At 39.1% G+C, this 122,607-nt stretch overlaps 7 protein-coding genes, 2 non-coding genes and 3 pseudogenes across 34 annotated transcripts; 5 read left to right on the top strand and 7 right to left on the bottom strand.

The window, feature by feature from the left end:
• Positions 1–1,642: 1,642 nt before the first annotated feature.
• On the top strand, positions 1,643–2,551 carry LOC147919699 (uncharacterized). Its single transcript, XM_087504061.1, has one exon. The coding sequence runs from the start codon at positions 1,643–1,645 to the stop codon at positions 2,549–2,551; it is 909 nt and encodes a 302-aa protein (XP_087360187.1).
• Positions 2,552–2,914: 363 nt separating this feature from the next.
• On the top strand, positions 2,915–5,757 carry LOC147919698 (uncharacterized; annotated as a pseudogene).
• A 2,702-nt stretch (positions 5,758–8,459) lies between these two features.
• Positions 8,460–9,864, bottom strand: LOC147919697 (uncharacterized). The gene is made up of 3 exons (XM_087504060.1): positions 9,748–9,864; positions 8,860–8,981; positions 8,460–8,712 (listed from the first exon to the last, which is right to left on the bottom strand). Exons 1-3 carry the CDS (start codon positions 9,862–9,864, stop codon positions 8,460–8,462), a joined length of 492 nt encoding a protein of 163 aa, XP_087360186.1.
• Positions 9,865–20,770: 10,906 nt separating this feature from the next.
• On the bottom strand, positions 20,771–23,431 carry LOC104772817 (TIR domain-containing protein-like). Its single transcript, XM_010497385.3, has 2 exons — positions 22,449–23,431; positions 20,771–21,991 (listed from the first exon to the last, which is right to left on the bottom strand). Exons 1-2 carry the CDS (start codon positions 22,928–22,930, stop codon positions 21,742–21,744), a joined length of 732 nt encoding a protein of 243 aa, XP_010495687.2. The 5' UTR covers positions 22,931–23,431; the 3' UTR covers positions 20,771–21,741.
• A 604-nt stretch (positions 23,432–24,035) lies between these two features.
• Positions 24,036–26,680, bottom strand: LOC147919696 (uncharacterized). The gene is made up of 8 exons (XM_087506515.1): positions 26,222–26,680; positions 25,936–26,142; positions 25,771–25,860; positions 25,585–25,692; positions 25,425–25,499; positions 24,781–25,142; positions 24,419–24,701; positions 24,036–24,323 (listed from the first exon to the last, which is right to left on the bottom strand). Exons 1-8 carry the CDS (start codon positions 26,678–26,680, stop codon positions 24,036–24,038), a joined length of 1,872 nt encoding a protein of 623 aa, XP_087362641.1.
• A 43-nt stretch (positions 26,681–26,723) lies between these two features.
• On the bottom strand, positions 26,724–47,706 carry LOC104772816 (uncharacterized; annotated as a pseudogene).
• LOC147919695 (small nucleolar RNA R71) lies at positions 38,844–38,950 on the top strand. Its single transcript, XR_015594220.1, has one exon. It is a non-coding gene; the product is annotated as a small nucleolar RNA R71 (small nucleolar RNA).
• A 6,268-nt stretch (positions 47,707–53,974) lies between the features above and the next one.
• Positions 53,975–56,609, bottom strand: LOC147919694 (uncharacterized; annotated as a pseudogene).
• Positions 56,610–56,666: 57 nt separating this feature from the next.
• Positions 56,667–58,739, bottom strand: LOC109131251 (uncharacterized). Its single transcript, XM_087503388.1, has 5 exons — positions 58,642–58,739; positions 57,938–58,564; positions 57,566–57,852; positions 57,364–57,469; positions 56,667–57,275 (listed from the first exon to the last, which is right to left on the bottom strand). The coding sequence occupies exons 3-5, from the start codon at positions 57,595–57,597 to the stop codon at positions 56,667–56,669; spliced, it is 747 nt and encodes a 248-aa protein (XP_087359514.1). The 5' UTR covers positions 57,598–57,852; positions 57,938–58,564; positions 58,642–58,739.
• On the bottom strand, positions 57,597–60,447 carry LOC147919693 (uncharacterized). The gene is made up of 5 exons (XM_087504059.1): positions 60,419–60,447; positions 58,639–60,256; positions 58,418–58,563; positions 57,938–58,312; positions 57,597–57,852 (listed from the first exon to the last, which is right to left on the bottom strand). The coding sequence occupies exons 1-5, from the start codon at positions 60,445–60,447 to the stop codon at positions 57,597–57,599; spliced, it is 2,424 nt and encodes an 807-aa protein (XP_087360185.1).
• Positions 60,448–82,625: 22,178 nt separating this feature from the next.
• LOC147919692 (small nucleolar RNA R71) lies at positions 82,626–82,732 on the top strand. The gene has a single exon (XR_015594217.1). It is a non-coding gene; the product is annotated as a small nucleolar RNA R71 (small nucleolar RNA).
• An 18,241-nt stretch (positions 82,733–100,973) lies between these two features.
• LOC104771673 (SEC12-like protein 2) lies at positions 100,974–102,938 on the top strand. Of its 26 annotated transcripts, none has more exons than XM_087503481.1 (8): positions 100,985–101,094; positions 101,159–101,201; positions 101,320–101,366; positions 101,490–101,525; positions 101,663–101,712; positions 101,794–101,861; positions 101,950–102,070; positions 102,494–102,938. In XM_087503481.1, the coding sequence occupies exons 5-8, from the start codon at positions 101,675–101,677 to the stop codon at positions 102,513–102,515; spliced, it is 249 nt and encodes an 82-aa protein (XP_087359607.1). In that variant the 5' UTR covers positions 100,985–101,094; positions 101,159–101,201; positions 101,320–101,366; positions 101,490–101,525; positions 101,663–101,674; the 3' UTR covers positions 102,516–102,938. The 26 variants fall into 26 exon arrangements, with proteins under 26 accessions (XP_087359606.1, XP_087359620.1, XP_087359612.1 ...); XM_087503487.1 differs by having other exon boundaries at positions 100,990–101,094; positions 102,509–102,938; XM_087503476.1 differs by having other exon boundaries at positions 100,994–101,094; positions 101,493–101,525; positions 102,650–102,938.
• The last annotated feature ends 19,669 nt before the right edge of the window (positions 102,939–122,607 follow it).

The raw sequence follows: 122,607 nt of genomic DNA, 5'->3' as shown, positions 1-122,607 counted from the left end.
AAACCCGAAATTATTTTTATTTAGACATTTAATATCCAATAGTTTTGGATTGGAATAAAAATACACCAAATAATAAAAATGTGTCATTTAAAACCCAAAATAATAAATGTTGTTATTTTCATATCCACGATTTTTTAACAAAATCAAAATTTCAATTTTATCCCTGATTTCCAATTAATTATTAAGATTTAACTGAAATAATTATTAAAATAGCTTAGATGATAAAGATATCTCCTTTCTCTTACTTTCTCTCTCCTTCTAGACGATTCGTAAAGTGATACCCACCGACTCATCACCGACCTACTTTTCCGGCAATTTTCTTCTCCGTCTAGTGCGGTTTTCACCTCCGGTCGTGGTGCCGGTCTCTAAATATTAAGGTTTAGCTGGTTTTATAATCGTTGAAGGTCACAAAGATGGCGAAAGATTTGTGGGAAGTTATGCAAAATCTCAATTTGGGATCTGAAAGAACACCCATGAAGATGTCCATGGAAGCTATGCGATCTCGTGAGGTTAGTAATCGATTAAGTCTGGTGGTAAAGTGTTTAAATCCTCAACATCAAAAACCAGTCGGAATGAAAGCTGCTCTGCCAAAAGCTTGGAAATTGCAAGGACGAGTAACAAGCAGGATAAATGATGATGGTACGGTCCAATTCTTTTTCAAGGCAGAACATCACCTGCTTACAGTTCTAGAAAACGGACCATGGCACTACAACTTTTGGATGGTTGCAATAGATCGTTGGACAAGGCGTAATCTCCCAACGTTTTTAACAGAAATATCTTTTTGGGTAAAGATCATGAATATTCCTGAGGATTTTAGATCAGAAGCAGTTGTTCGAGAAGTTGGAGGAGTGCTAGGGCATATTGACGAAGTCAAATTTAATGAAGCAACTGAGGATTCAGATAGTGAGGTTTGGGCTCATGTAAGTATGAATATCAACAACAGGCTGATCTTTGTTCGGTATATTGAATTTGATCCGCTTCAGGCACCAATCATGATCCGTTTCATCTTTCCCAAGCTAAGGAAATTCTGCTTTAGATGTGGATCTTTAAGGCATGATGAGTCAGTCTGTGATTATGCAGTTCAGTTTCAACAGATCGATGATGAAGCAATTAGGCATGCTCTTGAACCATTACAAAAGGAGCAGCAGGCTGAGGATGAGAATATGAGTGACAATGTTGATTCCTCGACTCCAGTTGTGGGAACTTTAAAGACCATGCTACCACCAAGAATCAGAGACATTGATGACATGTCTATTACTCCTGATTTTGTTCCTCTTACTACCAGAGAGTACGGAGCCACATCCAAGATTCATACTAGTACAACAAAGAAGGCTCTACCAATAGGCTCTGAAGACGAAGCTTCTGCAAATATAATGGAAGAAAAGCTTCTGACTACCCAACCAATGACACAAGGTGAACCTCTCAATCAAAACGAAGAAGACATACTAAGAGAGACTATCGGTCAAGAAGCCCCACAACTAAAAGATGATCGTGAGGAACCATCAAAGATAATCGATAGAGGTCAAAAAAGAAAGGGAGATGACATTCCATTTGAAGATCAAGCATCAACCACAAAGCAAAGGTTCGAGGAAGATAATGAGTTTCAGGGGAGGGTGGCAACCCCGAAACCACCCCTACCAAAATGAGGATTATGCACTGGAATTGTCAGGGGCTTAAGAGGAATCCCCTGACAATTCTATATCTTAAAGATATCAGGAAAATATATAAGCCTGATATCTTATTCCTCATAGAAACCAAAAATGGTTGTAAATATGTGAATACATTAGGGAGGGAGCTAGACTTTTCTTATAGCTATATACTTCCTTCGGATGGACTTAGAGGAGGAATGGCTATTTTTTGGAGCGATAAGGTGCAAATTGATTTTTTGGACACACCCTCTCTAAATTATACTGATATGTACATATCAGAAGCAGGTTCTCCAACCTTTTGTCTTACGTATGTATATGGGGATCCTGATTCGAAGCATCGTAGTAGTATGTGGGATAAGATGTCTTTTTGGGCTGATTTGTATAAAAGCAAGCCGAGGCTGGTGCTAGGCGATTTTAATGATATTAAGAGTAATGAAGATAAGTTAGGAGGTCCGCAAAGATCTGAAACATCATTCAAGAATTTCAGAAAAATGATCTCCACTTCTGGTCTCCATGAGCTAAAGACAGTCGGAGGGAAATTCACTTGGATAGGGAAGCGTCACTCCTATGAAATCCAATCCCGTATAGACCGAGCATTTGCATCTGCGGATTGGCAGGAGGCTTTTCCTGAGGCCTATGCTCAATTGCTTGAGTGGATAGGATCTGACCATAGGCCTTTACTGGTTCATACAACTAATGGGAAAAAACATGGCTTCCCTCTGTTTAGATATGATAATCGATGGAGATTCAACAAAGAGATAAAACAAGAGTTACTGAAGACATGGAACAATACGTGTCATAATCTTCCGTCAGATCAATTTTACGAAGCGTTAAAGAGATGTAGAGCATGCCTTTCGAGATGGAAGTCACAAAATGCTCATAACTCTGCCAAGAAAATCTAGGAACTGAAGATCCAGCTCCAAGAACAGTACAATTCTTCTCCTCTAGACTTTCTCAAGATTAATAACTTGAAAGTGGCACTAACCAATGAATACAGATTGGAAGAAGAATATTGGAGAACAAAGAGCAGAGTTCAATGGCTTCAAGCTGGGGATAAAAACACAAATTTTTTCCATGCTAAAACAAAGCAAAGGCGAAACTACAACAGAATCACTGTAATAACAGATGCAAATGGCACTGCACATACATCACAACAAGGTATTAAGCACGTCATTCTTGACTATTTTGAATCATTGTATAGATCGCAACATCAAGGTTCCATTGACCAAGTGGTACAGTATATAAAGCCTCGTGTCACAAATGAAATGAATGAGGCTTTAACCAAACCTATTACAGAGGAGGAGCTTCATCAAGCTGTCCATAGTATGAAGCGAGACAAAGCTCCAGGACCTGATGGTTTTAACCCTGGCTTTTATCAAGATCATTGGTCCACAGTTCGAACAGGTGTGTTCAACTTCGCTAAGCTGTTTTTAATGATCATCAATTAGATCCGAGGATTAATAATACTCATATCTGTTTGATCCCCAAAATTGATCAACCTAGCGAAGTTAAGGATTATAGACCAATCAGTCTTGCCAATGTTGCATATAAAATTTTATCAAAAGTATTAGCTGAAAGACTTAAACCGTGGCTGAACACTATCATATCTGCAAATCAATCTGCGTTTATTCCTGGTAGATTAATAACAGATAATGTTCTAATTGCTCATGAACTCCTTCACTCTCTTAATACCAAGAATAGAGTTCACCATTATCTAGCCACAAAGTTAGACATTAGTAAAGCTTTTGATAAAGTTGAATGGCATTTTATAGAGGCAGTTATGAAGAAAATGGGCTTTTCAGAAGTTTGGTGTAGTTGGATTATGAAGTGCCTCACTACAGTATCATACTCTGTTCTTATTAATGGCAACCCAACTGGTCTTATCAACCCACAGAGAGGCCTGCGTCAAGGTGACCCCATCTCGCCATACCTTTATTTGTTATGCACTGAAGCTTTATCTGCTTTAATTCAGGAGAACATTCGTTTAGGGAAACTTCATGGGTTTAAAGCGAGCAGAAATGGCCCAGCTATTTCACATCTGCTTTTGGCGGATGATTCATTGCTTTTCTGCAAAGCTACGGAGGAGGAATGTAAAACCTTGCTGGATATACTCAATCAATATGAACAAGCATCAGGTCAGGCTGTAAATTTTCAGAAATCTGCGATAACTTTTAGTAAAGGTTTTGAGCCGAATAAAAGACAGCAAATTTGTCACATGTTGAACATTTACAAAACGCAAGGTTTTGGGAGATATCTAGGCTTACCTGAATTCATTGGAAGGAACAAGACTAATGCTTTCTCTTATTTAGCACAGAGAACAGAGCATCAAATGGATAATTGGTACACTAAACTTCTTTCCCCTGCAGGAAAAGAGGTGCTGCTCAAATCAATTGTCACAGCCATCCCTACTTATAGCATGTCATGTTTTCTCCTTCCCTCAAGAATAATTAATCAGATTACAAAAGCCATGAGGCAATTTTGGTGGTCAAGTACTAAAGACAAGCACAAGATCCCTTGGGTGGCTTGGCAGAAGATTGTGGACTCGAAGAAGGATTGAGGATTAGCAATCAGAGATTTGAAAGATTTTAATATTGCTCTTCTAGCCAAGCAGAGCTGGAGAATCCTCCAACAACCTTTTTCGCTTATGGCAAAAGTATTAGCAAAATACTTTCCAAAGACAAGCTTCCTCAAAGCAACAACCAAGGCAAATTCAAGCTATGCTTGGAAAAGCATTAGCCATGGTACGCAACTTATTTCTCATGGGTTAAAGTACATTGTGGGAAATGGAGCACAAATTCAAGTATGGAATGATAATTGGCTCCCTTCAAACCCACCAAGACCGCCATCTGGACCAGGAGCTCACATGTTTCCTCAATTGAAAGTCAGTGACTTGCTATATCAGGATAATTGGAATGAGGAGCTCCTTCGTTGCATCATGAACCCGGAAGATGTCTCCTATGTCAGAAATATTCGTCCTAGCATTACAGGAGCTCCGGATGTTATCAGCTGGATGCATACAAAAGATGGTGTATATACTGTTAAGTCTGGATACCACCTGCAACGTAAGTTATCTCATGAGGCCTCTCGACTGGTAAATTCTGTTCAAAATCGCATACCTTCAAATACATTTTCAAGGATATGGAACCAACAAATTCCACAAAAAATAAAACACTTCTGGTGGAAATGCCTTCATAATGCTTTGCCTACTGCAGAAAATCTTAAGAAGAGGAAAATACTAAGAGATGATAACTGTCAACGGTGTGGTGAAGATGTAGAAAGTACTAATCACCTGTTGTTTCAGTGCAGAGTAAGCAAAGAAATATGGAGCCATTCCCTTGCATCTTTTCACTCAGGTACATTTCCATTCTCGAACTCAATCCATCAGAATGTTGATTTCTTGCTGAATCTTAATCACCACCAAAGAAAGGATGTAAGCATTTCCCCTTTCATTGGCTGGCACATATGGAAAGCAAGAAATGATCTTCTCTTCAAAAATAGAAAGCTATTAATTCCGGATATTATCAATAAGGCTTTTATGGACTTACAACAGTGGAAAGATAGTTTGCTATATCCTCAAGAGAAAACAGAGACAGATAAACCTCAGCAGGGAGAAAACCAGGCTTTAACAAAGTATGTCAGCAAAGAAAATCTTAATTTGAAGGCCAATGAGTATTATTGTCTTGTTGATGGATCATGGGTTTCTCCTACTGAAATTGCAGGAATTGGTTGGGTTATGTGTTCTGCAAATCATAAAGTTGTTCTTCAAGGCAGTGCATCCATTAACCCAATGAATACGCCCCTTGAGGTTGAAGCAGAAGCACTAAGATCAGCAATGTCTCATATTGTAAGACTTGGTTACAACAAGGTGAAGTTTGGTGGAGATGCCTCCACTTTATTCCAAAAGCTTGATTTGGGCATAAGGAAAAAGCAAAAGGGCCTGCCTGAACACTCTCTTCTTGCTATTTATTTGCAGGATATTATGTATCTTACTCAATCATATGCCACTATTTCTTTTGTTAAAATTCCTCGTAGTGTAAACATAATTGCAGATAAGTTAGCAAAGAATGCTAGAATAGCTAAGGCTGGTTATGTAATCAAATGGATGTAAATTTCTTCGCTATCAAATAAAAAATTGTCATTGTCGCCAAAAAAAAAAAAAAAAAAAAAAAAAACTGAAAATTTTTCGGTTTTCTGTTAACCATATCAAACCGATAATTAATACCGGTTATCTATTTTTTTTCTCTCTTCTTCCTCCTCTCTCTCTTCTTCATCGTCCTCTTGTTTCTGGAAATTTTCAAGAAACTTAATTGATTCCTTTTTAAACCGGGATGGATGCTCGGACGAAGAATCGGAATCTGAGATTGGAATCCGTTCATTCATTTTGTAAAAAAAAACAGCAACCAAAAATTCAAAAGACTGATTGATTTCAAGCAGATCTTGGCCTAAAACCCCAACTATATATATATGATTGATTCGGTTGCGATAGTAAACACAATCTCCGTGCCTCTGACGTACATACCCACTTTCTGAATTTTTGAGATTTAATATTTTTTTGACTGTGTGTGCCCGCGTAGGGGAGAAGATTAGGTGTTTCAGAGAAGTGATAACGTTTGCAGAACGTGACAACAATTATGATATTCAAAGGTATCAGTCAGATTTTGCTCTGATTTTTTTTGTTATAGCATCTCTCTCTTTTTATTTTAATTTTGTTTTCTTATTCTCTGTAGCAGAAATGAATTGATGGTGTCTATGTTTTCGTGTTGGTGCTTGGTCTGAATTTGACGGAAACCAAAAAAAAAATCGGGAATTCAAACAATATTAGAACAAACAATGAATTGAATTTGTCGTAGGGTGTTTGGGATCCAAAGCAGGCGTAACCCAAAAAGGAATCGAAATCCAATCTCAGATTCCGATTCTTCATCCGAGCATCCACCCCTTAAAAAACAGAAAATTTTCAGAAACAGGAAGACGATGAAGAAGAGAGAAGGAGGAGGAAGAGAAAAAAATAGATAATCCGGATTAATTTTCGGTTTGATATGGTTAATAGAAAACCGAAAAATTTTCAGTTAAATCTTAATAATTAATTGAAAATCAGGGATAAAATTGGAATTTTGATTTTGTTAAAAAATCGTGGGTATGAAAATAACAATATTTATTATTTTGGGTTTTAAATGACACATTTTTATTATTTGATGTATTTTTATTCCAATCCAAAACCATTGGGTATTAAATGTCCAAATAAAAATAACTTCAGGTTTTTTTTGGCATTTTTCCCGTTGTAATTTTGTTTTCTCATTAATTGCAAATTGAATCTGTTGTTACATTATTTGGTACTGACGTACTGCAGTATTGTATATATAAATTCATAAAAAGGATAAATATCCTATTATATTAATCGAGAAGTACAAATACGAAACTAACTTTATAAAATGTAAAAAGTTATATTGTCGGGTCATTGGTTTAAGACAAATATTTAAATTTTCAGTAATAAAGATAAAACTGTTAGTTTAATATTAGACTAATAAAATCATTTAGATAATTATTAGTTTTAAAAAATATATTTTTTCTCTCTCTCTAATTAATTATAGACAAAAATTACTAACTAATTTTAAAAAATTGTAAACCGATCAGAATTTTTAAAACTAAGATTTATAAAAAATATATACAATATGACTATTTTTAATAACTATAATTGGAAGATTTTGTTAAGATTTTAAATTATGATTCCCTATCATATTTATTTTCTTTCATTTACAATTTTTTTGAATTATCGTATAATATATATGCTTAATAAAGGGATTTTTGTCAAATATGCCATATTTTTTTTAAAAAGTTTCCAAATGTGCCATATTGCTTTTAGTCTTTCCAAATGTGTCATATTTGGTATTATGGCATAAAATGTTGTCCACCAAAATAAAAATAAAAACAAGCCAAAAAAGTCTACTACGAATTAAAATTGTGCACGAACGGGTTACAATTTTCGAAAAAGGTTAAAATTATCCAACGAAGGAGTTAAATTGTCCAAAAATGTTAAAGTTGTCCATCAAAAGGGTTAAAGTTGTCCACCAAATGCCTAAAATGTTGTCCACCAAACTAAGTTGTTTACCAATTGCCATCGGTATGCCACATTTGGAAAGACAAAAATGAATATGGCAGATATGGAAAGAAAAAATACTGTTTATGGCACATTTGATAGTTTTTCTCATTAATAAATACGTAGATTTTTTTCTACATATATTGTGATTGAATATTTAAAAACGAAGATATATTACTCAATCTATTAAGTAAAAAAAGTGTATTTTAATGTTCCACATCGGCGGGTTAGTATAACTAAATTTATGTGGTAAATAAATTAATAATTTTTTTTTGTCAACCAAACATTAATTAAACAAAAATCCCAAGATTGGTTCTCTAAACTGGAAGGAAAGAGTTTACAAAAGAAATATCAGAGACAAGAAAACGTGAAGCTCGAGCGACGCAATCTGCATTTGAATTGGACGCACGAGGAATCCGAGAAAGGGAGAAGGATGGAAACAACTCCTTGAGTAAGCTAAAGTCATCCAATAAGTTGGAAAAAGATGGCCATTTGTCGGGGGACTGGACCATTGTGACTAGCTCAGCACAATCCGTCTCGAATCGCTGACAAGGGAGCCCTCTCGATAGAATACACTCCATGGCCCACAATAATGCTTCTAGCTCCGAATGTAGGGAAGATGGACTCCGGCGAAGACACTTTTCTCCCAACATTAATGTCTGCTCTTCACCATTACAGCACCACCATCCTAAACCGAAATGCATATATGTAGGTTTCTATGAGCCGTCAATCAGACAGCGAGGAAGAGGATTAGGATCATGCAAAGGTGAAGATTGGCCCACGTGTACCTCTGAAAAAGAATTCACCTCTTCCCATGCTAGCTTGTCATCCAAAGCCTGATCAATTATATCTTGTGGCTCAACCTCTAAACCTTGAAAGACTTTTTTATTTATTTCTAGTCTTCCATATTGACCATAGAATCCATGGAAACTAGAGAGATTTCCCTGAATCTCCTGATTGAGAATCCCCCTCCCAAAAACAAAATCAAAATTTAAAAACACTGAATCATACGGAAAGCCCATTGAAAAAACCAAAAGTGGAGATAAATCCCAGACTTCTCGTGATCGTGGGCAATCAAAAAATGTATGATTAATTGTCTCAACCATAGAGTCACACCTACGACACTTAGAGTCACACTGAATCCCTTGGTGAACAAGCCGATCCAACACAAGGAGTGAACCAGAGGCAACTTGCAAAAGAAAATATTTTACTTTTGGAACGATTTTAAGTTTCCAGACCTGAGCACGCAGAACACGTAGAACCATACTCAATATCAGCAATCATCTCCCGTGATAATTTATAACCTGATTTCACATAATATCTTCCAGATTTTGAAAAATGCCAAACCAGCCGGTCAGGCTTAGAAATCTTACTAACCGCCAGACTCCAAATGATCTGAATATCCTCCGGATCCATAAACTGCTCAAGGATTGGTAAATGCCACTCTTTTGTGACAATATTAATTAAATGATTCACCATTAAATTAGGATGCAAAATCTAACCCCGACCATTCGTTGGGCGAGGATATTGATCTGGTATCCAAGGGTGTCTCCACACGAGACCAAACCTATCATCCACCTCATACCACGTTCCACTATAGGTTTAGTAGAGTATATACTTTTCCAACTAAAAGACGGAGAATACAGATTTTTGGCCAGTAAAAGATGTGTATTCCAAAAGTACCTACACCTCATCACATGGGCCAACAGGGAGTTTGGATATTGAATTAAGCGCTGATACTGTTTAGCTAAAATCGCGTCATTAAATTGTTCCAAAGCTCAAAACATCGCGTCCTTACACAGTTTATCCCACACCATCCATTGTAAGCCCCGGGCCTTACCATTAGAAATCCACCAAAACTTTGATATAGCACTCGATAACTTAGATGCAATTCTTGTGGGAGTTTAAAACAGGACATAACATGCATTGGAAGATCCAAAGCAACTGATTTGATCAGTACTTCCTTCCCCCTTTCGTTGAGTATTTCGCTAACCAACCATTTACCCGATCGTCCAAACGATCCTTAACATAACTAAAAACCTTATTTCTTGATCCCTCAAGACTCTTTGGAATGCCCAAATAGGAGCCTATACCTCCTTCTTTGGAAGTACCAATGGTCATCTTTAAAGACTCTTTAGAATGGGCTGACACTTTTTTCCAAGCATGATAGATGATTTATCAAGGTTTACCTCTTGCCCCAAACAAAAGATGAGAGATAGTTGGGCAATCATGAGATATCGTAATACCTGTTAGTTTCTCTTCCCATTCTGCCTTCTTAATGTTAGCAATCAAGACTTCAGTAGAAAGAATAAACAAGTACGTACGAAGATAGGGGATCCCCTTGCCGTAATCTCCTCTTCTGGATAATGGAACCACGGGTCAACCATTTAGCAAGACCTTATATGAGACCGAACGAACACACCACTCAATCTATGGAATCCATTTATTATCAAAACCTAATATGCCTAACACCGCTTCCAGAGAATTTCATTCAACCCGATCATAAGCTTTGCTCATACCTGTTTTGAAGGCTAAAAAATCCAATTTATAGCGCCTATTTGGTTTTAAACCATGAAACAACTCCTGATCAATCAAAATATTATTTGTAATTAATCTTACGGAAAAAAACGCCGACTGAGTTTCCGAAATAAGCGAAGGTAAAAATCTCTTAAGTCGCAAACATAGAATTTTAGAGATTATCTTATAGCTTATGTTACATAAACTAATCGAACGAAACTCTGTCATTCTCTGAGGAGTATTCATCTTCGGGATAAGACAAATACTAATTTCATTTAATCGATTATCGAACCATCCTGAGCGGAAAAAATCTTGTACCAAAGCCACCAAATTCCCTTTAAGGGACGACCCAAATCTCTGATATTATAATGCCGTCAGTCCATCAGGGCCTGGAGATATTTCTGGATTCATAGCAAACAAAGCATTCTGAACTTCAGACTCCGAAATTTCCTTGGTTAACACTCTATTCATACTTTCCGTGATGAGTGGGTTTCTCTCTTGAACCATCTCTGAAATTCCACTCACGTTGGACCATGAAAAAGATTAGAAAAATAATCAGTCGCAATTTTTTCCATACCCTTGTCAGACACATCCCAATTATCATTCGGACCATACAAGCCTACGATTTGGTTTCTAAACCATCGTTGCTTTGTAGATGCATGAAAGAACTTCGTATTTGTATCCCCAACTCTTAGCCAAAACTTCCTACTCTTGTTGCCAGTAAATCTCCTCATCCCAGTATGCCTCTTTCAACTTCCTTTTGATAATTTAAATATCCACCTAAGAAATAGAGTCATCCAATTTAGCATCCTGAAATGCCGCCTTCAAAGACACTATTAGAGAATGAACCGAGGGTACATTATTTGTCTGCCATCAAGAAATAGAATTCCTACAGTTTCGTATTTTGTCCAGAAAAACCAAAACTCGGATATTTTTTGTGCAATTTCACCCTGACTCCACAACACCATTTAGTCCCTCCTTACCCAATCATCGCTTGTCAAATCTGAAAGTCCAACAAATTTCACACAAGTCGTTAAGATTGGACAATGATTAGAACCAATCATCTCTAGGTAATCCACCTTAGAATGAGGAAATAGACAATGCCAGTCTTCATTCCCTAATGCACGATCTAACCGGCATCTAACAACCTGATTGTTACGCCTATCACCTCGCCAAGACAATTGTTCCCCATAGCAAAGGAATTCCAACATCCCACAGTGCCTAATCATTGAAATAAAAGGTATAAAAGAAGAAACTAGCCTTAAAGCACCTCCTGATTTCTCATGGCTTCCGATAAGTTCATTAAAGTCACCAATCATAAACCAAGGTTCTTGCCTAACATAACGTAGTTGGATTAGTTTGTTCCATACTCTCTCCCGGAGTTTAGGAACAGGATCCCCATATAAAAAAGATAAAAAAACCAATTGTTGTCCAAAAAAAGCTTTTACATCAATTAAACGATCACATGCAGAAATAATATCAAATTTTATTTAATATCAAGTTTTATTTCATCATTGTAAAACAAACTTAAACCTCCACTAGAACCGCGTGGCTCAACCGTGTAGAAATTATGATAACCAAATTTATTTTGAATTGTTTGCAAATAAGAAAAACACTTCTTAGTTTTAGATAAAAACAGAATATCGGGCCGATGTTTCTTCCACAAGTCCCTCAAATGATCCTCTGTCATGTCATCCCCAATGCTCTGACAATTCCAACTAATGACCTTCACGTTTTAGCCGGTGGTTTTGGGATACCACTCTCTGTAACACCCACAAACTGTTCTAGGGCTAAGAACGAATCAAACGCGTTACATTTGATGCTCCTAGATGATCCAACCGAGGTTATTAGAACGAATCCAATACCTTAGTCAGTCCATCCGTGGGTATCGTACCTCTCGAACACGGCTTAAGGCTTTTCAACCCGTACCATGTCCGCGAGTTGTGTTCGTCCGAACAAGACTAATATCGAGTGGAACACAAGGCTTTTAATAAAATCTCATTTTATTAATTTAAGTTGTTGAAAACACTAACAAAGGGTTGGGATCCCAGAGCCTAAGGCCCAAATCGAGTCAATAACAATAAATCTTGTTTACAAATATTTCTTTACAAAGGCAACAAACTCTACACCGGTGTCCAGCGTCCGTGCTTTCCCAAAAGGTCTCCCAACTAAGGTTACCTGAAAAACAAAAGGTAGAATCTTGAGTAATCCAAAACCATCCCTATTCTAACCGGGTGGCTCCCTCGTCTAAAAGTAAGACCATCTTTAGCCTTTTGGCTTGTTTTCCCGAACCTAGCTATTTAATTCCTTCACCTGTAGGTTTACACAAAGTTTTAACCAAAAATCTCTTCCCAGGGGAAGCCCCTAGTAACACAAAATTCTTAATGCCACAGCCCCCTTTCCTAACAATCGAATTACTAACACAATTGTTCCTACGTAACTTATTCCCCAAATTAACCGCCTTCATTGCCCTACTCACACCACTCATAACCAAAGACAGCGGAATAGAAACATTAGAAGTACCTTGAGGACCAGATCCTCCACTCCAGCAGGCTCAGTCTCCCTATCCAAACCCATCTTCCCAACATTCACAGACTCCCCCTCTGGATTCTCCGTGAGGACATCATCATTATACTCCCCTTCCTCTAAAAGATCATCAATATCTACTGAGAAATCCAAATCCAAAGACTTCTCACCACTGTCTTTCTTTTGAGTATCATCCATTATCACATTCGACTGAGAGCCATCCGTCTCTGGAACCAAAGCGACAGAACCAGCAGCCAAAAGAGATGTCTTCTCATTCACACTCTGCTTGGCCTTATACAAGGGTTTAGGCCAAACTGGACCAGCTCCCTTCCTATTTAGATGGAGACTAGGAAACTGACCCATCAAATCCACACCATTAGCCTGAGGAAAACAGTTCCCCCCATGCTCATTAGAATCAAACCTATGCGGAGAAAAGTTTTTCTTTTGCCCACACACTAGACCTTGAGACCTATCTTGATTTCGAGAACCACCATTACCATTATCCCCAACCCGATGCTGAGAATTATGTCCACGCTCACTTTGATCATGCCTTTGGAAATCCAAAGCTCTTTTAACAAATTTCCTTGGCTTCTCCCATCCACCTTCATTCAGTTGAGCACCATGAAAAGCTGTGACATGCTGCCTCTGTCCACCACGTTTGTCAGAATGATCCTCCATCACCTGACCACCATCATCCGTAGTAACCTTTGGACAAAATCTTGACTCATGCGTTAACCGAGAACATAACTCACAATATCCCATTAGCTTCTCATACTCAAGAGTAACTATCACTTCATCCCCACTATCAAAAGGAACCACCAACTTGAAGCGAAGCGGATTAAACCCATTGACAGTGACACATACACTCCAAGACTCCTCATAAATCTCCTAGATAATACCAATTTTCTTTCCAATAGCTTCCAAAGTTGCTATCTTATAGAGATGCATTGGGATACCAGAAGCCTTCATCCAAAAGTTAATGGCAGACGGATATGTCTCTGAAATAATAGGCTCCCACTTAACCAGTGAAACCATCCAGCCATCAAAATGATACGGGCCATTCTGCAAAACACTATGAAAATCCTCTTCAGTGACAAAATTAAACTGGAATGTACCCTGCCCCAAATCCGCTCCCACCACTTTATCCTCGATCTTAGGGAAGTTAGTCACCAAGGACTCCATGCTTTGAACGACCAGATTCATCAAACGCCCAATTAGCGTCAACTCAAACTGTTGAATCCGCTGGGCTAAAACCGATCCGGCAATCTTCACTTTTTTAGTGCGAACCAACGGAGCTTTGCCCTTATTCAATGCCAACTGAGCCATCTTGCATCACATGAACCACAACATTAGATCACACAGAAAACCAAGAGAAAAACCACTGATCAGAAGACCACACTCGTAAGAAATCCAATGACGAGAGAAGCTGAGGAATAAGAAACAAAGCAAGCCTGGCCTTCCTCTAAATACCCATTGATAAATTAAATCGTCTCCACCACTAATAATCAATACCGATACACACAATCTTCCCAAAAATAACCAAAACCTAATACTCCAAATATCCACCACCACTCCCATAAACTCCACTTTCCAACACAAAACTCTGAGGGAATCGTAACATTGATCTCCAAAACCACAATCAATACCCATTATAAAATCAAATCCCGACAAAACCGAACTTCCAAAGATGTGGTCCCTAAATCCCTACTTCGAAGATCCCTAAATCGAAGCCCCCAGATCCGTCCTCTGCCTCCAACCAAATCAACTCGAAACTTCCGATTAATCTTCCAAAAAACCAAGATACCAACCTTAGAGGAAGATACCCGCGACAACCAAATCGCCGATTCCACAAACAGTGTTGTGTTTCCACCCATCCCAAATTCTGACCAACCACAAACAGAACAAAAAGACCCCCTCTCCGCCCTCTACCACCGGAAGACAAATCCATCTCAAACCCTAGTCGCCATTGCCGTTGCCAGCTTTGTGTTTTTATTTTGTTGTATAACAATTTACTAAATTAGTTATTTTATTTGCTCACAATTATAATATTACTAGGTGCAAATACAACAAACAATCAATATAAAACTGTAATACATATCAAACAATTTAAATATTATATTATTTTAAAATAATTATTATTTATAATTACATATATGTAAATTTACCGAACGATTGCAATATTTAAAGTAAACAATATCTCAAACATAATATTTTTATTATCTTTGGAAAAATGTTGACCCGTAATTTATAGTACGGTACATTGCCTAGTATGTGTGTAATATCTATAGCAAGTTTTCTCTATACACTTGAATCTGTTCAGTTCTGAATACAAACAACGATGATGTTTGTTTGGCTCTCAAATCATGAAGCTAATTACATGTAACTGAAAGTCGTCGGTCTCTTGAATTTCTAAAGAAGGTATCTATAAGTATTGTTTCACAAACAATTGAAACTCAAAATAGTTAGTATCTGAAAACCATACGAATACAATACGATGATATAGGGATAAAGTGGCTATAAACGAGTTCTAGAGGGGCTGTGATTTAAGAGAAAATAAAAGCCTACGTACCAAGATAGAAATCAAAACTATGATAATCAGGTTCGAAATATTCAGAAACGAAGATCAGTGGGTAATGATATACTCACCTAAAGGTTGAAGACGGTGAGAATTGATGATGATCTCTGAGGAAACGAACTTTGCGTTTTCAAGAATGTAATTGTAAATAGATATACACCCACGGTACATCGCAGGGCTATATTTTTGTTTAGAAATACGTAAATTAAACTAATGATTTATTTTTCTATATATGTAACTAATTAGTTTTATACTTTATAAATTATTAAATTTCACAGCTCTAATATATTGTATAATTCATATTGTGTGTATCTCTATTGTTTGACCTCGGGTTAATAATTTAAAATACCATTATTGTTATTATAATTATTTTGGGTAGTCTATTTTTGGTTCTTTGTATTTGTATATACAATGTAGTTTAAATATATGTTGAATACTATTATTTTAAATAGTTAGATGAGTTTACCATTATTTAGCTTCTGTATAATTCTATTGGATAAACTATTTGTTTTTTTTTATGTTTCTTTGTATTTGTATTTACAATGTAATTGAAATATAAATTTAATTTTATTGTTTAAATAATTAGATGAGTTTACCATAATTTGAAATACATATTTTGTGTGGGCATAAGTTTTTTTTGTCTTTTAAATATCTGTTAAATTTTTCATAATTAGTTGAAATGTTAATTTTGTTCAGTAAATATAAAGTTTGTTGGAAAATACTAATGGACCCGGAAAAGTGAATCTTATAAATTAACGTTGATGGGTTTCTGAATCAGATTAGGCCCATTGTGTTTTTTTTTTGCTTAACCAAAACAATTGATCGGTGGCCAAATAAAGAAAAATAGAAGACAACAACAACAGAAAAACGATAAAAAAAAAAAGGTTGTCTGAAGAGAAAAAATCGATTCGACATCATAGATCTGATTCAATCGAGGATGGATCAGACAACCTCTATTTCCGAATTGAAAAACCCAGAGTAAGATCCATCATCAATCTGTCTTAATGGAGTACCGGATGACGTCTTCAATTGATAAGAGAGATAATCTTCTAAAAACTGTTTAGATCCCGATTTGTTCTAACTTTTTCTGATTATAGCTCAGAAACTGTAAAGATTCCTGCTTGAATTGCTCTTTTATGTCTGATTCCAGCGTTTCTTCTAAGCAGGGAAATCTATAAACGAATATGGGTGTTCTTTATAAGGTAAGAATCTGAATCTAAATCGGTGTTTTTATTTTTTTTTGTTGTTTTCATCTTCTAATGTTTAGATTTATATTGAATTTTTTGTTTCTAATAATTTTGGGCTTTATAAAAATATCAGGAACTCGAATGACTTCCACTTAACCAAAGATAAGTAACCCTAAACCCATTTCTTGATTTGTAAATACCTATGACTTATCTATCCAAACACTCTAATCTTTTTGTTTTTTGATATTACCTGGTCAGGGTTAAATTACTTTCATTAAGAAGAAGTGTAGAGACAACAATTGGATTTAATTTCGGCATAAAACTTACCATATAGTTTTGGATTTCTTTTTCCTTGCAAGTAGAGAAATATTTTTCCTACAATGGGTCACTAAGGTAATATCTCTATCTTTTCTTTCTAATTCTGCGTGATAGTTATCAAATAATTTAGAGTCATCATCGTTTGTTAATTATTTTCTTTTGTTAAAAGTGAGGAGAAATATGAGGAACACTAAATCAAAGATGTATGATTATAGCTTTTGAGTGGAGCTTCGAGATATATAATTGAATTGTCTTCTTTTAAAGGTTTGTACCTATCCATCAAAGTAGATTTTGAATATTATTGTGGTTGACATGGATACCTGTTTAGTTGTTTTTCAAGTTCAAAGTTTCGTTAGTTATTTTCTTTTGTTAAAAGTCAGGAGAAATATGAAGAACACTAAATCAAAGATGTTTGATTATAGCTTTTGAGTGGAGCTTCGAGATATATAATCGAATTGAGTCTTCTTTCAAAGGTTTGTAGCTTTCCATCAAAGTAGATTTTGAATATTATTGTGGTTGACATGGATACATGTTTAGTTGTTTTTCAATTTCAAAATTTCGTTATCCAAGTTCAAAGTACATGGATACATGTGTACCACGTCATCAGCCGCACTCGCCGGCCCCGATTCCTGCAGCCAAGTCTCATATAGTTCCAATCTCTGCCCCTCTACCACATGTGGTGTTTGCCCATGCAGCTCAACCACCCATAGCCGAACCAAGGGAACCACACGCAAACGAAGATGCTCATCCTCATTCTGTAAACGTCCTCATATACTAATATATGTTCATTTCAGGTTTACAACGATTGTGCAGAAAGGGCTAAAAACATCAACAATTACAGTCAACTAACTACGAACGATGATGGCGTCTTACACGGTTAGTTACATGACTCTCTTTTTTTTGCGATTCTTTTCTAAATTAGATTATGAAAGAATTGTCCTTTGTTTGCATCAGAAAGAAAACATCAAAAAATCAAGTTTTAACTCAATCAAAACAACATTCCCATGATAGCATATTACTTTCAAGATTGTATGTATAAAAGTAAGTGCTTCAAATATAATAACTTACCAATCAAATTGTTCTCATTGAGGTTTCCGGACAGGACATAATCAAATGGGGAAATACAGAGGTTTGATCCCGCGGTACAGAGGTTAGTTTTATAAAGACTGTATTTATCATTTTAATCAAGTCTAATGTGAACATGTTTTCATTTTTGCAGGGTTTCCTGTTATATGTTCACATAACTTAAACTTTGAAAATAGAAGTGGAAGAGTAACATTGCAATCTACTATATATACTGGTAAGTTATTCAAATAACACTTATATTTAAATAACACTTATATGTATCGTGACCTCAAAATGTACTATCATTGGGTTGGGATGAAGAAAGATGTAGCTAGTTGGGTCACGAGGTGCAATGTGTGTCAGCTAGTGAAGGCTGAGCATCAGGTTCCAGGTAGGTTGCTGAAGAGTCTGCCCATTCCAGAGTGGAAGTGGGATATGATCACGATGGACTTCGTGGTAGGATTGCCAGTGTCTCGGACCTTTGATGCTATTTGGGTCATTGTGGACCGGTTGACTAAGTCGGCACATTTTATGGCTATTAAGAAGACTGATGGAGCAGCGGTCTTGGATAAAAAATATGTGAAAGAGATAGTCAGGTTGCATGGGGTGCCAGCGAGTATTGTGTCTGATAGGGATTCTAAGTTCACTTCGGTGTTGGATTGGGGTGGCCATAGGGTGGATCACCTGTGCTTGGCAGAGTTTGCTTACAACAATAGTTATCATGCGAGCATTGGGATAGCTCCTTATGAGGCTTTGTATGGGAGGCCATGTCGTACACCATTATGCTGGACTCAAGTGGGAGAGAGGAGTATGTATGGTGCTGGTTTTTTTCAGGAGACCTCAGAGAAGATTTGGGTTCTTAAGTTGAACATGAAGGAAGCTCAGGATAGGCAGAGGAGTTATGCTGATAAGAGGAGGAAAGATCTTGAGTTTCAGGTGGGAGACAGAGTGTACCTCAAGATGGCCATGTTGCAGGGTCCGAACAGGTCATTGACAGAGACTAAGTTGAGTCCGAGGTATATGGGTCTGTTCAGAGTGATTGAGCGGGTGGAACCGGTGGCATATAGGCTGGAGTTGCCTGAGGTTATGCGTGCATTCCACAAGGTTTTTCATGCGTCGATGTTGCGGAAGTGTCTCCGTGAGGATGATCAGTTGTTGGCTAAGATTCCTGAGGATCTTCAGCCTAACATGACTTTGGAGGCGAGACCAGTGAGGGTTCTCCAGAGGAGGATCAAGGAACTTCGGAAGAAGAAGATTCCTTTGATGAGAGTCCTCTGGGACTGTGATGGTGTTGAGGAGTAGACTTGGGAGCCAGAGGCGAGGATGAAGGCAACGTTTAATAAGTGGTTTGAGAAGCAGCCCGCAACTTGAGCATGTCTAGCCTGGTCCCATCTGTAGTCCGTGGCTGGAGCAAGAATGGAGTATTCAAGCCCATCTCTCTTGTTTACTTGGTCGCTTAGGGGTGGTTGGTTGTGCGACTAAGTAACAAGATGAGGTGGTGTTTGGGGTACAAAATTTCCGTGAGGCGGTGGTTTTTGAGGGAAAGTTTCCTGAAATAGAAGTTTGTAAAAGTGGAAAGTTTCCAGAAGTGGAAAGTTCTAAAAATGGAAAGTTTTATGTCAGTTAGAATTTGTCTATTTTTACTAGTTGTGAGCCTTGGAGGGGCTCCTGTGGCCATCGTGGCGGACTTTTGAGTCATTGTGCCCATGTGTGGCAGTCTTTTGAGACATTTTGTAGCCTTTGTGGCGGGCTGTTTAGCTAATTGTGTGCCTTTGTGGCGGGCTGTTTAGCCAATTGTGTGACCTTTGTGGTGGGCTGTTTAGTCAATGTGTATATTTAGGCGGTCCTTCGGGATGTGTGGTCTTCGTGACGGTCCTTTGGGACGTGTAGCCTGTTTAGGTAATCCTTCGGGATGAGAGGTCTTCGTGATGGTCCTTCGGGACGTATGGTCTTCGTGACGGTCCTTTAGGACGAGTGGTCTTCGTGATGGTCCTTCGGGACAAGTGGCCTTTGTGGCGGTCCTGTTTAGGACATTTGTTTGGCCTTGGTGGCGGTCCTGTTTAGGACATAAGTTTAGCCTTGGTGGCGGTCCTGTTTAGGACATTTGTTTGGCCTTGTTGGCGGTCCTGCTTAGGACATTTGTTGGCCTTTGTGGCAGCCCTTGTGGCATGTTGATGATCCTTGTGTGGTCATGAGGTATTCCAGTGAGGGGATATGTGGTTGGTAGGACATATTGTTGTTTTACGCGAGCCTTGGGAAGGAAACCTGGATAGGGATAGGACTCAGGTGTGTTCAGAATTTTTTGCTCACGACTCTTGGAGGACTTTGGTTCTCCTAGTACCGCCATATTCTGAGACTTTGTGGCTTGAGAGTATGGTTGGTATATCGACTTCGGATAACTATGCGGGGGTGCGCTGTAGGGTGGCAACCCGAGAGACAAATATTGGACTTCCTTATAGATTATGGCATGCCCGCTTAGGCCTGATGAGGAGCCAATAAAAACTCAAGGTTAAGACCTATGGGTAAAGGAAAGTCCAAAAGTCGAGAGCAAATAATGCCTGGAACTTATGTCTATCACCTAGAGGTGACCTTTCGTAGATCAATCGGAGGAGGTGCGGGCCGTGGAAACGGTTGCACGGGAGTCCTTGACTGATGGTTGTTCGAGATTCGAGGACGAATCTATGTTGGTGGGGGAGAATTGTAACATCCGCGAACCGAAATCCTGGTTTAGGGGATGCATCAGTGCATGCAAGGCCGGTTATGTGAGGACAAGTTTAAGTTAAACGCTGCGTTTTGGGTTAGGAAAACCCTTAAGTCGTGTTTAATAGGGAATTTTGTCGTCATTAGCGAGTCTAGCCGCTTTTGAGATAAAAGAGAAGGAGAAAACTGTTCTTGAGCGTTCTTGAGGATTTTTGGGAGATTTCAGGCTGTTCCTGTAGAGATCTGTAGAATCATTGTAGGAGCTTCCTAGGAGCGTTGTTGTGCTTGTTTAAGGTTCAAAATCTTCTTGACAAAGGTGAGTGCATGACCATGGCTTATCTAAGCTTGAGATTTCTCTGATCTACTTGTTTCTGTGTTGTTTGGCTTGTTAAAACGTTATTAGGGGCTTATGAAGCCTTCTTGTGGCTTGGAATCGAGTTTGACGTTTGTAGGAACGAAGATCCAGCGAGAAGCTTCGGGGAAAACGATGCTCGGCATGTGCATCGGTGGATGCACTTTGTGCGTCGATCGATGCAATGCGAGGACGGCGTGATTTTACCTAGGAACATCGATCGATGCCATGTAGAGGCGTTGGTCGATGCAACTAAGGTTTTTCGTGAAATGTTAAGCGTGCTTAAGCTGGAGTGTCGGAACTGTGCGAGTGAGGACAAAACACAGGGAAAGATCATGTGGTGATTTGTAGGGACGATAACAAGTATTTAAAACTTCCCAGACGTTGCAAACCGGTCTTTGGATATTGTTGGGTTCACGGGTCTAGTGAGAGGACGTGAGGCCCATTAAGGATGGAGAGATCATGGACTGGGACTGGACATGGCCCCACTGAGAGGTGGTGGTCGGGGAGTTACAGAATTAAGCAAGTAAGCAAGAGATGCCAAAAATTGTGCTCAAATATGCATGCTCACATTCACACCAATGGTATCATACATTCTGATACAATAGCAAACCTTTTTAAAGCTGACTACAAAGGAAACTGAAACAAAAAAGATGATTCCAAATGAAGAAGCAAAGACTTACAGGACTACCAAGAGGTCTTTGGATTTTGGACAGAGAGAGGTTCAAGTAGTTAACATTGCACAACACACAAGTGTACTAATCAATACAATACACAATACTGAGTAGGATAGCAGCCATTGTTGGATAACCAAGCATCCATTTGCCACTTTTGAAAGGTTTTAAATCATTAAAAATCATGTATGAAAGAAAGCTGAGGAAAGACACTACAAGATAGACACCCAACCAAATTACTGTAAATACAGCCTTGACGTCTTTTGCTGGCATTTCGTTTAGACATACTTCAACAGCATGAACAATCTGGCCGACAAGAGGAGGGACAGTTCTGCTGCAACATCAAAAAGAGGACAAAAGAGAAGATAAGAAAATGTTTTAGCACATGTACTAGGAAAAGATCTCCTTTTGTAAAATCACCATTGTTTGTTTACTACTACATAAGCTCCTGTAATGAACAATAAGATGTGATGAATTAATCAATTAATGCTCTTCTACTATTTTGATATCATTAACTGTAACGAACAAAAAAGATACACTTAATTAAACAGTATTAGCTATAAAAAAAAGCAATTTAATCCCGGGTAACAAAACAAAAACCAGTAATTTTGCTGCATATGCATATGGAAACAAACAAAAAGAATTGGCTCTTTTACTAGCTTTCACCTAATTTAACACTTCCAACAATAAAAACTATTCATCACACGGCTTCACAGAAATCAGTTTTAGCAATACTTATTGATTAGACCCTAAACACCATCAAATATTTTTTGTTATCAAGAAATCAATACCCGGGTAAGCCCTTTATGTTTGCAATTGACTTCACGGAAGATTCCCATTGCTTAACCTTCCTCGGTTCTCCCATTGCGTGACATTTCTTCAGTTTATCGAAACTTTTTCCGAAATCTCCTCTAAGGTTTTTTACGTCGCTCGTGGTCACCTTGTAGAAGACTGGGATCACGATGAGTTTGCCTTCTTTCATTCGCTTGTCAATCTTCACAAGCTCTTCCATGCACCAACAAGAGTCTGGGTACTTCTTGGATAAGATCACGATTGCAATTTTCGACATGTCGATCTTAGAGAAGAGCTCTTGTAATCCCCGCCCTCCTGGCAAGAAGGTATCTATGAAGACATTAATCCGTTTAGATTTCAAGTTATTCACGAGATCTTTTACCAAGTCATTGCGCACGTCATCTCCACGGAAACTGATGAAAACCTGAGGACCGCAGCGGATTTGGGCATTGGGTTGAGCGTGATTAGTGAGAGCGACCATTGTTGTTAGGGTTTGGCTGTTTACTGTTGACCACTGAAAAAGAAAAAAAGTATTCTTTATCTCGTTTTCTAGAAAAAAAAGTTAAAAATAAAACACAGTCATAAAACACCGACAAAAAAGAGATACATTCTTTGACAAGAATTTATCTTAGTACTAGACAACGCGTCATTGATTCCAACATGCGCTAACGAACAAAAAAGAAAAAAGTATCGTTTACCTCGTTTTCTAGAAAAAATAAAAGACAAAGTCACAAAACACCGACAAAAAAAGAGAGACATTCTCTGACAAGAATTTATCATAGTACTAGACAACGCGTCATTGATTCCAACGTGCGCTAACGAACGAACGTTCCCTTATTTGGTATCTGTTGGACCAACCAACTGGACTTACGTGCTTTGGGCCATGGTTCCCTTCGTAGTCGTCTTGATGTTGACTGTTAGATGAAGATATATATCAATCTTCTTAGGATATCTTTAGATCTCCTTAATGTATATCTTCTGTATATTTGAACATATCCAACCAATGTAATATATATACGTGAGTCATGAATACATTGATCTCTACGGAGTTTTACCTTTCTACATTGACAAGTGCTATGAGAAAGGAAACTTTGCACTTTGATTAGAGAGAGTACGTTTCCGTGTTCTCATAAGTAGTAGAAAATTCTCATACTTAACATAAGTGTTTCACTACAAGAAAATTGAGTTTTAATAGCATCTGAATAACGCTATCTATCAATACCATAGCGTTTTAACAAACGCTATATTTGCGCCCGTCATTATAGGTCAGATACTTTATATAGCGTTTTTTTGTTCTGCTATCGTATTCACGGCTACCATAGCGTTTGTGCGTCTGCAATTAAATATTCTATAACAGCGTTTTCAAATTTTTGTTTTAAATATTAATATAGCATTTATATAAATGTAATTGTTTACATTTATTTTTTATTATTTATTTTTTAATTATTTATTTTTTTATTATATTATTTTTTTATTGATTTGTTTAATAGAAATTTAAAATATCCAATAAGATTGAATGTTACAAAGCCACAAACATTCTAAAGATACAAGTTCATAGTACTACATAAAACACAAATGTGTCAGCCTCAAATGAATATAATCTTGTCATTAGGCCAAGCCACAGTGGTTCCGACTGCATCACCTATGAATTCAACCTCAGAGTTTGCTCTCCATACTCTAGCACCATCAACCTTTAAAACCTCTACCCATACTTTGCTAGCATTGGGACCTAAAGGGACGAAATGAACCTTCTCTGCTGGATCAGTTGAAGATACACGACCGGTTGCAACTCTCTGCCCAGAGTTATCAATATTCAACAGAATACACTTCTGTTTGGCACATTTGCTGCTACTACCAGTGCTGGGACTAGCACTCTATAACCAAAAATTATAACACATCATCAGAACAACAATTGCAATCAAAGTTTCAACCATTCAGATATGCAAAAAAACTAGTTGCAAAAACTTACCTGACTTGATTTTCTGGTTGATTCATCGGTTGGAAGTGTTTGGATTAGGTTTATCTTATCAATAGGCCATGCTATGGTCTCATTTAGTGCATCACCCATGATTGAGAATTCAGGCATTGGTCTCCATAAATAAGCATCCGGGTTTACCACTAGCTGGACCTTAACAACTGCAGCATTTGGTCCCAGTGCAATATCGTTCACCAAATATTTAGCATCAGTTGACAACAACAGACCCTCAGCAATCAAATCCCCATTTCCATTCCAATAATAAAAGATGTGAACTCTTCCTAGTGATGCATCCGTTTGCAAACGAGTCGCAAAAAATATACAGTCAAATTATAATCTAATTCACATTATTCTACAGAGAAATACAACAGTCGTAATTTACCTCTTCACTAACAGTGTTAGGAGGTTGGGATAGGGGATCGTCCAATATTATCTTGTCAGTGGGCCATGCGATTTTACCTCCTACAGCTTGACTAAGTGAGACAATGGTTGGAGTAGGTCTCCAGATATATGCTTCTGGGATTGATGCATACTTCACAATTACAGCTGCTGCATTAGGACCCAATGGAATGCGACCAATCTTATATGTAGGTTCACTGGAACAATATTCTCCTTCACTAACAACCACATCATTAGCCAAACACCAATCCAGTAGCTGGCACCTAATTCCTCCTTTGGTAGCATCGCTTAAGTCAGACTGCGAAACGGGATCATGACTCTGCAAGGACATGATAACCAAAACATCCATATAAGTTGGTATCTAAATCAAAATTACATCTTAAAATTTCACATCATGACAGAACCAGTTTAAAATAGTTACATTTTTACCAGCTAAGTTACTAACCACATTCTCCAAATCTGCAATCTTGGTAAGTAATTCTGCTTGAGTAGCTTCAAGCTTCTGGACATGGGAGTCTCTAGTCTGTAATAATGCCATCCTGGTAACAGTAGAGCCTCTGCCCATGCCCCTAAGTCTTCCTGGTTTGTCTTTTCTAAGTACCTGACTCACAGCATCGTCTCTAACATTATCCGTGGTTGTGGAGTCCGTTTCACTATCAATTGTCTTGATCTTTTCCTGAAATAAAAATTGATACACAACATATATAAACTACTTTCAAATAACTTAAAGAACAAACATTATGATTTTAGGTGATTCTTACAATCGTTTCTGCAAATTCTCCCCTCACAGGTCTTCCATCAGAATGTGTATGTCCTGCTATCCACACCTTACTTCTAGTAACTTTCCTAGGATCAGAACTCTTTTTTTTCTACAAGTACAACCAACCAATTCAAAAATATCTCAAGTAGTCATACAACCAACCAATTCAATATAGAAGCACACATACCATCTCATGAGCTAAGCGAACCATTCCTTTGCGGCTGGTGGTGTGAGGAATTTGACCCTTCCTCATACGTCTGAATTTTTCACTTTTTTCCTATTGACACAAAGAAATGGCCATAAGTAATATACACAAAAAGGTTAAATAATCAATGGGAAGTTTTTAAATAACCTTAGAAGCTGTGCTATTCAATTTATTCACCCAACTGTTCCAAGCTGATGCACGTTGGATGTTGCTAGGCTTTAGTTCCTGTAATTTGACCTTGCTTTTAGTAGCTCGAACTTTTCTAGAAAGCGTAGATTTAGAAGCCCTCCACAACCTACCCATTTGCCTTAACAGTGCTTCTTTTTGCCAATCTTCTTTCAAATTGAACCTCACCTGTCAGACATTGCCAACTTAAAAAATTAAAATCATTTACAGATTATTAATAGATAGATATACACTTAGTTAAGCTTACCTGAATTTCTTCCCACATCACGTCTTTTGTCCTTTCATCGAGATGTCTCCAGTCATCTAGCAGTACTGGCACATGCTCTCTCACAAGAGGACCAAGGAAAGAGGAGAGTGTCACTGATCCACTGCCAACATGCTCACCCATAGCATTAAATTCCACATCCACCTTATCGTCATCATGCTTTGCCACTTTGCGCCTTCTCGTTGGACCTCTTGACTTCTTCTTTATGTTATCTGATTGTTGTGTTTGTGTTTCAGAGGCGTTAGATTCTTGTACACGGGGTGAGTCTTCTTCTGCTTCAGTCTCATCTCTTTCTCCAACATCTGGTTCCTCTGCACTATTATCTCCTTCAGTTACATGAGCCTTCTTGTTTTTCTTCTTCCTCAAGAATAATACAGGACTCACATCAACTCCCGCCTGGCGCTTACTGCGACGAACTACTTTATCAGCTACAGGTTTCATCGTCTTTGGTTACCTGAAACACAATCAAGTTTTTAATTAAATCTTATACTAGAACACCTTCACAATCATCCCTAACACAAAAACTGTCATCATCAGTCTCATGATCTCCTAAATCTTCAATTGGCTGGACTGATGATTGTGCAAGAACTAACTCATCTACTGTGTCCATCATGTTGTACCCTCTTGGTGGTGCCCGCATAACAACATACCAAGGTGAGTTCTCATCATCTCTGGAGTAAAAAACTTGTTTAGCTTGTGATGCCAGAATGAATGGATCATTTAAGAATGATGTCTGATTCATATGGAGATTGACAAGTGTGAACCCGTCTTCCTCTTTCACTCCATTCCCTTTGTTAGCCCAACTACACCTAAATAATGGAACCTGGAACATGTGGTAGTCCATCAATACAATCTCCTTTATCACTCCATAGAATGCTACTATGTCTGCCATTTGTCTCGTATCTTTAGAACTAGCTCTACACATAGAGAATGCTTCATAAGTTACTCCACTATTCTGAGTCTTCCTCTTGACATCATCTGTTTGAATGCGATGGCCGTTTACTACAAAACCCTTATAAGTTTGAGCGATATGTCTTGGTCCAAAAGCAAGCCATCTCAGCCTACTAGAATGGTCCTTCGTGTTACTTGGTATCTAACAGTTAACAAAAAACAATTATTTGTCATGAACACAACCACAATCAAATTTATAACTAACAAATTGATATATGACATTCTTCTAACATTTTCTTTAATCCACTGTGGGAACCTTTCGTTATGATATTTCCACAATAGAGTTGAATTTTTTGCGCATCTTGCATCTGTAGCTTGCAGTTCTTCCAAATGCAACCTGTTTTACACATAGTTAGACTCATATTTCCTAAAAGTCCAAGATTGTAAATATAAAACTCAATCAAATTTACCCTTACTCAATATATGGTTCCATGACTGCTGTATTCATGAGAATATATCGATGAGCTATGTCTCGCTATTTATATGTGAGAATCTTTTCTGTGGCTTTCTGCAGTGGTCGACCTTCAAGGACATGTTCATCTACCTCAACATCTTCATTGCGAGCAAGTGTTTCTTCAACTGGAACAGACTTCTGAAGGAACTCTAAACAAAACGCAAGGCATTCACCTGCCAAGTAGCCTTCAGCCATACAAGCTTCTGGCCTTGCAAAATTCTTCACATATGCCTTTAGTGTCTTCATGTATCTACATGTACATAAGAAAACTCATTATTATTCTGGCCATACAAGATTATTAACATCTTAAATATATAGAACATAGAAATTACCTCTCAAAAGGGTACATCCATCTGAAGTGTACAGGGCCACCCAAGCGTGCTTCTCTTGCTAGGTGTATTGGCAGGTGAAACATAATGTCAAAAAGAGATGGTGGAAAGTATCTCTCCAACTGACACATTGTTTCCACGAACTCTGATTTTAGTGTAATTAGCTTCTCTGGATCAATTACACGTTGGCACAGCCTGTTGAAGTAAATGCATACTCGATTCACTGCTATACGAGGTCCTTTAGGCAGTAAACCTCTCAAAACCACCAGAAACAGGTTCTGCATTATGACATGATGGTCATGTGACTTGAGACAACCAATGCTGGGAGGATCTACTGACACACAATTGGAGATGTTGGCACAATATCCATCAGGACCTCTGAATTTGGATAACCTTCTGCACAATTTACGTTTCTCCAACTTAGTAAGCCAATACGCAGCTGGAGGTAAGTAGGTTCTCTTCCCACATATCTCCGCATGTAAGTTGCTTCGAATACCAATGTCTTCTAAATCTTTCCTTGCTTTCAACCCATCCTTGGATTTTCCACTATGCATCAGAATAGATAATAGTGCATCAGACACATTCTTTTCCACGTGCATGACATCAATATTATGCCTCACAGGCAGATACTGCAATATCCATTCAACAAGTGAAAATCAGAAACACACTATAGTAGTTAAAATTAAGAACCAAACTGAAATTTCATTTATTAATTTCTACTAACCTTCCAATAAGGTATGTCAAAGAAGATTGATCTTTTTTTCCACCGCCATTGATCATCGCCTTCTTCATATTCATCAGCTGAACTCGCATCATCAACATCTGCCTCAACTCTTTCTCTCTTGCCTTTCTTATCTAAAGGTCTACCAAATTCATTCCTAAAATCTTTAAGGCTCTCAAGTATTTCTGCTCCACTCTGAATTCTATTTGCAGTACCAACCTCCACCGTATTGTCAAACCACCCTTTCTTACGTCTGTAAGGATGCCCAGGTCTCAAACGCTTCCTGTTACCCATATATACATGTTTGCGGCTGAAATTTAACCACCTATGAGGTGTATCCTTCCCACAGACAATACACGCTTGCTTCCCTTTCACTTTACATCCAGATAATGTACCTAATGCTGGATAGTCAGTGATACTCCACAACAATATAGCTCTTAGAGTGAAACTCTCCTGCTTAAACGAGTCATAAACCTCCATACCATCATTCCATAACTCTTTCAGGTCATCTATCAGCGGCTGTAGATATACTCCGTTGGAGCCATATTGTAATTGACTAAGAACACCGGCCATGTGCTGTATTTGGTGTTTTGGATAGGGAACGGATTCATCCCTTCAGTAGAAATTCCTAGTCTAAGGTTTCTAGCATCCCTAGCAAACTCTGGCCATTTATCGTTTACCTGGATCCAAGTCAAGGAGTCCACTGGATGCCGCATTGTACCATCTTCACTAGCATTAGTAAAGTGCCAACGCAAATCCTCAGCCAACCGTTTTGATCTAAACATCCTCCTAAATCTATCTTTTTTTGGAAAGTACCGTAGCACCTTTGCTGGAATCCCTTTCCTCTCCTCACCGGTTATATTTGAAACGACCGACCTTTTCTTTTTAAAAAATAATAAATAATAAATATAATATAATAAAATAAACTACAACTAGTGGTCCCATACCCACTAGCCACCGAACCACAAACACATTCAACAGCAGAAATGACCAACCAATATTTAATAATAATCCAATAATAAAATATAACCATATTCCAACATAATAAATATCCAAAACAACAGGAATCATAGAACCAGCAACCTAGCAATGTTCTAATGACCCAACTCTAGAAACCTAGCAATGCCAGACAACATAAAACCGAGTCCCTAGAACATCCTCCTCTTCATTGCCTTGTTTCCACGATCACACTTTGCCTTTACCTGCACCACAAACACATATTGCAATGCATGAGTATTTTATAAACACTCAGTAAGGCAATCCTCCCATTTACTGGGCTATACACACAAGCAATAGAGACATCTCTAACCATCAAACAACATTCAACAATCAACAATAACAAACCAGGACTCTGCATCGACCGCTACCAACATGCATCGACCGACACCAGCTGGAGGTTGCGTCGACCGTAGCAAGATCTGTGTCGACCGATGCAAGGTTAACTTGCATCGACCGATGCAAGATATGCATCGACCGACGCATGCTCGACATAACACGAAAACCCTAGAGTTTACGCGCCGTCCTCAGATCTGCATCGACCGACGCACAAAGTGCATCGACCGATGTAATGCCGAGCATCGTTTTCCTCCGAAGCTTCTCACCGGATCTTCGTTCCTGTAACCACGAAACTCGATCCCAAGCCACAAGAAAGCTTCCCAACGTCCCAAATAACAATCTAACCAGCCTAACAACACATAACAAGCAAATCAGAGAGATCTCTAGCTTAGATAAGCCATGGTCATGCACTTACCTTTGCCACAGAAGAATCTGAACCATAAACAAACAAGAACAAGCCTCTAGGAAGCTCCTACAACGATCCCAGCTACAGATCTCTACCGGAACGCCTCCAATCTCCCAGAATTCTCAAAAACACTCAAAAACAACTTTTCTCTCTTTCTCTTTTCTCAAAAACGGCCACACAACCACTAATGAGACTAAAACTCGCATCTAAGGGTTTTCCTTAACCCAAAACGCAGCGTTTGACTAAAGTCAAAACGCACAGAATTGAACATGCATCGACCGATGCACCATCTGCATCGACCGATGCAACTCCCAAACTGGGATTCCGGTTCACGGATGTTACAATTCTCCCCCACCAAACTAGATTTGTCCTTGAATCTTGAACAACCATCAGCCAAGGACTCCCGTGCAACCGTCTCCACGGCCCGCACTCCTCCGACTGATCCACAGAAGGTCACCTCTAGGCGATAGACTCACGCTCCAGGCGTCATTTGCTCTCGACTTTTGGACTTTCCTTTACTCATAGGCCTAAACCTTGAGTTTTTATTGGCTCCTCATTAGACCTAAGTCTGCATGCCATAATGTTGGCTCCTCATCGGGCCTAGACCCGCATGCCATAATATATAAGGAAAATCCAACTCGTCTCTCGGGTTGCCACCCTACAGCGCACCCCCGGATCGTCATCCGAAGTCGATATACCAACCATATTCCCAAGTCCTAAAGTCCTGAATATGGCAGTACTAGGAGAACCTAAGTCCCCCAAGAGTCGCGAGCAAACGATTCTGAACACGTCTGAGTCCTATCCCTATCCAGGTTTCCTTCCCGTGGCTCGCGTAAAACATCTCAATGTACTACCAACCACATATCCCCTCACTGGAATACCACATGACCACACAAGGATCATATACATGCCACAAGGGCCGCCACCAAGGCCAGACAAATGTCCTAAAGAGGACCGCCACCAAGGCCAAACAAATGTCCTAAAGAGGACCGCCACCAAGGCCAAACAAATGTCCTAAAGAGGACCGCCACCAAGGCCAAACAAATGTCCTAAAGAGGACCGTCACAAAGACACTCTAGCTAAAAAGCCCGTCACAAAGACCATCTGTCCCGAAGGACCGTCACAAAGATCATCTGTCCCGAAGGACCGTCACAAAGACCATCTGTCCCGAAGGACCGTCACAAAGACACTTTGGCTAAACAGCCCACCACAAAGGCCAAAAAAATGTCCTAAAGAGGACCGCCACCAAGGCCAAACAAATGTCTTAAAGAGGACCGCCACCAAGGCCAAACAAATGTCCTAAAGAGGACCGCCACCAAGGCCAAACAAATGTCCTAAAGAGGACCGTCACAAAGACACTCTGGCTAAAAAGCCCGTCACAACGACCACACAATGTCTAAAAAGATTACCACACACGGCACACTGACTCAAAAGTCCGCCACTAAGGCCACACACAAGCCCCTCCAAGGCTCTCCACCGCTAATGGACAAATTCTAACTCCTGTAAAACTTTCCATATTTAGCACTTTCCATTTTTGGAAACTTTCCACTTTTGGAAACTTCTATTTCAGGAAACTTTCCTCCAAAACCCTGCCTCACGGAAACTTTGTACCCCGAACACCACCTCATCTTGTTACTGAGTCGCACAACCAACCATCCCAAGTGACCGAGTAACAAGAGAGATGGGCTGGAATACTCCATTCCCGCTCCAGCCACGGATTACAGATGGGACCAGGCTAAACAAGCTTAAGTCGCGGCTTGCTTCTCATACCACTTCTTGAACCTTGCCTTCATCTTTGCCTCAGGCTCCCAAGTCTGCTCCTCAAAACCATCACAGTCCCACAAGACTCTCATCAAAGGAATCTTCTTCTTCCGAAGTTCCTTGATCCTCCTCTCGAGAACCCTCACTGGTCTCGCCTCCAAAGTCATGTTAGGCTGAACATCCTCAGGAATCTTAGCCAACACCTGCTCACCCTCACAGAGACACTTCCGCAGCATAGACACATGGAAAACCTTATGGAATGCACGCATCACCTCAGGTAACTCTAATCTATATGCTACTGGTCCAACCCGCACAATCACTCTGAATGGACCCATATACCTCGGACCCAACTTAGTCTCTGACAATGACCTGTTTGGACCCGCAACATGGCCATCTTGAGGTACACTCTGTCTCCTACCTGAAACTCAAGATCTCTCCTCCTCTTATCAGCATAACTCCTCTGCCTATTCTGAGCCTCCTTCATGTTCAGCTTGAGAACCCGAATCTTCTTTGAGGTTGATACTAAGATTTTTGTGTCTCCTAGTAGGTTCAATTAACCTTATGCGTTGTAATACTTAAGGTGTCAATCCAGTTGGGAAAGTTTACTATCACTCAAAATGCAATCAAGATGTCACAAGTTAAGCCAATTCAAAGAGTGTTTTTATCTAACAGTCCTAGAATGATCAAAATGCGAAACAGAAGTGAGTCACAGAACTAGAAACAAGAATGCATGACAAGAAGCGAAAGTGAATAAAAACGCAAATGATTCTAAGCATGAACAAACAAAACAGTTCCAGGAATGTAATAAAAATCAGAAAGGAAGAAGTCCTGAGAATGGGGTAATTGATGTCGGTGGAGTATCCTAGTCTAAGGAGTGTTTAACATACCACAAGCAAAGTATCCCTAAACAATGAACATCACAACTTAGCTAATCCAATCTCTTGGCAAAAGCTACTCAGACTCAACCACTTCCATACCTAGCTCTCGCTAGAGAAACGTGGTCGAGCAGGCATGAGAAACAAGTTCATTCACGTCAACAAACATCCTAGACAACTAATCTCTTAGGCTAGGAACGTAAGTCTCTGGCACTAGTTGGTCAGACATTTCATCAAACACCTTTTGGGTGCGGAAATGTCTCGAACCTAGTTCCAACTGATCAGAGAGAAACTAGTAATTCTAACTCTAGTCCAGAAGGGAATCATACAATCAAAGCTTAAACACTCTACATCCTAAGATCCTCCACCTAATCTATCCCATCCTCAAGAACTAACACACTACTCGGATCCGAAAATCATAGTCAAGGATGCAAAAACAGAAATCATTGAATCAAGCATAATAAGATAGATAAAAATAAGATGAACAACTTTGTAGATGGAATCAAATGCAAAATCTGAATAAATCTCAAAAATATCGGAATACAAGTCTAAGAACGTGTTGGTGGCTAGGTTCAGAAACCTTCTGGGAACGAAAACGAGATTAAAAGATAAGATGTCTCCGCAAAGACTTAACAAAATGTATATATAGTAGTCCAACATGGAAAGCCCTAAAACTTAAAACGACAAGGTAAAGCGTCGGTTCGGTAATCTCCTGAAGCGTGTGAAACCAAACGTCCTTCTTCCCGACATGTGCGATCGAGTCCGTGTGCGTCGAATGGAATCCAATGTCATCATAGCTCGGATGGAAGGCTGAGGAGCATGGCTTGGACGGATAGCTCGGATGGAACGGAGATGGTGACAATGGCTCGGACGAGACGGAGATGGTGACCATGGCTCGGACGAAACGGAGATGGTGACCATGGCTCGGACGAAACGGAGATGGTGACCATGGCTCGGACGAAACGGAGATGGTGACCATGGCTCGGACGAAATGGAGATGGTGACCATGGCTCGGACGAAACGGAGATGGTGACCATGGCTCGGACGAAATGAAGATGGTGACCATGGCTCGGACGAAACGAAGATGGTGACCATGGCTCGGACGAAATGAAGATGGTGACCATGGCTCGGACGAAACGAAGATGGTGACCATGGCTCGGACGAAACGAAGATGGTGACCATGGCTCGGACGAGAATGGCTTCCAACATTTCCTAAATACCTGAAATACTCCAAAATGCACAATGTATGCAAGGATGATGCAAGAGCTACCTAGTCGTGCAAAGTGTATAGAAAGAACTAGAAAACGATGCAAACCAATGAGTTATCCTAGCTAAATGCATGATAAGAATAGGCTAAGGAGAGACAAAATATAGACATATCAACTCCCCCAAACTTACTCTTTGCTTGCCCTCAAGCAAACAATCAAGGTCCTTAGCCTTGATTATGGAGAAGAGGTGTGAAGATGGGGTCTCAGAACCTATAACATGCTAAATAAAATAGTTAGAATCAAGGTCCTTGTTTTTAGTTCTATGATGCATGGTGAAGGAACTCTATATTTTTTTTTCTACACATGCAATCCTATCAATCATTCCCTTTAACATTCATTAACAGAGAACCGTGAATCAAGCTAAGCAATGTCGTTGAACTCATTTGGCTAGGGTGAAAGGTTAGAGACTTAGATGGTCTCCTTCTCGAGTGGTTTCATCAATACAGAACAAGGTTCTCTCACGAAAATGAGTTGAGCTTAAGAGAAGGCTAAAGGTTGAAACCAACTGATACATACAAGAACAGCGCCCTGTCTACCCAAAGAACGTTCCAAACCGAAGTTGGTTCTACCCTTCATCACAAACATTGTCTCAAACCCAATCTTTCATTCTTTACACTTGGTCTTAGGAGGAGTTCACTTCTTATCATTCTAGCGGATTGGGAAATCTTTATTATCAGTAAGGTTCTTTTTCTTTTCTTCTAAGGAATCTAGACATCTTAAACATTTTACTTTCTTTTCTTTGTCTAATCTTTTCGTTTTATGCCCAGAACCAATAACTCATTATTTTGCTCAACCCAAATCCTTTACTAGACTTGTAAACCTTGAAAACACATCCCCCTCCTAAAGATTTTCTACCCTTTACTTTCTTTTTACACTTCACTCTTCTGCACAAATCCATACCCAATACCCAAAATTCAAGTTCTCACCTAGTCCTACTAGTCCGGATAACACGAACTAGAACTACACAGGATCCTACTCTTGTCGGTTAGAACCTAACACTTTCTAACAAGCTCAACTCGGAAAAAGGCCTGACACTCAAGAATACAATTGGCTTGAAAGAACGGTTGGTTAAGGGTGTGGGGAACTGTTCCAAAGATGGGAATCAACTACTTGGATTGACAAGAGTGGTAAAAATGTGAAAGACAATCCAAGTATGTATATGGTATCCATGAGTTCAACTTCAATGCATAACAGGATAATTGCAAGTCAGGAATAGGTTCAGGTAGATAGGGAATGATATCAATCCAAAACATGCTTCAATCTTAAATTTTCAAGTTCAATCAACAAGCATCAAAGAACTAAGAACAAGGGCCTTGATCCTATCCTATTGAATCCAACATGATAACAAGGTTACAATCATCATCAACCCCTATGCTAAATGCAACAACCCTATATGAATAAACCTAGACTCAATCCTAATATGCAATTGCAAACTACATGAACACTCTGTTTTTGTGGAAATTTTCGAAATTTTTTCAAATTTTTGTGGTTTTTCTATGCAAATAGATGGATGCAGACTCAAACATGATATGATGCAAAATTTTGAAATAAGAATCACAAAACACGACATTAGATACATCATCTCAAACCCTCCCCCAAACTTAAATTACACAGTCTCCTGTGTAAGAAAAATTTGCAGGAGGATTTAAGAATCACAACAGAAACAATGCAGGAATGAAATGGTATGTACAAAGGAAAGGTTGGAGTACCTCAGTAGTAGAAGAAGGAGTCCGTGCTCGTCCAAAGAGGAACGTGAAACTGACTTTGTCCTTCGCCTTGTTCGGGATCCGCGGGTGTGACATCAGCTGGTAGGTCGACTTGCTGCTCAACCGCTTGCGTGCCCTGATGATCACCTTGAGCTTCAACTCGCCGCTCAACCTCAACCTCATGCTCATCTCGAGCTGCAGAACAATGCGCTGATCGGTGACTAGAAGAGGCTCTGGAACCTCGCGAACCGCGTCTCCTTCTCTCCCTGGACTCATGTGACGAGTGGCGTGAAGGAGCGGGTGAAGGCGGACACTTCTGTGACACATATGAAGATTGACGTGCTAGGGAGGGAACCAGAGAGAGTGTTCTCTGACGAGTTGGCTCGCTGGAGACTTTGTATGTGGCTCGAGAGAGGGGCTCGATCGGGTGTTGGCTTCAGTGGCTAGAGTGTGGTAGTTGGAGCGTGTGTGGAGTGAGATTGGCTCGAGCGTGACAGCGGAGGCATGGCTCGAACGAGTGCAGAGTGATGAACCTCTCAGGATGGGTTGAGTCTGATTCCACGCCGTCGGTTGAACCTTGTTCGAGTCGATGATGGTTGAGAACGCACAGTGGTGGTTGAACTCTGCAACACCTCTTCTTCATTATCCCAAACCTCTTCCTTAATTCCCTTGAAGGAGAACTTCTCATTGTACCTTGGAGCTTCTTTATTTTCCCACTCATCTTCTTCACCATAGCTGTTAACTCTTTCACTGAATCCCTTAGAATCTGAGTATTTTGTAGTTCATACAAACTGTTAAGCGCGGGAGGACGTGACTCTTGCGGTTGGTGAGGTTTAGGAAGCAGGTCTTGACGCTTAGGGAGGGTAACGACTGCACTCGAGTTGGAGAATGGTCGAGTGACACTTTGAGTTTTCTCTTTGGTTACCAAAACCTCAGTTTCTGCCTCATTCACATCCTCAAAGATGTCAAACCCAGATTTCTGATCTTTCTCTTCAATCACAAAGGTATGTCCATCAATAGTTGGTTTCTTCCTAGAATCCCTGATATCAAACTTCATCTTGAAGTTTTTACCCAGATTGAGATCAATCATCCCCTTCTTGACATCAATGACTGCGCCAACTGTAGCTAAGAAAGGTCTTCCTAGGATTAGTGGATCTTTAGGCTCTTCATCCATTCCCAGCACCACAAAGTCAGTAGGAATCTCAGCTTGTCCAATTTTGATGGGCAGGTTCTCTAATATACCATGAGGCAATCTAGTAGTCCTATCAGCCAATATTAAGCGGAGGTTGCATGACTTGTATTCGTTGAATCCTAGCCTCTGAGCTACAGACAGTGGCATGAGGCTTACTGAAGCACCAAGATCACATAGGCACTTTTTGAAGGCCAATGGACCTAGAGAACAAGGCAAGGTGAAAGAACCAGGGTCCTCTAGCTTCTTTGGGATAATCATCTTCTGAATGACAGCCTTGCATTCATGATTAACCCCACCTATGTCATGCCCTACCCTCTCATCTTCCAGAGCCTTAGCTTGAGCTCCTTTAGCTATCTCCTCCTTCTCTTTGGTCTTTTCGGTTACCAAGTCAGTTAAAAACTTTTGATATTGAGGCACAAGTGCAAATGCATCAAGCAAAGGCATCCTAAGTTCAATCTCCTTGACTTGGTTTTCGAACAGAGCTTTGTACTTCTCAGTAAGCTGCATCTTAAACCTCACTGGAAATGGTAGAGGTGGCTTGTATGGTGGAGGAATGAATCTCATAGGTTTATCCTTGGGAGCAGGGGGTTCTTTAGTAGCTTCAGGATCAGATTGTTTGGCTGACTCAATTGGATCCTTGAGCACCTCGACAGGATCCTTTATCTCAACTTCATATTGAAGAAAATCCTCCCCATCTAAACTCTCAGTGTCCTCAGTGAGCCGTACATCTACAGCTTGGGTGGTGATTGCATGGATAGTAGCATAGTCCTTGGGGTTTTGAACTCCTTTTCCAGGTAGTTTGCCAGTTGTTGGGGTAGAAGTAGAAACAGTCTTGCCTTGCATATACTTCATCTTGGAGTTAAGAGCTTCAAACTTGACATTCAGATCATTGTAAGAACATTCCATCCGCTGACTGAGTTCAACAAACTTCTTAGCATTATCCAGAGAACCACTAGCTTGACCTTGAAGAAGTTGTTGCAGCATGTGCTTCATTTCTTGATCTGGAGCTTGAGTAGGTTGAACTTGTTGAGGTGAAAATCCAGGTGGTGGTCCGGAAGGAGCGTGAGAACTTTGCTGGAACTGTTGCTTAGACATGAATCCTTGATTGTAATGAACAAAAGGCTTTTGCGTACCTTGTTGTTGCTGCTGAGGAGGGTACACCTGATCTTGTGGATTTGCAACATTGGTGCTCCGGTAAGACAAATTGGGGTTCGTCTTGTAAGGGTTATAACCCTTGTTGTATCCACCTTGATTCTGAACGTAGTTGATTGCTTCAGACTGCTCACCCTTCCCATCCTGAACTTGAAAAGGGTCATCCTCAGATACGAAATGGACAGTCTGCTGCTGACTTAGCAAGAGGCGGTCAAGCTTGTCATTGACATTCTTAAGGTCCCTCTTGTACTTCTCCTCAGACCCAGCGTCGCCGCGAACTGTGCGGTCATAATCCTCATTGTAGTTGCCATCAGACTGAGCGAGATTCTCAACCAGTTGCCATCCTTCCTCAACATTTTTGTTCAAGAAATTACCGTTAGAAGCAGTGTCAAGCAGCATGCGGATTTTTGGAAGTACACCACGATATAGAGTGCTCAGCAGTGACTCGTTGCTGAAACCATGGTGTGGACACTGGCTGTGGTAACCCTTGAAACGCTCCCAGGCTTCACAGAACGATTCTGAGCTCTTCTGAGTGAAGCTGGAAATCTCATTCCTGAGACGTGCTGTTCTGGAGTTGGAGAAAAACTTGGCCAAGAATGCCTTCTTGCAGCCATCCCAGGTGGTGATTGATCCCTTGGGAAGGTTTTTCTCCCATTGATGAGCCTTGTCTCCCAGGGAGAATGGGAAGAGGCTCAACTTGTAACCGTCCTCACTCACACCGTTGATCTTGGTAAGATTGCAAAGACGGTCGAACTCGTCCAAGTGGTCGAGTGGATCCTCCATAGGCAAACCGTGAAACTTATTTCCTTGGATCATGGTGATCAGACCACTTTTGATCTCGAAGTTGTTGTTCTGCACGGCGGGAGGGACGATTCCAGCACGCTGAGTATGAGTGTTCGGCGCATCCCCAGCACCAATGTTTCGCGGTCCCGGATGTGGTTCATTATGCTGTTCCATAGGGACTGGTACGGGATGATCGGTGGAAATACGAGCTTGTCGTGGGCGTTGCAACCGATTGATTTCGTCGATAATAGGAAGGAGATTCTGATGCCCTCTTGATCTGGTGTGCATGCAAGGTTGCAATCAACAGGTACCTGAGGTGCAAGACAAACAAGCAAAAAACCAAAGCAAGTCAGTACTCAGAATGATAAGTGTAACAGAACTTAATCTTGCAAAACTTGAAATCTTAAATGTAGCAAAACGATTCCCAAATGGCAACGGCGCCAAATTGATACTAAGATTTTTGTGTCTCCTAGTAGGTTCAATTAACCTTATGCGTTGTAATACTTAAGGTGTCAATCCAGTTGGGAAAGTTTACTATCACTCAAAATGCAATCAAGATGTCACAAGTTAAGCCAATTCAAAGAGTGTTTTTATCTAACAGTCCTAGAATGATCAAAATGCGAAACAGAAGTGAGTCACAGAACTAGAAACAAGAATGCATGACAAGAAGCGAAAGTGAATAAAAACGCAAACGATTCTAAGCATGAACAAACAAAACAGTTCCAGGAATGTAATAAAAATCAGAAAGGAAGAAGTCCTGAGAATGGGGTAATTGATGTCGGTGGAGTATCCTAGTCTAAGGAGTGTTTAACATACCACAAGCAAAGTATCCCTAAACAATGAACATCACAACTTAGCTAATCCAATCTCTTGGCAAAAGCTACTCAGACTCAACCACTTCCATACCTAGCTCTCGCTAGAGAAACGTGGTCGAGCAGGCATGAGAAACAAGTTCATTCACGTCAACAAACATCCTAGACAACTAATCTCTTAGGCTAGGAACGTAAGTCTCTGGCACTAGTTGGTCAGACATTTCATCAAACACCTTTTGGGTGCGGAAATGTCTTGAACCTAGTTCCAACTGATCAGAGAGAAACTAGTAATTCTAACTCTAGTCCAGAAGGGAATCATACAATCAAAGCTTAAACACTCTACATCGTAAGATCCTCCACCTAATCTATCCCATCCTCAAGAACTAACACACTACTCGGATCCGAAAATCATAGTCAAGGATGCAAAAACAGAAATCATTGAATCAAGCATAATAAGATAGATAAAAATAAGATGAACAACTTTGTAGAAGGAATCAAATGCAAAATCTGAATAAATCTCAAAAATATCGGAATACAAGTCTCAGAACGTATTGGTGGCTAGGTTCAGAAACCTTCTGGGAACGAAAACGAGATTAAAAGATAAGATGTCTCCGCAAAGACTTAACAAAATGTATATATAGTAGTCCAACATGGAAAGCCCTAAAACTTAAAACGACAAGATAAAGCGTCGGTTCGGTAATCTCCTGAAGCGTGTGAAACCAAACGTCCTTCTTCCCGACATGTGCGATCGAGTCCGTGTGCGTCGAATGGAATCCAATGTCATCATAGCTCGGATGGAAGGCCGAGGAGCATGGCTTGGACGGATAGCTCGGATGGAACAGAGATGGTGACAATGGCTCGGACGAGACGGAGATGGTGACCATGGCTCGGACGAAACGGAGATGGTGACCATGGCTCGGACGAAACGGAGATGGTGACCATGGCTCGGACGAAACGGAGATGGTGACCATGGCTCGGACGAAATGGAGATGGTGACCATGGCTCGGACGAAACGGAGATGGTGACCATGGCTCGGACGAAATGAAGATGGTGACCATGGCTCGGACGAAACGAAGATGGTGACCATGGCTCGGACGAAATGAAGATGGTGACCATGGCTCGGACGAAACAAAGATGGTGACCATGGCTCGGACGAAACGAAGATGGTGACCATGGCTCGGACGAGAATGGCTTCCAACGTTTCCTAAATACCTGAAATACTGCAAGGATGATGCAAGAGCTACCTAGTCGTGCAAAGTGTATAGAAAGAACTAGAAAACGATGCAAACCAATGAGTTATCCTAGCTAAATGCATGATAAGAATAGGCTAAGGAGAGACAAAATATAGACATATCAGAGGTCTACTGAACAAAACTATCACTAAACATGCTCCTCTCCCCCACCTGAGTCCAGCATAATGGTGTACGACATGGTCTGCCATACAAAGCCTGATAAGGAGCCATCTTAATACTCGCCTGATAACTGTTGGCCACCCCAATCCAACACACACATCCTCAGCAAATCCTCCAGCGTCTGGATCGTCCTCTCAGACTGTCCATCTGTGTGGGGATGATAAGCTGTACTCATGTGCACCTTAGTGCCCATCTCTGTCTGAAATGCCTTCCAGAACACCAAAGTGAACTTAGAATCCCTGTCAGACACAATGCTCGCTGGCACCGCATGCAATCTGACTATCTCTCTCACATACTTCTTAGCCAAGACCGCTGCTCTATCAGTCTTCTTAGTGGCCAGAAAATGTGCTGACTTAGTCAACCGGTCCACAATGATCCAAATAGCATCAAAGGTCCGTGACACTGGCAATCCTACCCCAAAATCCATGGTGATCATATCCCACTTCCACTCAGGAATGGGTAAACTCTTCAGTAAACCGCCAGGAACCTGATGCTCAGCCTTCACTAGCTGACACACATCACACCTCGAAACCCAACTAGCCACGTCCTTCTTCATCCCGACCCAATGATAGTACCTCTTGAGGTCACGGTACATCTTAGTCGCTCCTGGATGAATGGACAACTTGCTCGCATGAGCCTCTCTCAGAATCTCCTGCCTCAACTCCTCATCCTTGGGCACACAAACCCGACCGTGCATCAAGATAGTACCATTATCTGAGACCTGATACTCTGAATCCACATCCTTAGAGGCATTCACCAGCCCCAAATCCTTCTCCTGAGCCAACCGCACCCTACTCAGAAGATCTGCTCTATCTACTGCTTCCAAGCCTAACGGTTCTTGTGGAACAGCACATAAGCTCAAAGCACTGATCTCCCCTACCAGAGACTCCATCTCTGCTCCTGAGCCGAAGCCACCCTCTTCCGATTCAGAGCATCTGCAACCGTGTTAGCCTTACCAGGATGATAGGCTATCTCCAAATCATAATCCGCCACAAGCTCCATCCACCACCAACTCAGGCTCTTATGATCTGTGAACACCTGTACCTTTGCACCATAAAGATAAGATCTCCAAATCTTTAGGGCAAAAACTACAGCACCCATCTCCAAATCATGAGTAGGATAGTTGCCTTCATGCACCCGCAACTGCCGCGAAGCATAGGCAATCACCTTCCCATGCTGCATCAGAACACACCCCAAACCAACTCTAGATGCATCTGTATAAACCACATAGGGTTCTCCCTGCTCAGGCAAAGCCAACACTGGCGCAGTAGTCAACGTCTTCTTCAGGCTTGCAAAGTCTTCCTCACACTCTTCTGAACAGACAAAAGGAACATCCTTCTCTGTCAACTTAGTCATAGGACGTACTCTGCTTGCAAACCCCTGCACAAATCTCCTGTAGTAACCTGCCAATCCAAGAAAACTCCTGATCTCTGTGGCATTCTGCGGTCTAGGCCAATCCCTGATAGCCTGAATCTTCTCTGGATCTACTGAAACCCCCTCAGCAGAAACAATGTGACCTAGGAAGCCCATCTCACGCTGCCAAAAACTACACTTGCTCAACTTAGCAAACAACTTCTGCTCCCGCAGCTTCTCCATAACTGCCCTCAAATGCACTGCATGCTCTTCTCTTAGAATAAACCAGGATATCGTCGATGAAAATGATGACAGACACATCCAGAAACTCCTGAAACACAGTGTTCATCAATCTCATAAATGCTGCTGGCGCGTTAGTCAACCCGAAAAGCATAACCACAAACTCATAGTGCCCATACCTCGTCCTAAAAGCAGTCTTCCTCACATTTGCCTCATCTATCGGTATCTGATGATAACCCGACGCCAGATCTACCTTATAGAACCAAGTAGCACCCCTCAACTGATCCAACAACTCATCGATCCTAGGAAGGGGGTACTTGTTCTTCACAGTGACCCGATTCAAACCCCGATAATCTATACACAACCTGAAACTCCCATCCTTCTTCTTCACAAACAACACCGGTCCTCTAGCTGCTTCTTCAGCTCTGCCATCTCTGCTGGAGTCATTCTGTAAGGAGCCTTGGATAACGGTGTCGTCCCCGGTTCCAGTTCAATGGTAAAAGGATCCGACCGAGATGGTGGTAATCCCTGCAAAGACTGAAACACATCCTCAAACTCCTCCACTACTGGAATACCGCTAACCGTAGACTTCCCCACTGACTCTGGCATAGATATAGTAACCAGATAAGCCTCACGGCCCTTCTCGATCATCTTCCCAGCCTGAATGGCTGAGATCACGAGACTCCCCGAAGTCGGTCTAATACCCTGAAAAACCAACTTCCCTCCTGAACGCTCAAACTCCACTCTACCCCAATAGCAATCCAAATGCACCCTATACCGATGCAACCAATCCATCCCGAGAATAACATCATATAGCTCCACTGGACTGATAAGTAAATCCGCTGGCCACGACTCTCCTGCGATCTGAATATCAATTCCTCTAGCCCGTCCAATCACTCTCAGGAACTCACCTCCCGCAACCCTGACAACTCCTGCACGCTCTCTAGGATCCCCGCTGATCCCCGCACATTCTGCACACTCCGGAGTAATGAAGCTATGAGAAGCTCCAGAATCAAACATAACATGGGACTTAAACCCGCCCACCAACAAGGTCCCTACACAAACCTCATGTGTTGAGAACCTAACACTTTATCACAGGAAAACATAAAATCTGACCCTACTAAATTCACAAAGATTAAGTACCAGAAATTATACCTGTGATTGCCCCGGCACTGGTTCCACCAGTCTCTACTGTCGTGTAAGCACGTGGCATCTGCTCAATCCGTGCCACCTGCTGACCTCCAAGCTGCACCTGCTGCAACGCTGCCACTGCTGCCGGCTGCAACTTGGGACAAAAAGGCCTGATGTGCCCTGTCTCCCTACAATGATAACATACCCGAGGTCCTGCCGTGGGAACACTCCTCTTGGGACAACTAGCAGCCCTGTGATCCTTGCTCCCACAACCGAAGCAATCCTCACCATTCGGCTTCTGCGTAGCCTCACACTTCCTCTTGGTTCCCTGAGCATGCCTACCGCCCCTCCTAGAACCACCCTGCTGCTGAGCCTTACTAGGCTGAACTGCTGGAGCTACCGCCACTGACTGTGCCCGGATATCCTCCTCAATCTCTGCTGCAGTCTCAACCAGCTCTGCACGCGTAGCATAACTCCGCCCTCTACAGTGAACTCTCAACTCATCACGTAGAGCCCTCAAAAACCTCCTGATCTGAGCCTCCACAGACTCTAAAGCCTGACCCCCATAACAAAGAAGTCGACTGAACTCCAAGTCCAGCTCCCGCACTGACCGTGTCTCCTGAGACAACTGAAGGAACTGCACCTCCAACCGATCCAATGCCTCTCTAGGAAAATACTTGCGGTTGAACTCCAAGATGAAGTCAGCCCAAGTCATCTCCCGCTGCACTCTCCTAGCAGGTACTGATCTCCACCACAACTCAGCATCACCACTCAAATTGTAGACCCCTATGTCCACCCAAAGCTCCTCAGGATATCTCAGAATATGGAAGTTACGTTCCACACTCGTCCTCCACGCATCCGCAATAGTAGGATCTGTACCACCCGAAAACCTCTCAGTGAACAGATCCTTCATCTCCTTGAGCATAGACAAATAACGTCTATGTGCTCCCACATCCGCAACCACTGGCTGCCGCTCCTCCGCCACCACTGGTGGCACTACCTGAGCCTGAGCCGGTACCACTGGTGGTAACCGCTCTAACACCTGTGCTAGCATAGCCGCAAAGTCAGTACCAGGGACTCCACCCGCTGGGACTCCCACACCCGGAACCCGAGCATCACCGGCCACTGGGGCATCAACACCGCCCCCTCCTGCCACACTCACGGAATCCCCCGGAACACCTTGCGACTTGCCAACACCCTCAGCTGTCACACTTTGGTCCTCGGTCTCACTAACCACTGGGACTCTGCCCCTACCACGACCACGTCCGCGTCCATGTCCACGTCCGCGTCCACGACCTCGACCAGCCACAACATCCTCTCTAACCATCTGCACTACCATGAACAGAAGGCTAAGCAAACAATTTCTATTATAACACTGAAATATAAACTCACCGTGGAATCACACACTCGGCTCGAAGAGGATGTTCTAGGACTCCATGCCACACACAATTGACTAACTCACATAATCAATCAAGACATGCAATCCCAAACATCTACAACAGAAACCTACTGAACCCAAACCTTGAACCGTAAGGGCTCTGATACCAAAATGAAACGACCGACCTTTTTTTGAAATAATAAATAATAAATATAGTATAATAAAATAAACTACAACTAGTGGTCCCATATCCACTAGCCACCTAACCACAAACACATTCAACAGCAGAAATGACCAACCAATATTTAATAATAATCCAATAATAAAATCTAACCATATTCCAACATAATCAATATCCAAAACAACAGGAATCATAGAACTAGCAACCTAGCAATGTTCTAATGACCCAACTCTAGCAACCTAGCAATGCCAGACAACATAAAACCGAGTCCCTAGAACATTCTCCTCTTCATTGCCTTGATTCCACGATCACACTTTGCCTTTACCTGCACCACAAACACATATTGCAATGCATGAGGATTTTATAAACACTCAGTAAGGCAATCCTCCCATCTACTGGGCTATACACACAAGCAATAGAGACATCTCTAACCATCAAACAACATTCAACAATCAACAATAACAAACCAGGACTCTACATCGACCGATACCAACATGCATCGACCGACACAAGGTGGAGGTTGCGTCGACCGACGCAAGATCTGCGTTGACCGATGCAAGGTTAACTTGCATCGACTGATGCAAGATATGCATCGACCGACGCATGCTCGACATAACACGAAAACCCTAGAGTTTACACGCCGTCCTCGCATCTGCATCGACCGACGCACAAAGTGCATCGACCGATGCAATGCCGAGCATCGTTTTCCTCCGAAGCTTCTCGCCGGATCTTCATTCCTGCAACCACGAAACTCGATCCCAAGCCACAAGAAAGCTTCCCAACGTCCCAAATAACAATCTAACCAGCCTAACAACACATAACAAGCAAATCAGAGAGATCTCTAGCTTAGATAAGCCATGGTCATGCACTTACCTTTGCCACAGAAGAATCTGAACGTTAAACAAACAAGAACAAGCCTCTAGGAAGCTCCTACAATGATCCCAGCTACAGATCTCTATAGGAACGCCTCCTATCTCCCAGAATTCTTAAGAACACTCAGGAACAACTTTTCTCTCTTTCTCTTTTCTCAAAAACGGCCACACAACCACGAGTGAGACAAAAACTCGCATCTAAGGGTTTTCCTTAACCCAAAACGCAGCGTTTGACTTAAGTCAAAACGCACAGAATTGAACATGCATCGACCGATGCACCATCTGCATCGACCGATGCAACTCCCAAACCGGGATTCTGGTTCACAGATGTTACAATATTATCTGTTTCCCATCTTGATTCAGCACATCTTGGACAGCTTGTTGACTCCGCATATTGCTTCCGATAAAGGATACAATCATTTATACAGGCGTGAATGGAATCGTAACCAAAACCAAAAACCTTCAAAAATCTCTTCATCTCATCTGTAGACGTAGGCAGCACATTGTCTCCAGGCATGTCATGTACTATTGTCAGTAGCTGATCAAAAAAGTACTCTGACATCCCACGCTTGACCTTTATCCGGTAAAGTGCCATGATTGCAGAAACCTTTGTGTAGTTAACACACGTCGAGTATAAGGGAGTTTCTGCATCCTCTAACTTCTTTCTAAACACGATTTCCTCATTACTGTCAATACCCTCCAACTCTTCTACACTGTGATTCTCAGACAATTTCTTGCCTTCACTCGACTTGAAAGCTGTCCTAATCAACTCAAAAGCCTCGTACTCAGACGTATCAGCATCCGCTGTCTTTTCATTCCTTATCTCCCCATGTTTACTCCAACATTTAGTTCTCTTGTACTTTAGATCCATCCCTCTAATAACCAGATGCTCCAACACTGTCTCATTTGACTGATGAACCACATTACGACAGTCAATGCAAGGACAAAACATATCTGATAGATTACCCCAACATCTTGCTGAATTAAACACAAATTTAGTTGCTCCTAGCTCATACACAAGACTATTCCTGTAAGTAATAAAGAAACGTACAAAAGTAATCAGACAAACATAATCTAAGAAACCCAAATCTAAAATGATATGGATGAAGAACATTCAAGTTAATACCTTGGTAACCAGACCCAAGTTTTATCCATGTTACAACAGCTCCGACCAAATGTGCACACAAGTAATCAGATACACTCACGTTAAGTCACAACAAAAAAGAACGAAATCGACCAACAAAAAAAACAAAAAAAACGAAATCGACCGATATGTTAGAAGAATCAAGTTGGAGTGAGATACCTTCTAGATTGTCTTCACTTTTCCTTGAAATCGACCGACAAAAAAACGAAAGTAACAAATTAAAAACATATAAGAAGAATCAGAACAATAAAACCCTAGATCGAAAGAATGAACAAAACTGAGATTTCGTACAAAAGAGTGAGATTTACCAGAAAAATAAAACCACAATCAACCGAGGGAAAGCTGGAAAGGCTCAAAAGACAATCTGTTTTGGCAAAGACTTTGAGTAAGATCTGTGTTGGAGATCTGTGTTGGGAGAGTAAAAATTGTGTCAGACACAGTCGGATTTCGGAAATAGACAGTGAAAATCGAGCAAAAAAAAGAGAGAGGGAAGAAATGAAATTTTAGGGTTCGTGGGTAATTGGGGATTTTTGTCGAGAAGTGAAAAGATAGCCTCCAAATTTTTCTAACACTATCATAGCGTTTACTAATTGGTATTGCTATTAAACATAGCCCCAAAATAGGCAAAAAATTTATTCATTTTTTAATATAATATAACATAGCGTTTACATATACACAAACGCTATCTAAAAATTAAAGGTCTACTAACGATAGCATTATTGCCAAAAACGCTATACTACTGTGCTATTAAAACTGTTATTGTCTTTTGTGTAATTCATTTCCACTTTCGAGCTCCTCATTATTAAGTTGTTCGTTCTCCTGTGAAATAACTAGAGAAAATCTCATGTTTTCATTGTTAATAAAAGAATTAGTTTCACTCTTTCTCCAAAATCTTTATTTATTTAGTGTTGTGTAATCTCCGGTACAAACAATAAGTTATAAAAAAACATAAAACATACTCTCTAATTAGTAGTAGTAGAAAATTCTCATAGTAGAAAACATAAGTTATGAGAATTTTCTACTACTTATGAGAATTTCCGTGCTATGAAAAAACATACTCTCTCTAGTTAAAAAAATATTTTGTGTTTCATTACTTATGAGAATTTCAAGAAAATAGTTGTCCGTGTTCTTCCGAGATCAAGCTCTCTGCTATATAACTCAATGAATCCTCCGAATTCAAGATCTTGAGTTGGGTCGTTTGCATATTTCACCCTCATTTCCTCAAATTGTCTACCAAATTCGCCTCAAGGTCTTCACACCGGTCATACTCACATCATAGAAGACAAGAATCACCACAAGGTTGTTTTTATTGAGTGCTCGTGTATCTTTTGAAGTTCGTTCAAGCACGTATCTGACTTTGTATACCTCTTGAGGAGGACGTTGCATACCTCACCACAATATATATGAAGTTGTCTCGCAATTGATCATATCCATGGAAACTAATGAATACTACTTGAGGAGGACGATGCTATGGTCTAGGCACTGGCATGGAAGGTCTCTAAATATAGCATTATTTCTAATATATTATTTATCTTTAAATTGATCATATAGAGTCTGATAATTTTACTTCTTATACACCTTGTGTTGTTCCTATCATCAAACTTTCCAAGTTCACGACATATTATATATAATTTGATCCGATTTGGACCACCAATCCATCTAACTATACAAAAACCAGTTTTAGAAATGAACATTTAGATAATGAATCAAATGTTGATGCCAGATAACGAACGGAGCTTCAATCTCCTCACCAATTTGTTTTTTCTTCTTGATTCGCCATGCATCTGATGATCCGATGGAAACATATTAGTCCTGTGTATTTATAATTGATAGAGAGTGCATCAATAATGGTTCTGAACTATTATCTAAATTTCTATACCCGATGTAGATGTTGTACATATACTTTTTAAAAAAAATCGATTGAGTAATGTATATCTGTTTTTAAAAATTCAAATTGCAACATATGCGATAAAGCTGTATTTTTATTATACATATGTTTTATGTAATAAAATAATTAAAAAATAAATAAAATCATATAAAGATGAAAGAAGAGAAGAAAATTGGAAAATGGTAATTCATATTTATTAGTGAGTGATTTTAAGAAATTTTGTTAAATATGATAAATATTGATTTCTAAGGAGGTGATTAGTGGAAACGGTAGAGTCTTTTATTTTTCTTAAACTTTTACATTCAAGTTTAAATTTTACCAATCATACTTTAATTACTTAACAGCATTAAATTGAACCCTTTATTTTTTTTTTGTTACATTAAGATTTTTTTAAAACCAACAATTTAAGACTTTAAATTTTTTTAAAGTCACAGTCTCTAAAGTTTTTAACTGTATCAAGTAACATGTTAATAAATTTTTGCCGTTTGTGGAGAATGAACTCACGACCACGTAGTTAAAAGCCACACGTTCTACCATTGAGCTAAGAAGGCCCTTTTCTCTTGTTTTTGGTCCACATATTCTTTCTTCTAATCCTTAAAATTCATTCCAAATTCTTCTTGAGGTTTTTCACTTGCTCATCCCTCACCTCAAAGTTGAGAAAGGACAAATGACCAAGAGTTTTCCAACTTGTGTTAGAAGTTATCTCTTCAGGAAGTTGCTTAAGGAAATAAGAGAAAAGGACACACAAACAAGATCAAGATAAGGAGGAGCTTATTTAGATAAGGCTTTGTGTTGTAATCCTATTAGAATTAGGAGTTGTCTAATTTAATATACGTAGAGAGGTCTATGAAGAGGTGCTTCATATGACTTGAGAGATAATTAATTTTTGAGAAGTTTTCTAAATCAGTAAGAAACGTTATTCTTACTTTCAAGCTTTTAAACTTAGATTTGCTATCAGAGCAAGGTTGTGTTTCTAATTAAAAACCGGTGGAGAAAAATCTTCGAAACCAAGCATGGGGGACGAACAGAATCCACCGTTACGAACAAAGGACCTTGGAGCACCATCAATCCAATGTCCGTTGCTAACATCAACAAACTACACAGTTTGGTCGATGAGGATGAAGATCATACTTCGAGTCAGCGAAATTTGGGATACAATCGAACTTGGATCCACTGATGAAAAGAAGAATGATATTGCGACAGCTCTTCTGTTTCAATCTGTTCCTGAGTCACTTATCTTGCAAGTATGAGAGCAAGATTCAGCTAAAACTCTTTGGAACGCCATCCGATCACGTCACCTAGGAGCGGAACATGTAAAAGAGGCAAGACTTCATACATTGTTAGTAGAACTAGAGCGCTTGAAGATGAATGATTCGGATTCGATGGATGACTTTGCAGGCAAGATTTCAGGCCTTGTATCGCAGTCAGCTGAGAGACCATTGAAGAATCAAAGCTGGTGAAGAAGTTTCTCACAGGACTTCCTAGAAAAAAATTCATTCATATAGTAGCCTCTCTAGAGCAAGTTCTTGACTTAAATACAACGATGTTTGCGGACATAGTAAGGAGGTTAAAGGCTTATGAAGATTGCATTGGAGAAGTAAATCAAGGCGAAGATCAGGGTAAATTAATGTTTACCAATACTTCCTCTTCTAACAATCGTTAACAATCGTGGAGGCTATGGTGGTGATAAACAGGTTTTTGACCAGGGTATCAATTCCCTATGCAGTTGTAGTACAAAGGGTTATCAATCCAAATGGTTGTTTATGCTAGCAGGAAGGACGCAATCAGAACAATGCAAGTCAAGCCAAGCAGATAGGGGTTTTGTCTAACAGTCCTAAAATAAATAACAGAAAAGAATATAAACAAAGAAACCACACGACCTAAGCACTCGATGCAAGCATTCGAGTACAGGATCGGGTGGGATGATCGAGTATGCAAAGATGGTATGAACAGCTCGAGGGGTTACTCGATGCAGATTATCGTGTACCTGATCGGGTAAGAGATCGAGTAAGGTATGAAAATGCAAGCAATTAAAATATGAAAGCTTCTAAGGATGGGGTAATCAAGTTCTAAGTGCTCGTAACCAGTACAGATGTCTTACATGCCTCAAGCAAATATTTTCTAGACAATGAATCTCTAAAATCTTGCTAAAACACTCTCGTGATAGAAACAATCAACCTTGAATCACTCCCCTACCCAACTCTCGTTGGAGAAACATGACCAAGCAGGCATTAAGATCCGATTCATTGTTGTCAGTAAACCCCTTACTCATCTAATATCTTAGGCTAAGTGAGTAAACCTCTAGCATTGGTTGATTCAAGCATCTTATCTACACCTCTCGGTGGTAAAACACCTTAGATCTAATCTTACCCTCTCGGTTTGCTGACAGCATTAAGAACACCAATCTAGAAGGAAATCTATTAAACAAATACAATCAACTAAGACATCCTAACCTATCAAGAACACAAAATCATCTATCCCATCCCTAGAAACTTTACTACACTACTCGGAAATCATAGCAAGAAACATAACAACAAATATGAACGAAAATTGCATTATAATAAACGGTAGAGTAGAGTAGAAAGAATACAAGATAGAAATCTAAAGAAAATGATAAAGAGTTATGAAATAACTAAAAGAAAAGGGAAAAGTGTTTTGAGTCGCTCAGTTCTCTCACAGAAGCTCTCGCTCTCTGGTTTGAGGGTCTGCAGCGTGCTCGTTTGCGAGGAAGGAGAGGAGGGGTTTATATATGAAAACCCCTTTGACCTAGCTTCCCAGACCTGCCCGATGGTCTACTCGATGGGGTACACGAGGATGAAGTCGGGTTATTCCTCAGGTAGATCTTCGGGTTGTTCTTCCGGCTCTTGGATCATTCTCGATCGTGTTGGAGTTCGAACTTGTTCTTCCAGCTTGATGGCTCCTTCGGGTACATGCTCGGGTTTGTCCTTGTTTTCCCCATTTTAGGCTCTTAAGCACGTTTTCATCCAAACATGCAACTGCAAAAATGCAACACCCTAAATGGCCTAAAAGTGAATTCCTACAATTAATGACCTAAAAATGCAAAGTTAAGGGTATGAACAATGCAAAATATGGACAAAAAATGATGCTAAAAACATGTAAATTAGAGATTTAACAAATCCCCAAACTTAAATCTTGCTAGTCCTCTAGCAAGAAAAAAGGAGGGTGCGGTTTAAAAACGGGGACTCATAACCTTTTTATGCTAAGCGAAGGATTCAAGCTATAGTCCTTAAAGATAGTTTAATGGTGCTAAGATCAATCAACATACTTACAAATATTTTTCTATGCTTATTACCATGCATCGATCTAGTTCAACCTCCAACTAAAAATAAAGAACATCTCTTTCACATTCAGTTAAGTGTTTGGCGAATTCTTGCAAATGGAAGGTGAATCAAGCTCAATCGGTTTCAAGGGTAAGTCTTTTTAGTAAGGTGGTTTCAAACAAATTCTTTGGGTGGCTTTCTCTCAAAAGAAGGAATGCTAGACAGTTGTGAAAACTATCTAAGACTGAGAACAATTTGGGCATACAAAGCTTAACTCTTGATGATCTACCATTTTCTCATTCACTCTTTTTTTTTTTTTTTTACCAAACACCCTAGAATTAAACTACCCACATCCTTGATTTTAACTCTTTTTCCTAAGGTTTAAACTTTAAACTTCTAGCTCTTTTTTTTTATTTTTTATTTCTTTTGCTAAACTCCTAATATGTATATATATATATATATATATATTTTTTTTTTTCTTTCTAGGAGACTATAGCAAGTTCTTTTCTCTTTTTTTATTTTATTTTTATTTATTTATTTAGAGACTTAGAGCTAATTGATTCTAACCTTCACTACAAGAAATTTGACTATTGATAGCGCCTGAAAAACGCTACCGTATCATAAGATAGCGGTTTGGTAAACGCTATGTCATCGCCCGCGATAAAAAGTCTGACACTTTAGATAACGTTTTTATCGTGCTATTGAATTTTGATATACAATAACGTTTTCAGCGCGCTATTGAATGTTGATAAACAATAACGTTTTTAGCGAGCTATTGAATGTTGACAAAAACTATAACGTTTTTATAACCGCCATATTTAAGTGTATACAATAGCGATTATATTTCGTTATTTTTAGACTATTTACATTTTTATATTACTTTTTGTAGCATTCGTTTTATGCTATTTGTTTGGATTCCTGATTTACGACAAAATGAAGTGAAGAAGAAAACTTTTATAAAATAACATCAGGTTTTCAATCCAACTAACCAACATAATCCACACAATAGTTCAATAAACTTATAAACTAGTTAGCCAAACATAAACACCACACAATTGTTCAAGTTCCAAGCTAAGGCCCTAGTTTGTTTCTAACACAACTGTGTTGAACTCAAGACCCTACAATCTTATCAGTAGGCCATGCCACTGTTGTACCTAAAGCATCAGCAACACATTCCACTTCCGCACTTGGTCTCCATACTTTGGCTGTTCCAATCTTTATAATTTTAACCCATACCTTGCTAGCATTAGGTCCTAAGGGTTTACAGTGGACTGTGTCTTCCGGATTGGCTGACATGACTATACCTTCTGCAACGATCTCTCCTGAGTTTCCACAGTCCAACAACATGCAAGTCTTCTTTCCATTTGTTGAGCTGTTAGCGACGCTGCAGCTTATACTCTACCACTCAGAACAAAATTAAAGATCAACTCAAGATCATTATATAACATTTGACTAACTTAAAATTCAGTCACTGGAAATTATACCTTAGGTGATGATGCTTTTGGTGATGCTTCTCTTGAAGGTTGAGTATTGATCTTGTTAATTGGCCAGGCAATATAATCTTGAAGTACATGCTCCATCAAGTAATTTTCAGTAGTTGGTCTCCACAGATAAGCATCTTTCTTAACCACCTTATCAACCTTCACCACTGCAGCATTTGAACCAATACGAATATCATTGATCACTTCGTTTGGATCAGTAGACCATATATGACCCTCAGCAACTATCTCATCCTCCTCCACATTACAATCGTAGATGATGACCATGTCATGTACCTAAGTCAGTCATAAACAAATATATATCAGAACAAGGAATGATAATAATACAGTTTCATAAAAATCAACCAAAATCAAAATTTTACCGATGAATCAGAAGTTTGGTAATCAACCATCTTGATTTTATTAGCTGGCCATGCTATTTTGACTCCCACAGCTTGGGTAAGTGATCCAACAGTTTTAGTTGGCCTCCAGAGAGAAGCATTTTCTACTTGTACAGACCTAACAATGACAACTGAGACATTAGGACCAATTGGAATATCAGCAACCTTGTACATTGGTTCAGACGAGCAGTACTCTCCTTCACCGACAACAACATCCTGTTTTGAGTACCAATCCAGTAGTTGACACATACGAACATCATGTCTACAACTACTACCCAGGTCCGAGGTAGAAACATCATCAGGCTGTTCACAGAAGAAGTTGAATTTTAAAAGCATACATTGGAATCATCAAGCATTGTTGACCAATGTGAGATAAAGATTAACTAACCTTATTCCCTTTAGACAAGAACTGAAGTTTATTTTCAAGATTTTCAACCTTGTTGACCAATTCCTTCTGCGTTTTCTCAAGCTCATACACATGTGCATCTCGAGCCTGAAGGAATCCTAGCTTTGTTGCAGTGATCCCTTTGCCCATCCCTCTAAGCCTTCCATGTTTGTCTCTTCCTAACACCTGGCTCACAGCATCCTCTCTAATGCTAGTGCTAGCTGTAGATGCCATTTCACTATCAAGAGATTTTATTTTTTCCTGACACAAATAGTGAAAACAGAATTCATGTGAGTTCTATAAAACTAGTCCATATTCAATAAAGATTCAAACAAAACAATCCCATGTCACTTACAACAGTATCGACAAATTTCTCTCTCACAGGTCTCCCATCTGAATGAGTGTGTCCTGCTATCCATACTTTGCTCCTTGACACTTTGCTTGGGTCTGAACTTTTTTTCTTCTGCAGTTAACAACACCACATCAGCTTTGCGTGAAAAATAACAGCAAATATTAACATCCACATACCATATCATCAGCTAGTCGAGTCATTCCTTTACGACTTGAGGTGTGTGGAATCTGCCCCTTTCTCAGTTCCCTGAATTTTTCACTTACAACCTATAAACAAGCCCATAATCAATAAAGATTCAAACAAAACATATTCAAGCATTACAGATTTTGAAATACACAACCTGAAATTCTGCACTAGTCTTAGACTTCACCCACTTTTTCCAAGCTGCAACAGATTGGATGTTACTTGGTTTCAACTCCAGAACCTCTTTATTATTTAGTTTTCGTACTTTAGAGACAAGCTTAGACTTAGAAGACCGCCAAGTATTATTCATCTGCCCCAAAAGAAACTCTTTTTGCCACTCTTCAGTTACATTGAACCTTGCCTACAATATTTGTGAAATAGTTTAAACAACTTGATGATTAGTACACAGACTCATATAAGAGGTAAATTAGCAAAAGTAATTAGGAAATACCTAAATTTGCTCCCACATCATGTCTTTTATTTTAGGATCCAAATATCTCCAGTCATCAAGAAGAACTGGCACATGCTCTCTTACCAAAATACCCATGAAGGATGAAAGCAAGACTGATCCTCGACCCACATGTGCACCAAGAGAATTCCATTCAACTTCAATTTTCTCTTCATGGTGTTTAGCAACTCCACGCATTTTAGTTGGCCCTCTTGTTCTCCTTTTCTTGGTTTCCTGAGCTTCTCCAGCTGTTGATTGCACATTTTCTTCTAGATCAGCCTGGTGCTCTTCTAAATCTCCATTGACTTGCCTATCTTCTTGGCCTTCATTGTGATGCTCATCACTATCAACATCATTGACCTGCCTGTCTTCTTCTCTTTCTAATCCAATTTCTTCCACAGCCTTACTGCGTTTCCGGATGGGCTTTTCAGGGACTGGAGGGATGCCTAGCTGACGGTTACTGCGTCTAGGAATGATTGTATCCATTTTCTTCGACATTTTCATATACCTGAAACAGAACTGTAATAAATTTTAGTACAAGTAATCCTAATCCAATTAATTCATTACTAAGACCCCTTCACAATCTTCTCTATCAAAGAAACTCTCATCATCAGAAGATTCGTTTCCAAAATCTTCATTTTGCGGAACGGATGGTGCAACTACAAACTCTTCTTCTGTCTCTAGCTCATGATACCCTCTTGGTGGCGCCCTCATCACTACAGACCAACTTGAGGAGTCATCTCTAGAATAGAAAACTTGTTTAGCTTGGGAGGCCAAAATATATGGATCTTGGAGGTAGGCAGATTGGTTGACATTGAGATTCACAAGTGTAAATCCTTCTTCTTCTTTTACACCATTTCCTTTGTTGGCCCACTTACACTTGAATAGTGGTATCTGAAACATATGGTAATCTAGCATAATTATCTGTTGTATAACTCCATAGAACACAACCATGTCCGCCATCTGTCTATTATCTCTAGCACTAGCTCTACACATGCTAAAAGCTTCATAAGTTACTCCACTATTCTGAGTCTTGCGCATTACATCCTCAGTGTGAAATCTATGCCCATTAATGACAAACCCCTTATAGGTTTGAGCTATATTCCTTGGTCCATGAGCTAACCATCTCAATTTCTCTGAATGATGTTCTGAGTTACCAGGGATCTACATATCCACACAAAGTATTTAAAGTTATTTACTATATATACATAGTAATAAGAAAATAATACTGTGTAAATATACAAGATCTAACCTTATCTTTTACCCACTGTGAGAACCTATCTGCGTGTAATTTCCATAAAAGAGTTTCACTTTTACGACATCTCACATCCATTGATTGCAATTCCTCAAGGTGCATACTGTTACAGAACATCAGATAGTTAGTTGTAAACATTAAACTTTCAAACTTAGTTGTTAAACTATAAGAAATAAGATGAGACAAAAGACAAACGTACTCTACATATGGACTCATCACTGCCATGTTCATTAGAACATATCTATGGCAATGTCTCTCTCTTTATCACTTAATACCACTTGAGCAGCCTTCTGGAATGGGCGTCCTTCAAGTATTCCCCCAGGGAATCCAACATCTTCATTACGGTTGATTGTTTCTTCCACCGGTACAGAATTTTGTAGGAACTCCATGCAGAATGCAATACACTCCTCAGCTAAATAACCTTCAGCCATACAAGCTTCTGGCCTTGCATAGTTTTTGACATATGCTTTTAGTGTTTTCATGTACCTATATCTCAACCAAATAAAGAAATACTATGTTAGTAAACTATTGAAATACAACCTGTAAATTTTCAAAGTTCAAAGATGATTACCTTTCAAAGGGGTACATCCATCTGAAATGAACAAGTCCACCCAAACATGCCTCCCTTGCTAGATGTATTGGAAGATGGTACATTATATCGAAAAGGGATGGAGGAAAATATCTTTCTAGTTGGCAAAAGGTCTCTACACACTCAGCCTCCAGTGATATTAGCTTTTCTGGATCAAGAACTCGCTGACACAACCTCTTAAAGAAATTACATAGTCTAATCACTGCAATTCTAGGACCCTTTGGTAGTAATCCTCTCAAAGCTACTGGTAAGAGATTCTGAAGAAGCACATGATGATCATGTGACTTCAATCCACCAATCATAGGAGGATCCACTGAAACACAGTTGGATATATTTGCAGAATAACCATCAGGCCCTCTGAATGAACTTAACCGCTTGCAAAATTCAGTTTTTTCAGACTTGGACAGCCAATAAGCAGCTGGAGGCAAATAAGTCCTCTTCCCTTTTTCCTATGTGTGTAACTTCTGTCTAATTCCCATGTCGGCGAGATCTTTCCTTGCTTTCACCCCATCTTTTGACTTAACAGATTGCATCAACATAGCCAACATAGCATCAGAAACATTCTTCTCCACATGCATTACATCAATATTGTGACGAACCGGCATATCCTACCACAAAAGAAGAAGAATTAGTTCAATATATATATGATATGCAACTTTATATTGAAATTTGAATCTATATACCTTCCAGTAAGGTAACTCAAACAGGATGGACCTTTTCTTCCACCTCCATCTACCATCGTCTTCATTAGATTCATTATTCGATGGTTCCGCATCTTCACTTATACCTTTTCTTTTCCTTTTCCCTTTTTTCTCTATACATTTACCAAAATCATTTCTGAAATCCTTAAGCATCTCACAGATTTCTACTCCAGTTTCAACTCTTCTTGCACTTCCTTTCTCTACTGTATTATCAAACCATTTCTTTCTTCTTCTGTACGGATGATCAGGTCTGAGCCTCTTTCCGTTGCCCAAATACACATGCTTACGGCTAAATTTTAACCATCTAGAAGGCGTATCTTTTCCACAAACAATACATGCCTGTATCCCTTTGACTTTACATCCTGACAATGATCCTAATGCTGGATAATCAGTTATACTCCACATCAACATTGCTCTAAGTGTGAAATTCTCCTTCATGAAAGAGTCATAAACTAAAATACCTTCATGCCACAAATCCTTCAGATCATCTATCAATGGAGCTAGGTAGACATCAATGTTATTGCTCGGTGCAGTTGGCCCAGAGATCAAAAGAGTGAGCATCATGTTCTCAGCCTTCATACACAATGTCGGATGCATGTTGTAGTTCACTAATAATACTGGCCATGTGCTATACTTCGTATTCTGGATGGCAAAAGGATTCATCCCATCAGTGGAAAGGCCTAGGCGGAGGTTTCTTGGTTCAGCAGCAAACTCAGGCCATTTATCATTCGCATTGGCCCAAGTTAATGAATCAACTGGATGCTTCATTATACCATCTGTACTTGCATTATTAAAATGCCACCTCAAGTCTTCAGCCATTCTTTTGGATCTAAACATCCTCCTAAATCTATCTTTAATTGGAAAATACCTTAGAACCTTTGCTGGAATCCCCTTATTCTCTTCACCGGTATTCATATCCCTGTCCCATCTGGAGATACCACATCTTGGACAGGTTTCAATATCTGCATATTGCTTCCTGTATAGGATACAATCGTTCTTGCATGCATGTATCTTGTCATATCCAAACCCAAAAATTTTCAGAAACTTCTTCATCTCATCTGTTGATCTCGGTAACACATTGTCCTTAGGAAGCATTTCATGAACCATTTTGAGCAACTGATCTAAAAAGTTCTCCGACATACCGCTCTTCACTTTAATCCTGTAAAGCCCCATGATTGCAGATATCTTGGTGTAGTTGGGACAGATTGAATACAAAGGAGTTTCCGCATCTTGTAGCTTCTTTCTAAACTCAGATTCTTCTACACTATCAACATCATCATTCTGATCTTCACTATGGCTACTGGGCTTTGAATCACTATCAAAGAAGGCTGTTCTAATCAAATCATAAGCTTCAAACTCAGAGCTTGGATCTTCATCTGGCTGAGCAATTTTCTTATCACCATGAATGCTCCAACACGAATTCCTCTTGTATTTCTCATCCATTCCCCTAATCACTAGATGATCAAACATAGTCTCTATTCCTTGATGAGACAAATTCCAGCAATGTGTGCAGGGACATAGCATAGAACTAGGATTACCCAAACTTGTTGTTGCTGCATTCACAAAATTTCTAGCTCCTATCCCATACTCAAGGTTAGCCCTGTAAGCAACAAACATTAAAAAGTTCAATAGCATATCTCTGTTAAAAACGAATTTCAAGACCAAACATATACATAGAAAAGCTAAAACACTGTATTTCTGAAATACTGAAGCTTTCTATGAAAACAAGACTTCTGTGCAATGAAAAAACCGGAAATAATACCTTGGTAGCCAAACCCATGACTTATCCATCGTCCAACAAGACCGTAACTCAGCTCCACATACACTCAAATTTAAAACCACAGAATCGAGTGTGAGAATCAGAGTGAACTCATCGTCCAACAAGACCCTATCAAAAAATCAACAAATCAGAGAACAAGCAAAGATAAAATTACCCACCCGGCTAATCTGAGTGTGAGAATCGAGTGTACTCCTTGATTAAGGTTTCCACCGTGAAATCGAGTTGAGAGAGAGAGAGATGGAGTTCCGAGACAGAGAAATCGAGTTGCGAGAGAGAGAGAAACCGAGTTCAGGAAGAGAGAAATAGCTAGAGACTGAGAAATCAATTGAGAGCCAGAGAAATCGAGAAAGAGAAACCGAGTTGAGGAAGAGAGAAATAGAAACTGAGAAATCGATTGAGAGCCAGAGAAATCGATTGAGAGGAAAAGTCGAGAAGTCGATTGAGAGTTTGAGAGTTTGAGAGTTTGAGAGTTTGAGAGACTGAGAAGTCGATTGAGAGGAAAAATCGAGAAAGAGAGAAAAATGAAAACCCTTTTTGCCTTAGATCTATTTTTTTGCCTTAGGGAAATGACGAATTTTTTCCCCCTTTTAATTTCAATAGCGTTTACAAATTTTTATGAACCAAATTTTGGCCCGCGTCAAATTTTAATTCCTGCTGTTAACCATAGATAGCGTTTACAAATAACCAAACACTATCTTTAATATACGGTTCACTCAAAGATAGCATAAACATCAAAAACGCTATCCTTTTATGCTATCAATAGTCAAATTTCTTGTAGTGGTTAGTGACTTTTTTTTTATTCCTCATCCCAACCACCTATCTTCAAAACCGAATCTATTAGCTAGTTCAAATTCTAACTTAGCTAAATCAAGATGCAGTTCTTTGTCGTTGTCAATACTCTCAAGGTTTCACAACCTATAGTACAATGAAAAAGGCCTCACTCAACAATTCACAACAAGGTTTGAAAGAAAGGTTTGGGTTCATGGGTAGGAAAAATAAATCGGTGTTAAACAAAAAAGATTGGTAAAAATGGAGTGCTAACCCGAATTTAGAGTTACCATGAGCAAGTATTCAAGTTCCATAAGCAAAACAATTAAAATTCAAATTAAATCCAATAATACAGAGATGTTTCAATGTTCAAACAAGTGGAGGAAGCATTCAAAAGACACAAGGTTATAAGCAAAGATTTTTCATTTTTTTGCCAAAGATTGATCTAGCAACAATGAACTGTGATTAAGGGCTATAACTTCAATCCTAAGGTTTGATTTTAAACATGGTAGTTTTAAATCATTGTCCCCTAAGATGCATACGCAACAATCCTATATGAAACAAACTAGACTCCTTCCTCCAGACCACTATCATTGCCTCCTTCCTCCGGCACATACACGTCCGTCAAGAAATTTAAGATTTTGTCAATCGCCTCCGTGTACTCCCTCATATAGTTCTCGGGACTGATATCATCACCCTGGTCCTCCACAAGATCCAATAATAGTCTTTGTAACCTATCGGCGAGCTCCACCTCCGCCTCTCCATGATCTCCAACAGGTAGAGTTTCAAACTTGCCTTGCGCGTCCATTCGAACTTGAAGACGGCTCGGCTCTCCAATCTCCAACACAATAGTCTGGTCATCTCGATCAGCTTCTACCTCCTCCGTTTCATCTAAGCACTCGGACGGATCGGTTTCAATAGACCAATTGGTGTCATCATCATCAAACACCCCGTTCTCATCCCAGTCATTCGAATCACTCGGCTCTTGACTGTTTTCTGATTCTGTCGACAAATACCCATTGTGATGCCCACAATCCTCATGTCTCGGCCCCTCATCCCCTGAACCATCCCCGCAACCTGAATCACCTGAATACATCTACAACCCACAAGAAACAAGGTTAGATGCTTAATTCATTCTAAGGTTCAACTTAGACTAGACAAGTAAACGACCGGATAAAATTTCTATGCTCTTGCGACACGTTACTTGATAAAACTTTGAAATGCACAACTGCTCGCGGGTTCGAAAACACCGCTCTGATACCACCGTTGTAACGCCCCCAAGCCGTCCTATGACCACGAAGGCCATCGGACAGCCACGAAACGCCACTTGCGGAATTGCACCGAGGTGATCCGGTCAAGGGACGGAAGCTGCAGACTTACCGACCGGTCCTCCCTAGCACAATCCCACCTGCAACCGAGGTTACTTAGGCTTTGCAACCCTCGCGGCCTGGTGCATTGTGTTAGCCTGGACTAGGCCGAGTATCATTTGCAACTTGCCATGCTTTCCTGAAAACCGTGTATATATCACTTTAATAAAATAATTCATCGCAAATAAATCATTAAAGTAATATATATAAAGATAGTCGGAAAACTTTACGCATATTCTTTTAAGAAAATATAGGGTTTTACAAGAAACACAAGAAAACCCTATCCGGTACCCTAAGGTTTGCTCCGGCTCTAGACTCACTTAGGCTTCCCTGTAAAACCACAAAAAATGAGACATGAGTAATCTAAGATTACTCAGTGAGCCTGGGTACCCCAATCTCCTAAACAGGATTCTATCTTTTCCCCAAGCCGACTACCCCGGCAAACAAAGAAAATAAGCAAGTAATCAAAGCAACACAGCCGAAAGCATTAGCGGAAGCAAATTAAACCACAATCAAACAAGAGAGGTTAGATCAACGCGACTCAACTCGACGCTCTAAACTCTCTACGCGCATCATAAGACGACTAAAGCTCACTTTAGACTCTTCACCTCTACACGACTCGCAAGGACAACTAGGATAAACAAGGAACTCTTGAACTATCCTAAACTCCTTGACCGAACAACCAAACAAGACGTCTAGAATACAACAAGGATCGCTTGAAATACCCTAGACTCTTTTCACCTAAGGGCCCTCGATAATCTGTTCCGTTCCATACCATCTCCCTCATGCCGAGACCACAAAGGTCACCAGCGATGAGCCCACATCTTAACTACATCGTCATGTAGCGGTCACGCTAGTAGCTAGCTAGCCGTGACATTGTCCCCGTGTGAGTGGTCGTCGGGAACTCACGCGTGACAACCGTTTTGGAACAGAAGATCGCCACTACACTAGCTAAGACTCAAGAAACATATTCAAGAGACTTTGCTAAAACACTATCCACAACTCAAGCAAGAAAATCAAGCAACAACAGGCAAGAAACTTCAACCAAGAGTACATGCAATAAATCAACAAGTAACGAGAATAGAAATTCAAGGAACTTATGATTAAACCACATGCATGCAACCTATATCCTTAACTTAAGCAATTCATGCAACAAGTTTATATAGGCATGCAACCAATTTGATTTAACCGTTTAAATCCTCAAGTCCAATTACGCATGCAACTCCATTTAATTTCTTAAATTCTCAAGTTCGATTAAGCATGCAAGTAACCTCACTCAATATTATGCAATAAAATGCAAAATACTTCACTCGTTTAGTCATGCATGAAACCGATTTTAAGTAAGAATTATTACTTACAAAATCCTCTAGGTTCGATCATGCATGCAACCCTTAAACCAAATTTTAGGTGATCCGATTATACTTAAAATGCACCCAAGTTCCTCTTTCACCAATTTTTGAGTGAGTCCCAATTATTTAGCATGCAACTAGTTCATCTTCGCATGATGATTCTAGCATGAATCCTATCATGTTTGCATGCAACATATTTTAAACCGCAACTACATGCACTACCTCAGACTCACCCCTTACGCAACCTGTCGATGATACTCAGACTTCACAGCACCACTCGACCAGACAATCTGCTCCTACTTCGTGTCAAGCAGCTTCTCGCTTCGTCCCGCAACCGTTTATCTCCTCGATCTCTCTTCGACACAGCCGTCGACCTTTCTTGGTCTTTTCTAGGCGCACACGTCGATAATTTCTCCTCTTGATCTCCCTCTCGATCGTTCTTGATCCTTCTTTCGATCTTCCTCAACAACTCTCTCTTTTCCTCTCTTTCTTTCTCTCGAAGAGGTTTAAGTGGTTTGAGTGCAAATGAGAGAACAACCACAAAATGAGGTTGATCCTCTTGTATTTATAGGCGAAACTTCGAGACTTCTTCCTTAGTGCTCCTCGACAAGTGTCACTCTCCCTCCTTGCATGTGAGGCGTGACTTTCACCCCCAATCCTCAATCGCCATTTATTTTGTGTATTAGAGCATGTAAACACTCTTATTAGTGCATGTTGCTTAATGGCACATTAGGGTTAGCTCTTGGCCAATAGGATTCCACCATATTCCTTAATTTCCTTGATTAGGTTAATCCCCCCCCCCACTATCTCCCTTAATCTCCTTGAATTTTTAATTCTTCCACTAATTCCTTCCTTGATTAAATTAATCTTCCACTTTCCTTAGCTCTCATTGATCGAAATTTTGAGAAAAGAATAATTTTCTCACAATTATTCGATCCCTCGTCCAGCACCTTCGGCATTCTCTCTGGCAATTCTCGACTCATTCAGATCATTTTCTCGATCGCTCGGACGCTCCGTTTGGCAACGCTCGGCAATCTTTCGGGCTCTCGACAATTTTCCTCGAGTATTCGGCAACTTCCTCGATCCTCGACAGTTCTCTCGAGTACTCGGCAACTTCTTCGATCCTCGACAATTCTCTCGAGTACTCGGCAACTTCTTCGATCCTCGACAATTCTCTCAAGTACTCGGCAACTTCTTCGATCCTCGACAATTCTCTCGAGTACTCGGCAACTTCTTCGATCCTCGACAATTCTCTCGAGTACTCGGCAACTTCTTCGATCCTCGACAATTTTTTCGAGTACTCGGCAACTTCTTCGATCCTCGACAATTTTCTTGAGTACTCGGCAACTTCTTCGATCCTCGACAATTCTCTCGACGAGTTTTCTCGAACTTCCTGACGAATTTCTTCGACTCCCGATCGGTTTTTGGGTCTCGGTCGTGCATCCGGTTACTCCGGTCCTGGTTCGGCCATTCTCCGACTTACGAATATTTCCTCGGACTTCCTTGGGTCATCCTTCTTTATTTTTCTTCCTCTTCTTTCTTAGGTCTTTCCCAGTTCATTTCCTCGATCTTTTATTTTGAGATTTCTACTCTTGGTGAGGGTCATTACAGTGAGGGTAACGGGTACCAACGAAGCTCATCTTCCGGAAAACTTTGAAGAGTTTTTGCGGAGTCTCCACCTCCTTCTGCTTCAGCCTCCGCGAGGCTTGGCGTGTTTTTTCTCTCTACTCCTCCTCTCGCTCACGGTTTTCCTCCTCTGAGTCTCGATCCTCTTGAAACAAGATCTTTTTGGTGTGGTGAATGATGAATGATGATATGCAATGGTGAGATATGAATATAGATGGATGGGTGTTTCAATTCCCCTTATGCTGTTGCAGTATAATAGGTATCAATCCTAAATGAGTGTTTGTGAACAATTAAGATATGTATATGAATCTAAGTTAAGCCAAATGCATAGATTGTTTGTCACTAACAATCCTAAGATGAAAATGTAAAGATGCAGAAAGTAAACTACAAGAAGTAAGAACTAAATGTGAATGGAACAGAATGGTTATGACTATATGAAGCTAGAATAGAAATAGAAACTACTATGATGAACTAATGCAAGATAATAATGAACAGGACAATGAGTAGATGAAACAGAAATGCAAATAGGAATGAAACAGAACAATCACAAATCATAAACAAGAGTCCTGGGGATGAACTCGAGCAAGCACTCGACCGAGTGTAGGTCGAGTACAGGGTCGAGCTGGATAAATCTGGGAAACAGAACAACACAATAAAAACAGAGCAATGCAAATACGAATCAAACAACAAGCAAGCAACAGGATTAAGACTTAAAAATCAATAAACAAAGAAGGCCTTGAGGAGGGATTCATGGGCTGAACTAATCATTGTGGTTATCTAACTTGGTCAACAAATCTCAAGCAAACTTTGAGCTAATCTCTAGACATATAAATCTAAGACAAGTTTCTTCCACTCTCATGGCAAGAAACAATCAAACCTATGCAATTCTAGACTTGTTCTCACACAGTAAAGAATCTACACAAGCAGGCATTAAGCAATACATCTCAAACCAAACAAGACCTCTAATCTCTTAGCAAGCCTAATGGTAAGCTCTAGATCTAGCCTTATCTATGCTCCTTAAACATTGGTGTGATGCTAAGATGCTTGAAATCAAACCCTAACCTCTCAGTTCAGGATCAGCATGAAGAACATCTAGCCTAGAAGAGATCTACAACAATCAAGCTTGACCAAATCACACAAACCACAAGATCAATCCAGCCTAACCCATCCTCAAGATCCTAAAGGACTACTTTCAAGAACACATGATGAACACAAAAATCATAAACCCAGAAAATATTGAAACTTGCATCAAATGAAAGATAACACAGAGATCTACAATATTGATGAAGGAATAAAACTCGAAATCTTTATACCTTGAAAGTTATGAAACCAACAAAATACAAGAATCTAGTCTTTTCTCTCTCTCAAACAAGTACAAAATCTAAGGAAAATAAAAAGTGCAAAAAGAATAATTCCCAAAAGGGTAAAAACTAGGTTTAGAGAATATCTAAAAGCTGGACTCTTTTGGTGGCTGCAGGTACAAGGCTTTATATAGGAGAGGGGGTGGAAGCCCTAAAAATACTAAAAGACAAAATAGTCAACGGCTCGGTCAACTCGACCTGTGCTCGGTCGAGTGGCAGGTCGAGCTGGCTTCTCTCGTGCATTCTCCACTCGGTCGAGTCCTCCTCAGCACACGGTCGAGTGTCTGGTCGAGTGTGCGGTCGAGTTGGACTCTGGACCTTGTTGTTTAAGCCTTAAATCTCTTGCTTTTCCTTCATGGTTGCTTCACTTCTCCTCAGCATTGCTTCCAACCTTCTTAAGCTCCAAAATCACCTGAATATGCATGAAAGGATGCAAATGCAATGCATCTAAACTATAATGCATGATTAGTGCTAAAGCTACACAATAATGGCCTAAATGGATAGCAAAAGATGTGAATAAACTAAGGGAAAACAAGGTAAAATATATGAACATCAACACCCCCAAACTTAGTCTTTGCTTGCCCTCAAGCAAATAATCAAGACATAAGAAGGTAAGTGAAGTTTGAAAGTGGGATCTCAGCTCCTAAAGCTTGCAAATAGACCATCTAGAATCAATGTCCAAGTTACTAATACTATGATGCAAGTTGAATGAGCTGTACTTAAAGACTTTAGACAAACATATCATAACCTTTACTGATTTGAGCCTTAGATGTCCACATGCATTCAAATCAACCATTTCCTTTAACACTCATTAATCAAGAACATGAATCAATTCTATGCAATCTTAAACTCATTTGGCTTGGAGATAAAGGTTTTGAGACAATGATGGTCTCTTTTTTAGAGTGGGGCTTGTCAATATCAAGGTTCTCTCATGAAAATGGATTGAGCTTTAGAAGAATGCTAAAGGTAAGAACACTTAGACACATACAAGAACAAAACCTTGTCTACCCAAAGGTACCCAAAGTGTTTATCCTAGCAATCTAAACCCAAATGATCCTAGTGCTACCCTTTACTTCTTCTTTTCTCTTTCACCCTTTTCTCTTTTTGGTTTTCAAGTCTTAGGAGAGCTTTTTGCTAGACTTTCCTTTTCTTTCTTTTTTTTTTCTTTCTTAAGCTAGAACCATTTTCAACAATACTTTACCTCCCATCCTTTCACTAGACTTTGTTTAAACACAATCTCCTCTTAAAGACTCTACCCTTTGTTCTCTTTCTCTTTTTCTTTCTTTTCTTTTCTTTTCATAACAGCCAAGTCCCAAACCCAACAAGTGAACCACCTACTCCTATCTAGTTTGAAAAATGCAAACTAGAACTACACAAGGTCTTACTCTTGTCACTTCAAACCTAACACTTTCTACCAAGCTCAATCCCAAAAATAGGCCTCACACACACAAGAATAAACATGGCTTGAAAGAAGGATTGGTTAAGGGTAGGGGAACTGATTCTTAATGAGGAAATCAGCTACTTGGATCAACAAGAGTGGTAAAAAGGAGAAAGATGATCCAAATATGTATATGGTATCCATGAGTTTAAAGCAATGCACACATTGATAATTATAAGTCAATATTAGGTTCTTATAAGTAGGAAATGGCATCAAATCACAACATGCTTCAATTTAGACCAAATGCAATGCAAGAATTCAAGGCTTGGTTCAATCTTATGCTTCTAACTACTCAACTAGCATCAAAGTACTATTAACTTGGGCATTGATCCTAGTCTAGTGAATTAAGCAAGCTAACAAGGAAATACTCATCATAGATCCCTAATGCAAATATTATACAATCCTATATGAAACATGCTAAATAAGATCATAATATGCAATGCAAACTACATGAACACTCTTTTTTTATAAAGATTTTTTTCAAAATTTTTCAAATTTTTAGGGTTTTTCTATGCCTTAGATGCTATGCAAATACTAATATGAAGATGCTAAAAATTTGAAATAAGAACACAAAACACAACATCAAATGCTATCTCAAACCCTCCCCCAAACTTAAATCACACAGTCCTCTGTGTGAAAGAAATTTGTAAGAGGAGTCAAGATTAAAAACAAAACACAACTATGAAATGCAATGATATTTACAAGTGAAGGTGATGATGGTACCTTAGGGATTGTGGAAAAAGTTGTCCACATCCATCTGCATGCTGTCATAGGAGTAGTTGGGATCTTGTTGATGACTTGGAGAAGGACTTTGGGGCAGCTCGACGATGGAGATCGACCGGCACTCGGTCGAGTGCGTGTCCGAGTGGGGGGGTCGAGCTGGACCGCGAGTGATGTGATCACGGGATCGACCGCTCGGTCGTGAACACTCGATTCTCTCGGACGTCTCTCAACCACCTCTCGGACAACACTTGGACGCCTCTCGGACACTTATCGACAACTTGGAACCGGCCTTCCTAGTGATGCGCGGTACCAACTAGTCTCCAAGGATCATCAAGGAGGAGCAAGTAAAGTCATCTAATGGGCTTTGCAATCCAAGCTCCAACCCTCACACCAATGGCTCATGGCTAGCATCACCACTGAAGAGCCTTGAGTTGCGACCAGCTTTGGGAAGCTTAGTTCGCGAGTCTTCACCATCGCGCAAGCGTGAAGACGCCCCTAAGTCATTAGAAGGAGCTGTACTCTTTTTCCTACTTTGGGTTTGTCCCAATGGGTTTACCAAAGAGGTTTTAACGAGGCAGCGAACTCTAGTGCATCTCCACTTCGTTCCCGTTTGGCTCATGACTTGGAAACAATCATTGACAAGTTTAGGAGCCAAGGAAGTGAAGATCCTATCACCGCGTCTAGCCAATGACGTGGCTTTTCTATCTCTCTCCCTTCCCTTCCTTTGAATTTCTTCTTGAACCTTCTATGACCGTTGGATTGGTCTTTCCTTTGATTTACTTTTGCTTTTGCTTTATGGCCAAGTGTAAGGATGAGATCCTGGCCGCGTGTCTAGGGTTTTAGAGTCTCCCATTTGTAAGCCTTCCTATATAAAGGCCTAAACCCTCATTGTAAAAGGAGACTTGAAGTATTCAATTAAATTTCACAAGAGAGAATCTTGTTCTTGTCTCACCTCTCTCTTTAGTTCAATTCCGGGACTTGACTACCGAGAAATCCTAGCCGATCTCGAACCGGGTTCGATATCGACTAGTCCGACCGTATCACGGGCCGAGCCATCTCCCGCGTGTCGTCGAATCGATCCACCCTTGTTCCACCTCGTACCATCACTCTCGAACCTTTCCGCGTTCCCCCGATTCGTCTCGGTCTATCCGCATCGACCCGCATCGATTCGTCCGAGCGAACAAGACCGAGACTTCCGTGCAACTCACGAATTCCTCGTTCTCTCTCTGTTATCTCTCGACTCCGCTTCGACTCCATCCTCCCTAGTGAACCGAGGATGAGTTTTCCCCTCGATTCGCTAGCCGTCGTCCATTCCCGACCAAACCATCCATCCGCTACCGCATCCGCTCGACCGAAGCCGAGACCAAAGTCCGGATCTCTCGATCCGCTCGTTTGTTTCCGCTCACTTTTCATTTCCACAGTTTGTTTTCTCTCTAGACTTAAATCATCGAGCCTTGTTCGAGGAAATTCTCTTCTAGCTTCCTCTGCCCGAGAGCGATTCTTTCCGTCCGTCCGTAGCGACCGTCCGTCCGTGCGACTCGGTAGACGACCGCGTCCGGCGTTCCCATCAGCTGGTATCAGAGCCGAAGTTTCCTCCAAAGGTTGTATCTTTCCTTTCTTTTAGTTTCTCGTTTCTTTTTCCTTAGTTATCGTCTTTAGCGTCGCATAGATCCGGTAGTTTTCGATTTGTGCTTAGTTCTGTCGATAGATCGTTAGTTGTGTCGTCATTTTATCTATTTTCTGGGTTTTTGTTCGACATAGTTCTTGCTTAGGACTCGTTAGATCGATAAAGTAGCTTGTTTGTTTTTCTTTTTGTGTTGTGCTCCTAAAGTTTTTGTTTTTGCGTGTGTGTTTGCTTTTAGGCGCGTGTAGGTTTCTTTTTGCTTAGTCATAGTTTGTCTTCTTCTGTTGGTGTCCTCAATCATTGACTACTCCCTAGAAATATCTTATCTGTTTGCTTGTGGACGCGTTTGCTCACGAATATTCCCTTTTGTTTTGACGAGGTACCATTGCCACGTCACGACCGATCCATCGATCGAGCCATCCGCGTATCACTGTCCAGTGCACGTATCATCATCCGCGTATCATCATCCAAGCTCATATCGCGTATCGCGTATCATTGTCCGATCACCCTCGAGCCACTGGACGAGATATCGACCCAGCTGTCCGTACCGACGTCCGATCTCCATCGATCATCCGTACTGTCACCGACTACCGATAGCCATCCGTACCGCCGACGATCTCCGATTGTCGTCCGTACCGTCGACGAAATCCGACAGCCGTCCGTACTGTCGACAAAATCCGACAGCCGTCCGTACCATCGACGATCTCCGACAGCCGTCCGTACCATCGACGATCTCCGACAGCCGTCCGTACTATCGACAAACTCCGACAGCCGTCAACACCATCGACCATACTTCGTCCCAAGGCCGTTTCCAAGACCGCGATCAGTATGCAACACTCGATTCAATACTGATCAAGCATGGATTTTGACGGAAACGATTCCGAGTTGGGATCATGGTACGATGAAGATCATGACTTTGGTCCGGAGCAAGAGGTCACCGAGGACGAGCCATGGAACGACGAACACACTGGTGCCGATCCGGAGCCAGCGACTACCGAGAACGCGTCTTGGTACCAAGAGGACTTTGAAGAAGGCTCGGAACTAGAGGAACACGAGCATGGATCACCAGACTGCTATTGGCCGTCTATGTCCCGAGCTACGCGCTATAACAAGCCAAGGTCGAACCGCTATGATGACTCCGACAATGATGACCTGGGTTCTTACTATACGCCGTCCGCATATCATCGAGAGCCGCGGAAGGAATACTCGAGTTGCACCCGAGCAATCCCGACCTTTCCATTGCACGCATCATCGAGCAAGTCAAGTGCTTGCCGCACTCGGAACCAAGGACTTCCGAGCTGGTCACCACGCGCAACACCGATCAACCCATCAAGTCGCGACCGAGATAAAGCCAAGGCGAGCATTGTGCTTTCTCGGACTAAGTCAAGGGAGCGAACCGCAAGGAAGCCAGCGCAATCTCCCGGAGCACCAAATTTCACGGACGAGTTGATCTCTATCCGATCTGAACTCCAACACCTTGAAGAAATGTTGGGCCAGGCAGCGAGATCTTACACCCAGGGAGAATCATCACGGCACCAACACTCGGCCCTTGTAACTGTACCAACACCAGTCCCGCGAGTTCTTCATCAGCGGGAACAAGGTGACTTGACGCGGAACAAGCCGAATACCGACTTGATTGAGAACGCCGCACCAACGATGCAAGCTAACCGTACGCTGAGCCTAGGACGTGATTTCGATCGACAAGTCTGTCCAGAAGAAGTCATTGACTCGGGAGGAATCGTAGAGAAGCCAGCCGAGCCCCCAGACCGACAAGTTCTTACACTCGGAGGTCCAAGTTCGGGTCATTACGCGGACCACAGAAAACTCTTTACCGCTCTCGATCGAGGCTTAACCGACACTCGACCGCCGCGTCCGGAGCCGACCATAGTACGCGAATCCTTACCCAGGACGCGTACCGAGACATCAACCGAAGTCCAAGAAGATTCTGGCCGCGCAATCGAAGTCATATCCGGTAATCACTCGGTAATGGGGAGTTCCAAGTTAGCTAGGCCACCGGAGATGGCCATTGATGGATCTTTTCACTCGGTATTGTCCATGACTACTTCAAGTAGTAAGCTCCAGCTGGGAGTCGCCTATACCATGCCATCCTTCTCCACCCTTAGCGCCAAGGCCGTTACCGCACAAGGTCATATGGCGATGTATTTGTCCAACTTTGGTGCGGATCAAACTTATGTGTGGCATCCTGGAGAGTCTCAGCAAGCAACCACGGTTCATGAAGGGATCCGAGCGACCAGTGCCGCTGGCCTTACCGGGGAAGTCCTATCCTTTTCTCTTAAGGCCTTATTGTTTCCTTTTGATCCCGGTAAATTAAACCGCGGTTGGACTTTTGATGCTGCTGATTTGGGTTTTCCTTTTTGATCCAGGTGATGAGCAAAGTTTTGAGGCCAAAACTTCTATAAGAGGGAGGGAATGATGTGATCACGGGATCGACCACTCGGCCGTGAACACTCGATTCTCTCGGACGTCTCTCAACCACCTCTCGGACAACACTTGGACGCCTCTCGGACACTTATCGACAACTTGGAACCAACCTTCCTAGTGATGCGCGGTACCAACTAGTCTCCAAGGATCATCAAGGAGGAGCAAGTAAAGTCATCTAATGGGCTTTGCAATCCAAGCTCCAACCCTCACACCAATGGCTCATGGCTAGCATCACCACTGAAGAGCCTTGAGTTGCGACCAGCTTTGGGAAGCTTAGTTCGCGAGTCTTCACCATCGCGCAAGCGTGAAGACGCCCCTAAGTCATTAGAAGGAGCTGTACTCTTTTTCCTACTTTGGGTTTGTCCCAATGGGTTTACCAAAGAGGTTTTAACGAGGCAGCGAACTCTAGTGCATCTCCACTTCGTTCCCGTTTGGCTCATGACTTGGAAACAATCATTGACAAGTTTAGGAGCCAAGGAAGTGAAGATCCTATCACCGCGTCCAGCCAATGACGTGGCTTTTCTATCTCTCTCCCTTCCCTTCCATTGAATTTCTTCTTGAACCTTCTATGACCGTTGGATTGGTCTTTCCTTTGATTTACTTTTGCTTTTGCTTTATGGCCAAGTGTAAGGATGAGATCCTGGCCGCGTGTCTAGGGTTTTAGAGTCTCCCATTTGTAAGCCTTCCTATATAAAGGCCTAAACCCTCATTGTAAAAGGAGACTTGAAGTATTGAATTAAATTTCACAAGAGAGAATCTTGTTCTTGTCTCACCTCTCTCTTTAGTTCAAGTCCGGGACTTGACTACCGAGAAATCCTAGCCGATCTCGAACCGGGTTCGATATCGACTAGTCCGACCGTATCACGGGCCGAGCCATCTCCCGCGTGTCGTCGAATCGATCCACCCTTGTTCCACCTCGTACCATCACTCTCGAACCTTTCCGCGTTCCCCCGATTCGTCTCGGTCCATCCGCATCGACCCGCATCGATTCGTCCGAGCGAACAAGACCGAGACTTCCGTGCAACTCACGAATTCCTCGTTCTCTCTCTGTTATCTCTCGACTCCACTTCGACTCCATCCTCCCTAGTGAACCGAGGACGAGTTTTCCCCTCGATTCGCTAGCCGTCGTCCATTCCCGACCAAACCATCCATCCGCTACCGAATCCGCTCGACCGAAGCCGAGACCAAAGTCCGGATCTCTCGATCCGCTCGTTTGTTTCCGCTCACTTTTCATTTCCACCGTTTGTTTTCTCTCTAGACTCGAATCATCGAGCCTTGTTCGAGGAAATTCTCTTCTAGCTTCCTCTGCCCGAGAGCGATTCTTTCCGTCCGTCCGTAGCGACCGTCCGTCCGTGCGACTCGGTAGACGACCGCGTCCGGCGTTCCCATCAGCGAGTGTCAAAATGTTGACCTTGATAAGCAGCTGGAGGTGGGAGGTCATAGGGTGATCTGGGCTGGTACTCGGCCGAGTGCATTGGAGGTGCTCGGTCGAGTGGGTGCTCGAGTGACCCGGTCGAGTGCCTCGAAAACTGTTGTTCGCGGGTACTTGAGCTCCTTTACCTCTGATTTGGCTCATACATCGAAGCCCTAGCTGGTTCCAAAGGGTTTGCAACTCTTGAAAGTGCTCTAGTTGAGCTACTTCTCCTCAAAGGACTTGATGGTGAAGGTGAAGAATTCCCACTCTTCAAGTCAGCAACCTCCTTCTTTAAGCCCTTGATAGACTTAGCCATGTTGGTCATCTTCTTCTTCAGCTTATCAAACCTCTTCTCATGCCACTTGTTCCACTTTTGCAAAAGTGTCAACCTCTTGCTATTCTCCCTCACTCCTCTACTATCTCTTGGGTTGGGCTCATAATCTTCAAAGTAGAATTGCTCCTCCCCGTCAGCCGTTTGTGCATTCCTAACTTCTTCAACTCTAGGTTGAACTATCCCATCAAACCAATGCTCCTCAGCTGGCCAAAAGTCAATGTTGGCTCCTTCTTGAATGGAGGTGAGCTCTTGGTTAGGCAAGATGAGTTGCTTCTTCCCAAGTGTTGGAAGCTCAAAATTGAAAATGTGATTTCCTTGATGCATCTCCTTGGCAAAGATGAGGGTAGAGGTGAGGTAGCTTGAGTCAATCCATCTTGGTGAGACCCTTTCTCCTCTAAGTGGAACCTTAGCAGCTTGAAGGATTGGAGTAATGATGCCTCCAAAGGTAAGTGCTCCTCTTGACCCTTTGTTTTCCAGCTTTCCTACCCAACTTCTCAATTGAATCATGTGGTCAATGAGCACCATTCCTAAATCAGTCTCCACTGTGCTCCCAATAATGATTGTACCATTCCTTGCTTGAAAGATTACTCCATTAAGAGCCAAGCCAATCATCTTAAGCTCTCCCTCATTGATGTTCCCAGTTTCCTTCATTGCAAAGAAAGTGTTGGCAAGAGCTTTGTGGTAGTACCTTAGGACTGGGCTCCTTATCCTTGAGCTCTTGGAGTTGGAGGATGAGTAGAGCTTGTTGTCCCCAATGGTTTCCCACACAGCATACAACTCTTCTCTTGGAACCATCAAACTCCTATTGCTCCCAACCTCAAAACCAAACACATTGGCTATCTTCTTCATTGAGAGATCATACCTCTTCCCCTTGATTGTGAAAGCAATATGACCAGCTCCCAACTCAGCATCCATCCTTGCATATGTGGTCAGCTTGACAGTGGCAAGGAACTCACAACTCTCATCTTTGTAGCCCTCCATGCAAAGCCCCATAAACTTGGTGAGATTGCTCTTCTCAAAGAGATACTCCACATCCTCATCAATGGCAAGCTTCTCCATGGTCTCCTTGTGTGGATACCTAGTTCCCAAGAACTCCATCCTCATGAAAGCATCATAAAGCTGCTTCTTTGACAGTCCACAAGGCTCAGCCTCTCCATCATCCATACTCTCTTCTTCTTCACTTTCTTCCTCACTCTCATCACTCTCCTCTTGTTCAACTTCAACAGCTGGCCTCTTGCCTTTTGCCTTGTGTCTCCTCATGAACTCATTGAGAGTTGGCTCTCTTTCCTCCTCACTTTCAGTCCTCTCAGGATCTTCCTCAACTGGCTCTCTCCTTGGACACGGCATCTGGCTCGACCGGCTGCTCGAACCGCCACTCGGTCGAGTGGTCGATCGAGTGGTGCGTCGAGTGGCTCTCCCAGCTTCACCTCTTGATTCAAGGTTAGCATCACGACGTTCCATGGAGCTTGCAGCGGTTTGTTGAGACTTCCTGGTGATCTTAGAAGATATTTTCAAAAGGAACTGAAAGGAATAGACTCAAAGCTCAAAGTTAATAGGTTAGTGACCCAAAAACTTGAAAGAACAAAGCTTGAGCAAGAGATGAACTTTGAGAGAGATTTTAAAGCTTGAATTTAATTGTTTTGAGCAAATGAGAGAATGTGAGAAGTATAATCTCGTGCAAGGACTATATAAAGAAGCTAAGGGGACAAGGAGACAAGGGTGGAGCGTCCATACCATTCAAATTTGAATTGGGAATCTTTGACCTACTTTTGGCTGCCACTCGACCACACACTCGACCAGCACGTGGTCGAGCTCCTTGACCAATTTTGAAATTTCAAAATTTTTCTCCTTGTTCTTCCCTCCACTCGATCGTCCTAACGATTTGAAGATCAAATGGGCCTTAATTCTTATCCAGCTCGGTCGAGTACCTCTCGTGGCCTGGTCGAGTGGGCTTGCGAGTCTCCTTCTCCAAGTCCACATCTCTCCTTAACCAACTACATTCTCACTAAAAGGCCTGTCCAACAAAAACATAAAAGAAAACACATCAAAGCTACTAAGAAATTAAAGCATATTTACAAAGGATACCTTAGGGACTTCCTCCCTAGTGAGCTTGTTTAAAGTCACTAAGCTTGACTTTGGTTTCTTTCTTAGACTTGGTCTAGATACCAAGGAGGTGATGTAATCCTCCCTGGAACCTCTTGGTCACTGTGAAGTTGATCCTTGATCACCTCACCCTTAGCACACAAACCATACTTCTTCTTGATTTTGAGCCTTGGTCTTGCTTTTCTCAAAGATCTCTTGTTCAGCTTAACTTGGAGATCCTCAACCATACTAGACAGCTCTTGAACTGATCTCTTAAGCTTTTCCACAGAATCCTCTTGAAGTGGGAGCTCAGCCTTTGGAATTACCTTATCACTTAAGCCTCCTTCACCACCTTTGTCCTTGATAGTAAAAGGCTGGTCCTCAATGGTAGGAAGGTTGGTTGGATTATAGATGTTGAACTTCATAACTACATCTTCAGCAATGTTCAAGGTCACAAGACCTTCCTTGACATCAATAACTGCTCCCACAGTGGCTAAGAATGGCCTTCCAAGGATGATAGGATCTTCAGGTTCTTTGTCCATCTCCAATACCACAAAATCTGTGTGAACCCTTGCCTTCCCTATCTTGAGTGGGACATTCTCCAACCTACCAACTACTTCTCTGTTTGTCCCATAAGCCAAATGCATAGATTGTTTGTCACTAACAATCCTAAGATGAAAATGTAAAGATGCAGAAAGTAAACTACAAGAACTAAGAACTAAATGTGAATGGAACAGAGTGGTTATGACTATATGAAGCTAGAACAGAAATAGAAACTACTATGATGAACTAATGCAAGACAATAATGAACAGAACAATGAGTAGATGAAACAAAAATGCAAATAAGAATGAAACAGAACAATCACAAATCATAAACAAGAGTCCTGGGGATGAACTCGAGCAAGCACTCGACCGAGTGTAGGTTGAGTACAGGGTCGAGCTGGATAAATCCGGGAAACAGAGCAACACAATAAAAATAGAGCAATACAAATACAAATCAAAGAACAAGCAAGCAACAGGATTAAGACTTAAAAATCAATAAACAAAGAAGGCCTTGAGGAGGGATTCATGGGCTGAACTAATCATTGTGGTTATCTAACTTGGTCAACAAATCTCAAGCAAACTTTGAGCTAATCTCTAGACATATAAATCTAAGACAAGTTTCTTCTACTCTCATGGCAATAAACAATCAAACCTATGCAATTCTAGACTTGTTCTCACACAGTAAAAATCTACACAAGCAGGCATTAAGCAATACATCTCAAACCAAACATGACCTCTAATCTCTTAGCAAGCCTAATGGTAAGCTCTAGATCTAGCCTTATCTATGCTCCTTAAACATTGGTGTGATGCTAAGATGCTTGAAATCAAACCTAACCTCTCAGTTCAGGATCAGCATGAAGAACATCTAGCCTAGAAGAGATCTACAACAATCAAGCTTGACCAAATCACACAAACCTCAAGATCAATCCAGCCTAACCCATCCTCAAGATCCTAAAGGACTACTCACAAGAACACATGATGAACACAAAAATCATAAACCCAGAAAATATTGAAACTTGCATCAAATGAAAGATAACACAGAGATCTACAATATTAATGAAGGAATAAAACTCGAAATCTTTATACCTTGAAAGTTATGAAACCAACAAAATACAAGAATCTAGTCTTTTCTCTCTCTCAACCAAGTACAAAATCTACGGAAAATAAAAGTGCAAAAAGAATAATTCCCAAAAGGGTAAAAACTAGGTTTAGAGAATATCTAAAAGCTGGACTCTTTTGGTGGCTGCAGGTACAAGGCTTTATATAGGAGAGGGGATGGAAGCCCTAAAAATACTAAAAGACCAAATAGTCAACGGCTCGGTCAACTCGACCTGTGCTCGGTCGAGTGGCAGGTCGAGCTGGCTTCTCTCTTGCATTCTCCACTCGGTCGAGTCCTTCTCAGCACACGGTCGAGTGTCTGGTCGAGTGTGCGGTCGAGTTGGACTCTGGACCTTGTTGTTTCAGCCTTAACTCTCTTGCTTTCCCTTCATGGTTGCTTCACTTCTCCTCAGCATTGCTTCCAACCTTCTTAAGCTCCAAAATCACCTGAATATGCATGAAAGGATGCAAATGCAATGCATCTAAACTATAATGAATGATTAGTGCTAAAACTACACAATAATGGTCTAAATGGATAGCAAAAGATGCAAAAGATGTGAATAAACTAAGGGAAAACAAGTTAAAATATATGAACATCACCTCTTCCTCAGCTGCTCTCTCAGCTACTCTTTCAGCCTTCTCTGAAGCTGGCCTCTTCCCTCTTGCAACCGCAGCTCTGCTCCTTGACCGAGAAGTTTGGATCTCCTCTTGCTTTCCTTCATCAGCATAAGAATTGACCTCCATAGGGTCGGTAACAGTTCTTTCGGACGTAGACAGGTCCCTACGTCGAGGAGAGCGGTGAACAGCACTCGCCATTGGACTCTGTGAGCGAACTTGAGGTCTACTCGATCGGTTGCTCGAGCACCGGATTGGGTGACGGATCGGGTTGAGCATCGGGTGGGTGAAGCAAAACGTCCAGCCAGCGGTTGGGAATGTGGAACGTTTCCTCTCCCTTGGGATTCTTGAGCTTCGATGGCATCACCTCCGGTTGTAGCAGCGGCGGAGGTTGATCTTCTTCCCTTCCTTTGGTAGGTTCTCGTGTGTGGCTTCATTATCGAATCCTTGAGAAGAGAAAGCTAAGCTTCGAGGTTAATAGGGTTAGTTCCCAAATAAAATCGAATAAAACTCGAGTTTAAGAGAGAATAGAAAGTATGGAAACTAAAAGCTCTAGGGTTGAAAGAAACTTAGCGGTGCTGCGAGGGAGAAGGATTCGAAACCTTTAAATAGAGTAGGGCTAGGGTTTTGGGTTTTACCGAGAGTGGGCTTTCTTGTGGAATTCGGACTCCACTCGCCACCCGAGCAGGGACACGATCAGGCGTGTTGAGTACGGTGTCGGGTTGAGCCTCGGGTTCCCCAATTTTCGTTTTTACACTTTTCTATTTTTTTTTAATAAACATGCAAAAATAGAAAATAAGTTAAATCAAGTAAATCAAAATTAAAATAGAATAAAAGATACCTTGGGACTTCCTCCCAAGTGAGATTGTTTTAAGTCACCAATAGGCCTGGGCAATCAGGTATTAGATCGGATTCGGGTTCGGATGTTCGGTTTTTCGGATTTTCGGATGTAGAGATATAGAACCCGATCGGGTATTTTATAATATCGGGTCGGATTCGGATCGGGTGTCTTCGGGTTTGGGTAATTTTGGGTTTACCCGAATTAAAAAAAAAAAAAAAAAAAATTCTATCTTAAAGAAAAAGAAAAGAAAAAAAAAATATAAGTGGTTTACGTAAGGTGCTGGGTTCGAATCCATATATATTTGTGTATACATAAATATTTAACTTTTTCAAAATATGACAGAATAACCAAGGTGGCTAAGTGGTTTCTAATGCACAGATAAATACCTAAGGTGCTGGGTTCGAATCCACATAAGTGTATTTTTGTACTTATTTCGGGTCTTCCTCGGGTATCGGCTCATACCCAAAGTTCAGAGAAACTGAATCTGATCGGGTATTACATACTATCCGAATCCGAACCAAACTGCTTATTTCGGGTCGGGTTTCGGGTTCGGTTAAAATGCCCAGGCCTAGTCACTAAGCTTGACTCTTCATGCTCTTTAAGCGTGGGATCTAGGAGGGAGAGGTTTTGGAATCCTCTCCACTGTAGCAAGCTGGTTCAATTCATTTCCCAAGTCTGTTCCAGGCTCCACAGCAAATGTGGTGTTGAATTATTTGAGATGTTTGACCTTCCTCTGCTTTGTCTTAGTAGAAAAAGCTTGACCATCAATGGTTGGCCTCTTAATCCCCTTCTTCACATCAAACTCCATCTTGAAGTGCTCACCATGCTCTATTCTGATTTTGCCCTGCTTCACCTCAATAACAGCTCCTACTTTTGCCAAGAATTGTCTTCCTAGGATCAGTGGATCGTCTGGTTCCTTATCTATATCAAGGATCATGAAATCAATAGGGACTTCCACCCTTCCAATCCTGAGAGGCAAATTTTCTAGGATCCCAATAGGATGTCTGACCGTTCTATCAGCTAGAATCAGATACAAACTACTTGGTTTAAAATTTCTGAAACCCAACTTGTTGGCAATTGACAGTGGCATAATGCTAACTGAAGCTCCAAGGTTGCACAAGCAATTCTTGAAAATCCGGAGTCCTATCGAGCATGGCAAAGTAAAAGAGTCAGGATCCTCCAATTTTTTCTCGATTCACAGCTCAGGATCTAAGCACACTCCACTCCTGAGAATCTCAAATCCAATCTCCTTGACAGCCTCCTTAACCTCATTCTCCAGCCGAGCTGCATCCTTGGCAGATTCCTCTTGAAGTTTGTGTGATGGCAAAAGCTTAGGAGGTGAAACTTTACGCTTGGCCATACGCTCTGCAAGCACCTCCAGTTGGATGTCAAGTGCATCATTGAACCTTTCCTCTAGCTCCCCTTCCTTTGCTACAGGTAGTTGAGGTTGATTTCTCATCTCAACATCTACACGATGTATCATCCGATCACCATCATCGGGTACGTCATCGGGTTCAGCCTCGCATGGTTCTTCGATTTGTGATTCTCGAACCAGTGCTCGATCATCAACTCGATCAGTCTCCTCGGGTGAAGGCTCGTGTTCATACTCGGATATGTAGTACTTGGCCTCGTTTATCATTGAGTGATCCATATCTTCCCCATCTTGAACATCACTGCCCTCAGTGAGGTAATCCTCATAGTCATCATCAAGGAAGATAGCTTGGGCAGTGGCATAATCCTTAGGGTTTTGAACAGCTTTACCTGAGAGTTGGTTGATCTTTGGAGCTGGTTGGTTGTTGTGGTGGCCTTCTAGGTATCTAAGCTTAGTATTGAGCGACTCGTACTTGGCGTTTAAATCATTGTATCATGAGTCGATCTTGTTGCTCATCTCCGCAAACCGTTTTGCGGTGTCCATAGCAGCTGAAGCCTGATTTTGAATCATATGCTAAAGTAGGCCGCGTAACTCAGCTTCTTGTGATTGGTTCTGCAGGCCTTGATGTTGTTGGAATCCAGGTGGTGGGTTGTAGTTTCTAGAGTACTGCTGCTTTGGGGCATAGCCTTGATTGTACTGAACAAAAGGCTTATGTTGGACCTGGTTCCCTTGAACTGTAAATGGGTAGGTTTGGTCCTGAGGATTGGCAACATTCGGGTTTCGGTAAGACAGTTTCGGACTTGGCTTGTAGTTGTTGTACCCTTTATTGTAACCTCCCTGGTTGTTGATGTAGTTGACATCCTCTATTTGCACAGTCTCCCCATCTTGTTGTAAAAACTGCTCTTCCTCTGATATTGCATGAACATGCTGCTGCTTGTTGAGTAGTTTATCAAGCTTGTCATTGAGGGCTTTCATGTCCCTCTTGTACTTGGCATCTTCCTCTCCTGTAGATTGCACAGTGCGATCATACTCCTCATTGTAGTTCCCATCAGATTGAGCCAAGTTCTCCACTAGGTCCCAACCTTCATCGACATCCTTGTTGAGGAAGTTACCATTGTTTGCGGTGTCCAGCAACATCCGTATCTTGGAGACCACTCCTCTATAAAGTGTACTCAGTAATGAAGCATTGTTGAAGCCATGATGAGGACATCGGGTAGTGTATCCCTTGAAACGTTCCCAAGTTTGACTGAACGTCTCATTGTTCTTCTGAACAAAGCCGGAAATGTCATTCCTCAGTCTTACGGTTCTGGAGTTGGAGAAGAATTTGGCTAGGAATTCCTTCTTACACGCTTCCCAAGTGGTGATGGACTCCTTGGGGAGTGATTTCTCCCAGATGTGTGCTTTGTCTCCCAAAGAGAATGGAAAAACCCGGAGTTTGAATCCATCCTCACTAACACCATTTATCTTGGTGAGGCTACATAGCCTATCAAATGCATCCAGATGATCGAATGGGTCCTCCATTGGCAAACCATGAAACTTTTTACTCTGTATCATCTGGATGAGACTACTCTTGATCTCAAAATTGTTGTTATGGACAGCAGGTGGCACAATGCCATTCCTTTGAGTATGAGTAGATGGAGCATCTCCTGCTCCTATGTTGGTCCTTGTTTGAGGAGCTGGTGGACCGTTCTGATTGTTCATTGTCTCCTCAATGATTGCTAGTTACGGTTGTTGAGCTTGCTGTTGTCTGAGTAGCCTTGGTCTGTCGATGTTATCGATGAAAGGACTCAGGTTCTGGCTACCTCTGGATCGTGTTTACATGCACAGGTAGGTGTCCGAGTGTGTACACGAGGGTCAACTCGATCCAGGTGATCGAGTGACGGGTTGGGTGGGTGCTCGGGTTGTACCTGAGATTCAAAACAAACAAGAACGAAAACAAACAATTCAGATTCCGAACCAATATAAACAAAAGAACTTGATCTAGCAAGTGCCGAAATCCTAAACGTAGCAAAATAAATTCAACCAAACGGCAACGGCGCCAAATTGATAAACAGGTTTTTGACCAGGGTATCAATTCCCTATGCAGTTGTAGTACAAAGGGTTATCAATCCAAATGGTTGTTTATGCTAGCAGGAAGGATGCAATCAGAACAATGCAAGTCAAGCCAAGCAGATAGGGGTTTTATCTAACAGTCCTAAAATAAATAACAGAAAAGAATATAAGCAAAGAAACCACACGACCTAAACACACGATGCAAGCATTCGAATACAAGATCGGTGGGATGATCGAGTATGCAAAGATGGTATGAACAGCTCGAGGGGTTACTCGATGCAGGTTATCGTGTACCTGATCGGGTAAGAGATCGAGTAAGGTATGAAAATGCAAGAAATTAAAATATGAAAGCTTCAAGGATGAGGTAATCGAATCCTAAGTCTTCCTAACCAGTACAGATGTCTTACATGCCTCAAGCAAATATTTCCTAGACAATGAATCTCTAAAATCTTGTTAAAACACTCTCGTGATAGAAACAATCAACCTTGAATCACTTCCCTACCCAACTCTTGTTGGAGAAACATGACCAAGCAGGCATTAAGATCCGATTCATTATTGTCAGTAAACCCCTTACTCATCTAATCTCTTAGGCTAAGTGAGTAAACCTCTAGCATTGGTTGATTCAAGCATCTCATCTACACCTCTCGGTGGTAAAACACCTTAGATCTAATCTCACCCTCTCGGTTTGTTGACAGCATTACGAACACCAAACTAGAAGGAAATATTTTAAACAAATACAATCAACTAAGACATCCTAACCGATCAAGAACACAAAATCATCTATCCCATCCCTAGAAACTTTACTACACTACTCAGAAATCATAGCAAGAAACATAACAACAAATATGAACGAAAATTGCATTATAATAAACGCTAGAGTAGAGTAGAAAGAATACAAGATATAAATCTAAAGAAAATGATAAAGAGCTATGAAATATCTAAAAGAAAAGAGAAAAGTGTTTTGAGTCGTTCAGTTCTCTCACAGAAGCTCTCGCTCTCTAGTTTGAGGGTATGTGGCGTGCTCGTTTGCAAGGAAGGAGAGGAGGGGTTTATATATGGAAACCCCTTTGACCTAGCTTTCCAGACCTGCCCGATGGTCTACTCGATGGGGCACACGAGGATGAAGTCGGGTTATTCCTCGGGTAGATCTTTGGGTTGTTCTTCCTGCTCTTGGATCCTCCTCGATCGTGTTGGGGTTCGGACTTGTTCTTCCAGCTCGATGGCTCCTTCGGGTGCATGCTCGGGTTTGTCCTTGTTTTTCCCTATTTTAGGCTCTTAAGCACCTGTTTTCATCCAAAACATGCAAATGCATAAATGCAACACCCTAAATGGCCTAAAAGTGAATTCCTATAATTAATGACCTAAAAATGCTAAGTTAAGGGTATGAACAATGCAAAATATGGACAAAAAAGGATGCTAAAAACATGTAAATTAGAGAGTTATCAGGTGGTTTCCGAGGAGGATCTAGAGGTAGAGGCAGCTACGGTAGAGGAGGCTACGGTAGAGGCATGGGTCGAGGGAGATTCAATGGCCAAAACCAAGAAGGAGAAACCACAGAAGATAACCAAAAACAACCTAAGAAGGATCTATCCAAAGTGATATGTTGGAGATGCGATAAGCCAGGACACTATGCGACGACATGCACGACCAAGCCGATACAAAATCATAATCAGAATCAAGAATCGAATTTGAATGAAACACACGAAGCTGATGCAATGCATATGCATGAAGTTGTGTTCTTAAATGAAGACAAGGTGATCCCGAAGAAGATATCAACAAAGGCAATGCAAGTGTTTGGTATTTGGACAATGGAGCGAGTAATCACATGTTAGGAAACAAGGAATTCTTTTGCAGTTTGGACGAGAGGAATAAAGGTAACGTCATGTTTGGTGATGGCTGATACTTTGATATTGTTGGGAAGGGAGCTATTAACTTTGTTTGCAAGACTGGAGAAGTAATAGCACTCAAATAAATTTACTACATACCCGATCTTAAACACAACATATTGAGCCTTGGACAAGCAACTGAAGGAGGGTGTGAATTGAATATGAAAGGAGACTTTTTGACACTTCTTGACCCGTGTGGGAGGTTGCTTCTAAGAGTCACTAGGTCGTCAAACCGTCTTTACAAAACGCCAATCGAAATAAGCCTTCCAATGTGTTTGCAGCTCAAGAGTGATGAGACCACTTGGTGTTGACATGCTAGGTTGGGGCATGTGAGTTTTAATGTCATGAATAACATGGTTCGAAAGGATATGGTTGTAGGAATGCCACACATGATCCATGAGAAGGATATGTGTGAGGTGTGTTTAGCTGGGAAGCAAACAAGAGGTTCATTCCCGGCTAAAACAAGTTTTCGTGCATCACAAGCTTTGGAATTGGTACATGGCGACTTGTGTTGTCTGATCTCACCACCAACACCGGCTAACAATCGTTATGTTTTTGTCCTAATTGATGATTTCTCTAGGTACATGTGGACGATGCTACAAAGGGAAAAGAGTGAAGCATTTGATCGCTTTAAACGATTCAAAGACTTTGTTGAAAAAAAAAAGTGGGTTAGCCATCAAAACGTTTTGAACCGATAGAGGAAGAGAGTTTACCTCAGCTGAGTTCAATCGGTTATGTGAAGAGAATGGCATTACTAGACACCTAACTGCGCCGTATACACCACAACAAAACAGTGTTGTCGAGAGAAGAAACCACACTTTGATGGAGATGACGAGAAGCTTGATGAAAACGATGATGGTTCTGAAAGATATGTGGGGAGAAGCTATACGTCATTCGAATTACCTCATCAATCGAGTTCCCACAAAAGCATTGAATGGTCAGACTCCGTATGAGTGTTTCATGTCCAAGAAACCAAACATTGAACACTTGAGAGTGTTTGGTTGTGTCGTGTATGCAAAGATCAATGGACCACAGTTGAAAAAGCTAGATGATAGATCAGGGAAGGTGATCTATCTTGGCACATAACCTTGTTCTAAGGCTTATAGACTCAATGATCCGATTGCTAAGAAAGTAGTTGTCAATAGAGACGTGATTTTTGACGAGAGTAAGGCTTGGGACTGGCATTGACGACAAACAAGTCAGATGGTGAACCTGTTATGTTTAAGCTTTTTGAAGAAGGTTTTATCGAAGATGGTGGTGGACATGGTAACGATTAAAATAATGATCAGCAAGATGCAGACCAAGAAGCTATAAACCATGATAACCAAGAAGAAGAAGAAAACAAAGGAAACAATGTTGTGAATGATGAGAATCAAGTTGAGGATCAACAAGACGGAAACCAACCAGTGGTAACAAGGTCTGGTCGTGTGATTACAAAACCGACTTACCTTAACAACTATGTTTTATTTGCAGAACAAGAAAGTTGCAGACTATTTCTAACAATAGATGGAGAACTAGAGAACTATCTTGAAGCTGGAAAAATAAAAGAGTGGATCAATGCTATGAAGGCTGAAGTAGATTCGATTACAAGGAACAATACATGGGAGCTTGTAGACAAACCAGTTGGTGTTAAACCCATAGGAGTTAGATGGGTCTACAAAGTTAAGAAAAAAGCTGATGGTTCAGTGAATAAGTATAAGGCGATACTTGTTGCAAAAGGATATGTGCAACAACAAGGTATAGATTTCGATGAGGTATTTGTTCCGGTAGCAAGAATTGAAACTATACGCCTTCTAATAGCACTCACAGCAACAAGAGGTTGGAAGATTCACCATTTACACTTGAAGACAGCTTTTCTCAATGATGAGTTAAAGGAGTTGGTCTATGTTACTCAACCTGAAGGTTTTGAGAAGAAAGGAGAAGAAGATCGAGTGTATAGACTTTATAAGGCTTTGTATGGTCTCCCTCAAGCCCCTATAGCCTGGAATACTAAGCTTGATCAAGTTCTAAAGGAAATAAACTTCAATAAGTGTGTGAAGGAGCCGACAGTGTACCGTAAGAGAGAGGAGAAGGAGTTCTTGATTGTGGCTATCTACGTTGATGATTTGTTTGTAACAGGAACTTCTATCAAGATAATCAAACGGTTTAAAGAAGACATGTCGAGGAGGTTTGAGATGTCGGATCTTGGAAAATTAACATATTATCTTGGCATAGAAGTTATTCAAGGAGCAGATGGAATCAGGATCAAACAGGAAGCATATGCTCAAGGAATTCTTGTTGATGCAGGGATGGGTTCCTGCAATTCAACTCATGAACCGATGGACTCTAGTCTGAATTTGTCAAAAGCAGAACAGGAAAAGGAAATCGATGCTACAATGTATATAAGAATCATAGGTTGTTTGAGATACCTCCTCCACACGAGACCGAGACCGGACTTGTCTTTTTCTGTTGGGGTTCTTAGCCGTAATATCCAGAGTCCGAGTGTGTCTCACGGGAAAGTAATCAAGCATGTTCTAAGATATTTGAGAGGAACTACAGGGTTTGGTTTCATCTTCAAGAAGGATGGATCAAGAAGGATCACTGGATACAATGACAATAGTCACAACATCGACGTCGACGATGGAAGAAGCACCACAGGTCATGTTTTCTATTATGGTTCATCGCCTATTACTTGGACAACACAAAAACAACTGACTGTGGCACTGTCGTCGTGCGAAGCAGAGTTCATGGCTGCTACGGAAGCTGTCAAACAAGCTATATGGCTTACAAAATTGTTGAGTGAGATACTAAGCTTGAAAGGAGAGAAGGTCCTGCCTAGAGTCAACAACAAAGCAGCCATAGCTCTTACCAAGAACCCAATATTTCATGGGAGAATGAAGCATATGCTTGCCAAGTACCACTTTATTCGAGAGTGTGTAGAGAACCAGCAAATTTAGGTCGAACATGTGCCAGGAGAGGAGCAGAAAGCTGACATACTTACAAAGCCCTTAGGACGAATCAAATTCAAGGAAATGAGGATTTTACTCGGAGTTGAAGAGATCAAGCTTCCCGGAGTTCATGTTCGAATTATGGGGGAGAATGTTGGATAATTCCAACTTGTGTTAGAAGTTATCTCTTTAGGAAGTTGCTTAAGGAGATAAGAGATAAAGACACACAAACAAGAGCAAGATAAGGAGGAGCTTATTAGAATTAGGAGTTGTCTAACTCAATCTAAATAAAGAGGTCTATGAAGAGGTGTTTCATATGACTTGAGAGAGATTTAGTTTTTGAGAAGTTTTCTAAATCAACAAGAAAATGTGTTCTTACTTTCTAGCTTTTAACTTAGATTCTTCTGGTAATCTGTGAAATTTGAGGCCGACGCTTGTACATGTACGCAAGCTAGACAATAACGGATAAGAGCATTTGCATCGGTTAAAAGGCTCTCTTGAGTGTATACTCTAAATAACATATATATATATATATATATATATATATATATATATATATTTCTAATACTATTGAATTATTAGATTAAATTTCTATCTTATTATATAAAGTTTCAAAAGTTACTAATTCATAAGATCGCGACATGTGTCAAAATCTTATTATGTTGTAGATTATTAAAATAATAAGATTATTAAAATAATAATAAATGTTATTATTATGTTGTAAATTCTACAATTTTGTAATTTTAAAGAAAAAGGAATCGTCCAAACAAAAAAAAATCCATAATTCAAAAACATACAGATAATTTTACAATAAAGATACACGTAGTTATCCAAAAGAAAATCCTAAAAATTCTAAAATAATTAAACTTATACAAAAGCAATCCTACATATTGAATTCATTGGCCTAATCTTAAAAGAAAAAGAATTGGAAAAATCACATTTTAAACCTTCAAAGTGTCACTGAGTAGCACTTTAAACCTTGAGATTATTTCAATAACACTATAAACATTTAAAATAATTTTACTAACGCTTTAAACTTTAAAACTAACATTTTTGTTTGCACCGCTATTAAATATGACCGAACAGTAATATCCGTCAACGTAAAATAGTTAAACTATGCTAGTTTGATTTAAATATTTGTTTAATTTATTTAATTTAATTTAATTTAATTATTTATTACGGTTGATAAAAATTAAAAAACAAAAATATATATCAAAGCAAAAAAAATGAAGAATCAGAGGTAAGGTTAAAAACATTTGATAAATGTAAAATTGAAGACGTCAACATATTTAGAAGATTCATTGGTTTCCAATGAAAAGTCAATCGATTTAATCAGAATCCAGAAGAAATGCATTTATTAAAAAGATTAATAATATGAAGAGTGACGTTGTAAAAGTTTTGTCTACAATGAAGATGAATACAAATTTATCCTTTTCTCTTTTAATTTACTTTAAAAAACTAAAACTAATTAAAATTTAAATTAAACCAACATAGTTTAACTATTTCGCGTTGACGAATATTATTATTCCGTTATTTTTTATGGCAGTACAAACATGAAAGTTAGTATTAAGGTTTAAAGTGTTAGTAAAATCATTTTGAAGGTTCAAAGTGTTAGTAAAATCATTTTAAAGGTTTATATTGTTAGTGAAGTTCTCTCGAGGTTTAAAGTGCTACTCAGTTACACTTTGAAGGTTTAAAATATGATTTTCCCAAAAAGAATTTAAATATAAAGATATGTATTCTCTCATATCTTTGTCATATATATAGAGAGAGGTAGACCTCATTCCAATGTATCAAACTCAATTAGAATATTCAAACATAAGCACTACAGAACATAAGCACTACAGATGGAAACCAAAACTGTGAAAATAACAGAAATTCAGCCAAAAAAAGGAATAGAATCATCTTATTATATAAAGCTTGATATCAAATTACTCATTAACAAGATCGTAACACATATCAAATATATTGATTAGATGTTGACACGTGTCCAATTTTTTATTTATATAAACGCAGTAAGGTAGCTAATAATATTTACAGAATTTTACATGTTTATATTTTTAAAACAATTATTTTTCTAAATCAAAAAAGAAAACTAACAAAATCAATATATTTTCCATTGTATGCTAATTATATTATACATGTGTTCTCACTAAAATTTGACATGTGTAAACAAAAACAAAATTAATTAGGCATATATATTAATCAATAAATAAGGAATAACAAAGTTAAAAAGAATAACATAAGTTATTTAACATAATTTAGTCAGATATAAATTGTATTAATCGTTGTAATATAAATATTTTTATTGTAAGTTAGCAAACAAACCTTAAAAGAATAATGAACTTAAAAGGAAAAATTCAACACATGATATGTATTAGTATAGTTTTACATGTTTTATTTTAAAGATTTTAATGTATGTAGTAATATGAGAAACCTGAAAAAAAAATAGAAAAAATGAGTTTGTAGGAATGAATTTTTAGTTAGTTGATGAAAATTGACAAAAGTATTACTTATGAAATTATGACATATAGAAGAATAATATTTAGGATATTTTTGGATGTACAAAATTTTTGTGGATGTTAACTGATTTTTTTACTGATTATTTTTATTGTTAAATTTAAAATACTAACCAATCTACATATATCTCATATGATGCTCATATTGTTTTGAAATTTTTTTTTTTTTTAACTCTAATCCATGAAGAAGTGAATTATAGTTTTATGATGAAATAGATACTTAAATGTGATTACTAAACTGAATGTCTAATGATAAAATTTCTTTTGGATTAAAAATTTTCAAATATTAATATGTATCATTTTTAAAATCATTTTAAAAATTCATTTAAGAATATTATTAATATTTTTTATGTTTGATTTTATAATTTCAACACATGTATTTTTGTAATGCATATGATAAAACATAAAATAATTCGAAATAGATTATAATTATATAGAAATTAATCTTCAGTTATTTGATGATAATGTCTTTATATCTTTATATATGTTTTTATTTTATAATTTTCACTGATTTAAAATTAATTATGACATGAGGTAAAATTAGTACTTATGAGGTAACAACATAAGAAATTTATCTTAAATAATGTTGATTCAGTTTTTTTGTGAATTATATTTTGTTAATTTTTATTTGTATTTTCAATTCTTACTAAGATATAGACTTGATATGATTTATTAATTGTGTTTGATATAAAATATTTAGTTATATACATTAAGATGAAATGTATAATTAAACTTAAAATATGGGTTATTACGATGGTATAGATATTTAAATGGTACTTCATGTCCTATAAGAGTTTTTGGGTAAAAACACAAAGATTAATAAACAATCAATACTATGTCATTTAAACTTCAACCAATAGGAAAATATAAGAGAAAACGATTCTATTTCTCCACGAGAAGTATCATATCAAGTCAAATAGAGCTCAATCTATTACCACGCGCTATATATCTCCGAGAAAATATTTCTCAATCTAATTACCCACAAACATCGGTTTTGCTCGGTTCACTATTTACTGAACCAACTTAATAAAATAATAAACTAAATCTACCATAATCTAAACCGAATTCAATTAATTAAAACAAATTAAAAGAAAAAAATGATGATTTCCTTCTGTTGGCTATCTCCGATGATGGTGACCGGTGATGGTGATTAGTGGCTAACTGGCTATAGATCTATTTCGCAGTGGTTCATCTCTTCTTCTTATTCTACCTCTACATTTTGATCTGCTTCACAATCAGAGCTTCATCGGCTTTGATTAAACCCAAATCGAGAATTCATTGCTGAATCTGTCATTTTGGTTTGTGTTGATTTTTTTCTGGGTTTTGTATTTTTCATATTGATTTTGAGATGAGTAATCGAATGAATATAGAAAGAGTTCAATAAAACAAATTTAATAGTTGAGGTGTTGGGTTTGGCTAATTAGATTGTTGTTTTATGAACTGTAAAATCTCTGCGAAAACTCACCTTGATCTTCTCTTTCTTAAAAATCGTTAAAGAGAGACATGAATTAATTATTTTTATTTTTCAAATAAACATAATCTGGAATTAGAAGGAAGGAGAAGAACGAAGAAGACGAAGAAATGGACGCACTTGGACTTGGGTCTTTTTTTCTATTATGAAAAAGTCAATAAATTGATATAACTGGTTTGGTATCGGTTTGAGTGGTTTTCTATCGGATTTAGTTCATAAACCGATTAAACCCAAATATGTGGAGAATGGAGAGATAGATGGAAAACTACTTTCTCTGGGACAACTAGCACGTGATCATAGATTGAGCTATATCTAGCTTGATGTGATAAATTTTTTTGGAAAAATAGATCGTTTTACCAAAAATATACTTCATAGTTCAAATAATTATAAATTGTTATATTAATAAAAAATTTATATAAAAATTTGAGAAAATATTATAAAATAGAGCAAAAAAAAGCTTTAAAACTCTTATATAATGGAACTGAGAGAATATTAAAATAAAATATGAGAGGTTCATATTCAATATTAAAATATTACAAGATAAAATCTAAAAACATGTATAATACTACTTAACTGTATTCAATAATTATTAAAAATTTTATCCGCGTAATAACGCGGGCCTTATCTAGTTTATTATAAATCTTCATTTGACAAGTATGTATATTAACATTTTTGAAGTACATTTTGTGTTATGCCCTTTTAGTTTTACTTATTAAATTTTTTATTTACAACATTAACTCCTCAAAAATTTCCAAAAATAGTATCCCCACATATTTTGTTTCCTAAATCTAGATATACATTCACTACAAGAAAACACGGATTTTACGACTACAATTGGCGACTAAGTACCCACTAATTAGTCACTTTTTAGTCGCTAATTTGCGACAATATATATTAGTAGCTAAATTAGTTGCTAAAAGGCGTTTAAAACGCGACCAATTTATAATAGTCGTTAATTTGGCGACTAATTTGCGACAAGTTTGGTGGGTCGCAAACGTTTGTCGCAAAATAGTCGCTAAATTAGCGACTAATACGTAGTAGCTTGTGTAGTCGTAAATTTGGTGACTATTTTGCGATATTTACGGCGTGTCGCAAAATTTAGTCTCAAAATAGTAGCAAAATGTTGGTTCAAAATCACGTTTTTAATATTGCTGAGTAGGTGTACTGGTATTTGGTGACTATGTGATATAGTCACTTTTTAGTCGCTAAATATCTCTATATAAACTTAGCTCACCAATCGTTTTTCTCACTCACAGAAACACAAGAAAAAAAAAAGATTTTAACACAAAGCAACAAAAAAAAAGATCTTATATATTTTTAATAATGTCAGGAAGTTACAATTATAGTAATTTCAGAGAGTGGATGTACAAGAGGATCGATGAGGTGACGGAAAATTTTACAGAAGAGTTCAGAGCCGGGATGGAGCAGGTCATGCAATTTGCAAATAGCCAGCCTTTTGCACAAGAAAACGGGGGTAAGTTTTTTTGCCCTTGTAGTAGGTGCCAAAACGGGAAGCGTTTTCTAGGACTAGAATTTGGAATCATCTTTTTAGTTATGGGTTTATGCCAGATTATTATGTTTGGTATAAGCATGGGGAAGAAATTAATATGGATATAGGAATGAGTAATGTTGATCCGACATTTATTAGTGGGAGTGAGGAAGTGGGTAATGTAGTAGAAGATAGATATGTGGATATGGTGAATGATGCATTTCCTTCTAATGTGGGTTTTGATGATAACTATCAATGGGATGGGGGTTATCAGAGTGTAGAAGAACCAGTACTTAACCATTCAAAAAAATTCGATGACATGTCAGAATGTGCAAAAAATCCAATATATGATGGTTGTCGTGAAGGTCAGTCACAATTATCTTTAGCTGCTAGAGTTATGCAAAATAAGGCAGATTATAATATGAGTGAAAAGTTAGTGGATTCAGTATGTGAAATGTTGAGTGATTATTTACCGGAGGGAAACCAGGCTACGGGTTCTCATTACGAGACATAGAAATTGATGCGCAATTTAGGACTCCCATATCATACAATTGATGTTTGTATAAACAATTGTATGTTATTCTGGAAAGATGCCAAAAAGGAAGAAAAATGTTTGTTTTGTGATGCACCAAGATGGAAGCGTAAGAATGACCGACACAGAACGAAAATACCATATAGTCGTATGTGGTACTTACCTATTGGTGATAGACTGAAGAGAATGTATCAGAGTCACAAGACTGCAGCAGCAATGCGATGGCATGCCGAGCACCAAGCAAAGGTGGGAGAAATGAGTCATCCATCTGATGCAGCGGAGTGGAAGTATTTTCAAGAACAAAATCCTCAATTTGCTGAAGAACCACGTAACGTGTATTTGGGATTGTGTACTGATGGGTTCAATCTATTTGGGATGTCTCGTCACCATTCATTATGGCCAGTGATATTGACGCCATATAATCTACCCCCTGGTATGTGCATGGATGCTGAGTACTTGTTTCTTACAATTCTGAATTCTGGTCCAAACCATCCGCGAGCTAGTCTTGACGTCTTTCTCCAACCTCTTATTGATGAGTTAAAAGAGTTGTGGTCTACCGGAGTCGATGCATACGATGTGTCCTTGGGCCAAAATTTCAACCTAAAAGCAGTGCTGATGTGGACGATAAGCGACTTTCCTGCGTATGGCATGTTATCTGGATGGACAACACATGGTAAATTGTCTTGTCCAGTTTGCATGGACGATATAAAGTCTTTTTATCTACCGAATGGAAGGAAGACATGTTGGTTTGATTGTCATCGGAGATTTCTTCCTCCTGATCATCCTCTGAGGAGGAATAAAAAAGACTTCTTAAAGGGAAAAGATGCTACAAGAGAGTATCCACCAGAGTCCTTGACCGGTGAGCAAGTTTATTCTGAGCGGTTGAATTGTGTAAATCCTCCAAGAACCAAGGACGTCGGTGGAAATGGTCATGAAAGGAAGATGCATGGATATGGAAAGGACCATAACTGGCACAAGGAAGCATTTTATGGTCGCTACCGTACTGGAAGGACCTTAATCTCCGACATAATATTGATGTGATGCATACAGAGAAGAATTTTTTGGACAACATCATGTACACTCTTATGGGTGTGAAAGGTAAATCAAAAGATTCCGTCATGTCAAGGTTGGATATAGCAAAGTTTTGTTCTCAGCCACACTTACATCTTGATAGTAGGGGTAAAGCACCTTTCCCGCCCTATACATTGACAGATGCATCCAGAACAAGCTTATTAGAATGTGTGAAATACTCGGTGAAATTCTCAGATGGCTATTCAGCAGACTTAGCTAGTTGTGTTGATATAGAAAATGGAAATTTTTCAGGCATGAAGAGCCATGACTGCCATGTTTTCATGGAGCGGTTACTTCCATTTATCTTTGCAGAACTCCTTGACTGGAATGTCCACCTTGCGTTATCAGGTATATTAATTAATTATTTAAAGTTCTATATTTATATATGAAGTGAGTAATTGTGATGAAGTTTGACTAAATATAATATTGTAGGGGTTGGAGCATTTTTCCGGGACTTATGCTCGAGAACTTTGCAAACAAGTCGACTTCAAATTCTAAAACAAAACATTGTTTTAATCCTCTGCAATTTGGAAAAGATATTTCCACCATCCTTTTTTGATGTGATGGAGCACCTGCCTATACATCTTCCCTATGAAGCTGAATTGGGAGGCCCTGTCCAATATAGGTGGATGTATCATTTTGAAAGGTTTTTCGAAAAATTGAAAGGAAAAGCAAAGAACAAAAGATATGCGGCTGGATCAATTGTTGAATCATATATCAATGACGAGATTGCTTATTTCTCTGAGCACTACTTTGCTGCGAATATACGAACAAAATCAAGGTGAGAATTAAGAGTAAAATATTTTAAATGTGATATTTAATTTAATAGTCATAATAATTACTTTTTAATTATTTGGTCAGATTAACAAGATTTGATGAAGGTGAAGCGTTTGAATATCATGTCCCTAGAGTATCTTCTTTATTTACTCAAGTTGGCCGTCCAAGTGGAGAAATGAATGAAATATGGCTTTCACGTGATGACTATCGTTGCACACACGCATATGTTTTACGGAATTGTGACTATTTTCAGCCAATTGAAAGATATTTATATTTTCAGACTAGTTACATATTAAGATATCTAATTCCACTATATTTTCTCATATACATTGGTGATCTTATCTTTCTATATAGTATGTTTGAGGATTATATTTTGGCAAAATATCCAGGACTTACGGAGAAAGAACTCTCCACGAAAAGAGCTGACGAATATCATTCTTGGGTTAAAGAATATGTATGTTAAACCATTTTTTGTGATATACATATTGTACTTATTGTTATTATTTAACATAACAAGACTTATATATATACAGGTTAGTTATTGGAACGCCTCAAATTCATTTCCTACTTGGGTTAAGAGTTTGTGCATGGACCTTTGAACAAGGCTAAAACATGGCCAATATATTTTACAAGAGGTTATTTGTTTCATACAGAGAACCACGGTGCTGGACGAAAGACATGTAATTATGGGGTCTCTGTTAAAGGTGAAAATTATGCTGATGCATCTGACGCTGCAGATTTCTACTGAACAATAACCGATATCATAGAACTTGAGTATGAGGGGATGCTTGGGTTGAAGATGACACTATTTAAATGCAAGTGATATGACCCTGTAATTGGTAGAGGCACTCAGAGAAGTAATGGTGGCGTTGTAGACGTTCTTTCATCCAGAAAGTACAATAAGAACGAACCATTTATTCTAGGCATGTATATAAATGCCCCAATAATTATTTATTGTCATTATCACATTTAACATATACTATGTGTAACTTTTACACGTTGATTGAAAAATAACATCTCAAGCCTCACAGGTTTGTTATATTTTGTACCCATACTTAAAGAAACCGAAGCATTTATGGCTCAATGTTCTAAAAGTGAATCCGAAGGGAAACATTGATGGAGACCCGACTCTCTTGCAAACAGAAAATGATGATGCTGTATTGATGACCACAATTGAAGATGTCATAGTAGACAATTTGGAAAAGGGAGATCCAATAAACATTGACTACGATGTTGCAGACGCGGAACCTGAAGATGAATTTATGTGTAATTTATCGTCTTTGGAAGATGATGAAGAAGACGACGAAGAACCCTGAAGATTATTGGTGCTTTAAGATATGTTTCTTTTTCTTTGTAATAAAAATTAAAAAAACTTGTGTTTTCTAGTTATTTGAATTTATAAGCACCACATATTGTATCATAAGTTTTTTTGAGTGATACAAAAACAAATAAAAATTCACAACTGGGGGTACTCGAACCCGAGCCATAACCATCTGATCCATCTTCTCTTTTTTGATTATAATCACAACGTGTTGTTAATAATGTGTAAATAATTTGTTTTATTTTGAACTAAAGAATTTGGGCCAAAAATCAACTCGGGCCCAAATAAAATTTGATCCACAAACCGATCCTTCGCCTTTTCTTCTTCTCTTCGACAAACCCTAAATCATTTTCTTCTTCGATCAATCCGCAGCCATCACAAGACTTCTTCTCTTCGACACAAGTTTCTTCGACAAACCCTAAATCGTTTCTTCTCTTCGATCCATCTTCCTTTCTTCTCCTCGATCCTTCTTTCCTTCTTTCCTCGATCCTTCTTCGATCCATCTTCTCTCCTTCTTCTTTCATCGTCTTCGATCCATCTTCCTCGATCGTCGAATCCTCACTCATGGCGTCGAATCCTGCAATTAAAACCAAAAGGAGAAAGGTTCAACCCAACCTTTCTCAGAGAGCCGGACCCTCTAACCCACCACCACCCACCGGACGAAGAAACAACCCTCTTCCACCTCAGTACACTTCCACGCCGACTGCTCGAATTCCTCCACCGTTCACGCCACAGGAGATACAACGAGTCATCCCCCAGAGTTTCCGGAACTTCCCACCGCCACAGACGCTTTTCCAGGACACCGTCAATCGCCTTCCTGATCCGCCAATGTCGACAACGGAGGTTCAGAACAACGTCGTGAATGAACCGGAGGATCATCCGCTGTCTCCACCGCAGCAGTCCCATGGTCATTCTTGACAACCATCTTCTCAAGGTAACAATTACGATGCTGAGCCTCAACTCCAGGATGACACTTTGCAATCTCTTACTGCTCTGCTTACGATGCCTGGCCGTGAGCAGTTTACGACTGTTCTCTCTCCCATACCGTTGCCGAATACAACTTGGTAATGTTTGTCTCTTTGGTTTGTTTTAATTCTCGTTTGTAGCAAATTGGTAATGTTTGTGGCTTTGGTTTGTTTTAACTCTCATCTATAGCATAAGGGAATGTTGAATGTTTGTCATAGGCCGAATACAACTTGGTAATGTTTGTGGATTTGGTTTGTTTTAACTCTCGTCTGTAGCATAAGGGAATGTTTGTTTTTGGTTCGACAATATGTTTGTCTTAGGGAGAAGGCAACTTGGTAATGTTTGTCTTTGGTTGGACAATATGTTTGTCTTAGGGAGAAGACAACTTGGTAATGTTTGTCTTTGGTTTGACAATATGTTTGGTACTTGTTTGTCTTTGGTTCGACAATATGTTGCTTTCTAACTGATCTAACTAACTATCATTGTTTACATGTGTGTGTGGAGGTTTGATCGGGACAAAAAAGGCCAACTTGTTAGGAAGATTACCAAGATTTTACAAACAAATTCGATGGTCCATATTATACTTGGACTTGTGTGCCTCCCAATAGAAAAGAGAGATACTTCATGGAGTTTGCGGTAAGTTCTGTTCTCTGTAACCTGTTTTCTACTTTTGTTTGTTGCTTGTTTTCACTGACATAATTCTAACTCTCCTCTTTGTTATGTAGAAAACTCACACCTGGGATCCATTGATAACAGGTGCCGTTCAAGAACATTTCAACAGCATATGTAACCGCCGGATGAATGGCATGGTTAGCGATGCAAGGACGGCTCGAATAAAACCTTCATGGATTGAAGGTGACCTCTGGAAAGTGATGGTTGCTAATTGGGATACTGAAGAACAACAACAAAGGAGTTCCACCTATTCCAACTGTCGTATGTCTGACCGTAATGGTCTCGGTCCTCACATCCACTTATCAGGCCCTAAGTCATATAGGGAAATCCAAGATGATCTGGTACTAAATCATTTCTATTTTGTTAGTTTCATTTATCAACATTTATATATTATCTAGTACTAACAATTGTTTAATTTCTAACATTGCAGAAAGAGGAGTTGGGAAGAGAGGTCAGTATGGGTGAATTTTTTTTCAAAACACATACAAAGCCGGATGGTTCTTATGTTGATGGCAAGGCAGAGAAAATACATCAAGCTTATCAGCAGAAGTTGCAAGAGAAGATGGCTGAGCTCGAGGCAGATTCAACTATTTCAGATGGTACTTCACACCGTCGGGAGCTCACCACCGATGAATGTACTGTCTTCTTTCTTGAGGTAAAATAGCATTTCTACTCGATCATTCATTTCTTTTCCTCTTTACTTACAATTTTTCTTTTTCTTAAAACAGTGCACTAAGAAGGATTCACGAGGAATACCTTATGGTGTTGGAAGCCTCAAAGATACTCTTGGCAAGGGAAAGGGCAATCAACCATCACAAACCGAAGCCTTTCTATCATTGCAAGAGCAACTTAAGGAAGCTCAACGTCAGATTGAAGTTCAGGCTGAAATTCAGGTAACTCTCAGAGCTAAAGCTGCTGCTCGAGAAAAAGAGACTGCTCTCCTTGTGGCTGAACAAAAGCAGGAGTTGACGATGATGGCCAAGTTTGCCACACTAATCCAGCCTACCTGGAGTTTATAGCCTCTCAAACAGGTGAGGAGGACAATCTTCCATCAACAACTCCATGATCTCTATTGTTTCTTAACTCAAGAACTAAGTTCTCAGTTTGTATGTGTCATAAACTTTTTCTTTCATTGCTTTTGGTTTGATTTCTATTTTGGACATGTGTATAAACTGCTTTCAGAATTTTGGTTATGTTTCTAATGATTTTTCATATGATTTTTCATTTAGTAAATCAGTATTAAAAACAGGATTACAAAACAATAAAAACCAGTTAATTTCATTATTTTGTAAATCAAAGTAGTCGCTACATTGTCGTCATTTTGACACCATAGAGTCGTTAAATAGTCGTTAAATACAACGACTAATTTCAGACTAAAGTATTGCAAGTTTTTTATTCAAGTAAAAAGTCGCAACTTCGTCGCAGATTAGTTGCTAAATTTAGCGACAAATCAATGACTAAGGTCCACAAAGTCGTTAAATTGTCGGCAAATTTTCACCAATTCGGGTGACGAAATAGCGACAATACGACGACAATTAAACGACAACAGTATATCGTCGGTAAATAGTCGCTAAATAACGACTATTTAACGACTATATGAATTAGCAACAAAATTTTAACTACAACAGTAAATAGTCGTTAAATAGTCGTATAAACTATTTTAACGACTATTTAGCAACTAATACTACAGTGGCCGTTAGCCTGTTTTCTTGTAGTGATTTTCCCAGTACATTTAGCAAATAAATCCTAAAGTTGCCAACTATTTACAAGACTGCCATTGGATTAATTTTTGGAAACAATTACAAACGGGTCGGTTTTAATGAGGACGTGTTTTTATGGATCCTTTATAAGTGTATTCGGATTGCTCCATACTGATTGAGTTAATTGAGGGATCTGTAATTGAGAAACGAAACCCTTTTCCAATAGTTAAAACCCTAAAAAGTTGTTGCGAGTGATGAAACTAATCTCCATCGTAGAGGTAAATTTGATCTGGTAGCTTTTGCTTTGTTTTCTTTGATTCTAATCGATCGATATGATTCTAGGTTTGCTTTGTTTCTCAACTGCCGCTGTTTGATCCGGTGGCTGGTAGGATACTACGGCAGCTTTGTGGTTTATATTGTTCTTACATTCGAAATTCGTCGGTGTCTTATCAGAATATGTGATTGAACTTATCGGCTTTTTTTGGTACATTTGGCTTGGACAGAGGAACAACCACGAGACTAGCCTTGATTTCTTTATTGGGTCTCCCTGGTAAACTCATTAAATCCGTAAATTATCTGTATATGTTTTTTGTTATGATGATTAGATCAGATGAAGCATCTCTGATATTGGTTAGGCTTCTTAAATGTTTCTTCTAATTCTTTTATTGTGCAGCAGTAGATCCAAGATGGTTTGAAGGATGGACAAAAGGTTTCTCCCTATCAAGTGATGATATATTTTGCTATCTGGGAACATGTTTATTCTCTTGATGAGAGAGGGATCTTCTTCAAAGCAGTGATTGTAAACAGATACTGATTGTGAATATATTTCGTTTTACACTTTATCAGGTTTGGGGCTGAATGCTTCTACTACTGCTGCCAATCTATCTAAAGAGAAGGTCAGTTGGGTTTTCTTAGTTTATATACAAACTTCCAACATTGTTGTATTGGATCTGATGAGTTTATATACTGAAATGCAGGACGAGATGTTTGCCTCCTGTTGAAGACAGTGCAGGCAATGAAGCTCTTTGCGTTGCTGCAAACATTGGTAAAACTATATTCTGGCACTGCAAGTTTTAAATTCTTTTTTTTTTCACTGCCACGGATAACAACCGAGGATTTCTTTCTTTTTGTAGAACTTGATGGAAGTATTATAACATGTGATACGAAATCATGGAAACGAAAAGAGTCAAAGCCTATAAAAAACAAATCTATATTAGCTTTTAATGTCTCAGCTGATGCGAAGCTGCTTGCGATGTAAGTTTATCTTTCTTCTCACTTGCGATAGTATGTTGTGTCGTTAGTGAGGGCTTTCAATATCATCTATTGCTATGGCCAGCATGTGTTCCAAATAAACAGAATCGAATCTGGAAATCTGTTAATTGGTGCTCATGTGGTAATTAGTTTTATCCATCTTTTAGCATTGATATCTTTCCATTTGATTTTGAGAGATTGAGGATCTTAAACAAAGCCATTAACTTCTAATGCTCATACTATTAATTTACGATTCATACATAAAGTAGAGAGATGCTGGGTAATTGTCTTCTTAACTTTCATAATGAAAGTTTCATTTAGTTGGTCAGTTTGCGTTTACATATCATATCATTTTCAATCTCAAGTAATATATAGAAACACAAATATCTAACTATTATGTCTCTGTCTCTTGTTTTTAATGGGTAGCATTTTTCCCAATAGGGAGTGAGACCATATGTGATGGGGCAGATCTTGGTTTTCTATATAATGGCCCTGAGAAAATATTTTATTTGGCCATTTTCAATTGTATGAGACTGCTTGCCTTAGTGACTGCATGAACACCCGTTTCCTCGCGGTTCACAGGCGGATAAGGATAAGAAAAAGACAGAGGGATAGAAGAATCAGTAACAGACATATCGAATTGATGAGATTAAGAAGAATTAGAGAAGAAGAAAGGAAGAGATAATGTGTCGGTTTTAGTTTTTTTTGGGTAAATAACCTTTATCTTATGTACCTTTTTGGTGTCTTATACTAAGCATTGTCATTTTTCCTTTTTTAAGTAACCACCAATTTGGTTTCTCCATTATAATCTTCATTTGGTATTTATATAATTTGGAAATTTATAATAAATGGTGTGATAACAATTGACAAATTTTCCCAGCAATTTTATGAAAAGGATGAATGTTTTATACTTTATCTAAGAATTTACTTCATATTTTAAACTATGTAAATAAATTAAAGTTAAAATTGGTGATAAATTAATAAAAAATAAAACTCGATAAATCAATATATTCTCTTGGTTCCAAATTTTTTTTATGGTTCTGCTTAAGAATAGGTAAACTAAAAACTCTATAAATGAACTTTATACAGTATACACTTTCTAAAAAATGATGAATATGTTTTATATTTACCAAAAGTGAGAGATGCTCTAAATAACATATTGGACTCTACATAATATATAGATGCAATGTATTGTACATTTACAAAATACAAAAATTAGTTACATATGTATAGTTAATCTACTAGACAAAATATATTTTGCATTTTTTAAAACAAATTTAGCCCCGCGGTGTACCGCGGGTGAATATCTAGTTTATATTAACATTTTTTTAAGTACATTTGGTGTTTTACCCTTGAAGTTTTATGCATTTTAAAACTTATTTACAAATTTAATCCCTAAAAACTTTCCCAAAAAACATCATTTCAGATTTTCTTTCCTAAATATTTTACATTTCATTCCGACCAAAAATAAAAAAACAGCAATCAATATTATATAGAGACATAAACTATGATATTTTTTCCATTTTATTTTCCAAGCCTGTGAGTTTTGATTTTTAACGTAAGAAGAAATTCGATTCCTAGTTATTTAAATATTATAATTAATATATATATATATAAATTTAATAAATTTTAAAATATTATTAATATGTAAAATTAAAAAAAAAAAAAATACTATATAATGTGGTTATAAAAAGGAGATGTTTGAATTAATAAAATGTTATTAAATATGTGCTAACACGGGTTAAATCCTCATTTTATTATTTGCCAACACTATAAATATTAGAATATCTGACATATAAAATCAATTTATTTTACCTAAGATTGTGTAAAATAATTAATTCATTAGGAAAAATGTGACTTAATCACATCATATAAATGACTTATTATGTATTTAGATCCCTTAATTTTTATTATAAAAATTAAAAACCAAAATAGAACTTCAAACACTAAACAAAACAAACTAAATATAATAAACAAATAGTCAAATAGTATATTACAGGTTAAAAAATTAATATAAACATTTAGTCGCACAAGCGGCCAGAAAATTATGTAATTTCTCTATTTATAAAACATCCAATATTTATTTAACAAACAAATTGAATATAAAATATAAATAATAATAAAATTATATGTACGCGGTGTACCGCAGGTTAAAATCTAATACAATTATATAAGGGCATGTCCAGTGGTTAAAATAAAATGAGTTCTCAATATATATTAATTTAATATAATATAATTATTTATTTAAAAATTAAATATGAAAAAAATTCAACTATTTCTTTTGTAAACTCTTTTCCTCTGGTTTGGGCTACCAATTCTGGGGTTATATTCTAATTTAATGTTTGGTTGACAAAAAAAAAAAGAATTCAACTAGTAATCATGTAACGTATGGTAAGAAACGCTTCTCAACGAGAATAGTTTCTCACTTTTTTTCTTATTTTTCTCACTTTCTCTTTTCTTTTATTATTGTTTATTTATTTTTAATAAATGAGCAATTGTCTGAGAATCACCGCTGGACATGGTCTAATAGATCTCTCCTCCACGATACGTCTTTCTTCCTCAAATTGTTTAATGAAGGGTTTCTCAGTGAGAGACTCGTTGTAGATGCTCTAAATTGCCTCCTCCTAATGCAGAACAGTCCCCAAGACCCAAGTAAACAAAAAGATTGATCCTCGAAATCAATAACACAAAAGAGAAACATGCGATCTGGTTTGCATATGCTAGAATCACCCAACAGGATCATCTCTTTGATCGATAACAAAAACTGAAGTTGAAAAGGGAAGAAACAAGTCCATGCCAATGACCCAAACAAATATACAACACAATAAAAATTGTATCCTTACTATATTAATTTGGAAATACACAACATTAAGGGTCCGAATGGTGACCGCGGTTTTGGTTGTACGGGGAAAGCGGTTTTGGAGTGCGGTACGGTTCAACTGCGGTACATGTGGTTTGCGGGACAAGTGCGGTTTCTATAAAATAAACGGTACAGAATGATATTTGATTGGTGAAAAAACTATTTGCGGTTCAGTATTAATTGTGTGAATGGTAAAAAAAGGAAAAGCGGTGCGGATTACATATATTATAAATAAATTTATTAATAATTAGTATTCATAAGTTATTAACATTTTGGTTCTTTATTTTTTATTTATAATTTAAAATATATCATTTATGAACTTTAAATATGAAACTTTATTAAAATTAAAATTTAATCATGTATATGTTTATTCAATGTTAAAAACAATAAACAAATTCAATCATAACAAATATTACACAATAAAAAGAACTAGTATGGATTATATTTTTTTCAAATCTAGTTGTTAATATAATAATTTTTTAAATAAATTCATTTATTGTTAAGAAAACTTGATTTATGGTTATACATTCATAATACTAAAATTACTTATATATATTACATTTTGAAATTTATTTAAAGATAAAATGAAAAAATAATTTTTTTTTCTTGAACATGCATTCTAAAGTTACTTGAACAAGAGAAAGAATAAAGAAAAGATACACAGAACTTTTGTTATTAAAAAATATGTTAGTTATTTAATTTTTTTATTCAATATTAGTTATATATTTAAAAAATATTATGCAGATCTCTGCGTTATTTGGAAAAACGCATGGTAATAGATACTGAAAGCAAGAAGTGCGGTCCATGACCAAATATACACCCTAAAAATCCGCATCCAGCTTTTTATTTTTTTGTTCGCAAATTGCCAATATATTGTTGATTGGTGTATAAATCAAGTTTCACAAAAACGCATTTTGAAAAACGCACTTTTCATGTCTCCACTCACGGCCTAAGTGTAGTCTATATCATTACAAATTAACTTAAATTTATTTTTATTAAAGCTATTAATGTCTAATCAGATTTACAACCAATTGTAGTAATTATTTAAATAACCAAATAAGAAAAGTAATTATTCTCAATACATTTATGATATATTGAGTTATGGGTTGAACTCATAATTCTTTTTTCAAAAAATCATTTAACATACTGTTATTAAAATCATTTTTCATAAATTACACTTATTAGACACCATCTCCTTACAAAGAAGCAAAGATTTGTGGATTTGTGTTTAGAGATGGTGGAGAATTTGACATTCAAGTTTGATCAGGGAAAAACAATTTATTGGTAAAATCTAATGTTCAAGCTTAACTTGATATTTTTACAGAATAATATAAATATTTAACATATCAAAAAAAATTTACCAAAAATTGTAACATCCGTGAACCGAAATCCTAGTTTGGGATGTGCATCGATATGACTTAAGTGAAACGCTCATTCAGTTGCGTTTTGGGTTTAGGAAAATCCTTGGAGTCGAGTATAAAAATGTACTTTGCCTGCAATGGCTGAGTTTACTCGTTTTCTGTGAGAAAAGAGAGAAAAGAAAGAGAGAAGCCGTTCCTAAGAGTTTTTGGAGTTTTTGGTGCTTCTTCTTGAGGGATCTTGCCTGTAGAGTGGAGATATGTGGCTGGTTTTGTGGTAGGAGCTTGCTAGGAGGTCTTTTCGTGAGTTTAGATCCAGTTTTCGTCCTTCTCAAAGGTGAGTGCAGGGACCATGGCTGATCTAAGTGAATTGATGGTTGTTTTCTATGATTTTTGGTTGTTATTAGTTTGTTTGATTGATTGTGAATGTTCCTTGAGAGTGTCGTGGCCTTTGGAGGTTGATTTCGGCATATTGGAGCTGAGGGGAGATGGAGGAGCTCACGTTCGGCGTCATGTCGCGCGACTGCATCGATCGATGCAGTTAGGGATTTGACGGCGATGCAAGATGTTTCATCGGTCAACGCAAGGAGTGCAGCGGTCGATGCAGCTAGGGATTTGAAGGCTTGCATCTATCTATGCAAGGAGTGCATCGGTCGATGCGATGATGGTGTGTTGGTCGACGCAAGGAGTGCATCGGTCGATGAAAGGTCGCGGAGTTGCGAAATTTCTGGTTTGCTTGTTTTGTAAAGGCAAAATGTGATCGTGGAATCAAGGTGATGAAGAGGAGGGTGTTCTAGTGGCTCGTTGATGTGTTGTCTGACTTCTGTTAGGTTGCTAGGGTTGAGTCTTTAGAATGTTGATAGGTTGTTGGTTTAATGTTTTATGACTCTGCTGGTTGAATTATTACTGTCATTGATTTATTGTTTATTGGTATTGTTTATGTTATTCTGTTGTTCGGTTTGAATCTGGTTAGGTGGCTAGTGAGTATAAGATCACTAGACTATTATTATTATTATTATTATATATAAAAAAAACAGGTCCGGTCATTTCAGTTTTGTATCAGAGCCCTTACAGTTTTAGGTTTGAGTTAACTAGGTTTGGGATTGCATGCTTTGATTGATTATGTGAGTTAGTCAATTGTCTGTGGCATTGGGTCCTAGAACATCCTCTTTGAGCCTTCAATGTGATTTCACGGTAAGTTGTGTTTTTGTGTATGGATGGGATTGTTTGCTTAGCCTTCTGTTCATGGTAGTGCAGATGGTTAGAGACGGTGTTGTTGCTTGTCGTGGAAGCGGACGTGGTCGTGGATGCGGACGTGGTCGTTGTAGGGACAGAGGCCCAACGGTTAGTGATATCGTGGATCATAGTGTGACAGCAGAGGGCGTCGGCGATTCGCAGGCTTTCCAGGAGAGGTACATGAGTGTGGCTGGTGGAGGTGCCGATAGGACCGTAGGCCCTGAGGGAGTCGGTGTGGGCGGTGTCATTGCCGGGTTGGCCAGTGATGCTGGAGTTTTGGGAGCGGGAGTTCCTGTAGGTGAAGCCCCTGGTGGAGGAGTTAACCTGGCGAACTTGTTGACGTAGCTGTTGGAGCAGTTACCGGGAGTTGTACCGGCACAGGCTGCACCTATAGCAGACAGAGTTCGATATGGACCCCAAACATCGCAAAGAACTAAAGAAAAACATTCCATTGTTTTATTATTGCTAATTGGAAAAACCTCTAGTGTTTGTTTAGCACGAAAACAAGTATCACAACTATCAAGCTTGCCAAATCCTTGAGAAGATTGACGACATTCTGGTAAAGAAGCAAAACAGAAGTGGAAGGATGGCCTAGTATACGATGCCACAAGGCTCCAGAGATTGCAGAGTCCGATGAAGCTTTGTGAACACGAGCAACCAAAACACCAGTAAAGTAGTACACTCCCTCACGTTCTTCCTACGCCCCAATCAAAGTCCTCGAAAAATGACTTGTAAAAAACACAACATGTCAGTAAAGATTGCAATTGAACCAGTCTGTTTAAGTAATTTGGAAACAAATATCAAGGTGCAATTGAAATCAGGAAAAAATAACACATCTTTAAGCTTGTAAGAAGCGCAGAGAAGGAGTGTGGCACATTTAGTTACACGAGAAGCTTTGCCATCTTGTTTTGTGACAGGAAATAGAATGATATCAAAGATATCGTGTACGATGGAACAATCTCCTGTCATATGATGGGAAGCACCGAATCCCCTAATAACAATTAAAACATCAATGTATTGAATCCCCTAATTAGAACCCTAAAATCCTAATTAGAACTACCTCTTTGGCTCGCGCAGGAACATCGCAATGTCCAACGACAAACAATCACCACAAGGGCAGCCACCAAGGCCACAAAACATCATAAAGAACATAGAAATGTCTCGCAGGACCGCCACCAAGGCCAAACTAATGTCCAAGACTGCCACCACGAATCTGATATCACTTGTAGCGCCCCGACCGCCACCTTTTACTGGCCGGTGGACCCACCTATAGCCGACGACCTGTTTGCTACGTCTAGAAGGCTTTAAAGACTTGTTTACATACCCTACAAATCACCACATGATCTTTCCCTCTGTTTTGTCGGTACTAGAACAGTTATGGTAGTCACTTCCGGGAAAGTCACCCATTCTGAAACTACTACAGCATAAGTACGATTAACTGTGTAGTTTTCTCAGGACCTTTGACTGAAAGATAAATGCACTTTGGTGACATAGATGGCCAAATTAATTATTTTAAACCTCTACGCATGTCCGCGAAACCAGAGTGTCACAATTTACCCCCACTAATAGATCACAACATCCTCATTATGCACCAAGATTGTCACCCCCAACAGTGTAAGCCCACTCGACACCACACTTGTTTGGGGTTAGCTCTGATACCACTTGTAACGCCCACACCGTCACCTTGCTTAGTGGGCCATGTACAGTTTTGGCCCATGGGCCCACCTTGTTTAGTGGGCTCTGCATCCACTCTCAGCCTGTGGGGCCACCTATATCACCACCTTAAAGACTACTTTACCGTCCTAATAAATCACCACCTTATATTTTTTGTGTTTTTTTTCCTCACTCATACAGTTCTGACAATCAATTCTCGGAAAGTCACCTATCATGAAGCTACTCCCGCTCTCTCAGGACCCTTGGCCGAAAAGATAAGTATATTTTGGTGACATAGGCAGCGAAATCAATTCTTTTAAACTTCTCTGCAGTTCCCTGAAACCGGGATGTCACACATATTTAATTGAATAACACAAATAGATAAAGAAAATATAATAGATTAATGATATAAATAAGAAGAGGGTTTAGAAATCGTCTCCAAATTGTCAAAGAGGATCAATGAATCTCTAATCTTCAGAAATGACTTACAAAGGCATAAAAGTGCAGAAAAACTCAGAACAAAAAGAACGTCCCCTGCTAATTAGGTTTTTGGGGTATTTATGCCCTTATTAAAATGGAAGAAATAAAATAAAAATGAAAATACAAAAATTCAGAAAAATGAAATAAGTGTCTGGATCGTAGGCAGAAAGACAACAGAATTCTCCAAACTTCATCATGCTTGTCCATAGGCTTCACCAGACTTTAGCAGACTTCATCATACTTCTCCAGACTTCAGTAGACTTATCTACAGACTTCACTAGACTTCTCTAGACTTCAGCAGACTTGTCCATAGACTTCATCAGGCTTCAGTAAACTTTTCAAGACTTCTTTATTCAGTTCAACTGTGGAAATGTCTAAAACTCACTTCGTCCATCTTTGCTCTGGTTAAGCTTGATTTTAACCAAAAGACTCCAAATCTAGCACATCATCGCCACACCTAATCACAACTCAAGAAAAAACCGAAAAAAACACAAAGACGGACTTAGATGCGACAAATAACTAAAAAAAAATTAAAATGAAGGACAAAAGACACCAAAGACACATTACATCAAACACAACACTCATAATGTTCATATAATATCCACATTTAATAATTTAGATATTTAGATGAATTTGTTAAGACTTTAAAATATGATTCTTCTATCATCTTAATCTTTTGTATTACTCAGAATCATCATATATTATACAAAAATTAGTAAAAATCTATTTTTCTGCATATTGTAATTCAAATTTTGGAAAAAACTAACATATATGACTTAATTAGTAAATAAAAATTGTTTGTTTAACGTCCTACATCCGCTGAAATTTTTAGATCATGATTTAGAGTCTTATTATAAATCAGACCAAAATGAATCTAAATCTGTTCGAGCAGGAAGCAAAATTTAATAAACATCCAAATTAAAAAATTTGTATGCATTTAATTTGATTGTTATAGTTGAATCGTTTAATTGTACCAGAATAAGAAATGTTTATAATACTATTACCAATATATTTAAATTTTATTAAAAATTTAAAGTATTATGGACATTTGAACTTATAAAAAAATTAAATTATCTAGGGACATGTTATAATATTACAAATTTCTTAATCTACTTTAACATACATTCAAAATATTAGGTATTAACCTATGTTACATCATCAATTTTTTTTTTTTTTGTTAATCTATACTAGTATTTTTGCAGTAGTTTTTGCTCAAAAATATGTTTTTGGAAACATTTACCATTAAATGCTTATATTTATTTCCAAACAAGTTTTGTAACTTTCTCTACTATCTTTATAACCAAACATAATTAAAATATTTTAAATATCCATATATATAATGTTCTATCATTAATATAGTTATTTAGAAGATTTATTCAAGATTTAAAAAAAATATTCTCCTATAATCTCTGTTTATTTTAAATTTTAAATGTAATGAATCATTATATAAAACATAAAATTAATAAAAATATTTTTTTTGCATATATTGTGAGTTTGTATTTTTTTTTAACGAACATATATTACTCAATTAATATAAAAAGTGAGTAGTCAACATACATTTATATTAAATTTACTGTATATAGTAAATTATAAAATTTTAAGAAGTTTATATTTATAAATAATATATCTTAACATAATAAAAAGTTTAATATTATGAATATTTAAACATATTAAATTTTTTAAATAACACAAACGAGTTATATTACATTACAGTTTATATGACATGACATGAGTGAATTAATAATATTAAAAAATAAAATAGCATTAATATGTTATTTCAGTATGGGTTAAATCTTCATTTTACTATTTTAACAACACTAACATAAAATACATCGAATCAAACTGATTTATTAAGATTTCTATTAAACAAAAATTATTGTGTTGTATATCACGTCTTATATACTAGATCACAAAAATTAACGAAAGAGTACATTAGCAAACTTTATATTAAAATAGTACATTAACAAAACAAAACAAAAACTTGCCCCGCAGTATATCGCGAGTCATAATTTAGTATTAAAATATTATACATGTCGGTGTAAAAAATTGGTTAAATCCTAGTTCGATTGCATTGTCAAAGACTATAATTAACATAGGATTGGTTACTGTTGGTCCTATTTAATAATTTAGGATTAAAGAACTGGAAAGGTCAATGTCCTATGTTTCATTGTTACAGACTGAATAATTTAAAATGAAATACTTTTATAACTGCTAGTTGTAAAAGACTCTGATTAACTTTGAATTGGTCGTCTTGATGCAGCGTTGGTCTTAAAATGATAATTTAGAACCAAAGATCAGTTAGTTTTAAAATGATAATAATGTAGAACCAAAGAACTGTCATTGTTTTATATTTCATTTTCCCTAGATAGTTGGATTTGTTTTTCGGTGGAGAATTTCCAATTCTGTGAACAACCGGAGAGTTTAAGGTGTGAGTGTCGTCCAAGAGGAAACCTTAACTCGACATGGTAGAACCTTCCATGATTCCGCGCAATTCTAGCTTGACATGTTAGGACCTTTTTACTCGATATGATATAGTATCACCAAATATTTTTTCACAAAGTACATGCAATACTGCAATAGTTGACTTAAGATTGGTCTTGATGTAGAATTGGTCTCAAAATAATTTTTAAGCACACCACAATTGTTATGGTCAATGCTTTGTGGTTCGTTGTAAGACTGTAGTTTAGTACAGGATAACTTTAACTACTACTTGATCTGGGTGTAGAGTTGTCTTAAAGTATTAACATAGCACCAAAGAACTAATTGGACAAGGCCTATATATGCTTTGTGTTTCAATGCGGGTTTATAGAAAAAAAAAGTGATCAATGGAGGGGCCTTTGTTGACCAGGAGTGAACAAAACGTCGACGTTACAATCCATGGCGAATCTTCCTACAATAATGAGCACATCGTCGATATTACAATCAATGGCGAATCTTCATCAATTGATGAACAAGCACCACATGAGGGTGTTCAATTGAATGATCCATCTACATATGCAAGTGGTTGGATTTTGATCGAGTTTGTTGTGACTTTGGTCCAGGTTGTTACAGCCATAGTTGTTCTGTCTCAAACAGAAGATGAGCAACATCAAAACAATATATTTATTTCAATGATCATCGGTTATACTACTGTCTCTTTTGCCTCTCTCCCTTTTCTATGTTGGCGTTTTTGGCAAACTAACTGCAATACCCGAACTTGGTACCCAGAGCTGGTTAACAGGTTGACTTCTTGGCCCGACCCGAAATAGTCTTTAAATGCAAAACCACCAACTAACAATGCAAACGAACTCTTAACTTAACCAAACTGCAAAAGAGAGAGGAATGAGTAATTGATAATTACTCAGTGAGGGAAAGGCTCAAGGCTCCCGAAGTCTCCACACCCAAACACGCTTAGACCATCACAAAGTCTAAACCTAAGACAAGCAGCAATCATTGTGTCCTACATCCTGTGACACACAAACATAGGCACAAATCACACAAATGGAACAACGTCCAATAACCGCCCTAAAGACGGGTTGGATACAATGTGTCAACACACGCTATCCTCGTGCATTATCAGATCCCTCATGCTTTCGCACTTCTTCATGCACCATGCTTACGGAACCTCCATGCCTCTTGCACTTCCTCATAGCATCAATCACTCGTGCTCATGCTTACGGACCCCAAGCGCCTCTTGCACTTGTTCCTAGCACTGCACACACGTCGGCTCGTCAGCCATCCCTATCTACCCGCATACCGCGCCCGTAGACCACCACACAACTACAAGGAATTCTCCTTGCAGGACTCTCTGGGGCTCACCGCATCTACATGCCCTTGGCACCTATCTCCTCATACACAAGCACTTATTTTAGCGCAAACAAAACATAAATTCATGCAATCACGCCATCATCAATCCACATGCATAAAATATCCATTTTTTCCATACCTAACTCTAAGATACTAATTCTCTTTTTTATACTTTATAAAAATATATATTTATATACTTATAAATATTAATACATTCAACAAACAAATACGATTACTTATAATATATGCACTCGTAGGTATACTTAGCTTAACCGTAGACTAAGAAACTATCCAAACACATCTGAATATGTAGAAGACACCAACTAGTCCTCATCTTAGCCACATGAATCGAATCCTTGATAAAAGGCAAGCAACAACCAAACTCCGATTCAATGCCGATCTCAAACTGCAATGTTGTAGATTAAACGATCAAAGATTATATTCCAATAATAATCTATGATTTAATCTAATAACCAAACCGATTTAATTGTGCTGGTGAATCTTAAATAAATTAAGTAGATGTAGTTTAATAATTCAATCAAACCAACAATCTAATAATTCATAACACCACAATTTCGTCCACGTACGATCACATGCTCCCACAATACCAATTCCTCAACCAGCCACAATCCACGATTCACCAATATTATATTCACCAACGTCATCGACAACGTACGTAACCACTAACCATGCATGACACCACAAATCAACTCATGCATGTTCGATAAACAAGTTTCGGTTCTGGACTTAAATCATCTGGTTTAGTTGGTTAAGCTTCTCGGTTCAATAATCAATGCAACACAACACAACGACAGACAAGAGAAAGAGTTTCGCCGTTTACCTTCCTCGGCGTTTAAACTCAACAATTCTTGACGGCTCAACGACCCCGATCTACAAAGCTTCAAGCCCATGGTTTTCACGTCCTCATCTCTCAACAATCAAACAACAACAAAGCAACATATCCATCAAGACAATATCAGAAACTTATTCCGCAAGCTACATAATAAAATAGGGTTTCCTTACCCTTAAAGACATCTCCGATGGACCACGACTGCTCCGATGACAGCGGCGGTCATCCGGTTACTCATGGTTGCAATCTCGTGGCAACTCACGGTGGCGGTGGTGTTGACGGCAACAATCTTGTCTCGCTTCTCAATGTTCTCGGATTCTTTCAAACACAAGACCACGACCGAACAACAACAACAACAACCACAATGGCTCAGCTGTCTCTCTCCCACACTCGGTGGCTGCTGGTCTGGTTTTAGGGTTTTAGTTTGCGTTTCTGTTTTACGGCTGAAGTAGTGAATACATCCACAATTACACAAATGACATGGCTTTTGTCGTTTAATGTAATGGACACTATAATGGGCTTGAAAAAAAAATACAAATTGGCCCAATTACCAATATAAAACCGGGATGTTACAATTCTCCCCAGTTAAAATAAATTCGTCCTCGAATTTACGAATTAGTTTCTCCCCCACTTAGTTTTCGTCCCAACTTGGTGATAGACTCCTGAAGAGGAATCTGCTCCCAAGAACACACTCGCAAGGTTTTGAAGGAGATGGATCGGACTGATGAAGATCAAGAGACCGAAGATGCAATGGATCCACGAAATGGAAGGTGAAAGGGTGGTTTATGCAGCGGATTGAAAGAGATGGAATGGTGAAATGATGCAGCCGATAAAAAGGGGGATTGAAGTGAACTTCCAAGAGAGATGAAAATCTCTTAGACTTCAAGCTCGAGTTCAACTTAGATATGACTCACTAAGAAGAAAACAAGTTGAGAAGATATTACACACTCCTCAGATCAAACAAGTAAAAGAAAGGTTTTTGATTAAAATGTTTGATGGAAAACAAAGAAGAGTTACATGGTCTTTAAATAGGAGAAGGGGAGGACGAGATAGAGGAGAGAAAACCCTAGACAACTTGCAAGTTCAAGTTCAAGTTCATGCAAGATGTCTAGGAAATTACAAAAGCAATAAATGCAAAGTTTGAATGAGAAAGAGATAGAAAATGGGCCAAGGCCTTTGTGGGGAACCTTGGACCACGAATTGGGCTGGCAAAGGGGGCTTGAAAATGTTACTTAGGCCTCATTAAAAACCTTGTCAAGAAAACCCAATGGGACAAAACTTGACCAAGGGAAAAAGAGCACCAAAGTAACACTTTACCCTTTACCGAACACCTTGAGCTGTGAGCAACGTCCAAGTGGTTTGAGTCACGTCTTCTAGCTTCTTGTCCAGCTCCTTGAGTAGACCTTGGATTGATTGGTTGAACCTCTTGGACCGTGACCTTGTTATAGGACCTGCCGGAAAGATTAGTGCTTCCTCCGCTGCTTCCGCTGGTACAAGCTGCTCCTCCAGTGCTTCCTCTGGTACAAGCTGCTCCTCCATTGCTTCCTCTGGTTCAAGCTGGTCCTCACGTCCATGGTCTTTGGTTGAGCTGGCCAGGATCTCATCACTTGGAGTGTCCTTCCCTTTGATTTTTAAGGTTTTAGAATATCCGATCCAACTTAGAGTGTCCTTCTCCTATATGTTTGGTTTGACTTATTTCCAAACTTTTCCGATGAACAACAAATTACCAGTCTCCACTTGGCTAGGGTCACACTCTAGTTTCCGTTAAATAGAAGTATACTTTCTCTTCTTCTCATTTTTAGCTTTTTAACCAACACAAATTTAATTCCTCCATTACTACGATTAGTTTCAAGGTTAAGCAATATGATAACATGGGACGTCAAGTGTCATATTTCCTTTTAACTTTCCATTGCTTAGTCATTATAACACCCATCTTTCAAATAGTTCCAAAAGTTGAATAGAATACTCCAATTCCAACAAAAGGTTTTTCCATCACCCCATGACCTTGACTTGTGAAAATAGCCCATTTGCCAACATACGACCTTGACTAACAATGTTCTGAAGTGTACACATTAACCGTGACCATTACTGTTTTTGCAACATGTAGTTACATGATCCACCAAGCTTTTGCTGCGCTCACTCTGTAAAGTTGACATCCCTTTGAAGGTTTCCCAATGTTAAAATTAACATAGTGTTTTCCTAACACTCTCTTACAGTTCTTGTTCCTTTTTGGGTTTCATACTTGCATGCATTTTTTTCAAGGTAGTACTTCTCATGTAATGCACCTTCATCACATAATGTTTGTTCTGCATTCATCGAACACCAAATAGAAATAAGGTCTCCTCATAATCTTTAGTGATCTCCATTTCACTATCCTTAGTGGATTCCTATACCACCTATCAAACTTCACACATTGTAGACGTTAGTGTTGTCCTCTTCTTCTATTTTTTTTTTTTCCTTTTCGTACAAAATCCATTTCCTATGGCTCTCTCCAAAGCCCCAACATAAGAATCAACCATTTTTTTTTTCAACATTTTCGTCTTGAGTCATCAAGCTCTACAACTACCCAAGTTGCATCCTTACTCTTAGTCATTCATAGTAGTCCGACAATCTCCATGGTCACACACTTTTTTCCATTCTAGTTAAGACAACTTCAAATTATGAACACCATATCTCTATTGACATGACCAGCACATTTTTTTTTTATCATCTTTAACACGCATACCGATTCTCTGTAGACTTCCATAATGTGAATTATTGTATGGTGTCCTCCCACACTGCTCTTTTCCACTTCCTCCACAGCAATTTCCTTGTGTGCTCTCCAAACACTTAAATAACCTCGACTAGTGATCTTTATGCAAAATCTTATCTTTAAACTTTGTGGCCCATCCCGATAAACGTTATTCAAAAATACTAACATGGATATTCGTCAAATGTCCATTTGACTTTTAGAAGCTAGTATCCCACACCTTTGTCCACTCGAACATCACGTCCATCCATGTGAGTTGAGTAATTGGTTTAACCATACTAGCAAACTCCTTACCAACTTCCAGTTGTTACATACGACTCCAAGAAAAACTACGGGCCTTAGTATCATTCTTATCCATCAACATTAACTTCTCCAAGTCAACTTATCACTTCAGCTTCTAAGCCTACACGGCCGAGAGATTCAATCTCTCTCAGGACTGCCTTCTGGGTCAGAACCGGTTTGACATAACCTGAGGCTCTTATACCAAAATCGTAATACCCGAACTCGGTACCCAGTACTGGTCAACAAGTTGACTTCTTGGCCCGACCCGAAACACTCTTTAAATGCAAAACCACCAACTAACAATGCAAACGAACTCTTAACTTAACCAACCTGCAAAAGAGAGAGGAATGAGTAATTGATAATTACTCAGTGAGGGAAAGCCTCAGGGCTCCCAAAGTTTCCACACCCAAACACGCTTAGACCAACACAAAGTCTAAACCTAAGACAAGCAGCAATCATTGTGTCCTAAATCCTGTGACACACAAACATAGGCACACATCACACAAATGGAACAACGTCCCATAACCGCCGTAAAGACGGGTCGGATACAACGTGTCAACACACGCTATCCTCCTGCATTATCAGATCCCTCATGCTTTCGCACTTCTTCATGCACCATGCTTACGGAACCTCCATGCCTCTTGCACTTCGTCCTAGCATCAATCACTTGTGCTCATGCTTACGGACCCCAAGCGCCTCTTGCACTTGTTCCTAGCACTGCACACACGTCGGCTCGTAAGCCATCCTGATCTACCCGCATACCGCGCCCGTAGACCACCACACAACTACAAGGAATTCTCCTTGCAGGACTCTCTGCGGCTCACCGCATCTACGTGCCCTTGACACCTATCTCCTCACACACAAGCACTTATTCTATCACAAACAAAACATACATTCATGCAATCACGCTATCATCAATCAACATGCATAAAATATCCATTTTATTACATATCTAACTCTAAGATACTAATTCTCTTTTTTATACTTTATAAAAAAATATATATTTATATACTTATAAATATTAATACACTCAACAAACAAATACGGTTACTTATAATATATGCACTCGTAGGTATATTCAGCTTAACCCTAGACTAAGAAACTATCCAAACACATCTGAATATGTAGAAGACACCAACTAGTCCTCACTTTAGCCACATGAATCGAATCCTTGATAAAAGGCCAGCAACAACCAAACTCCAATTCAATGCCGATCTCAAACTGCAATGGTGCATATTAAACGATCAAAGATTATATACCAATAATAATCCATAATTTAATCTAATAACCAAACCGATTTAATTGTGCTGGTGTTTCTTAAATAAATTAAGTAGATGTAGTTTAATAATTAAATCAAACCAGCAATCTAATAATTCATAACACCACAATTTCGTCCACGTACGATCACATGCTCCCACAATACCAATTCCTCAACCAGCCACAATACACGATTCACCAATATTATATTAACCAACGTCATCGACAACGTACGTAACCACTAACCATGCATGACACCACAAATCAACTCATGCATGTTCGATAAACAAGTTTCGGTTCTGGACTTAAATCATCTGGTTTAGTTGGTTAAGCTTCTCGGTTCAATAATCAATGCAACACAACACAACGACAGACAAGAGAAAGAGTTTCGCCATTTACCTTCCTCGGTGTTTAAACTCAACGATTCTTGACGGATCAGCGACCCCGATCTACAAAGCTTCAAGCCCATGGTTTTCACGTCCTCATCTCTCAACAATCAAACAACAACAAAGCAACATATCCATCAAGACAATATCAGAAACTTATTCCGCAAGCTACATAATAAAATAGGGTTTCCTTACCCTTAAAGACATCTCCGATGGACCACAACTGCTCCGATGACAGCGGCGGTCATCCGGTGACTCATGGTTGCTATCTCGTGGCAACTCACGGTGGCGGTGGTGTTGACGGCAACAATCTTGTCTCGCTTCTCAATGTTTTCGGATTCTTTCAAACACAAGACCACGACCGAACAACAACAACAACAACCACAATGGCTCAGCTGTCTCTCTCCCACACTCGGTGGCTGCTGGTCTGGTTTTAGGGTTTTAGTTTGCGTTTCTGTTTTACGGCTGAAGTAGTGAATACATCCACAATTACACAAACGACATGGCCTTTGTCGTTTAAACGTAATGGACACTGTAATGGGCTTGAAAAAAAAAATACAAATTGGCCCAATTACCAATATAAAACCGGGATGTTACAATAAGCACAGTGTTCTCTTAGAAACAAGGAGGTATAGACACTTTTTTTTTTTGTTAAGCATTAGAAACAGCAATATATATTAATGATGTTTTTTTTTCCATTAATTACAAAAGCAACGAGATGATCATGCAGATAATAGGAATGGTGGTCCGTTTGAAAAACACGCCTAAATATTTCTTCGTGGGTTGGGTTGTGGTGCTTTTGTGGCATATTATTCACAACTCGTCATCTCTAGATTATACTACTCAGCCCTTCTGGTGAGCGTCGAAGAAGATTTACAATTATGTCCTGAAAACAGAGTATATGCATACATCTCTAATAATATTAACCATTTCCTTTTTTTTCAGGTTGTGTTTGGCTTTCGTTGCATTCAGCATGTGCTTCCTAACCTCAACGATGCATTGGTGTGCTTCTTTTTTGCTATGATGACACAATTTAACCAAGTTTTGTTGGACTTTGTTGATCATCTCCCTATACGGATCGTGTTGTTTTCCACTTTTTTGTTGTCGACAATTATTGTAATATTCGAGATCGTGATAGTGAAGGTGATGGAGGTCAAGGCGGTCGTGGAAAATCCTGGTACCTCAAATTCTCAACCACTTCTTAAGGGACCTGATAAATTGTCAACAGTAAGAATACAAGAGTGTTGTGGAAAATCTATGATAAACTCTAGTGAGGAAAATTGTACAAGATACCTTATCTTATATAGAGATGGGATCGAGACTAATTAGCAAAATTACGAAAAACGTGAAGGTAAATAATATATTTATCAATAATGGTAAACTTTCTCAATTGATATGGTAATGATTATCAACAAAAGAAAATTAATTACATGAGTTTGGTAAAACTTTTGTGAAAGCATAGCTAGAATAAAATCAAGATTATTAGCTGGTAAAAACATTGTGGCAAGCAACGTAACGCGCTGCTGCAGGCGGAGGCTGGTCCAACGATTCAAGTGAGGGTTGGACGTGTTAGCAGCTCGGTATTCATGCCCTTAATATGGTTTGTGATATTTTTCCCATTCGTATATGTGAGCGCTTGATAACTATGGTGGTAGGTGGTGTCGAATAAAGCAAAAACTTTTTAATTTCGGATAAAATAACCAAGTCAATAAATAGTGGTGTCGAATAAAGCATGAACTTTCAAATTTGGGATAAAATAGTCAAATCAATAATAGTTGACCATTTTATCAAGAATTCAAAATAAACTATAATTAGGATTTACATAACATTTTGAAAGTTGCTGCATTTTCATTCCAAATTTGAAAATTCACTAGATTTTAACCCGCGGTACACTGCGGGATTATTTTTTTACTAAAATCATTAAATATCAAGTTGTAATTTTTAGTTAATTTATAAGTTTTATTTGATGTTTAAGATTGTATAGTTATATTTTGATTGTTAATTCTACGATTTAATTTATGGTATACAGCATAATAATTTATTTTTGTTATAAATTAATTTATAGTATTAATATCCAACAGTATAATATCCTTTTATACTGTTAAGTTGTACTTGTTTTGTTTATAATAATTATGTATATAGAGGTGTCAAACAGGTCGGTCCACATTTTTTTTCTTGGACTGCAGTGGGTCAACCTGCTAAGACCACGGTCGTTAAAATTATGCCTAAACATGTTCCTGACCTAAATTTTCTATTAATTATTTTTTAAAAATTTAGTGGCAAAGAAACAAAAAAATTTTAAATAACTTATAATATTGATATTTTGTAAATATCTTAATTGCTATACAATACATTTCCTCACATTATTAGATGTTTCACATATTATATTTACATAACTATATAAAAATATTATTTATATATAATATATTTATTTTAATCATATATTTGTATTCTTCGGGATGACCTGCCAAAACGCAGATGTACTTTGATAAAACCCGTAATCTGTATAGACTTAACCGTGAGGACCGTCTTTTAACGGTACACTGCAGGTCGTAGTGATGGGCCCAATAATCACAATTGAGAAATACCCATCCAAAATTTTTTTCACCTTTGAGAAAAATAAGCCGAGAAAAACAGATTGGCGTTGCAACCTAGCTGCCCGCTGGGAATTATATTATGAGACCGAAAACATTATGGTTGTAGATTAAATATTTTATATTTAGTAGAGGAACTCTTTTTAAATTTTCTATATATTGAAGATGTGAAATCTGGAGGAATTTATTTTAAAATTAAAACTTTGAAATAATTAAATAATATTGATTGGAAGAGTTTCCTATAATATTGGAATAAATAAATTTTTTTTTAGTTTTGCAGAAAATTAGGCTAGGAGGTAGAGATAATTTAGGAACATGAGTCAAGATTTCTGGATATATAGGAAGATATACCCGATTCACTTACCTTATTTTGTATATTTCAATTTTATCTTTTAATTTTAAAGAAAATGTTTTAATGATACCTTGGTTATAAATACCTTCAAACTCCAATACTACTTGGACAAAACTGCTGTAAAAATATTAACATAGATTCAAACTCGAAGACTACTTTGACAAAACTGCTGGAAAAATATTAACATAGATAGATACTTTGTCTGGCAATTTTCCCAATTAATAATGGTAAATTTTCTCAATTAGTATAGTAACGGTTATCTCTATTTTTTTGGTTGAACTGTTAAATTGATTTATCAACAAAAAAAAAATTAAATACATGAGTTTGGTAAAAAATTGTAAAAGCATAGCTAGATTGAAGACTATTAGTCGGTAAAAACATTATTGCGAGGAACGTATCAGGAGCTGCTACGGAGGCTGGTCCAACGATCCAAGTGAGGGCAAAGCGTGTTTATGATATAGTAAAAGAGGCATTTAGCGCACGTGGGGCTTATTGTTTTGGATAAGAGAGTGACGAGCGCGTGAGGAAGGAATAATCAAGCTGGCAGAGTGCAGGTGGCAGAGAGTGCAGGTGGCCAACGTCAAGTAACGATTAACATTATTAGTGTGGTGGCAGTATAAGAGCAGTGCTAGCTCATCATTATCTTTTATGCATTTTCAGAGTTGTAAACTTTTCTAGAACTTTCTAGTACTTTCCT

Source organism: Camelina sativa, chromosome 20 (genome assembly GCF_030686135.1).
Source record: "Camelina sativa cultivar CO46 ecotype springtype chromosome 20, ASM3068613v1".
In the NCBI taxonomy this organism is placed as follows: domain Eukaryota; kingdom Viridiplantae; phylum Streptophyta; class Magnoliopsida; order Brassicales; family Brassicaceae; genus Camelina; species Camelina sativa.
This window is presented reverse-complemented; position numbering and strand designations above follow the sequence as displayed.

What these genes read in the sequence shown, in the direction of transcription:
- LOC147919693 (XM_087504059.1), bottom strand. Translation starts at nt 60,447, where the DNA reads ATGGATAAGTCATGGGTTTGGCTACCAAG. An exon ending in TCATGGGTTTGGCTACCAAG is followed by an intron (nt 60,257 to 60,418) that starts GTATTATTTCCG and finishes TGTTGCTTACAG; the next exon opens with GGCTAACCTTGAGTATGGGA. An exon ending in TTGAGTTACCTTACTGGAAG is followed by an intron (nt 58,564 to 58,638) that starts GTATATAGATTC and finishes CTTTTGTGGTAG; the next exon opens with GATATGCCGGTTCGTCACAA.
- LOC147919697 (XM_087504060.1), bottom strand. Translation starts at nt 9,864, where the DNA reads ATGACCATTGGTACTTCCAAAGAAGGAGGTATAGGCTCCTATTTGGGC. An exon ending in AGGATCGTTTGGACGATCGG is followed by an intron (nt 8,982 to 9,747) that starts GTAAATGGTTGG and finishes CTGCGTGCTCAG; the next exon opens with GTCTGGAAACTTAAAATCGT. An exon ending in TGTGACTCTAAGTGTCGTAG is followed by an intron (nt 8,713 to 8,859) that starts GTGTGACTCTAT and finishes TGTTTTTGGGAG; the next exon opens with GGGGATTCTCAATCAGGAGA.
- LOC104771673 (XM_087503480.1), top strand. Translation starts at nt 101,675, where the DNA reads ATGCTTCTACTACTGCTGCCAATCTATCTAAAGAGAAG. An exon ending in CCAATCTATCTAAAGAGAAG is followed by an intron (nt 101,713 to 101,793) that starts GTCAGTTGGGTT and finishes ACTGAAATGCAG; the next exon opens with GACGAGATGTTTGCCTCCTG. An exon ending in TTGCGTTGCTGCAAACATTG is followed by an intron (nt 101,862 to 101,949) that starts GTAAAACTATAT and finishes TTCTTTTTGTAG; the next exon opens with AACTTGATGGAAGTATTATA.
- LOC109131251 (XM_087503388.1), bottom strand. Translation starts at nt 57,597, where the DNA reads ATGAACATGGCAGTGATGAGTCCATATGTAGA. An exon ending in GTGATGAGTCCATATGTAGA is followed by an intron (nt 57,470 to 57,565) that starts GTACGTTTGTCT and finishes GTTCTGTAACAG; the next exon opens with TATGCACCTTGAGGAATTGC. An exon ending in CACAGTGGGTAAAAGATAAG is followed by an intron (nt 57,276 to 57,363) that starts GTTAGATCTTGT and finishes GTGGATATGTAG; the next exon opens with ATCCCTGGTAACTCAGAACA.
- LOC147919696 (XM_087506515.1), bottom strand. Translation starts at nt 26,680, where the DNA reads ATGAAACCTGTAGCTGATAAAGTAGTTCGTCGCAGTAAGCGCCAGGCG. An exon ending in TTCGCTTAGCTCATGAGATG is followed by an intron (nt 25,693 to 25,770) that starts GTATGTGTGCTT and finishes TTGTACTTGTAG; the next exon opens with AAAAAAAAGAGTTCTGATCC. An exon ending in CAACCAGAAAATCAAGTCAG is followed by an intron (nt 24,324 to 24,418) that starts GTAAGTTTTTGC and finishes TTTTGGTTATAG; the next exon opens with AGTGCTAGTCCCAGCACTGG.
- LOC147919699 (XM_087504061.1), top strand. Translation starts at nt 1,643, where the DNA reads ATGAGGATTATGCACTGGAATTGTCAGGGGCTTAAGAGGAATCCCCTG.
- LOC104772817 (XM_010497385.3), bottom strand. Translation starts at nt 22,930, where the DNA reads ATGGTCGCTCTCACTAATCACGCTCAACCCAATGCCCAAATCCGCTGC. An exon ending in AACATAAAGGGCTTACCCGG is followed by an intron (nt 21,992 to 22,448) that starts GTATTGATTTCT and finishes TTGATGTTGCAG; the next exon opens with CAGAACTGTCCCTCCTCTTG.